Source organism: Zingiber officinale, chromosome 8A (genome assembly GCF_018446385.1).
Source record: "Zingiber officinale cultivar Zhangliang chromosome 8A, Zo_v1.1, whole genome shotgun sequence".
NCBI lineage: Eukaryota > Viridiplantae > Streptophyta > Magnoliopsida > Zingiberales > Zingiberaceae > Zingiber > Zingiber officinale.
Window position 1 is genome coordinate 42,374,461 of NC_056000.1, and position 102,563 is coordinate 42,477,023.

Here is a 102,563-nt window from a genome sequence, read left to right on the forward strand (position 1 = left end):
ATGGACTAATACTGGTCATACACAATGACTCATTTGACACCACTCCCACTAGGACAGACACTAGTGCAGTGACCAACATAATCCCCTTCAAACTGGACTCATTTGAGGCAATCTCAGATAGAACAACTTCAAAATTTTCAATTTGATCTATCATCGAAACTTCTTTAGAATCCTCTTTAGATTCTTCAGGATCATGCTCTGGATCCTTCTCAAATTCTTCAGGATCTTCCTCTAGGAACTCATGGTAAAGTAGCTCCACACACAACTATGCATATAAGGTTCTCCCTTCGGAGAGCCTCCATATCTGGTGTGCTACCATCTTAGGATTCTCCAGCAATGAACGAATCAACGCCCAGATCTTGTAATTATCCAGGATTGGAAACTCTTCTTATTCGAGTTTCCAAGACTAGTAATCATCCGTGTCATCTTTAAATTGAAATTAAATAATTTAGTACAAAACCAACTAACCAGTACAAAATTGACTTAATTTAATTTATATAGACATAGAACCAATATTATTAATCAAGAAAAATAAATCTTCTTGATTTTCAGGAGTCTAAATCGACTGATCCATTTGATCGGTTGATTGGGAATCCAGATTCTGAGCTCTGTCGAATGTCCTCATTAGAACTAATCTAACTAGACTGAGATTTCTTACCTATGTTCTGTTAATGTAAGCCTATTTAAGTCAATCTCAAACTTATTGATCAAACTCAGGTATATTTAATCAAACAAATGTCTATTTGATTAAGTCTGGTCCATTAGAACAAATCTAATTAGTTTAGTTAAACCAACTAATGGTTTGGACTAAATCAAGGTCAAATTGGGCCAAAATTGTCTGATTAAACTAACATGGTCGGTCTGATTTAGTGAACTAGATCCAGTTTAAGTCTGACCAAAAAGTTTAAACCCAAACCAATTAATTGAGGCAATTAATAATCTAAATTATAATTAATTCCACATGCATCAATGAATTGAAATGTAAGTTTGATAACACAAACTTAATCTAACATGTAATAATCAGACAATTTCTCAAATAGTAAGTTTGACGAACAAAATTACTATTCGACCTTTTTCTTTGCTACGCCACACGCCGCCTCCACACAACCACGACAAACGTGGTTGTCAGCCACAAAGGCCAATCACCGACCTACAACGGCGGTCGCCGATCCTTTCTAGTGCTAGATACTGGGCGCCCTTGGCCCGACGACGTCGCTGTTGGATGTTCAACGCGTCCTGGCCACCGGCGCATCGTCGGCTAGACGAGAATCCTTTGCCAGATCCGGAATGTCGTCGTCGGCATACCTTCCAGCCGGCGTCTTCTATCCAACGTCGAAGAACGCCCGCTTCTTCCACTGAAGCCACGCTCATGAGCATGTCGACGCCATTTATGTCGCCCCATGCAGTGGCGTGGTTGTCGACTACAACAATCAACTGCCAATTTTCTAGCGTCGTTTCTAGAGCTAGCAAGCCAAGAACACCTATGACTATCCTCCCGACTTGGTCGCTGATGTTTACGACCATTTCTACATGACAAACACGTGGTCAGTAGCAGTTGCCGGTTCTTTCTGACATGGTTGGGAACACGTAACACAGCCACTGGCGCACAATCCGATCGCTAGTTCTCACAGCGATCGTTCACAAGCCATTTGCTGGCTCGAGAGGAAATTTTCGACACAAAGTTGTGATTTCCAAGCGAAGTAATATAGATTATTTTCATGTTTTTACAACTTGTGCTCTGATACCATTGTTGATAGTTCTAAAGTATGAAAAATATAGAAATATAAAATCTGTAAAACTCACAGTGATCTCCCGTAGTAGATCTTGATCTTCCTTTATCGTAGGAAAAACTATCACAAACCACTTGTCGTCAGAAGAACGTGTTGGATCGAGAAGCGCTAGAGGAGGGTGAATAGCGCTCGTGGTTATTTCGTTCGATTTAAACCGTATCGAGTAGATAAACGCAGCGGAAATGAAAAGAACAAACGCTAACACAGGTTGGTTACTTGGTTCGGAGCCTGTGGAGGTTGGTTACTTTGTAATGAAAAGAACAAACACTACTCCAAGGCCCGCGATCGTTGATTGCTTCCGGTGAGCAACAACTATAAGCTCAAAAAATGTTATTACAAACTAAGTACAATGTAAAAGTAGTAAAGAAACTTTATATCGACAATAGTATACTGAAAACTAAAGCTCCAGGTTGTCGGGATGTTGTTGCAGTACTTTGGGATCATCTCGTTAGCAGCTTGTAGCAGAGGAATAGCTTAGAATGTCTTCTCTCTAGCTGTTGGTCGAGACCCTCTTATATAGGGTGTTCAAGGCGCCTCCATCAAGCTCCAAGGTGCCTCCAACCCGAAATTTGATCCCGAAATCAACTCTGCAATAAGCCTTTGCTTGCTGCCCATTATCCATCTGAAGGTGCCTTAAACGTCATTCCAAGGCGCCTCCAATCAGCGATCCAAGGCACCTCCAATCCATATGAAGGCACCTCCAGCTCCACTTCGTAGCCAGCTTCAGCCTTGCACCCGAGGCGCCTCCAAGCTCCATGGAGGCGCCACGAACACTGTTCATCCGAGGTGTGACTTGCTCCTTTGTTCCTACAAAATGTGTTAGTCTCAAACACATACTCTGCAAAACAAAGTTAGCACATAATAGTCATAAATAAAATATTGACAGTCTCCGGACTGTCCGGGTCTGACTTCGGATTTCCTACCAGAAATCCTAGGTCGACCTGACGCCTACTGTTCCCTCCGCAAGGAACGTGTCCTCACCTACTCCTCTCAGGAGAGTTACCTGTTGCCAGTGTGATCCTCCAGATCAACTGGACTTTTGCTCAGCGCTCGATGCTTCCGGACTTTCTGTTGGACGCCCGTTTCCCAACCCGTCCAGTCTTCCATTTGGTTCGCGACACCAGGACTTTCCACCTAGGGTTACCACCCCCTACGACTTTTACCTGAAGCCCTCGACCCGCCAAGACTTTCCACATAGGGTTACCACCCCCTATGACCTAGGGTTACCACCCCCTAGGGTTTTCCACCTACCTAACCGCAGCTAGGACTTTTGCCTAAGTACATTTAGGACTTTCCTGCAGGCTCATTCAAACTGTTAGATCACAAAACAACTTAACTTTGAACCATTTTTCATTATCAAAACACGGGTTCGATCGTCGGATGCTTCCTGCACCAACAATCTCCCCCTTTTTGATTATGACAATCGAAATTCAAAGTTAAGTAAAAGCAAGCATAAGTAAACAGATGCATAAATAACAATTTTTAAAGTTTTAGCATAAGTAAACAATTTCGGATGCAACCAAGACGCAACCAAAGCTAAAACTTTAAAGTGTGAGGCTCCCCCTTAATTAGAGCTTTCTTTTGAATTTTTTATGTTACTCTCCCCTTTTGCCATATATCAAAAATTTACAGAGGGAAAGAGTAAGATGATTTTGTTTTCCGATACTGGGTTATAGGAAAATAACTTTAGATAAATGAAAAACCATTAAGTGTGTGGAAAACTTAAGTTATGTAATAAAGCAACGTAAGATAGAAAAGTTAATCTTTTAAAGTTTCAAAAACTTGTCGTTCGTAAATTAGCATAGGCTTACAAAAAGGCAAAACTTAAGTTTAGCTAGCTTTAAAAGAATGCTTTCATTTTTAAAATCCAAGTTAAAAGAACTTAGATCATTTAAAAGATGAGTAAACAGCTTAACTTAGCTAAAATGAAAATAGTAGTTTGATAAAGGACTTTAGCTAATATTTTGATAACAGTAGTAAAAAAATTTAGCTAAAGTATTTGAACAGAATAAGTTTTAGATAAAAAGAATGTGTTTTGAAAATATTTAGCCAATTTTTTTGAAAAGAATGATTTTAGTTAATCTTTAACAATTTTTTTTTTATATTTTTTGGAAAGATTTAACTAGTTCAAGTTTTAAAAGGACATAGATAAATTTGGAAATTCAGTTTTATAAAGAATTGTAGCTAATTTTTGAGAGTAGACATATTGAAAATAGACTTAGACAAATTTTTAAGAATAGTAGTTTTAAGAACACTTAGCTAATTTAACAGTTAAAACAAAATTGGCTAAAAAGTTTTGTGAAATTTGAGATTCCAAAAAAAATTTTAAACAGACTTTTATGATAACTGGCCTATTGAAAAACATGAATTCCTTTAGCGAAGTATCAGAGCCCTAAAGTCCAAGCATGAGTACACTTAATCGTTGGATAACCAAATTTTAATATCCTTAACCAACTGTCTAACCTTTAGCTACTAGCTGTTTGTCAAAAGGCAGTAGCTTTCACTTGGTCAGTCAAGTTAAGTCAATTGATCCAGTTAGATTTGACTAAGACAGGATCGCTTAACTTGATTATTGTATTTTTAGTATTTAACGTCCAGACTTGCTACGATGCACAAAAATAAGCATACTGAAGTCTAGGTTGTACCCTATGCATCTCACATCGTTCTAAGTTTTCAAATACAAACAAATTATGCCTAGTGTGCTTATGAGATGCTCTGGCTGAAACTAGGGGAACATGATTTCTAGGGTTAGTACCTAGGTTAAATCCAAAATTTTGAAAGTCTAGTAAATTTGGGATTTTGAAAACATTATTTTTCCTAAGATTTTGAAAAATACAAAACCAAGCTGAATAAGTTCTATTCTACTAAGCACATTCCTATTTGTCTTCTAAGTGTACTGAATTCAAGTTCAGGTAAGGGTTTTGTGAATATATCGGCTAGGTTTGATTTGGACTCAACATAGTTAAATACAATATCTCCCCTAGCTACGTGATCCCTTACAAAGTGGTGTTTTACCTTTATGTGTTTAGTTCTTGAGTGGTGGATTGGGTTTTTGGTTAAGTTGATTGAACTTATATTATCAATTAAAATTTTTGTATTTTTATATTCTATTTGATAGTCCTTTATGTTGGAGCAATCTAGGTGCCCTAGGTTTTGATGTTTGGACAAAGGTTTAAGTTAGGTTTATTGTTGTATTTGATATGCATTGTGAGTGTGCAGGATACAGGTATAACAAGGAAAGTCCAAGTGTGATCTTGGCAAAGGAGGAAAGTCCAAGGATGAGTCTTGGCGGTGTAAGTCCAAGTATTTAGTCTTGGCGGTGTAAGTCTAAGTATGTAGTCTTGGCAACGTAAGTCCAAGTGTGACTTGACAATGGATGAAGTCCCAGAGGCGTGACCTCTTGGCAAAAGAAGACCCGACAATAATGATAAGGCCGATGGAAGTTCCAGAAGGCAAGACGTGAAGGATGGGGAGACATCCGAGGGACGCAAGGCTGATGAAGGAGGCTAGAAGGCTAGGTCTAGGTTGGTCGGGCGAGAACGAGTGCTGAGTGAATGTACTCGAGGCAAAATCCTAAAATTAGGGTTTACTGTAGCAGTACTGTAGCGGCACTATAGCAGTAATGTAGCGTTACTGTAGCAATACTGTTGCAGTCGACTGATGACTGTAGCAGTCGATTGGTGCACTGTAGAGAGCCGTTGAGAGAGTCGTTGGGCTGGCACCAGTAGACTGGTGCAAGGACCAGTCGACTGGTAATGGGCAAATCAGCTTACTGATTTGCTCCAAGCTCTATAAGAAGAAGCTTGGGATGGTCGGTCAAGGTGACGAAATTAGACTTGGTTAAAGCCTAATTAGTAGTCACCAAACGTGCTCAAGGTTCTCTTGTGTCCAAGTGTTCTTGGTTGGTGTTGTGGTGATGTTTCTCCACCCACAAGGAGTTGCTTGAGTAGCCGGAGTTTGCCGGGGGTTAATCCACCGAAGGATTGGGATCGTCCACCTTACGGACAGCCGTGGAGTAGGAGCAAGTTATCTCCGAACCACGTTACATTGACGTGCATTGGTTTGCATTTCCTTTCTTTGTCTTTAGCTTTCATATTCGTATTTAGTTTCGTATTATTCCGCTGTGCAACTAATGAATACGTAGGAAGCCATCGATTTGGGTGAGACGCTATTCACCCCCCCTCTAGCGGGCACATCGATTCCAACACTTTAGTGTATGCATCATCCATAAAATTTGAGAAGCACACTCTCCTAGGGCTATGTATTCAGCTTCAGGAGTGGATAAAGTAACACAGCGTTGCTTTCTGCTTGACCAACTTACTGGGCACTGACCTAGAATTTGGCAGCTACCACTTGTGCTTTTTCTGCCTAGTTTGCACCCGGCATAGTCTAAATCAGAATAGCCATATAGGTCAAAGGTGCATGTTCTAGGGAACCAAAGTTCTACATTTAGGGTGCCCTTAATGTACCTAAGTATTCTTTTAACATATGTTAGGTGTGACTCTTTTGCACAAGATTGATATCTTGCGCACATACCTACTGCAAATAATATATCGGGTCGGCTTGCAATTAAGTAGAGTAAGCTACCCATTACACTTCTATAGTACTTTGGGTCTACTGGTTGTCCTTATGGGTCAGGATTAGGGATGTAAATGAATCAAACGGTTCGCGAGCTATTCGGACCTCGATTCGGTAAAAAGCTCGTTCGAGTTCGTTCATTTTTCTTATCGAGCCAAGCTCGAGCTTGATTTCAAGCTCAATAGTTTTATCGAGCCGAGCTCGAGCTTAAGGATATTCGACTCGTGAGCTCGCAAACATGTTCGTTTATAGGCTCGCGAGCCAAAAAAATGAGCCTTAAAACGAGCCTTAAACCGAGCCAAAAAAATGAGCTCTAAAACGAGCCAAAAAAATAAGCTCTAAAATAAACCTTAAAATGAGCTTTAAAATGAGCCAAAAAATGAGCTCTAAAACGAGCTCTAAACGAGCCCAAAAATGAGCCCGAGCTCTCTTAACGAGTTAGGCTCGTTAACTTTGATAATCGAGCTAATAACGAGCCGAGCTCGAACTGTTCGCGAGCTTGATAATTCTAAAATGAGCCAAGCTTGAGCCTTGTGATAAAAGCTCGATTCGAGCTCGAGCCTGAATATAACTTAAATGAGTCGAGCTCGAGCCTAATACTATTCGGCTCGGTTCGGCTCGTTTATATCCCTAGTCAGAATCAATGTTAATATTAGTTGCCATTGGAGTATTTATAATTTTTGAATTTTCCATGCCAAATTTTTTAATCAGTTTCTTAGCATATTTAGTTTAATAAATATAGATTCTATCTCTGGTTTGTTTAATTTGTAAGCCTAAGAAAAAATTAAGTTCCCCCACTAAACTCATTTCAAATTCATTTTCCATTAATTTAACAAATTCTTTTAAAAGTTTAGTGTTGGTTGAGCCAAAAAGTATATCATCAACATATATTTGGGCTATAAAAATGTCTTTTTCTAAGATTTTGACAAATAGGGTTTGATCTATTTGACCTTGGTTAAAGCCCTTAGATATTAAGAAATTAGATAGTCGTTCATCTTATACTCTAGGTGCTTGTTTTAGTCCATATAAGACTTTTTTCAGTTTAAATACATGGTTTGAGTTGTCTTGGTCCTCAAATCCTGGCGGTTGGCTCACATATACCTCTTCTTTAATCAACCCATTTAAGAAGGCTGACTTGGCATCCATTTGGTATAACCTAAATCCTTTATTTGCTGCTTAGGCCAACAACATCCTAATGGATTCGAGTCTAGCTACTGGTGCATAGGTTTCGTCATAATCTAACCCTTCAACCTGGCTGAACCCTTTGGCTACTAGTCTGGCTTTATTTCTTACTATATCACCCTGATCATCCAATTTGTTCCTAAATACCCATTTGGTGTCAATTATGGACTTATCTATGGGTTTAGGTACAAGTTCCCAGACTTGGTTTCGTCAAGAAGAGTTTCTTCTATAGTTTTCGGCTCAATCTTAGAAATAAGGGCAATCTGACTCAGGTTTCTATAAGAAGATCTAGTTCTAACTCCTAGGTGTGGGTCACCCAAAATTTGGTCAGGTGGGTGAGAAGTACTTATTCTTGTTGGTCTTATACTTGGGTCAGTAATTAGTTCCTCTGGTTTACTAGTGTTAGGTTGATTTTCATCATCTTCTATAATTCTTGGGATAATGTCAACATTTTCATTTATATTAGGTAGGTTATTTTCTTCATCAAAGATTACATTAGTTGTTTCTTCAACTTTTAGGATATTTTGGTTATAGACTCTATAGGCCCTACTGGTTGAGGAGTACCCTAAAAATATTCCTTGGACTGATTTGAGTGTAAATTTTCCTAAGTAATCTTTAGTGTTTAAAATGTGAACTTTACATCCAAATACTTTTAAATAGTTCAAGTTGGGAATTTTATTATAATATATTTCATAAGGGGTTTTATTGTGTAATTTGTTAATCAGAATTTTATTTTGAATATAGTTTGCTATATTTATTGCTTCGACCCAGAATTGATGATTTAAGTTATACTCATTTAACATGGTTCTAGCGGCCTCTTGTAGAGTTATATTTTTCCGTTCCACTAGACCGTTCTGTTGGGGGGGGTTTAGGGCATGAAAATTCGTGTTTGTATCCATTGATTTTACAAAATTGGGTAAACCTATGATTTTCAAATTCACCCCCATGATCACTTCTTATTCTTTTAATTTTGGTATATTTTTCATTTTCTGTTAACTTGCAAAAAGTATTAAAAGCTTCAAAGGTTTCATCTTTTGTTTTCAGAAGCTTTACCCAAGTGAACCTAGAGTAATCATCAATTATGACTAAGCAGTACTGGTTCTTGCTTAGTGACTTGGCTCCATGTGAATCAAATAGATCTAAATGTAGGAGCTCAAGTAAGGAGTTAGTTCTATCTAGATTGGTTGACTTGTGGGTTGATTTTGTTTGTTTACCTTGTTGGCAAGCTTGGCAAATTGTATTTTCTAACTTCCTTAATTTGGGTAGCCCTCTAACTAAGTCATTTCGACTCATTTTTGAAATGAGTTTGACATGAGTGTGACCCAGTCTTCTGTGCCACAGGTTGGTTTTCTCTTGTTGTGTCAAGAGACACTTTGTTGAGGATATGGGCATGTCAATTGTGTAGATGTTATTTTTCCTAAGCCCATTAAGTATGATTTCGGAGTTACGAATATTTTTAACTAAATATCCAGAATTATCAAAAGTAACTAAGTAGCCACTATCACACAATTGACTTATACTCAGTAAATTAAAGTTAAAAATTTCAACTAATAAAACGTTTCGAATAATGAAATCGGAACTAAGTTCGATATTACCCTTTCCGATTACCTTAAGTTTACCGTTGTTGCCGAATGCAACTGATCCTAGTGTTGGTTGCTACTTGGAAAACCTAGAGGTTCCACTGTACAAAAATTTTGTACAAAGGTCTGAACCTTTTCCTAGCTACCATGTGTTCTTTTAAATTAAATTTTGGATCGCCTGCGGAACTTAACACGTTTGATCCAAAACTTAATCTATTCGTTCTTTTAGGTTTTGACTTGGGTCTCCTGCGGAACTTAACACGTTCGACCCAAATCGCCTTAAGTTATTAATTCCATTAAATATTAATTTCCATAATTGGTTCCCAGTACTGACGTGGCGAGGCACATGGCCTTCTTGGATATGGGAGCAACCACCACCGACTAGACAAAACCTTTTATAGAAAGCTAATATTTAATTTCCTAAAATAACTTTAGGTTAACCGAAAAGAACAATCAAATCACAAGGATAAATAAAAAAAAAGAACACAACATCGAAAAACATATTCGAAATACTAGAACGTAAGCCTCTTGTATTTGGTATTATTTCCATAAATAACTAGTATGATGCGGAAAAGGAAAAACTACTAGTTATACCTTCTAGAAAGACCTCTTGATCTTCTATCGTATTCCTCTTCTAACCTCGGACGTTGTGTGGGCAACGATCTTCCGAGATGAGAAACTACCAACCACCTTCTTCTCCTCCTAGCTAGGTTCGTCCAAAAAGAAGCTTCACCAAGGAAGAAAATCAAAACACTAACCAAGCTCCAAGAGATGCTCGCTTCCTCTCCTTCTTCTTCTTCTTCTCCAAGTAGTATCCGGCCACCACAAGAGCTCCAAGGAAAGAGAGGGGTTCGGCCACCACAAGAGGAAGAGAGGGAAAGGATGGCCGGCCACACCAAGGAACAAAAGAGGGAGAGAAATAATAGAGGTTGTATCTCTTGAAGGCACCCTCACCCCTTCTTTTATATTCCTTGGCCTAGGCAAATTAGGAAATTTAATTACAATAAAATTCCCTTAAATTCCTTGACATGATTTAATTGAGAAAAATAAAATAAAATTCCCCCAATTAAATTCAAGTGGCCGGCCACATCATGAAGAACAAATTGGACAAGTTTCAATCAACAATTAAAACTTCCTAATTTGTTTCCGGAAATTCTAAAAATAAAATTTCTCTTCAAAAATCTCTTCATGGTTGATAAAAAGAAATTTCTATAATTTTAATTTTACAACATGTGAATAATTTTTAAAGAGAAAATAAAATATCTCACCAATCTACAAATAAGGAAAGAGATTTAATCTCTTTCTTAATCTATTGTAAATATTTTACAAGAGAGATATTTTAATTTTAATTATCTTTAATAAATTATATCTTCCACATAATAAAAATTAAAATTAAATTTCTTTTTTAATTTAATTTGGCCGGCCCCCACTAGCTTGGGTTCAAGCTAGGGCCGGCCACTCTATACCCTAGCTTGGTTCCCAAGCTAGCTTGGCCGGCCCCCTATTGGTGGGTATAGAAGGTGGGTATAGGTGGGTATAGTACTCTATAAATAAGAGGCTACGATAGAGACCGAGAGGAGGAATTGGTTTTGGTCTCCCGATAAAATTAAGCATCCCGTGTTTGCCCCGAACACACAACTTAATTTTATCAATAATAATTCATTCCACTAGAGAACTATTATTGAACTACCGCACCAATCCCAAATTACATTTTTGGGCTCCTTCTTATTATGAGTGTGTTAGTCTCCCTGTGTTTAAGATATCGAATGTACACTAATTAAGTGAGTTACTCATTTTAATTAATATCTAGTCCAAGAGTAGTACCACTCAACTTTATCGTCATGTCGGACTAAGTCCACCTGCAGGGTTTAACATGACAATCCTTATGAGCTCCTCTTGAGGACATTATCAACCTAGTATCTCTAGGACACAGTTTCCTTCTATAATCAACAACACACACTATAAGTGATACTATTTCCCAATTTATCGGGCTTATTGATTCATCGAACTAAATCTCACCCATTGATAAATTAAAGAAATAAATATCAAATATATGTGCTTGTTATTATATTAGGATTAAGAGCACACACTTCCATAATAACCGAGGTCTTTGTTTCTTTATAAAGTCAGTATAAAAGAAACGACCTCAAATGGTCCTACTCAATACACTCTGAGTGTACTAGTGTAATTATACAGTCAAGATAAACTGATACCTAATTACACTACGACCTTCTAATGGTTTGTTCCTTTCCATTTTGGTCGCGAGCTACTGTTTATAATTTATAAGGTACTGATAACATTATCTTCTGCATGTGACACCACATATTATGTTATCTACAATATAAATTAATTGAACAACTACAACTAAATGTAGACAATTTGACCAAATATGATTCTTTATTCATAATGAATATTTACAAAGCTTAGACTTTCAGTATACACTCCAACACCTAGGTTCTTGCATTTGAGCTTAGTGAACTTCAACCTATCTCTAGTTATATGTCTGAAGCATCCACTATCCAACATCCATTGATCCAATTCCTACATATAAAGTATTTGAATTGGATTCTTTTTGATGGATCAAAAAATAGTTTAATTGAAATAAGATCCCTAGTTTTCCATCTCACCCAATCTAGGTTAACACTCAGTTATTCCTATGGATGATTGTGAGATGGTTGAGTTTGTTCTAAGTTAAGTACCTTTTGAAAAATAATTAAGGTAATTAATTTTGACAAATTTTAAGTTAATTAATTTAATTTTAATTTCATTTAATTTAATTTTAGTTTTACTTTAATTTAATTAAATTGAATTGAATTTAATTTAATTTTAGTTTTACTTTAATTTAATTGAATTGAATTTAATTTTGATTTAATTTTAATTTTAATTTTTACTTTAATTTAATTGAATTGAATTTAATTTAATTTTAATTTAATTTTAGTTTAATTTAATTTAATTTTAGTTTTACTTTAATTTAATTGAATTGAATTTAATTTAATTTAATTTAATATAATTTTAATTTAATTTTTCTTAATCATCTCACCCGATCTAAATTTTTCAAATCAGGGAATTCTATGATTTTGTGAGATGAATTAGGTTCAATTATAGGGTTTGGTTTAACTTTGTGTTAGATTCAGGTTTAGTTTTGGGCTCAGCAAATAGACATTCTTTGGATAAACTTTTGGGCTATGACGAGTCACTTGGATATCATTAAAGTAACCATGCCTTCGAGGTTTTCCAAATAGTCCTATCCATTGAACTTAGTGTTGGTTGTTACTCGAAAAACCTAACGGTTCCACTATACAAAAATTTTGTACAAAGGTTTGAACCTTTTCCTAGCTACCATGTGTTCTTTTAAATTAAACTTGGATCGTCTGCGTAACTTAACACGTTTGATCCTAAGTTTAATTTATTTGTTCTTTTAGGTTTAGACTTGGATCTCCTGCGGAACTTAACACGTTCGATCCAAATTACCTAGGTCACGAAGACAATTAAATATTTATTTCCAAAATCGGCTTCCAGTACTGTATGACGAGGCACTTGGCCTTCTTGGATATGGGAGCAACCACCACCGACTTGACAAAGCCTTTTAAGGAAATTAAATATTTAACCTTCCATAGTAACCCTAGGTTAACCGCTAAGAACAATCAAATCACAAGGAAAAGAAAAAAAAACAAAATAACACAACTTCGAAAACTAATTCGAAAAACTAAAATCGCATGCCTCTTGTATTTGGTATTTTTACAAAGAAATAAAACTAGTAATCTAGTATGATGCGGAAAATAATTACTAGTTATACCTTTCTTTGTGAACTTTCAATGACCTCTTGATCTTCTACCGTATTCCTCTTCTAACCTCGGACATTGTGTGGGCAATGATCTTCTGAGATGAGAACCACCAAGGCACCTTCTTCTTCCTTCCTTCAAGTTTCGGCCAAGCAAAAACTTTCAAAGGATGAAGAACTTTTTCCACCAACCAAGCTCCAAGGGATGCAAGAAATAAGCCTCCTTTCTCTCCTTTTCTCCAAGCTAGATCCGGCCACTTCTATGTCTCCAAGAGGTGATGAAGTCTTGGCCACAAGAAGGAGAAGAGAGAAGTGGAAGGGGAACCTCTAGGGGCCGGCCACACCTAGGAAGAAAAGAGAGGAAGAAAAAGAATAGAGTCGTTCACCATTAAGGCACCTCTACCCTCTCTTTTATAATCCTTGATCTTGGAAAATAAGGAAATTTTAATAAAAACTTCTTTAATTCTTTTGCCATGAAAAATAAAAATTAATTAATTAAAAATCAATTTTCTTTTTCCAATTTTTCTTGGCCAGCCACTTTCTCCCCAAAACAAGGAAAGTTTTAACAAGAATTAAAACTTCCTAATTTGTTTCCGAAAATTTATAAAAATTTCTCCAATAATTTTTATCCCTTCATGATTGGTTAATAAAAAAGAAATTTTATAAATTAAAATCTTTCTTTTAAACATGTGGATAATTTCCAAAAAGGAAAGTTATCTCTAAAAATTAAAAACTCCTTTCAATCTACAAATAAGAAAAGATATTAAATCTTTTCTTAATCTTTTGTAGAAACTAATAAAAGAGAATTTTTAATTTTTAAACTTTCTTTTAAATCATGAACATGATTAAAAGGAAAGTTTTTACTAAAATTAAAATCAACCTTTTAATTTACAAATAAGGAAAGAGATTTAGCTCTTCTCTTAATCTTTGTAGAATCTTATAAAAGAAAAGATTTAAATTTTTAAACTCTATTTTAAATCATGTTATCCACATAAGAAAAAAATTTTAAATTAAAATTCCTTTTTATTTTAATAGGGTCGGCCACCTAAGCTTGAATTCAAGCTAGGGTCGGCCACATGAATTCACCCATGAACCAAGCCATGACCGGCCCTAGCTTGGTCTCCAAGCTAGCTTGGCCGGCCCCTATAGGATGGGTAAGAAGGTGGGTATAGGTGTGTATAGTACTCTATAATTAAGAGGCTACGATAGGGACCGAAAGGAGGAATTGGTTTTGGTCTCCCGATAAAATTAAGCATCCCGTGTTCGCCCCGAACACACAACTTAATTTTATCAATAATAATTTATTCCACTAGAGAACTATTATTGAACTACCGCACCAATCCCAAATTACATTTTTGGGCTCCTTCTTATTATGAGTGTATTAGTCTCCCTGTGTTTAAGATAATGAATGCCCACTAATTAAATGAATTACTGACAACTCACTTAATTAATATCTTAGTCCAAGAGTAGTATCACTCAACCTTATTATCATGTCGGACTAAGTCCACCTGCAGGGTTTAACATGACAATCCTTATGAGCTCCTCTTGGGGACATTCTCAACCTAGATCACTAGGACACAGTTTCCTTCTATAATCAACAACACACATTATAAGTGATATCATTTCCCAACTTATCGGGCTTATTGATTTATCGAACTAAATCTCACCCATTGATAAATTAAAGAAATAAATATCAAATATATGTGCTTGTTATTATATTAGGATTAAGAGCACACACTTCCATAATAACTGAGGTATTTGTTCCTTTATAAAGTCAGTATAAAAGAAACGACCTCTAATGGTCCTACTCAATACACTCTAAGTGTACTAGTGTAATTATATAGTTAAGATAAACTAATACCTAATTACACTACGACATTCCAATGGTTTGTTCCTTTCCATCTTGGTCGTGAGCTACTGTTTATAATTTATAAAGTACTGATAACATGATCCTCTGTGTGTGACACCACACACCATGTTATCTACAATATAAATTAATTGAACAACTACATTTATCATAAATGTAGACATTTGACCAATGTGATTCTTATTTCTAGATAAATGTTTATACTAAAAGCTAGACTTTTAGTATACATCCTAATAATCTCCCACTTATACTAAAAGACTAAGCTGCTATATCTGCTGCCATACATCTGATTCCCAACTCTTCAACATGCCCATCAAAAGCTCTTGCCTTAAGGGCCTTAGTGAAAAGATCTATAGGTCATCATCTGTTGCAATCTAGGTGGCAACAACTTCCCCTCGTTTATACGATTTCTTGTATTGGGTGGTACTTGCGCTCTATTGTGTTTACTTACCTTATAGACTCATGGTTTCTTCGAGTTTGCTACTGCACCACTATTATTACAATAAATTGTAATAATCTTTCGACAAACCAGAAATCATATCTAAGTCTATCTTGAGGTTATTGAGTCATTCAGCTTTTATGACTAACTCAGAGGTTTGCCATATACTCAGCTTCTATGGTGGAGTCCAGAAAAACACCTATGCTTATCACTCTTCCATAGTTATGACTTTACCTCCTAAAGTAAACACAAAACCCCGAGGTTGACTTACTATTGTCCCTATCCTATTGGAAGTCAAAATCCGTGCAACCCACATGGACCAAATTAACTGTCTTGTAAGCAAGCATATAATCTCTAGTGTCTCTAAGGTACTTCAATATTTGCTTTACTGCAGTCCAATGTCCTTGTCCAGGGTTACTTTGATATCTGCTAACTATGCCCTTGGCAAAACAGATTTCTGATCTCGTGCATAGCATACATTAGGCTTCCGACAGCCGAAGCATAAAGAACTGCCTTCATTTCCTCTATCTCCTTTGATGTCTACAGAGACATCTCTTTAGATAAAGTTACTCCATGCTAAAAAGGTAAGAAACCTTCCTTGGAGTTTTGCATGCTTAAAATGAGCAAGGATTTTTTCGATATATGAAGCTTGGGAAAAGTAAAATATTCTTTTCTTGCGATCCCTTATTACTTTGATCCCAAGAATATATACATTCTCCCAAGTCCTTTATATCGAATTGTTTGGACAACCATACCCTTACTTCTGACAATACTTTGATATTGTTTCCAACTATGAAAAATGTTATCTACGTATAGTACAAGAAATACCACCACGTTTCCATCACACTTTTTGTATACACAAGACTTATCCGGTTACTAAATAAATCCATAGGTCTGGATTACTTTGATAAACCGAATGTTCCAAGACCTTGAAGCTTTGCCTCAGTCCATAGACTGATTTGTTGGTGCAACCTTAGGTCAAGGTTGACCTGGTTGACCCGACTCGAGTTGACGTGACTCGAGTTGTATTTTGATGTTTGACTTGGGAAGATTGTCGGAGCAACCTTAGGTCAAGGTTGACCTAGTTGTGTTGCATGTTGATGTTTGACACTCGTGAGAGAGTTCTATTCTTGATGTGGGACAAGAATAGATGTTTGGGAGATTATTGGTGTCATGAGTAGGGATGAGGTGAACTGATTCGGAAAAGTCCAAGTATGAAGACTTGGCACGGAAAAGTCAAGCAGGGAGCTTGGAAAATGTCCAAGTATGGAGACTTGGCCTGGAAAAGTCCAAGCAGGGAGCTTGGCACGTGAAAAGTCAAGTATGGAGACTTGGCACGAAAGGTCAAACAGGGAGTTTGGCACGGGGAAAAGTCACGGTGAGTGAAGCCGCGGTGGAAATCCTGGTGAGTGAATCCGGTGAAAATCCTAGTGAGTGAAGCTAGGTGAAGGTGAAAGTCCCGGTGAGTGAAGCCAGGCCTGGTAAGTGAAGCCGGTGAAAATCCTAGTGAGTGAAGCTAGGTGAATGGGAAAGTCCTAACTGGGATGTTAGGCGGTGTGGAAAGTCCCAGTGAGTGAAGCCAGGCGGTGGGAAAGTCTGGTGAGTGAAGCGAGGCGGTGAGAAAGTCCTGGAGGATGTTAGGCGGTGGAAATCTGGTGAGTGAAGCCGGTGAAAGTCCGGTGAGTGAAGCCGGCAAGGAAAATCCAGATGGATCGGGGATGATCGGACTTACGGTGTTGGAAAGTCCAAGTAGGTCAAAGGATTGACCGGACACTTGGCGAGGAGTTCTAGCAGGTCAAGGGTGACCGGATGCTAGGGATGAAGTACCAATAGGTCAAGGTTGACGGATATTGGTTTGAAGTCTTGGGACTTGGTTTGGGCAAAAACCAAGCTCGGATCGGTCACCGGACCGATCGGTGATATGTTTTCTCGATCGGTGCAGTGACCGATCGGATACAACAAGCTCTGTTGATTCTTGTCGATCGGTGACCGATCGACCCAGCGAAAAGGCGGTGATCGGTCCACGGGCCGATCGAGGCCATATCTGATCGATGCGGGGACCGATCGAGAACGATGTCGCGGAAGCACGGCCGAGTTGGGATCGATGCGTGGACCGATCCGGTGTCTTGATCGATCCTGAGACCGATCGAATCTGCCTGAAGGTTACGTACCGATCGGTCTGGGGACCGATCAGCACAGGGCCTGATCGGTCCGTAGACCGATCAGGGTTCTAGCCGTTGCGACGCAACGGCTAGTTTCTTCGCTGTCTTCTTCGCAGGTATAAAAGAGGGCTACAGGATTTCGGTGAAAACTCTCTCTCTGCTATTTCTTCTTCTTCTTCCTTGGATTGAAGTTTCTGCTTCTGTGCTCTGAGGTTCTGAGCTTTGTTGAGCTCGCTTCCGAAGCTTCGCGTGAGCTTCCAGTCGTCGATCAGCTGCTGCGTTTGGGTTGTGAAGTTGCTGCTTCATCGCCTCCGATCGACAGAGAAGGCAAGCTAGTGTTTGTTTTTACATTCATATTGCTCTTGCTTCTTGCTGTATTTCTTGTACACTTATCTTGCTGTTGCAAGAGACTCTGTGGTGAGGTTTCTCCACCCACAAGGAGTATATTATTAGCCGGTTCTCCGGGGACTCATCCACCGACGGATTGAGAGGCTTCGTCCACCTTACGGACACGCCGAGGAGTAGGAGTATCATCTCCGAACCTCGTTACATCGACGCGTTGAGGTTTGATCTTCTTGTTTTCGTTTCCTTGTTTGTTTTTCCGCTGCGCTAACGAATTGTAGGAAGAAACGCGATCGATTTGGGGTCGGCTATTCACACCCCCCTCTCTAGCCGTACGAAGGATCCTAACAAGTGGTATCAGAGCGAGGTCGCTCTTCATCGGATCAACACCCGTGGGAGCAAAGCTAGAGATGGATCTCTATGGAGAAGACATCACCATTCAACCCTTCTACGAGTCTCACGACAACTTCACATATTGGAAGGTAAGGATGATGTATTTTCTTAGAACTAATATGCTAAATTGGTTTTGTGTACAAGAAGGGTTTTCCCCTCCGATGGATGAGGAAGGAAAACCTATCAAGAAGAAGGAGTGGACGAAAGAGCAAATCCGACAATCCGAAATCAATGACGAGGTAACAAAAATTATTGAATTTGCTTTACCTAATAATGTTTTGTGCAAGATAGATAGGTACAACAATGCCAAGGAGTTGTGGAACAACTTGGCCAAACTCCATGAGGAGAGCTCCACTTCAAGCCATGAAGAGGAGCCTAGTGAGCCAAGTAGCTCACATCATGGAAGAAGCGAATTGGGAGTTGAGGGCTACTCAACATCCAAGGAAGAAGAGGAGGAGAGTTCTTCTTCAAGTTCGGAACAAGAAGAAGAAGCTTCTACCTCCGGGAGGGATGAAGAAGAGAGCTCGCATCCACCCTCAACCCTAGGTAACTCAAGCAATTTAAGTTCAATTAAATTACATATTATGTGCTTTGAGTGTAGGGAACGTGGACATTACAAGAGTAAATGTCCAAAGAGGGTAAGAAAGACTCCACCGGCGCCAAAGGTCAAGGAAGCCGGAGTCCCGAAACGCAAGGGCAAGGAGCACATCGTGTGCTTCCAATGCAAGCAAAGGGGACACTATAGGAGTCATTGTTCGAAGGGGAGGAAACCTCACAAGGACAAGGGATGCACATCGATAGGGGGAGCTAAGGCAAACCCTAAGGTATCTTTTAAGGCTCATTCGTGCAATTCTAGTAGGATACATGCTAGTAATTTTATTGCATTAGTCAATAATGATAAGCATGTTAACACTAGAAATCAATACATGTGCTTAGGTGCTAAACATGTCAACCTAGATAGGGATACTACTAGGAATGCTAACCCTAGGATTAACACTTCTAAGGTTAAGGAAAACCTAGGTAGAAACCCTAAATCAACTAGACACATGCCTAGGAACACCTCAAGAAAGAATGACAAATCAAAACTTGAGGTATTAGAGAAAGAAAATCAAGCCTTAAGGTCAAGACTTGACTCTCTAGAAAAGGCTCTTAAGGATTTGACTCTAGGGTCTAGGGGTCAAAAACCCAAGTCCAAGGACAAGAAAGGTTTGGGTCACAAACCTAAGTCCCAATTGGTCAAGCCCACCTATCATAATGTTCCATTCGATTATGGAACAAAACCTAGGGCTAGGAAGACCACTACCAAGGTGACAAGGGAAGTCACCCCTATAGTTGACCTTGATGAGACCCAAATGACCAAGGCTTTAAAGCCTAAGAGGGTCATTAGGAGGGTTGCTAGGGAAGTTATCCCTAGTGAATATTTAGTGAACCCAATGAGCTCTAATAGGTATTGGGTTCCTAGGAGCATCTTCTCTACCCCATAGATGGGTTAGAGAGTGTCAACTCCAATAAGAAGGGTAGTTAACCCAACTTTGAGGAAATTGACACTCAAGGAGCATTTTCAAGGTGTTTGGGAACCTTTGAAAATGAAATGGAATAATCTTTGTCATTCACTCCTTGGAAGAGTAAGTTGTGCCAAAGTGAGAATATATTAATCTTACTTTAAATTGACACAATTTTGAAAAACCTAGAGAAATATCAAATTGGGATTTTGATATTCTCTTAGGTAATCAAGGCAATCCGGGCCTTAACTTAGAAGAGCTACTCTTGTAGAATTTTAAATGGTATAAATCAAACAAGAGATCAAGAAATGCCAACTTGGGTTTTGACATTTTCTTGGAGCACTTTGGGCAATCTAGGATTAGAATTTAAGTTAGCTAAGTGATTAAGGATACTTAGATAGGTAATCTAGGTATTTTATTTGTGTTAACTTACCATGGTTGTTTGCCATATGTCATGTCATGACACTATATTTAATTTATGATCATTTGAAATGTCATGATAATGCTTAGGTTATTATATGTCATGCTTTATTTAAGTTTTCAAGCTTTATGCCATGACATCATGACATTGGCACATGTTTTTACTTATGATATAATTTATGCCATGTCATCATCTCTTGCATTAATAATCAATGAAATTGATTTAAGGATAAAAACACATTTTGATATTGAGATCAAAGTGTAGTTTAGAAAATGCATGAGAACTTAGCCTAAGTTGACCTTAACCCATATCTCACATCAAATTGACTTGAATGTGGTTTGATACACCTTAGATGTGTGTGAGATATTAGGATCATGAGTTAGGATCAAGGTGCATTGTCCTTGTACCTAGATGACCCTAATTCAAGAAATTAAGGATCATAGGGAAAGCTTGTGTACAAGTCATGTACATCTAGCCCTAAGATTATGGTCCTAAATTCAAATGGTTTTAAAAGCATTTTAAAATTGATTTGAAAAACTTTGATGAAGCTTTCCTAGTGATAGCATTCATCATTGAACATTGTGATACAAAGTTGAGTTAAACTTGAACTTTTTCAAAGTTTTTGAACTTTGTATCAAGATTGAAAAATGGAAACTATTTTCATAGAAAATTATTTTTCCGTGATAGTATATGTTATGAGAAATGTATCCTCAAAATTTCACATTTTTTTCAAATTTTCTGGAATTTTCTAGGAGTTTCTGAATTTCGGGAAGGAAATTTCAGAAATCTGCCTATCAGAGTCTGGATCGGTCTGGGGACCGATCCAGGTAATTCCTGATCGGTCTGTGGACCGATCCAGTGAAGCGTGGATCGGTCTGCAGACCGATCCAGTAAGAACCAGAGAGCTTGGTGCGATCGGTCTGGGGACCGATCCATGGGGTTTCTGATCCGTGCCAGTTTCTGATTTTCAGTTGTTGGTCCGAAATTTCAGCTGGAAGTTGGGTTTTGTGGATTTCTAAAGGTTTGGAACTCTCAAAGACATTGTTGGTGCAATGGTCAAGGGGGAGTTGACCTTTAGGGGGAGTTTTACCTAATTGACAAGAGGAGTTGACTTTTAGAGGGAGTTTATACTCCTTAAGACTTTTGAGGATTAGTGATATGGGATTATCACTAAATTGATTGTTGAGTTTAGTATCAAGGGGGAAATTAAGAGTTTCAATGAAAGGTATGGGACTTTCATTAGGAAGAAATTCTTGACCTTGATACTCTCCTTTTTCTTTTTGATGTGTGTCAAAAAGGGGGAGAATTATTGGAGAACCCAAGTTAGGTTATCGGGTTAACCTAAGGGGAGAATGTCCAGAGAATGTTCAAGGAAAGAACATTGGACATTGGAAGATGATTGAAAACCTAAGTTAGGTTATCGGGTTAACCTAACTTGATTATGGTTTTGTCAAACATCAAAAAGGGGGAGATTGTTGGTGCAACCTTAGGTCAAGGTTGACCTGGTTGACCCGACTCGAGTTGACGTGACTCGAGTTGTATTTTGATGTTTGACTTGGGAAGATTGTCGGGGCAACCTTAGGTCAAGGTTGACCTAGTTGTGTTGCATGTTGATGTTTGACACTCGTGAGAGAGTTCTATTCTTGATGTGGGACAAGAATAGATGGTGCAACCGTAGGTCAAGGTTGACCTGGTTGACCTGATTCGGGAAAAGTCCAAGTATGAAGACTTGGCACGGAAAAGTCAAGCAGGGAGCTTGGCCTTGGAAATGTCAAGTATGGAGACTTGCTGGAAAAGTCAGCGGGGAGCTTGGCGTGAAAAGTCAAGTATGGAGACTTGGCGGGGAAAAGTCCAAGCAGGGTTTGGCAGGGAAAAGTCCGGTGAGTGAAGCCGGGCAATGGAAATCCTGGTGAGTGAATCGGTGAAAATCCTAGTGAGTGAAGCTAGGTGAAGGTGAAAGTCACGGTGAGTGAAGCCGGGCATTGGAAAAATCCGTGAAGCAAGCGGTGAAAATCCTAGTGAGTGAAGCTAGGTGAATGGGAAAGTCCTAAGTGGGATGTTAGGCGGTGTGGAAAGTCCGGTGAGTGAAGCCAGCGGTGGGAAAGTCCGGTGAGTGAAGCGAGGCGGTGAGAAAGTCCTAGCGGGATGTTGGCGGTGTAAATCTGGTGAGTGAAGCCGGTGAAAGTCCCGTGAGTGAAGCGAGGCAAGGAAAATCCAGATGGATCGGGGATGATCGGACTTGGTGTTGGAAAGTCCAAGTAGGTCGAAAGGACTGGACACTTGGCAGGAGTTCTAGAAGGGAGTGACCGGATGCTAGGGATGAAGTACCAATAGGTCAAGGTTGACCGGATATTGGTTTGGAAGTCTTGGGACTTGGTTTGGGCAAAACCAAGCTCGGATCGGTCACGGACCGATCGATGTCTGTTTTCTCGATCGGTGCGGTGACCGATCGAGATCTCAACAAGCTCTGTTTGGTTCTTGATCGATCAGTGGCCGTCAAAAAGCGGTGATCGGTCCACGGACCGATCAGGATCTGATCGGTCCGGGGACCGATCAGGAGACGATGTCGCGGAAGCACGGCGGAGTTGGGATCGATGCGTGGACCGATCCGGTGTCTGATCGATCCACGAGGCCGTCGAAATCGCGAAGGTTACGTACGCGACTGATCGATGCGGGGACCGATCGGCCGGCATGATCGGTCCGTAGACCGATCGGGGTTCTACTTCTCGGCTAGTTTGCCATTTCTTCGCAGGTATAAAAGAGGGCTACAGGATTTCAGTGAAAACTCTCTCTGCTATTTCTTCTTCTTCTTCCTTGGATTGAAGTTTCTGCTTCTGTGCTCTGAGGTTCTGAGCTTTGTTGAGCTCGCTTCTGAAGCTTCGCGTGAGCTTCCAGTCGTCGATCAGCTGCTGCGTTTGGGTTGTGAAGTTGCTGCTTCATCGCCTCCGATCGACAGAGAAGGCAAGCTAGTGTTTGTTTTTACATTCATATTGCTCTTGCTTCTTGCTGTATTTCTTGTACACTTATCTTGCTGTTGCAAGAGACTCTGTGGTGAGGTTTCTCCACCCACAAGGAGTATATTATTAGCCGGTTCTCCGGGGACTCATCCACCGACGGATTGAGAGGCTTCGTCCACCTTACGGACACGCCGAGGAGTAGGAGTATCATCTCCGAACCTCGTTACATCGACGCGTTGAGGTTTGATCTTCTTGTTTTCGTTTCCTTGTTTGTTTTTCCGCTGCGCTAACGAATTGTAGGAAGAAACGCGATCGATTTGGGGTCGGCTATTCACACCCCCCTCTCTAGCCGTACGAAGGATCCTAACATGATTGAGCTTGCACACAAGATGCTCTTTGCCCTTTGCAATGAACCCTTCTGGTTGCTTTATATAGATGCTTTCTTCAAGACTTCCGTTAAGAAAAACTGTCTTGACATCCACTTGCCAAATCTCATAATCCATATGAGCAACAATAGATAAAGGATTCCGGATAGACTTTAAGCTTGGCTACCGGTAAAAGGTTTCTCCTTTTCAACAAGCCTTGCTTTGAAAGTATACACCTTTCCTGTCTGTCCTTCCTTTTCTATTGTAGACCTAATGGTTTTTACACCATTTGGTAAATTTTCAAGCTCCCAAACTTTATTAGAATACATATATTCGAATTCTTCATTCATTGTTCTTTTCAAAGATACTTCATCTTTATCTTGGAGTGCTTCATCATATGTCCGGGATCAGGCTCATGTTCATTTGGGATCAAGTCCAAAGATTTTTCCAAAACATGAATCTTTTAGGTTGTTTGACAACCCTCCCACTACGATAATTCACTGTCTATAATTGTGTATCAATTGTGATACGTGTTGCAGTTTCTTGTGATATTTCATCTTGTACAGTTGGTACTAGATTAGACGTGTCTTTTATTAAAAACAAATTTACTTATGGGCTTGTGGTTCATTATATAGTCCTCTTCTAAAAATTAGTCATTGATGCTAACAATGACCTTCTGATTTTTAAGACTATAAACCTACTTTCGTTTTTCTAGGATAACCCACAAACAAGTGAATTCCTATCCAACTTATCATTGTCTCTCTTCAGCATATGTACTGGACTACTCAAATCCGAATATGCTTCAAAATAGACTTACGCCTATTCAGCAATTCTATATGAGTAGAGAGTTCTGACTTTGGAAGGTACTATGTTCACTTTCTTTTTCAGAGTATATCCTTAAAACGAACTTGGTAATTTTCTGAATAACTCATCATCAATCTAATCATTTTAGGTTTTGACTTGGTAATTTTAGGTTTTGACTTGGATCTCCTACGGAACTTAACACGTTCGACCCAAATCACCTTAAGTTATTAATTCCATTAAATATTAATTTCCATAATTGGTTCTCAGTACTGACGTGGCGAGGCACACGGCCTTCTTGGATATGGGAGCAACCACCACTGACTAGACAAAACCTTTTATAGAAAGCTAATATTTAATTTCCTAAAATAACTTTAGGTTAACCGAAAAGAACAATCAAATCACAAGGAAAAGAAAAAATAAAAGAACACAACATCGAAAAACATATTCGAAATTCTAGAATCGTAAGCCTCTTGTATTTGGTATTATTTCCATAAATAACTAGTATGATGCGGAAAGAAAAATTACTAGTTATACCTTCTAGAAAAACCTCTTGATCTTCTACCGTATTCCTCTTCTAACCTCGGACGTTGTGTGGGCAACGATCTTCCGATATGAGAAACCACCAAGCACCTTCTTCTTCTCCTAGCTAGGTTCGGCCAACACAAAGAAGCTTCACCAAGGACGAAGAACAAAACACCAACCAAGCTCCAAGGGATACAAGCTTTCTCTCCTTCTTCTTCTTCTTCTCCAAGTAGTATCCGGCCATCATAAGAACTCCAAGCAAGAGATAAGTTTCGGCCACCACAAAAGAGGAAGAAAGGAAGAGGATGGTTGGCCACAATAATTTTCTTCAAGGATGAATAATTTCGGCCACCACCAATGCTCCAAGGGATGCAAGAGATGAGACTTGCTTTCTCTCCTTCTTCTCCTTCCTTGATCCAGCCATAAACAAAAGCTCCACCAAGAAGATAGGTTTCGACCAACAAGAGGAGAAGAGAGAAAGGGAAGGGCCGGCCACCACACCAAGGAAAAGAGGGAGAAAAATAATAGAGGTTGTTCACCATGAAGGCACCCCTACCCCTTCTTTTATATTCCTTGGCTTTGGTAAATAAGGAAATTTATTTATAATAAAATTTCCTTAACTTTCCTTGACAACAATTAATTAAGAAAAAATTAAATAAAATTTCCTAATTAATTGTATATGGCCGGCCACCTCATGTAGAGCAAATAGGATAATTTTAATCAACAATTAAAACTTCCTTTTTTGTCTTTGGAAATTTTAAAAAATAAAATTTCCTTTTAAAATCCCTTCATGGTTGATAAAAAGAAATTTCTATAATTTTAATTTTCAACATGTGAATAATTTTCAAAGAGAAAAAATAAAATATCTTTCCAATCTACAAATAAGGAAAGAGATCTAATCTCTTTCTTTTAATCTTTTGTAGATCTTTTAAAGAGAGATATTTTAATTTTAATTCTCTGTAATAAATTATATCTTCCACATAATAAAAATTAAAATTAAAATTCTTTTTAATTTAATGGGGGCCGGCCACCTAAGCTTGGGTTCAAGCTAGGGCCGGCCACCCATGAACCAAGGCTTGGCCGGCCCTAGCTTGAACCACAAGCTAGCTTGGCCGGCCCCTTTCACATGGGTATGAAGGTGGGTATAGGTGGGTATAGTACTCTATAAATAAGAGGCTACGATAGGGACCGAGAGGAGGAATTGGTTTTGGTCTCCCGATAAAATTAAGCATCCCGTGTTCGCCCCGAACACACAACTTAATTTTATCAATAATAATTCATTCCACTAGAGAACTATTATTGAACTACCGCACCAATCCCAAATTACATTTTTGGGCTCCTTCTTATTATGAGTGTGTTAGTCTCCCTGTGTTTAAGATATCGAATGTCCACTAATTAAGTGAGTTACTGACAACTCATTTAATTAATATCTTAGTCCAAGAGTAGTACCACTCAACCTTATTATCATGTCGGACTAAGTCCACCTGCAGGATTTAACATGACAATCCTTATGAGCTCCTCTTGAGGACATTATCAACCTAGTATCTCTAGGACACAGTTTCCTTTTATAATCAACAACACACACTATAAGTGATACCATTTCCCAACTTATCGGGCTTATTGATTTATCGAACTAAATCTCACCCATTGATAAATTAAAGAAATAAATATCAAATATATGTGCTTGTTATTATATTAGGATTAAGAGCACACACTTCCATAATAACCGAGGTCTTTGTTTCTTTATAAAGTCAGTATAAAAGAAACGACCTCAAATGGTCCTACTCAATACACTCTGAGTGTACTAGTGTAATTATACAGTCAAGATAAACTGATACCTAATTACACTATAACCTTCCAATGGTTTGTTCCTTTCCATTATGGTCATGAGCTACTGTTTATAATTTATAAGATACTGATAACATGATCCTCTGTGTGTGACACCACACACCATGTTATCTACAATATAAATTAATTGAACAACTACATTTATCATAAATGTAGACATTTGACCAATGTGATTCTTATTTCTAGATAAATGTTTATACCAAAAGCTAGGCTTTTAGTATACACTCTAACAATCTCCCACTTATACTAAAAGACTAAGCTGCTATATCTGCTGCCATACATCTGATTCCTAACCCTTCAACATGTCCATCAAAAGCTCTTGCCTTAAGGACCTCGGTGGAAGGATCTATAGGTCATCACCTGATGCAATCTAGGCAACAACAACTTCTCCTCGTTTATACGATTTCTCGTATTGGGTGGTACTTGCGCTCTATTGTGTTTACTTGCCTTTATAGACTTATGGTTTCTTCGAGTTTGCTACTGCACCAATATTATTACAATAAATTGTAATAATCTTTGGACAAGCCAGAAATCATATCTAAGTCTATCTTGAGATTATTGAGTCATTCAGCTTTTATAGCTACCTTAGAGGCTTGCCATATACTAAGCTTCTATGGTGGAGTCCAGAAAAATACCTATGCTTATCACTCTTCCATAGTTATGACTTTACCTCCTAAAGTAAACACAAAACCCCGAGGTTGACTTATTATTGTCCCTATCCGATTGGAAGTCAAAATCCATGCAACCCACAAGGACCAAATTAACTGTCTTGTAAGCTAGCATATAATCTCTAGTGCCTCTAAGGTACTTCAATATATGTTTTACTGCAGTCCACTGTCCTTGTCCAGCGTTATTTTGATATCTGCCAACTATGCCCTTGGCAAAACAGATTTCTTATCTCGTGCATAGCATTCATTAGGCTTCCGACAGCCGAAGCATAAAGAACTGCCTTTATTTCCTTTATTTCCTTTGATGTCTACAGAGACATATCTTTAGATAAAGTTACTCCATCCTGAAAAGGTAAGAAACCTTTCTTGGAGTTTTGCATGCTTTAAAACGAGCAAGGATTTTTCCGATGTATGAAGCTTGGGATAAGTAAAATATTCTTTTCTTGCGATCCCTTATTAATTTGATCTCAAGAATATATTCATTCTCCCAAGTCCTTTATATCGAATTGTTTGGACAACCATACCCTTACTTCTGACAACATTTTGATATTGTTTCCAACTACCAAAAATGTTATCTACGTATAGTACAAGAAATACCACCACGCTTCCATCACACCTTTTGTATACACAAGACTTACCCGGTTACTAAATAAATCCATAGGTCTGAATTACTTTGATAAACCGGATGTTCCAAGACCTTGAAGCTTTGCCTCAGTCCATAGACTGATTGAGCTTTACACAAGATGCTCTTAGCCCTTTGCAATGAACTCTTCTGGTTGCTTTATATGGATGCTTTCTTCAAGACTTCCATTAAGGAATGTTGTCTTGACATCCACTTGCCAAATAGATAAAAGAATCCGAATAGACTTAAGCATAGCTACCAGTGAAAAAAGTTTCCTTTTTCATCAAGTCTTGCTTTGAAGGTTTCTACCTCCCTGTCTATCCCTCTTTTTTCCTATTATAGACTTTTTACACCCAAAGGCTTTTACACCACTTGGTGGTTCTACAAGCTTCCAGATTTTATTAGAATACATATATTCTAATTCTATTATTCATTACTCTTTGCCAAGATGCTGCATATTTATCTTGGAGTGCTTTGTCATATGTCCAGAGATCAGGTTCATGTCCTTCAGGGATCGAGTTCAAAAACTCTCCCAAAACATGAATCTTTTAAGGTTGCTTAACAACCCTCCCACTATGACAAGGCATTTTCTGCAATTGTGTATCATTTGTGATACGTGTTGCAGTTTTCTTGTGGTATCTCATCTTGTACAGTTGGTACTAGATTAGACATGTCTTTTATTATTTCCTTAAGAACAAATTTTCTTATGGACACATGATTTATTACATAGTCATTTTCTAAAAATCGATCATTGATGCTAATAATGACCTTCTGATTTTTAATACTATAAATCTACTTTTGTTTATCTAGGATAACTTACAAACAAGTGAACTCCTATCCAACTTATTATTATCTCTCTTTAACATATGTGCTGGATTATCCGAATCCGAATATGCTTCAAAATAGGCTTACGCCTATTCAGCAATTCTATATGAGTAGAGAGTTCTAACTTGGAAGGTACTATGTTCACTTTCGTTTTCAGAGTTTTATCCTTAAAACAAATTTGGTAATTTTCTGAATAACTCATCATCTATCTAATTATTCCATAAGAGTCCTTTACCTTCTTTCTACTACACCATTCTGTTGGGGTGTACCAGATGCAGTTAGTTGGGATTGAAATCCAACTACTGATAAGTGACTCCTAAAATCTCTCAAGAGGTACTTGCCACTACGATCTTCTATAGTGACTTTTTACTTTAACATTTCTCCGCATCAACCTTGTACTCTTTGAACTAATTAAAGTACTTAGTCTTGCGGTACATTAAGTAAATTTATTTGTATCTTGAATAGTTGTCTATAAAATAGACAAAATATTCAATACTACCTCTTGTCTGGATAGTCATAGGATCACACAAATCAGAATGAACCGATTTCAACATATCTTTGACTCCATACCCCTTGGACTTAAAAGCTTCTTGGTTATTTTCCTTCCAAGTAAGACTCGCAGGTTGGAAATATTTCCACTACCAATGAACCCAAAAGTTCATTAGCTACCAATGAATCCTACTCAAGTATAACCTAGCTTTTATATGCCAAAGATATAATTGGTTCATTTCCGAAGGTTGCTTTCTCTTAAAATTAGAAGATGCGTTACTAATTTCCATTTGTTGCATCGTGGGAGTTATTGGATTATAAATTGTCAACCATCATACCAGAATAGATAACTTCCCTATTTTTCTTGATAACAACTTTGTTATCAAAATAGACACAATATCTATAATAGTTTAGAAACTGAAATCAGGTTCTTTCTAAACTGTTAGAGTGTATACTAAAAGCCTAGCTTTTGGTATAAACATTTATCTAGAAATAAGAATCACATTGGTCAAATGTCTACATTTATGATAAATGAAGTTGTTCAATTAATTTATATTGTAGATAACATGGTGTGTGGTGTCACATACAGAGGATCATGTTATCAGTACCTTATAAATTATAAACAGTAGCTCACGACCATAATGGAAAGAACAAACCATTGGAAGGTCGTAGTGTAATTAGGTATTAGTTTATCTTAACTATATAATTACACTAGTACACTTAGAGTGTATTGAGTAGGACCATTAGAGGTCATTTCTTTTATACTGACTTTATAAAGAAACAAAGACCTCAGTTATTATGGAAGTGTGTGCTCTTAATCCTAATATAATCACAAGCACATATATTTGATATTTATTTCTTTAATTTATCAATGGGTGAGATTTAGTTCGATGAATCAATAAGCCCGATAAGTTGGGAAATGATATCACTTATAGTGTGTGTTGTTGATTATAGAAGGAAACTGTGTCCTAGTGATCTAGGTTGAGAATGTCCCCAAGAGGAGCTCATAAGGATTGTCATGTTAAACCCTGCAGGTGGACTTAGTCCGACATGATGATGAAGTTGAGTGGTACTACTCTTGGAGCTAGATATTAATTAAGTGAGTTGTCAGTAACTTACTTAATTAGTGGACATTTGTTATCTTAAACACAGGGAGACTAACACACTCATAATAAGAAGGAGCCCAAAATGTAATTTGGGATTGGTGCGGTAGTTCAATAATAGTTCTCTAGTGGAATGAATTATTATTGATAAAATTAAGTTGTGTGTTCGGGGCGAACACGGGATGCTTAATTTTATCGGGAGACCAAAACCAATTCCTCCTCTCGGTCCCTATCGTAGCCTCTAGTATATAGAGATTTATACCCACCGCATACCCACCTTCTTACCCATCCAATGGGGCCGGCCAAGCTAGCTTGGAACCCAAGCTAGGGCCGGCCAAGACCAAGTGGATGAGCCAAGTTGGTGGCCGGCCAAAGCTTGGGTCCCAAGCTTAAGTGGCCGGCCACTAGAAAATTAAAAGGAATTTTAATTAAAATTATTTCTTATGTGGATTCCATGGTTTTAAAAGAGAGTTTAAAAATTAAAAATTTTCTTTTATAGCTTTCTACAAAAAATTAAGAGAAGAGATTAATCTCTTTCCTTATTTGTAGTTTAAAAGGATGGTTTTAATTTTTGGTAAAAACTTTCCTTATTTGTAAATCATCTACATGTTTAAAAGAGAGTTTAAAATTTGAAATCTTTCCTTATTTGTTGATTAAAGGAGGATTTTAAATTTTAAGAAAACTTTCCTTTTTAACCATGTTCATGATTTAAAAGAAAGTTTAAAAATTAATAATTCTCTTTTATTAGTTTCTACAAAAGATTGAGAAAAGATTTGATATCTTTCCTTATTTGTAGATTAAAAGAGATTTTAATTTTTAGAGATAACTTTCTTTTTATCCACATGTTTAAAAGAAAGATTTTAATTAAATTTTCTTTTTATAAACCAATCATGAAGGATTAAATTATTGAAGAAATTTTATAAATTTCTGGAGACAAATTAGGAAGTTTTAATTAATTAAAACTCTCCTTGTTTGTAGCTTTGGGGTGGCCGGCCATGTAAATTGAGAAAAGGAAAATTGTTTTAATTAAATAAATTTTTCCTTTTCATGGCAAAAGAATTAAGGAAGTTTTTAATTAAATTTCCTTATTTGCCAAGACCAAGGATTATAAAAGAGGGGGTAGAGAAGGCTTCATGAAAAACAATCTCTATTATTCTCCCTCTCCTATTTTTTGGTGTGGCCGGCCAACATCTTCTCCCTTTCTTCCTCTTTGTGGTGGCCGAAATTCTCTATTGCTTGGAGCTCTTGTGGAGGCCGGATACTACTTGGAGAAGAAGAAGAAGAAGGAGAGAAAGCTTGCATCTCTTGGAGCTTGGTTGGTGTTTTTTCTTCTTCCTTGGTGAAGCTTTATTTTTTGTGGCCGAACCTAGCTAGGAGGAGAAGAAGGTGGTTGGTGGTTTCTCATCTTGGAAGATCGTTGCCCACACAACGTCCGAGATTAGAAGAGGAATACGGTAGAAGATCAAGAGATTTTTCTACAAGGTATAACTAGTAATTTTTCTTTCCGCATCATACTAGTTATTTATGGAAATAATACCAAATACAAGAGGCTTACGATTCTAGAATTTCGAATATATTTTTTCGATGTTGTGTTCTTTTGTTTTTCTTTTCCTTGTGATTTGATTGTTCTTTTCGGTTAACCTAAAGTTATTTTAGGAAATTAAATATTAGCTTTCTATAAAAGGTTTTGTCTAGTTGGTGGTGGTTGCTCCCATATCCAAGAAGGTCATGTGCCTCGCCACGTCAGTACTGGGAACTGATTATGGAAATTAATATTTAATGAAATTAATAACTTAAGGTGATTTGGGTCGAACGTGTTAAGTTCCGCAGGAGACCCAAGTCAAAACCTAAAAGAACAAATAGATTAAGTTTTGGATCAAACGTGTTAAGTTCCGCAGGCGATCCAAAATTTAATTTAAAAGAACACATGGTAGCTAGAAAAAGGTTCAGACCTTTGTACAAAATTTTTGTACAGTGGAACCTCTAGGCTTTCCGAGTAGCAACCAACAATTGGTATCAGAGCTAGGGTTTTGCCTCTGTGTATTTGGTATTAGTTTAATCATGCACATGTCATACATAATTTAGGCAGGATAATAGTAGGATGTGCTAACTTTGTGGATGCAGGATCCAACTATTATGGCTTATAGTTATTATGTGTGTGATTGGACCCTTGGACATGTCAAGGGCATTTTATTGTATGTGCATGATTGTATTATAAAATACAGGAACTGTATTTAGTTTTATTAGGATTTTATTTTTGATCTAAATACATGTACATTCCTTTTATGGAATATAGGATCAAAATGTAAAATTCTATTTATGTCGCGGATCGAATCTTGCAAAGCGTGGAACCTTCTAAGGACCAGAGGCGCAGCGGAACTAGGAGCAAGATGGATGCGACAGCTAGACCCGATGGCAGTGGCCAAATATGGTAGCAACTTGGGATGACAACACACGGAGGACAACTAGAGATAAAATCCATAATAGTTGAAAATTAGATTTTCTATTTATTGCTTTTATATTGTGCTGTGTGTGCATGTTAGTTTACATATTTAGTAGGCTAGCATAGTTAAAATTCCTCATTTATAAATAACTAAGTGGGAGAGGGATTTTTAAGTAAATCCCATGGTCTCCATTACTGGTTTGTAAGTGATGCAAATAAGCTTGCGCGTTGGCTCTGAGTGCCTTCCTCCATAACGGATGAGCTTGTTTGTGGATCACTAGAACAGACTTCCATTTTTGGATGACTATAGGAAGTTAATTAAGAGCGTGTGATCTTCCCCAACGGAAGGGGCATAATCTTATTAATGGACTTAGTGTCAAGTAATGGTATACACTTAGACACATTTAATAGTATCCTCCCCATCGAAGTCACTGCTATTATTTGTGTGACCAAATGATACCAACTATTAATTTTATTTGTCAAAAAGTTAGGTTGACAAGATAATAAAATTAATGGGTTAAAACCCTCCTTTTACAAATGTTGAATTTGTATACGTCCACACTAACGTGGCATGCAAAAGAACACAACATCGAAAAACATATTCGAAATTCTAGAATCGTAAGCCTCTTGTATTTGGTATTATTTCTATAAATAACTAGTATGATGCGGAAAGAAAAATTACTAGTTATACCTTCTAGAAAAACCTCTTGATCTTCTACCGTATTCCTCTTCTAACCTCGGACGTTGTGTGGGCAACGATCTTCCGAGATGAGAAACCACCAAGCACCTTCTTCTTCTCCTAACTAGGTTCGGCCAACACAAAGAAGCTTCACCAAGGACGAAGAACAAAACACCAACCAAGCTCCAAGGGATACAAGCTTTCTCTCCTTCTTCTTCTTCTTCTCCAAGTAGTATCCGGTCATCACAAGAACTCCAAGCAAGAGATAAGTTTCGGCCACCACAAAAGGAAGAGGATGGTCGGCCACAATAATTTTCTTCAAGGATGAATAATTTCGGCCACCACCAATGATCCAAGGGATGCAAGAGATGAGACTTGCTTTCTCTCCTTCTTCTCCTTCCTTGATCCGGCCACAAACAAAAGCTCCACCAAGAAGATAGGTTTCGGCCAACAAGAGGAGAAGAGAGAAAGGGAAGGGCCGGCCACCGCACCAAGGAAAAGAGGGAGAAAAATAATAGAGGTTGTTCACCATGAAGGCACCCCTACCCCTTCTTTTATATTCCTTAGCTTTGGTAAATAAGGAAATTTATTTATAATAAAATTTCCTTAACTTTCCTTGACAACAATTAATTAAGAAAAAATTAAATAAAATTTCCTAATTAATTGTATATGGCCGGCCACCTCATGTAGAGCAAATAGGATAATTTTAATCAACAATTAAAACTTCCTTTTTTGTCTTTGGAAATTTTAAAAAATAAAATTTCCTTTTAAAATCCCTTCATGGTTGATAAAAAGAAATTTCTATAATTTTAATTTTCAACATGTGAATAATTTTTCAGAGAGAAAAAATAAAATATCTTTCCAATCTACAAATAAGGAAAGTGATCTAATCTCTTTCTTTTAATCTTTTTGTAGATCTTTTAAAGAGAGATATTTTAATTTTAATTCTCTGTAATAAATTATATCTTCCACATAATAAAAATTAAAATTAAAATTCTTTTTAATTTAATGGGGGCCGGCCACCTAAGCTTGGGTTCAAGCTAGGGCCGACCACCCATGAACCAAGGCTTGGCCGGCCCTAGCTTGAACCACAAGCTAACTTGGCCGGCCCCTTTCACATGGGTATGAAGGTGGGTATAGGTGGGTATAGTACTCTATAAATAAGAGGCTACGATAGGGACCGAGAGGAGGAATTGGTTTTGGTCTCCCGATAAAATTAAGCATCCCGTGTTCGCCCCGAACACACAACTTAATTTTATCAATAATAATTCATTCCACTAGAGAACTATTATTGAACTACCGCACCAATCCCAAATTACATTTTTGGGCTCCTTCTTATTATGAGTGTGTTAGTCTCCCTGTGTTTAAGATATCGAATGTCCACTAATTAAGTGAGTTACTGACAACTCATTTAATTAATATCTTAGTCCAAGAGTAGTACCACTCAACCTTATTATCATGTCGGACTAAGTCCACCTGTAGGATTTAACATGACAATCCTTATGAGCTCCTCTTGAGGACATTATCAACCTAGTATCTCTAGGATACAGTTTCCTTTTATAATCAACAACACACACTATAAGTGATATCATTTCCCAACTTATCGGGCTTATTGATTTATCGAACTAAATCTCACCCATTGATAAATTAAAGAAATAAATATCAAATATATGTGCTTGTTATTATATTAGGATTAAGAGCACACACTTCCATAATAACCGAGGTCTTTGTTTCTTTATAAAATCAGTATAAAAGAAACGACCTCAAATGGTCCTACTCAATACACTCTGAGTGTACTAGTGTAATTATACAGTCAAGATAAACTGATACCTAATTACACTACGACCTTCCAATAGTTTGTTCCTTTCCATTATGGTCATGAGCTACTGTTTATAATTTATAAGATACTGATAACATGATCCTCTGTGTGTGACACCACACACCATGTTATCTACAATATAAATTAATTGAACAACTACATTTATCATAAATGTAGACATTTGACCAATGTGATTCTTATTTCTATATAAATGTTTATACTAAAAGCTAGGCTTTTAGTATACACTCTAACAATGTGTTCTTTTAAATTAAACTTGGATCGCCTGCGGAACTTAACACGTTTGATCCTAAGTTTAATTTATTTGTTCTTTTAGGTTTAGACTTGGATCTCCTGCGGAACTTAACACGTTCGATCCAAATCACCTAGGTCACGAAGATAATTAAATATCTATTTTCAAAATCGGCTTCCAGTACTGCATGGCGAGGCACTTGGCCTTCTTGGATATGGGAGCGACCACCACCGACTAGACAAAGCCTTTTAAGAAAATTAAATATTTAACCTTCTATAGTAACCCTAGGTTAACCGCTAAGAACAATCAAATCACAAGGAAAAGAAAAAAAAACAAAAGAACACATCTTTGAAAACTAATTCGAAAAATTAGAATTGCATGCCTCTTGTATTTGGTATTTTTACAAAGAAATAAAACTAGTAATCTAGTATGATGCGGAAAATAATTACTAGTTATACCTTTCTTTGTGAACTTTCAATGACCTCTTGATATTCTACCGTATTCCTCTTCTAACCTCGGACATTGTGTGGGCAATGATCTTCCGAGATGAGAACCACCAAGGCACCTTCTTCTTCCTTCCTTCAAGTTTCGGCCAAGCAAAAACTTCTAAAGGATGAAGAACTTTTTCCACCAACCAAGCTCCAAAGGATGCAAGAAACAAGCCTCCTTTCTCTCCTTTTCTCCAAGCTAGATCCGACCACTTCTATGTCTCCAAGAGGTGATGAAGTCTCGGCCACAAAAAGGAGAAGAGAGAAGTGGAAGGGGAACCTCTAGGGGCCGGCCACACCTAGGAAGAAAAAGAATAGAGTCGTTCACCATTAAGGCACCTCTACCCTCTCTTTTATAATCCTTGATCTTGGCAAATAAGCAAATTTTAATAAAAACTTCCTTAATTCTTTTGCCATGAAAAATAAAAATTAATTAATTAAAAATCAATTTTCTTTTTCCAATTTTTCTTGGCCGGCCACTTTCTCCCCAAAACAAGGAAAGTTTTAACAAGAATTAAAACTTCCTAATTTATTTCCGGAAATTTATAAAAATTTCTCCAATAATTTTTATCCCTTCATGATTGGTTAATAAAAAGGAAATTTTATAAATTAAAATCTTTCTTTTAAACATGTGGATAATTTCCAAAAAGGAAAGTTATCTCTAAAAATTAAAAACTCCTTTCAATCTACAAATAAGGAAAGATATAGATATTAAATCTTTTCTTAATATTTTGTAGAAATTAATAAAAGAGAATTTTTAATTTTTAAACTTTCTTTTAAATCATGAACATGATTAAAAGGAAAGTTTTTACCAAAATTAAAATCAACCTTTTAATCTACAAATAAGGAAAGAGATTTAGCTCTTCTCTTAATCTTTTGTAGAATCTTATAAAAGGAAAGATTTAAAATTTTAAACTCTCTTTTAAATCATGTTATCCACATAAGAAAAAATTTTAAATTAAAATTCCTTTTTATTTTAATAGGGTCGGCCACCTAAGCTTGAATTCAAGCTAGGGCCGGCCACATGAATTCACCCATGAACCAAGCCATGACCAGCCCTAGCTTGGTCTCCAAGCTAGCTTGGCCGGCCCCTATAGGATGGGTAAGAAGGTGAGTATAGTACTCTATAATTAAGAGGCTACGATAGGGACCGAAAGGAGGAATTGGTTTTGGTCTCCCGATAAAATTAAGCATCCCGTGTTCGCCCCGAACACACAACTTAATTTTATCAATAATAATTCATTCCACTAGAGAACTATTATTGAACTACCGCACCAATCCCAAATTATATTTTTGGGCTCCTTCTTATTATGAGTGTATTAGTCTCCCTGTGTTTAAGATAATGAATGTTCACTAATTAAATGTATTTCTGACAACTCACTTAATTAATATCTTAGTTCAAGAGTAGTACCACTCAACCTTATTATCATGTCGGACTAAGTCCACCTGCAGGGTTTAATATGACAATCCTTATGAGCTCCTCTTGGGGATATTCTCAACCTAGATCACTAGGACACAGTTTCCTTCTATAATCAACAACACACACTATAAGTGATATCATTTCCCAACTTATCGGGCTTATTGATTTATCGAACTAAATCTCACTCATAAATAAATTAAAGAAATAAATATCAAATATATGTGCTTGTTATTATATTAGGATTAAGAGCACACACTTCCATAATAACTGAGGTATTTGTTCCTTTATAAAGCCAATATAAAAGAAACGACCTCTAATGATCCTACTCAATACACTCTAAGTGTACTAGTGTAATTATATAGTTAAGATAAACTAATACCTAATTACACTACGACCTTCCAATGGTTTGTTCATTTCCATCTTGGTCGTGAGCTACTGTTTATAATTTATAAGGTACTGATAACATGATCCTCTGTGTGTGACACCACACACCATGTTATCTATAATATAAATTAATTGAACAACTACATTTATCATAAATGTAGACATTTGACCAATGTGATTCTTATTTCTAGATAAATGTTTATACCAAAAGCTAGACTTTTAGTATACATCCTAACACTTAGTACAAAACCTTGGTCTAACTAGTTAGGATCCGTAAGGGGTAGCTTCGGTCAGTTCCACTTAGCCAAATGCACCAGGTCGAAGCCATATCTTCCTAGACATGCATAGACTAAACTTCCCTAACGTACTATCATCCAAAACTTTACCAGTACCATTGGTCAATTTAAACTGTTGTCTTTCTTTCTATTCTAACCCTAATTACCCTGCCGGGTAGGTTGTGTTTTTGGAGGTGCCAGCTATTCTGAAGCCTCCTCCTACATTATTGTTTTCCCTTTTAACTTGTTTTTATTTAATTTAAAATTTTGAATTATATTCCTTTAAATTTATTTATTTATTTATTAAGATAATTTTTATTTATTTATTTATTTATTAGGATATTTTTCCCTTTTTGCTCCCCCCGGATCATAGTCTCGATAAGGTCTATCAAGGTAATGTACTTGATCCTTGGGGACCCAAATTGATCAAGTCCAACTTGATTGACCAAGTTGGACTTGGGTACCCATGCTTGGACCACCTTTCTATTTGTTCTGTGTACAAGTGATAAATACGATCTATACTTCTTTTTAGGCTTGAATCCAATTCCGGATCTGTTGTATACGGCTTTTTGTTTTTCAAGAATCAGGTCAAGATTCTTGGAACCCAAAGTGAACCGTTCCAACGCGGTCTTCAAATCCTTGACTTAAATTTTTATGTTGGAATTCTCTTCCTCAAGCTTTTGGACTTGAGCCGAGATTCCAGTCTGAACGGATTCAGACAAGGATTTGGGGTTGGTCACTTCTTTAAGGGTTGTTACCTCTTTCAGAAGTGACTTGATCCGAATATTGGATTTTGCTAATTTACGTAATAAATAATTAACCAAATTGTTTAAACGCGGAAAACTTACAGTGGGGTCAGACCCTTCGGAAACGGATATGGATCCGTGGCATATTTCCGATTCAGCTTCCGATTCGCTCTCGCTCTCAGACATATTGATCTGGTCCCGGGCCATCAGTGCAAGGAGACTCGTCTGATCGAGTTCGTCGTCGTCGTCTTTTGAGGAAGATTCATCGAATGTTGCCTTCAGGACCTTTTTCTTACTTTATTTCTTTACCTCCTTTTGGTTGGGACAGTTGGCCTTGATGTGTCCCTTCTGGTTGCAGTCATAACACGCCACTTCAAATTTTACCTTCGAGCTTGATTGGGCTTCCTTGGACTGAACTGCCTTCTTGAGGTCCTTCTTGTTGAACCCCTTCTTCTTCTTGTAGAGCTTCTTTACAAGGTTAACGAGTTCAGCCGTTAGCTCGTCGTTTTCATCGTCTGAGTCAGGTTCTTCATCCGATTCTGGTTCGGTTCTACGCCTTGATCTTGGTTCGCGTGTTCTGCTTGTACCTGCAACCAAAGCAATGCCCTTCTCAGTTGGCTATGCATTAGTCTGCTCATGTAATTCAAACTCAAAGAATAACTCATCTAATTTTATAGAAGATAAATCCTTGGAGACTTTGTAGGCATCTACCATTGATGCCCATAATGTACTCCTCAGAAACGCATTGAGAGCGTACCTTATTGTATCTCTGTTCTCGACCTTTTGCCCGATCGTGTGGAGGGAGTTGAGAATATCTTGAATACGTGCGTGGAGTTGACTTGTTGTCTCTCCTTCCTGCATTTTGAGATTATATAATTTATTAAACAATAAATCTCTCTTGCTTACCTTGGTGTCGGAGGTGCCCTCGTACAGTTCGATCAGCTTCTCCCATAGCTCTTTTGTGGTTGAAAACGGACCAACTCTGTTGAGCTCCTCCTTGGTCAGTCCACACTAGAGGGCGCAGGTCGCTCTGGCATTAGCTTCCACCTTCTTGATTAGGGCTGGTTCCCAGTTCTCGCAAGGTGTAGGCTTGCCGTCTTCGTCGGTTGGTAGTTGGAATCCAGTCTTGACAATCATCCACATCACGAACTGGATCTTTAGGAAGTTTTTCATTCGTCCCTTCTAGTACCCAAAATCTTCTCCAGTGAAGAGCAGAGGATGAACGGTGCTATATCCTTCTTGCTGGGCCATTTAGTTAATATGCAATTACAAAATAGAATGAGATGTCCCAAGACTAGGTCTTGGATTAGTAGTGCGGAAATAAAGTTAAAACAACGAGCTCGAGTGGTGTTGCACCAATTTCGAGCATAAAAACTTATTCGTAAAGAGAATTAGAATGTAGCTATTAAGCTAATTCTAATTGACTCCGTAAAACTAAAAATAACCACAAAAAAAAATATACTTGATTGGTGGTTGCACCAAATCAAAGCGACCCCGCTCTGATACCAATTGTTGGATCGAGAAACGCTAGAGAGGGGGGAGGGGAATAGCGCTCGTGGCTATTTTCATTCGATTTAAAACGTATCGAGTAGATAAACGCAGCGGAAAGGAAAAGATCAAACGATAACATAGGTTGGTTACTTGGTTCGGAGCCTGTGGCGACTCCTACTCCAAGACCCGCGATCATTGATCGCTTCCGGTGGGCAACTACTATAAGCTCGAAAAATGTTATTACAAACTAAGTACAATGTAAAAGCAGTAAAGAAACTTTATACCGACAACAGTATACTAAAAACTAAAGCTCCAGGTTGTCGGGATGTTGTTGCAGTATTTCGGGATCCGTCTCGTTAGCAGCTTGTAGCAGAGGAATAGCTTAGAATGTCTTCTCTCTAGTTGTTGGTCGAGACCCTCTTATATAGGGTGTTCAAGGCACCTCCATCAAGCTCCAAGGCACCTCCAACCCGAAATTTGATCCCAAAATCAACTTTGCGATAAGCCTCTGCTCGCTGCCCATTATCCATCTGAAGGTGCCTTAAACGCCATTCCAAGGCGCCTCCAAGCAGTGGTCCAAAGCGCCTCCAATCCACATAAAGGCGGCTCTAGCTCCACTTTGTAGTCAGCTTCAGCCTTGCACCCGAGGCGTCTCCAAGCTCCATGGAGGCACCTCGGACACTGTTCATCCGAAGTGTGACTTGCTCTTTTGTTCCTGCAAAATATGTTAGTACTAAATACATACCCTGCAAAACAAAGTTAGCACATAATAGTTATAAATAAAATATTGGCAGTCTCCGGACTGTCTGGGTCTGACTTCGGATTTCCTAACAGAAACCCTAGGTTGACCCGACGCCTACTGTTCCCTTCGCAGGGAACGCGTCCTCACCTACTCCTCTCAGGAGAGTTACCTATTGCCAGTGCGATCCTCCAGATCGACTGGACTTTTGCTCAGCGCTCGATGCTTCCGGACTTTCTGCTGGACGCCCGCTTCCCGACCCGTCCAGTCTTCCACCTGGTTCGCAACACCAGAACTTTCCACCTAGGGTTACCACCCCCTAGGACTTTTGCCTGAAGCCCTCGACCCACCAAGACTTTCTGCATAGGGTTACCACCTCCTATGACCTAGGGTTACCACCCCCTAGGATTTTCCATCTGCCTAACCGCAACTAGGACTTTTGCCTAAGTACACTTAGGACTTTCCTGCAGGCTCATTCAAACTGTTAGATCACAAAACAACTTAACTTTGAACCCTTTGTCATTATCAAAACACGGGTTCGATCGTCGGATGCTTCCCGCACCAACAGAACGATCACGAACAAATCGGAAAGTTCTTCATGGTTCAAAAACCAAATCTCATGCCTCGGATGTTCTTCTTCTCTGCAAGACACATAGTCTCAACAGAATTCTGACAGCACTTCAGATGTGCTTCGATCTTATCTACGTACACAATGTAGCAACCTTTCTTAATGCATGCACCCCTCTTGCTCTCTGTTCCTCATTGCACCAATTGCCTTGGGCGTTTTTTTATAGAGGGAAGATGTATCTTCATCTTCCTCTACCTCCATTAATGGAGGAATGAGAAAGGGTTGGAAGGTGAAGAAGAAGAAGTACTCTTTCACCTTCTTAACACCAGCAAGAGCTTTAAGTGAGCTTTTGTATGGTCTAATTTATAATATGCAGTTGCATGACTCTATACATACTATATCAATTTTAAAATAAAAGAATAGATTTAAATTTTCACTACTTTTAAATTATAAATATCAAACTTCACGTCTAGGATAATTTAAACTTTTTTATTCAACTCTTGTTTTTTGAATTTTATAAACTCTCACAAACCAGATGCCCTTACTATTGGGGAACATGGTTAGCAAATCTTGGTAATGAAAATTGATAAATTAAATTAAAATATAACAAATATTTTTTCTTCTTTGCTGGTTTCTATCAAAATATATTTTCACATATATAAGGCACTTTTATGAAGCAATTATTGCTTTAAGCTTTCTATCTATTATATAGGCATAAAAAATGTCATCAAAGATGTTTAAGTAAGAAGGATTTCGAGATTCTTGGGATTGAATATGAGAATATATGAAGCTTTTATTCTATTGGATAAAGTGTGAAACTTCTTTCAAACCATGCAATATATTTAATCACTCACTCACCTCCACCACGTTATATGTTAAAATGTGAAATAGACTTTGGATATTATCCGAAGTAATAGATAGATAATTATCAAAGTAGCCGCACGTGAAGTAAAAGAGTCAATTTTTTACTTCATCACATGTTTACCGAAGTCTATCACTGGTCCAAAATCGGTTCAAAATCAGACCGTTTTCGAAGTAAAAAAGCTCTATTACTTCATCGAGACTTGTAAAAAGACCAAAGTAGTTCATGATCTATGACTTCATAGGTTTCATTGTTCGACGAAGTAAAATAGATCTACAACTTCACAATTTTTGAATTTTGGTGCAGTAAATGTTTAATTTTACTTCTGCATAATTTGACTTGATCGAAGTATTTATTATTATATTACTTCATAGTAGTAATGAAGTAATAGAGTATATTTTACTACAACAAAAAATTCAATGTAACAAAGTAATTTATACGAACTATTTCATAAATTTAATCAGTAGTGAAGTAAATAGTTTCTTTAACTACACCACTATTTAAATTTAGCGAAGTCTTTTTTGTTGTATTACTTCATCATTTATTTATAGTAACAAAGAAATTGACCATATTTTACTACAATACAATTTTAATTGACAACAATTTATATTATAATATTTTACTACAACACAATATTTTTTATCACCAAAATTAAACAAATATATCACAAATATGTATCAAATACAATCCAAAAGTGTATTCATAAAGACATGTTTAACCATAACCCAAAAACTTTTGTATCCATAAATCTCTAAATACATGTCTAAATTTTATATCATAGCCTACACTTAGGCACCCATATAGAAGTAGACAAATTCGCTCCATTCACTTCTGACTTCATCATATTGAGATTGATTGTAATACTGTTTATTTTTTGATGCTGCAAACTGAAACATTAACAGAAGTTTAAGGATCAATAAAAAATAACTCAATATTTTATAAAGAAAATATTTCATAAAGAAGAATTCACCTTTCTCTCCAATTGTGAATCTTCATCCAAGACTATTTTTTTCATGTATTGCATCACACAATATCCACATTCAACACCACCATTTTGTTTAAGAATACCCTAATGAAGTTGAAAATGTCATGCCAGAAGTCACAATCCAAATAATAAAAATTATTAATTGTTGTCTAAATACATAGTCATAATACATACTGTCAATTATTTAAAACTTGGTCCTTTTGAAATACCCCTTGATGCATTGTATATCTTGACCTCACTACATTGTAAACAATAGAAAATTATTTTTACAACCTATAATGAATTGAATGCATTCAAAATTAGTATAATCTACTACTTACTTGGTCACAATAGTTTGCCAAGCATAGTCTCGGTTCCTATTACTCAAAGAGTCCAATAAATATATCATATTCTTATCTTCATTAATTATAGTCAAGATCCAATGATACTTATACAAATAAAAATATAACATTGACTAGCATGTAGTTGGAATTGATAAATAATTAAAATCTTACCTAGTGTTATATAGGATGAAGTAGATGTTATCTCTGTTTGACGCTCTCAACTGAGCATCAATATGTTGTGACAATTTACTATCTTATTCACCCACACCGCATGTAGGAATGTGACCAGGATCCACAAATGACACATACTCTGCTCTTTTTTCTTTCTTCAAGTATTTGTAAAGGTAACTGCAAGGTAATGACAAAGTAATGAAAAATATAAATATACCCTATGTAAACCAAAGCAAAAGCATGTGAACTAATATTGCGAACAAAGCAAACCATATGAACAAATATTGTATTTAACACATAACATACCCCATGTAAATTAAAATTTGTCTGACACCTATCTCTTTCATCTTCATAAAGCGTAAGATGTCTTCTCTTAGCAAACATACTGAAACATCCTGAAACTTCCCTCATAATTTTATTTTTTATCAACTCATGATCATCGAAGGATATCCCTCTAGACATTTGCTGTAATTGCATTAAAGTTGTAACCCAACATAATGAACCACTATACCCAATATAACTAGTAGCATCCCAATAAGAGGGTCACAAAGGAACCGGAAAGTACCAACACAACTCCTCATACAATGAAAAAGACACATAGGAAAAATAAGCCTTCGCTGCACTCCTAAGACGTCTGGACAATGTGTCGTGCATGCATCTCGCCTCCTCGTCTACTCCGTTTGCATGCCCCTATCACATCTTGGGAAACTTCTCCCTCACCTGTAGTGTAGACATCATGAGTCTATGAACCCAACAAGTATAATCTCATATGAAAGACATGTCATCCGTAAAGTAGCATAAACAGTAACTAGTAGGCATAGAACATAAATCCAAATACGGTATAAAGCAAGAAAAATATGATATGTAAAAGAGCCTACGTAGCCAATAAGATGAATATGTCACAAAGTGATAACCACCATTTGAGCCAGTCAATCAGTCTCATGACCCTAGAGATACCTTCTAGGAGACATGCAGTTATATAACTGAAGCTAACAGTTTCAGTCAATATCCGTCATGTTTGGAAGGGCCCTCCCCGGAGCTCATCCCGGGGCACCCATTCCGTACTGCTACCACATATGCTCATACTCATCCAATTAGCTTCATAAGTAACCATAATCTACCTACATTTTACTGTAAACAATTTATCATGCATAATCGTTCCATTTTATTTAGTAAACATACCAAATCACAAGGACCTTCCCATATCCAAAACTTACATAACCTAACAATGCACAATATAGATCATGCCTATAAAAAATGGAGAACATATTACACTATACATCATACATATCAAAACAGAGAATATTTTACCAAACATATACATGGGCAGATGTTACTGGAAATTAAGGAAATTGCACAAGTTAATCATAAAGCTTAGAACCCAAACAACTTTCATTTTCAATAGCAAAGAAATCTTCAGCAAGCACGTGCATTTTTCTTATAAATAATAATGAAAATTTGGAAAACTGAGATCAGCAAAGGGACCTTTGTTACTAGCTATTTAATTATTTGAACTATTAATAAACTTCTAATGTTGGATTCTGGAAACTATCATTCCCTTCCCCACCAATGTTTTAGATCAACCATAGTTAAAGGCTGAAGACAGGTAGGATAAAGCATGAAACTTGGTTAATAATTATTTGAAATTAAGATAGAACTTATCTCTTCCAAATTTTAGGCCACACATGGAAATACTAAAGGTGAACATAACATATTTAGTCATAAATATGAACTTAATAAGAGAGACAGAGAACCGATTACAATATAAATCATACATATCATAACAGAGAACATGTCACATTATAAATCATGCATATCAAAATAGAGAACAGAACACAATATTGAAACTAGCATGGAAAACATAAATCCCATTGCACGAATCCATATAGCAAACCACAGCAGAACCACAACAAAATCACAACGAAAACTTCAACAATCAAACGCATATCAACTGTCAACCTGTTCAAAAACTCTTCAGCAAGAACTAAGGGGGCATTGCATCATTAATCAACTCGAAAACACACAAAAACCACAAGAACATAACCTCGAACGGAATTCACCCAACCTCAGCCATCTACCGAAATGGTTCAACTACAAATTGATTTCACATAAACCCGCAGCTATCTGAAGAAGCCGAACAATCCTCAAGTGATATCACACAAATCCAATCCAAACAGAACAATTTCATCCAAAATACGAAAGCATCGTTAAGAAATCAGAACAACCTTGTAACTGATCCAAAATATGTTCACAGAATACCAGCAGAACAGGAATGTGACACATCTTTGGTGAGAACCCCAATATGTCCCAAAACTTAAAGGTATCTTAAAGAACCAACAAAACAATTCGATCAAGACTTAGAACACTTGCATATTGTCCGAAATCCTCGGGAACAATGGAACGAGAAGGCACCATACTATCTGAAACCACCAGGAACTAGATTCCGAACACAAATCCATCAAGAGGAACCCAAAAATACCATCAAAACATCTACCAATACCAGAACCCATCGGAAATCCAGAAAAACATCACCATAGGAAACATATCGGCACGAAGAACTCGGAGCAAAACTCATCCAGTCAATCACACTTCCGAGACAAGCATATTAACTTCCCTAGATACCTATTCCTTTACCCACGGAACTCATACCAACATATGAAGATGAACTTACCTTTCCCTTGTCATTCCCGTCCTCGTTCTATCGATGAAAGTCCTCGCCTCGCCGTTCCGTGCCGCCGATGAGATGGTTGAAGCCCTCCCCGTTCGACTGTGATGCCCTCGGAGGAATCTCCCACGTGATGGCACTCAATCGTCCCTGAGGCTGATGGCGATCCCGTTCGGCGGAGACAGAGGGAAGAGGGAAGAGAGAAGGGGAAGTCGGCGAGGGTTTCGATTGGGCGGCGGAGAAGAGAGGGGAAAAGGGGTTGGCGATGGGGGATTAGGGATTGGGTCGCGCGTCGGGGAGAAAACGCGAAGGAGAAAAATGAGATGGGATCGAAGTGCTTTGATCGGCAGAATTAGGTTTTAGCAGGGGTTGGGAAAAAAAAGTAAACCGGTTCAAGTTTTACCATAAATTTTAATCCATTCACTTATTACTTCAACACTTAGACATTTAAATTTTATTTTATAATTTATTACTTCATCGAATATATATTATGAAGTAAAATATCAGATAAAATTAAAGCGAGACTTATATTTTTAAACCTACGAAGTCTAAAATCAAATTTACTACATTAAATTTATTATCGAAGTTGATTATCATATATTACTTCGTAATTACTAATTGTCGAATTTATTTCATATTTTTCACATAGTATAATTAACTGTGTTATTTGTCCTCGGGATGTTGGTGTAGTGGTAAGGCAGTTAATCAAATATCTAAGCTTTGAATTTTCACTATATATGGTATATTATAAACTATTTTCTTCTACTAAGATGATACATTTAAGGACACTGGCAACTTTGGACGGGACAATCATAAGAATTTTCCAATTTATTTGATGAGTCTATCTGAAATTGTAAAATATGAATATATAATATAAATAATAATTTACGAGGAGGGTGTTTAAGTCGAAAGATAAGAAGAGCATTCAGAGTTTGAAGCCCTAAGAGGGAACTCTAATCCAAGTCGTCTGTGTAGGTCACCATATTTTACTTCTTGAGAGCTTCATTAACGTCTTGCTTGAGGGGTTTTGTTATATCAGTGATGATGGAGAGGAGAAGTTGTGGTGGCGTTGATGAAGTGGAGGAGATGAACGGATCGTCGGACGAGGTGATACTACTGGGGTTTAGGTTTCACCCGACCGACGAGGAGCTTGTGAGCTTCTACTTAAAGAGGAAGGTGCAGTAGAAGCCTCTCTCCATTGAGCTCGTCTGGCAGCTCGACATCTACAAGTATAATCATTGGGATCTTCCAAGTAGTCCCATCGAGATAGATAATTGACTAGCACATAGTAGTGTTATCATCATAAGATCTCAGGATTAAATCTTAGCCAGTAATTGAGCGTCTGCCCTCTACATGTGCTATTCAACCGTTCAAGGCTAATAGCTACCTATGATTTACCTCTTTCATATTGACCTGGGGATGAACTGACAGAGGTACTAGGATGAACGAATCACCTTTTACCATATGAGATGTTCCAAGTAATTAAGCTCTCTACACTCTATTCATTATATACACTCAAGAGACATGTTTTGTATTCATTATATACTGTCAAGAGACATGTTTTAGCTTCATAATTAATTGGTAAATTCGTTCAGAGCTTGCAACAATGGGAGAGAAGGAATGATACTTTTACTGCCCAAGATTACAATGGAAGGGCTGTAAATGAGCTAAGAGTTAATTTCATGGTATTTATACTAGTTTGATAAGATAATTATATCAAATTAAACTGTACATAAACTGAATTAAATCATTAAAATGATTGTTCAAATTTGGTTTGATTTCTTTTTTATGAGCTTGAGCTTAGTTAAGTTTGGCTTGAGTTTGATTCATTTAGATATTATCGAGCTCTCAATTCAAGCCTGTTTGATTATTTAAAATTTTTACATTTTAAACTTTTTTGATTGATTATTGATTTATTATTCATGAATATTGTTTATGAATATTAATGAGTTGAATATATATATGTTTAAACTTGTTCATTTAGTTTTGTTAGGACTGGTGCGAGCTAAAGGGGGTGAATAGCTTCAATTGTTTCATCTCGATTGTGAGCTCGTCGTTTGAATGTGTAATAGAATACTTAAATCAAATTTGACACCACATACACAACACATTTGTTTTACTTGGTATTCGCCTTTTAAGACGATTAATTCAAAACCTAGTCTAGGTGATCTACCACCACTAAATCTTCTCCTTCTCGGATATCTTCCAGAGGTAGAGAAGTCTCTTACAATATGTTCTCGCAACAAATACAACAAATATACAAATAAAAATGAAAGCACAAACAACTTTACAAATGAAATCTTGCTTTGGACGTTGTTTTATTGTTCGGAATTGTTTCTTGTTGGTATAAAAATACAACAATACTTCATCGTCAAACCTTCAAGAACCGACCGTTAAAATTTTCTTGAACCCCCCTCTTTTAAAGCCTTTAAATCGATATTGATTTTCGCTTATCAATTGACTAATCCTACCTATAGAATTGATATGGTCTCCAACATTGTTCCTTTCATTGAATGATTTTTGAACTTTTTGAAATATGTTTGATTTTGTCAATCATTTGAACATTAGTCGACTGATTCATTTGAGGAATCAACTCATAGTAATAAGTTGAATCTCGTAATTGAATCAACATGCTTCTGTTCATCCCCTGATCAACATTAGTCGACTGATATCAACCATCAGTTGATTGATATCATCAGTCGAGTTGAACAAACAATCAAATCGACTTACTTCTATTTAGTTATGACCGACATCAGTCAACTAATATTCATAATCAGTATATCAAGTTTATAAATCCCAAAATTCGAACATAACCCTTTTCTCTGTTTGCTACAGTATCACCATCATCAGCCGACTGTTATGGTAGAATACAATAACAAACCAAAGTAGAAACACTATAGTAGTACTATAGTAGGTGTATTTTTATGATATGGGAGGAAGCTGATTTGGGAGGAAGGAGGGTTGCGTTCATTAGTCAATCAATACAACTTAGTAATTAACTAATACTCAGGTTTAGTCTTATCAAAGCGAAATTCTAGTTTTGCCTGGTATCCATTGGCCTCAACTTATTAGAACTTTATTTGTCCAACATTGATCAATCTTTGACTTGTTGGGGCTTTTCTCGTCTAGCATCCAGTTAATCTTGACTTGCCGAAACTTCACGCCTCATGTCAGCTCCTTGTTAAACTTTTTCCTTGTATCAACTTGACATATTGAGTGATCAAATATCTGACCTAGCATCCAATTAACTTTGACCTGAGACTTCATTGTTATCGAACATTTGATTAAGCTTGATTTACCAAGACTTTACGTCTCATGTGAACTCTATGTTGGATTTTTTTTTTTTAATGCCAACTCGATCGACATATTGATCAACTGTCAAATATTTGATCATTATTAATTCACTTAACATCTCAACTAACTAATATATTGATTAAATATTGAAATTCTAACTCGTTACTCGAACTTGATCAATTTGATTCGAAATCGATTACACCAATATATTTAACGAATTATTTCGAATTATTTATTTAATTAATCTGATATTAAAGGAATATAAATAAAATCATACCAAACTTATTTACAAATGTTGGTTCTATTTATTTACAGCCATCTACAACGGGCTCAAGAAACCACCATGCTTGCCTTGCAGCAGTAAGGATAATAATTGAGTTCATCCAATCAGATTTGTAGTGCTCGTATATTTCACTAAATTATATAGGATTTTTTTTTTAGCCTATAATCGCTACTGCCCATGACACGTGACGGGACGCGTGGGACGCGGTTCCTTCTTGCGTGGACACCGATATCACGGATCGGGCTCAGCCCTCGTTTCCTCCGCCGTCCACGATAGCGATCCTTGACCGGGTACGTAGTCCTTGCCCAGGAGAACTACGTGCGTTTCAGGACACGTGGCTGTCCAAGCTAACGGTTGAACGATGCCATCCACGTGTCGACGGTGGCGTGCCGTAGACGGAGCAGCGATCGCGCGCTACGCCTTCTTCCTGTCCTTTTTAACTCCCCGGCCGTTTATTGGTCCTCGCTCAAAACCCTAGGAAGAGAGCAGGAGCGCGGGTCGATGACGGCAGCGATCTCCATGGCAAGGGTAGGCAGTTTTGAGGTGGAGGAGGACGAGGAGGAACCGAGGAGCCCTTCGACGCCGTTGGTCCACAGCCAGGTGAGGCGGATCCGCGAAGAGGACCTGCGGATAGGCGCCGTCGCTGGGGAGGGGTTGAGTGAGAGGGTTATCCGGTTCCACCTCGCCCTCCATCATGCCTCCGTCTCCGCCGATGCGGCTCTCTGTTCTCGAGTCGCATCGCTTCCGGCCTCTCCGCTTCGCAATAGCAGGACCGCCCTCGGATCGGCTTGATTAGGTTCGATTTCTTCAGTTTCCTTTGTTGTTTTTCGTATTTCTGATTCGATTTTGATTTGTCGTCTCTCTCTTACCTCAAATCTGTCATCTGCTCCTGTTTTCCCCTTGGTAAATGGTTTGTGTGCTATGCTTTTACGAACTATTGTATTATCATTGACAAGGGCTGGAGTTGTTTCGAATCCTTGAAAATCGTAGTTGATCCGCTGCTATTCTACTTTAAATTCGTCATCGACTCCTATTTTCTCCTCTGTGAATTGTTCATGGAAAAATCTTTAGGAACAACAGTTTGGCTATTTTCTTGCAGCCCGATTTTTTAAAAATCGTTTTCCAATCTTGGAAACTTAGAACAAGAATTAACCAGTCTCTCTAAAAGAGCATACATTTCACACTCTGATTCAATCTTTATATTTTTAAAGAGTTTTCAAAATTTCTATGCTCTAAATCAGCATGCTCTTTGAATTTGCAGGTCCCTGTTATCCGGCGTAGGGAAATTGGACGAGTTTTAGAAATACTTCTGTTTTTTTTCTTCCTTTTATCAATCATGATCTGTACAGTGCAGTCATAGGTTTTTGACATCATATTAATCGTAATACCGCGGATTTGGTATCATGTCCTCTAATTTTCAGGTCATTTGATGTGCGAGTTCCAATTCTTTTACTTTTCTATTTGTTTGCTGTATGTTTCCTGCTGCGCACTTGCTCTACGAAGTTACAAGTTAAACCGTCAGTTCAACCGTTTCTGTACCTACCGAAAAAAAGCGTCCTATAGGCTGTACAGCCGGGCCGCTCCATGGGGCCCACGTCCTCATCCTATACGCATGCGACGTTGACGTTTCGTCCTCACGAACAAATCCGTATCGTTGATCGTCTCCCTCATGAATCGTCCTTTTATCTTTGGCAAGGAAGAAGCCTCTTTCATCGAAGCTGCTGCTGATTCGAAGAAACTGGCAACCCGAACACATGCACGGTCATTAATGTTTTCTGCTTCGCTACAATCATAAACACGTTTCATATATGATAACGTTTAAATTTAACAGGAGTTGGCATTCCAAATTCGCTTAACTTACTTGTCAAAGGACGAGACGAGTCAGAATGCATAGCACCAAGAGATGAATTGTGGACTGTGGCATTTAACAACGCTATCAACAGAGTTACAGAAAACACGGTCTTCGTTAGATTCCAGATTAGATGGGCAATACCATAGATTCATGTAGAACCTTGACTGATTACATGCATTACTATTTTTTTAATGCAGATGTCGGTCGGTTGTCTGCAGAGATAACAACTCGAGCCAGGCATTCACAAAGTGAAAGAAAAAGAACAAGAAAAAGGAAATACTGATGCTTGCTACTTCCTAACTCGCACTCTCCGAACAGAGTTTACGTACGTACACTATCTATATACATCTACGTGGTCATGTAGATGTGGACTTCCATATCTATATAGATGTGATTATATTAACTGAGCTATCGTCAATCAGGAACGGAGCAGGCTCCGGATGATCTCGGCCTCGGCGCTGTTGGTGTCCATGGTCGCCATGATCGCAGAGAGCCGGTCACTGAGGTCGTCCACCTCCCTGTTCAGGCTCCTGATATAGTTGCACGTTTCCTTCAGTAACTTCGCCGCGGACACCTGCTTGAGGAAACAACACAAGGTTAGTCAAGTCATCAATGTAGCCTTTTTTTTGTCTTAAGTCTATAAATTATGCTGTTTAGGTATTTGTTGTTTTGCTTGCCTGGCTGGCGCCGCGCCGACGGGTCTCCGGGAGGAGGGATCGAAGCTTGGAGATAAGCTCATCGATCTCCTCTTCCGAGATCCTGTTCCTTCCGCTCGACATTCTTAATCTACTCAGTAGTACAATGAGTGAGTGACACTGAGAGATGCAAGAAGGGAAAGTGGTGGGGTGGGTGGGAAGATGAAGAGAGGCCAAAAGGGTGGAACGAAGGGAGGACTTTATAGGGGAGGGGGATGGAACGGTAAGAGCAGAGCAGAGCAGAGCAAAGGGAAGTGGAGATGTGCAGAGGAAGATGGAAAGTGTGGACCTCGATGTCCCTTCCCTTTCCCTCACGCGGCCCTACCTCCCCACCCAGCTTCCCCGCCAATGAAACACTGCACCAGCACTCCCCTCCCGCCACGTGTCACACAACAATAACCTATCCTGGTCTCTGTCTTCTTCTCTTTAATCCGTGTTTAACCGCCCTGGGACTCGTTTTAAAAATCGCCTAACTCTCGTCCCCAAAGATGCCATGTGTCCTTGTCCCCTTTGTCTTAGGAATCGGGGACCTGTTAATCTTCATCTAACATTGATTATTAAAGGTACTTAACATAGAATAACACGGGCGGGATTTGGCATCGTTTACCAAATGTGCGCAAATCTCGCAATCTCCGTGCTATTGTGATGCCAACCTGGCTGACGGCTCGTGGGCCATTGGCCCATTAAGAAGATCATGTGATCTGGTTCCCTAACAAATATGGTCGTTCACGCTTGTCTTATCTAATCCGTCATAAATTTCAGGCACTTACAACTTTCATTTCTCTTTCCTTTAAAATTCTCAAATGAACGTTTGCCCCATTGAAAATAGTGTCAGCTCAAACTTGATACTCTACTTATGGGTGTAATGATAATAATCAAAAGATGGATGTCAAAAACAAATATTATATAACTTAATATAAGAAACAATGCTGTCACTACCAACTCTCTCTGTATGTCTAACCCAACAAGTCCACATGACTAGCTTTAAGTAGCATATGACATATGAAAATGAGGGAGGGTGAATCTGTGGGCTCATGGAGTTTATGTGAGGAAAGACAATAGGAGGGGATTAATTTTGTGGGTGGTGTGTCATGTAACTGTCATGATCGGTGGACGGTGGTTCGGTTGGGTAAGTGCCTTATTGGGTAAGACTTTTGGTAATATTAGTTGGGTAGTTTTAAAGAGAGAACTGTGATTTCAAATAGTTATTTTATATTTTAAATTATGAACTCTTAATTCTGTTATATAGGATAATAAAAAAATTAGGAGGATAAGGTCGCAATTTAGCATCACAAGAGTGATCTTCAAGTATTAATATTTGCAGAGAACCTAGGTGCTTATCCTTCATTAAGATTTCTATAGAGTGCTTACGTGCATCCATTGTTTTATCATATGTGCATCTATTTTTCCTAATTTTATGTCCATTTATTTTTTATAGTGTACATTTGTTCTTTATAGCAAGTATTCAATTTTTAAATCATGTGCGTTTGTCTTAGCGCAAGATTTTTGATGAGAGGCTCCACAAAACTTGTCCTTGATAGGCTGTTTGATGATAGGGTCCACAAAAATTGTCCTTGATAGGCTGTTTGATGACAGCAATGAACTGTTGACTGGGGACAAACTTCCCAAATTGACGAAATGTAGGACCAATATGGTTTTTATATATCCACATCAAACTGTAGTTAGTCTTCTTAAATTAACAAAATTAAATCAAGAAGACATCATTCAGTTTCTTGATAAAATTTTATTAATTACCTTCGTACTGAATTTTGCAGTGATCTATTTTTTTTAAAAAAAAGTTAAATTTCTTTTTTAAATTCAATGACAATGTTATCAATGCAGTGGATTCAACAAGTGCAATGACAGTGTTTCTGTTTCCTTTTCAGATCACTGAAACACATGTGTTAACCAGTCGATGCTTGCTTCCTCTGCCAATTAAAGTTCATGTCAGGAAACCAAACTGAAGAGGAAATTCAAGCATCATCTTGAAGGCCTCTACCAATGACCATCATCTCGAATATCTGAAAAGCTCTCGAGAAAAAACTAACAAAAAGCTAGAAAACTTTTTAGGAGGGAGAAAAAGACTCAAACCTAGCTAATAATTTAGTAGTGGACTGGTACATAACAAAGAAGGAGAACGTGTCAGATAGCTTTTGACCTCCCCATTAGACTTTGACGATCGAGTTTGTGGCCTGCACAAACAATTTAAAATCACTGTACTGCAAAATCTTTCTAGATGGACCACTACAAGATATGATGGTCCACTTGTTGTCGAGATTTCGTAGGCAATATTGCTTCATCGAATTTGAGATGGATTATTGTTGTCTTGCACAAATTACTGAGACCCTTCAGATCTTCTTGTATCATATTCAACTGAGTTCTTGCGCATGGATCTTTGTTTTTTTTTTTTTTTTAATGTTTTTAATATATACATTTTCCCCCCATCTTCTTTCCAAAGTACTCGAGTTAAGAAAGTTTGAGAAACAAATCAAGAATGCCTTTGAAATGGAAGCATCGTACGGGATTCTGGGTGTCGTTTTCATATGATATTATTGTTTGTTTTTTATAGCAAAGTTTGAAGTCAAAATATCTATAGTTTCTATAGATTCAATCAGCATCTGAATTTCATTGTTTCTTACATCATCAAAATAGTTAGAATTTTAGTTGATACACTGTGATTATGGTTGCATGATAAAATGAAAACATATCAATGCAAAAATTAGACTGGACATTTTGTTATTACGTCATTAACATATTTCTTCAAGCACATTTAGAATTGTCAGGTTCATTCTTTATTTGCTAAGTCAAAATAAAGGAGCCAAAATTGTTTCATATGGTACCATCATTTACTCTTTCTAGAACACTTTTTTAGTGTAATTATGAAAATTACCTTGTGAAGGATCATTTTACAAGGTTGGCTTGATTTTGAGTTACATAGTTGGTGGATATTTTTATTGTGATGGATATTTATACTTCTTTAAAAAACCAATTTCGCATTCAACTGTAAATCTCACACGTGAACTGTATTGACTTTTGGTAATTTCCATATTACCATTGGATTATATTTGATGTGGTGTTTCTATTTGTTTAATAGTTAAATGACAACGTATTTGGTCGGTTGATATTTGGCATGTGTTGGAGCTATATGATTTGTATGGATTGTATATTTTGGTTGATTATTGTCTGTTTGTTGTTGGAATTTATTCTTGGTGTATTGCATTCATATTGAGATGTATTTTAACTTTTTTAAATGTGAGTTTTTCGATAGTCAAAAGCATCCACCAATGGTCTATGGATTAGCATCTCAGCTTAAAATCTACAATGACCATCACAAATGCTACAATTTTATTACCATCTTAGAAGATCTTCTCAAGCGTTAATTTAGCAGGCCTGAGACTTGTATAGTATGGACTTGATATGGATCAGTAAGTAAAAGACCCATAAAATGCCTACTTCGGGCCTCTACTGTACAGGTAGAGTTGTTTTCATCTCGTTGTTTGTGTTTATACTCACTTCTCTACATTGAATAATTAGTTTTTGGATCATAGGATTTCGAACACTCAAGAATTATCCGGAGAGAAGTATTATCATGTATCTGCAACCTACGTTTGCCAATTAATTTTTTTTATCTAGATGTTACAATCCGACTAATTTTAAATAGATGATTTAATTTTATATTCTATCTATCAAATAAACTTAGGAAGTGTGACAGATCCTAACATGACTCATAAAAAATTTATTCGCCACAAATATTGACCTGACAACACGATGCAACATCACTTGATCTAAAATTATGACTAAAAGGGAAAATATATTAGATTAGATGTCACATATCTTATAGAAATATTTTTTTATATGAGTTTTATATTATCATGAATAATATGGGTTATTTCCGAGATAATTAACAAGCTATAAGTTTAGTTGTAAAAAGCAAAGATGGTTCACAAATTTGTCCACCTACTCAGTTTGGGTCAAACTCAAAATAGCATATCTTATTTGCCATGAAAAATCTATGTTAAAATCATCACTCTTTTTAGAGCAAGGATTTCCAACTATCTAAACAGTTGGATTCTTTATATTTGAGTAGAGATGAATTAACAAAGCCTCTGATCACATTGAGAACGATGAATGTTCACGTTTAGTGGTATGATTATCCAAGATAATAAATTAAATTATTCATAAAACTCGTACAATTCTTTGTTAAATAAATGTTTAAGAGGTTTAATTAATTTTAATTTGTAACATATGATAAATCGTATATTGTTATATATATATATATATACACACACATTAATTCATTGTCGTATTTTCAAAATTCGATCGAGCTTAATTATATAACACCCGGTTCAATTTCGAGCTTAAGCGCACAATTTTTAGCGTTGAAGATAGAATTCTGCGGGATCTATATTGATTATCAATCGAAAAAAACCGGTCCTGTTCAATTTTTTTATTTATAATTTTACATTTATGCTCAATCTAATATTTCTAAGAATACGATCGACCAATAAAAAAGTGGACAAATAAGCCTTAATTAATGTCCAACCCAAACCAAGATTTGGTTCCGTCGGGCCGTCGCACCGGCCAGTTGGAACTAGAACGTTCCGGAATCGGGATCAGGATATCCCAATCGAACGGCTCTGATTCCATCGCCTCCACCACGTGCACACCCTACGTTTATACTCTCTCTCTCTCTGCCCAATTTGCTTTATAATATCGCCTTATGCAGCTAGGGGGCCGCTAGGGTGGCGGTTTTATACCTTTTATGCAGCTTTATAATATCGCCTTCAAATTTGGGATTGAGACCGCGTTCGCCGACGCTCTCAGATGTCTCCGTCTCACTTCCAAATCCTCCTCAAACCCTATTCCACACCGCCCCTGCCCCTGATCTCCATCCTCAATCTTTGGTATCGGTCATGGCGAAGCGCAGGGCGGTGGCGGCGGCATTGAAGAAGAGGAAGAAAACTTCTGATGATGCAGCGAAGGAGGAAGAGGAAGGCACCACGAGCAAGTCGCAGGAGGAGGATCTCCAGAAGGAGCCGAAGAAGACACGGGTCAAGGCGCCGAAGCCGAAGGTTGAGACTGAGTACTTCTCCGAAAAGAGAAACATGGTATGGCTCGCCGCCCGTTTGTGTTGGATTGAGGGAAACTGCTGGTTCTGTCAATGCGCAGCTATGCCAACTTATTATTAAACTACCAGTACTTACTCGTTCCGATAATGTTTTTTATTTGTACAGGAGGATCTATGGCAATCGGCTTTTCCAGTTGGAACTGAGGTTCTTTCGTAGTTTTATGTGCATCAGTTTCAATTGATTTAGATAAGCCTGAGGATAATTTCATTGTTCAGCTTAGTGGATAAATATTTACAAAAGATTGCCAAAACCTTCCCTATAGGGAATGTCACTTCTGCTTTATGAGAGTTTCTGAGACGTTGATTTGATTCTGACAGTGGGATAACATGGATAAACTTAGCGAGATAAATTGGTGTTTTTCAAATTTAGAGGTGCGTTGTTCTCTTTTCTCGATGCCAGAATGAAGAAAGTGTATTGTTGGTGATGAGCCTAATAGATATTTTGCTGCATAGAGTGCCTTTGAGGAGGGAGGGGAGCTGCATGGGAAGACAGTCTACATGTTTGCCAGCACAGAAGGTAAATGACTTGGATTTTTTCCTTTCGGCTCATTTGTTCCAATTTCCAATGTGTTTGATTATATTTTAGTTTCTAGTTGAAGATTTAGATTCACCATTTTATATTATATTTTATTGAGGATTCAACTTAACTCTCCTACCACCAATCTTTCGTTTAGTATCTTTGTGTGTGTGTGCGCGTCGAGCTTAAAATGAATCAAGCTTTTGAAATGAGTGTTCAAGTTTGGCTTGGTTTATTTTTTATGAGCTTGAGCTTGTTTGAAGCTTAGCTTGAGCTTGGTTCGTTTAGATGTTATCAAGCTCTCAATTGAAGCTTGACTTGAACTTGGTTTGAGCTTGGCTTGAGCTTGGTTCGAGCTTAGTTCGTTTAGATGTTATCAAGTTTTCAATTCAAGCTTGTTTGATTGTTTGAAACTTTTAATTATTTGATTGGTTATTGAACTTGATAATTTAAATTTATATATTTATTTTATTTTATTATTTATTTAGCATATTGAAAAGAGTTTTATTAATAAATATGGTTCGTGAACATTGTTCATGAATGTTGTTCACGAACGTTAACGAGTTGAACACATATGTGTTCAAGCTTGTCTATTTAGCTTAACGAGCTGTTCAAGCTTGTTTGTTTAATTAATCTTATGTATATTAAATGAACATAAACAAGCTCTTACCAAGCCGAACACCAAACTTGTTCACGAACGCTTGGTTCATTTACAGCCCTAAGCGCAAATGTTAATTGTGAATGGTGAAGAAAAAGTTGTGCTTATTCCCATTGTGGCGGATGTAAGTTGCTTCAGATAGCATTATTTTTAACCTGATGCCATGTTGTTAGGAGACCAAGTACTTCAAATGTTTTATACATGTAGGCTGTGAAATGTAATTACTATATTATATTTGAAAATAGAGTTCAAATTCTTACAGATCTAGTCATTTCAACACATTCTGTTTCAGAAAAAAGACATGTATAATGTGATAGCTAATCAACATCGGTTATTATTTATTCTCCTTGTATTGCTTAGCACAGTTGTGGTAGCAAACAACTTATTTTGTAGAGTTATTTGGTAATGGTTCTCGACCATTAGTGGAAAAGAGATAGATGAACTCATGATCATATGCAAAGAGAGGCAGAGCTTTGTGTATTTTTTTTATAGAGAAATTCTAAATTAGTTTTTTGAACTATTGTTTGTTCTTTTTCTGTATTATGTGCTTTCTCTCGGTGGATTCTCCAATTCCACCATCTGATAAGATTGGTGTAAAATCTGTTCAAAGGGAGAAAGAGGAAGTAATACCCATGAAGACAATGAAAATGGCATGGATTCCATATATTCCACTTGAAGATCGGTATGTGCTAATCTATTAAATTTATATTTGTTAATTTCCAAACTGATCTTGCTTACCATCTGAAGTCAAAATAGTTAAGGCGCTTTAACATTTTCTTTCCAGTCTAAGTCAAGTTGATAGATTGAAGACTCAAATATTTACTATGGCTTGCACTCAAAGAAGGTACTGCAATGAATTCACTTTCTTGTTTGATTTTTTTTGTTAACTGTGGTGTTTGTCCAGCTGGACTACTTATTGGAATGTTTGTGCCACTACTTTTTATTCGTTTTGGATACTGCTGTCTAAGAATGTATTGTCTTAGCTCTTTCTATCCTATTGGTTTTGTCTTTTTTTTCTTCTTATCTTAGCTTCACTCATCTGTCTCCTGCACTCAAAACCCTCCTGCAACTACACTATATATTTTCCAATTGTCTCCCTCTTTTTTATTCTCTCGTATTTTGGTGTGTCTATATACTAGCAAACTGTCACTACGTTATATAAAACCTTGGTTTCAAGCAACGTATAATACCAGTATGGAAGATGTTAAGTGGATACTTCTGGTTATACAAAAATGATTTATATAAACAAATAAGTCAATTGTTCCTAATTTTATGTTGCATGCATTTTCTGTTTATATCAGGATACTAGGGCTATATGTTATATGGAGCTGAATGTTGGGCTATGACTCGAGCACATGAGCATAAGATAAGAGTTGCAGAGATGAGGATGTTAAGGTGGATGTGTGGACATACGAAGATGGACAAAATAAGGAATGAGAGCATTAGAAATAAAGTCGGAGTTGCATCTATTGAGGACAAACTCCGAGAGACACGTTTAAGATGGTACAGACATGTACTTAGACGACCAATAAATGCGATGTGAAACCATGATAAACATGCATATCAAACGAGGAAGAGGATAACCAAAAAAGACTTGGTTAGCAACAATAAAACAAGATAAAATTTATTTAAATATAGATAATAATATAATAGGAGATAGGGCTCAATGGCGTAAAATGATTCATACAGTCGACCCCACCTAGTGGGAAAAGACTTGGTTGTTGTTGTTGTTGTTGTTGTTGTTGTTGTTGTATCAGGATACTAGGGCTACTTTGCTTGTGAATGACTGATTATTAAGCCTTGTGTCTATTTGTTATATGTTTGCCTCCTCGCTCTCATCTTTAAAGTATCATATTAGTTGTACTTTCCTTGTGATTGGTGGTGAATATGAGCAAAATTTTATCACACTTTATAGGCTAAACTTTGAATTATTTTTCTTTGTTATCACTTCATACGCAATGAAGCAAAATGAATAATGCCCTTTGCGAATAGGAAAAACATCTTTCTGTTAATCTATCCATGGCATAGTCATCATATCTGAAGTTCATTTTCTATATCCTTTTTTTCTCTCTTTTTCTTTTTCTTTGCAGATCTGCATTAAAACATCTGAGGATTGAGTGTGTCAAGCAATATGACTATTGTCTCCCTTGTAAGTGTTGGTGCAACATCCCTCAGGTCAAGGTTGACCTGGTTGACCAAGCTTGAGTCTTGGTTTGGGTTTCGATGTTTGACAATGCAAGGTTGATTGAAGAAGAGTCAAGTAGGTCAAGGATGACCGGATACTTGACTGGGAAGTCCTAACTGGGATGTTTAGGCAGAAGGAAATACCTAGTGAGTGAAGCTAGGCAGGAGGAAAATCCTGGTGAGTGAAGCCAGGTGAAAGACCTAGTGAGTGAAGCTAGGCAATTGGGAAGTCCTAGTGAGTGAAGCTAGGCAGGAGGAAAATCCTGGTGAGTGAAGCCAGGTGAAAGACCTAGTGAGTGAAGCTAGGCAATTGGGAAAGTCCTGGTGAGTGAAGCCAGGTGAAAGACCTAGTGAGTGAAGCTAGGCAATTGGGAAAGTCCTGGTGAGTGAAGCCAGACAAGAGAAATCCAGATGGGTCAAGGTTGACCAGACATCTGGTGAGAGTCCAAGTAGGTCAAAGGGATTGATCGGATACTTGGCACGAGGAAGAAAAGTCCAAGTAGGTCAGAGGGATTGACCGGATACTTGGCAAGAAGAGAAAAGTCCAAGTGGGTCAAAGGGATTGACCAGACACTTGGTGAGAGAGTCCTAGCTGGTCAAGGGTGACCGGATGCTAGGTCTTATGTACCAACAAGTCATGGTTGACTAGATGTTGATTTAGGAGGCTTTGGACTTGGTTTTGGGCAAAAACCAAGATCTGGATTGATCAGCCGATTGATCCAGCAGATCTAAATTGATCAGCCGATTGATCCAGCAGATCTGAATTGATCAGCCGATTGATCCAGCAGATTTGGATTGATCAGCCGATTGATCCAGCAGATCTGGATTGATCAGCCGATTGATCCAGCAGATCTGGATCGATCAGCCGATCGATCCAGCAGATCTGGATCGATCAGCCGATCGATCCAGCAGATCTGGATCGATCAGTGGATCGATCCAGAAGATCTGGATTGATCGGCCGATCGATCCGGTGAGTCCCTGCGAACAGAACCCCAATCGATCAGTGGATCGATTGGGACGCTGTTGCTTCGCGCGATAAGCACTGGATCGATCCAGGCGTTTTTCCAGAGCACAAAGGCGCTCTGAATCGATCCGTGGATCGATTCAAAGCCTCCCCGATCGATTGGGAGCATTCCAATCGATCGGGATTCGATCGTTAGCGTCGATTTAAGCCGCAGGCGTTCATTTCCTTCGGCATCGCTTCCACGACAAAGCTCAGATCTTCACAAGCGACTCCACAGAGCTCTCCACGCCAGTTCTTGGAGGTTCTTCCAAGTCAAGAGGCGGATCTATTGCAAGAGGAAGAAAGCTAGGGTTAGGGTTTTCTTGTACTCATTGTAAGCTTTGTGCTTGTATTTTGTATCCTTTCCTCTTCTTCTTGTAGTGTGAACTTGTAGGGCTTCTCCGCCTTCGGTAGTTACCGAAAAGGAGGGTTTTATTAGTGGAGGGTGCGTGAGTAGGTGTGGATCCTTGGACTAGTCACCTCTTGTGAGGTGGATACCAAGTAAACCAACCTTGTTAGCGTTGTATGCTTTTGTTTCTTATATTTCTGCTGCATCTTTGAAGAAACAAGCAACGACGAGCACCTAGCACGCGACGAGCTATTCACCCCCCTCTAGCTACTTTTCGGTCCCAACAAGTGGTATCAGAGCGAGGCCGCTCTTCACCGGAATCATCGCCGGAAGGGTCAAGCATAACAAGAAGAGCTAGAGGGTGAAGAAGTTGAAGCAAAATTGTCAAAGTCAAAAAAATTCAAAAGCTTAACTTCTACAATGGAATTCCGAGATGGGCTCGGATTCGACACGAGGGTGGCTCCACCATACACTTCCACGAGCTTCGATTCTTGGAAATCAAGAATCGAAAATTTTCTTATGATGGAGATAGAGCAATGGTTTGCTCTTATGGAAGGCTTCAAGACTCCAACAAACTCAAAGGGCAAAGTTCTCAAGAGGAGCAAGTGGAGCCAAGAGCAAGTCCAAAGGTGCGAGGCAAATGACAAAGTGACCAAGCTTTTGTTCAATTTATTGCCAAGCACCATCCTTTGCAAAATTGGAGAATTTGAAGATGCAAAGGAATTATGGAGTAAATTGGCCAAACTTCATGAAGAGATCCCCTCTACTGTACAAGAGCAAGAAGAATCCAAAGAGGGCGACTCATTGGAGCAAGACCAAGAGGAGGACTCCGAAGTTGAGAGATGCTCAACTTCCGAAGAAGAGGAAGTCCAAGAAGAAGCTTCATCTTCAAGGGAGTGCAATGAAGAGAACAAGGAGGGAGCATACTCCTTGTTCCATGTACAAGATGATGAAGCCTCCACCTCTAGGATTGAGGGGGAGATGATGAACCAGAGCAAGAAGGAGGCCTCCACATCCGGGTCAAGTGAAGAAGAAGAAGATGGTGCCACCTCCAAAATTCAAGAAATATCAAATGGAGGAGCAAGTGTCATCCCTACACAAGAAGGTATAAATGTTTCAATTAAAAATAAAAATCATATAATATGTTTTGAGTGTAGGGAATGTGGGCACTACAAGAGCAAGTGTCCCAACTTGGCCAAGAAGAAGGGTCAAGTGACACAGAAGGGCAAGGAGAAGCCCGAGGAGACCACCCCCGGGACAAAGAAGAGCAAGGAGCACATTGTGTGTTTCATGTGTCAACAAAAAGGGCATTACCGAAGTCAATGCCCCAAGGGGAAGAAGATGATCAAGGCTCAAGGAGGTACTAGTCAAGGGGGAGCCTCCAAGGTAAAGAAGAAGGTAACATTTATTGAGCCTAGCCCATTGCGTTATGGTAAAAAGCATGATAGTTTTAATTTTTATCATTTTAATGCTATTTACCATGAAAATAGGAGGCATGATAAAGTTAAAGAAAATCATGTAGCTTTTCATGCTAAAACCACTACACCTAGGGCTAGGAATGTAGATAAAAATCTAGGCAAGAACACTAAGGTCAATAACTGTAAGTCTAGAAATAAAAATGTTCAAGGATTAAATAGAAAACCTAAATCTAGGGATTTGTGGGAAGAAAATCAAGTCTTGAGGTCAAGACTTGATAAAATGGAAAAGACCCTAAAAAGGATGGAAAATATCCTAAAAGGGCAAAATGAGCAAAACCTAGGTTTAGGAGTACTACAAGGGTCATCCAATGACCATAGAGGGTTGGGATACAAACCCAAAGTTAAAAAGGATGTGCCTAGTTATCATAGGGTTCCATATAGGTATGGAACAAACCCTAAGTCTAGAGGTCAAGTCAAGGATACAAGGGAAGATATCCCTAGAAGTATCTTTGCAACCAAAGTGACTAAGACTTCTAAGAAGTCTAAGAAAGTCACTAACAAGGTCACAAGGGAGGCTATCCCTAGAGTTGACCTAGAAAATGTGACCAAGACTTCTAAGAAGCCCAACAAGGTCACTAGGAAGGTATCTAGGGAAGTTATCTCTAGTGAGTACCTAGAGCATCCAAGGAGCACCAATAGGTATTGGGTTCCTAGGAGCATCTTCTCTACCCCATAAATGGGTTAGAGAGTGTCAACTCCGATTAAAAGGGTAGTTAACCCAACTTTGAGGAAATTGACACTCAAGGAGCATTTTCAAGGTTTTTGTTAACCTTTGAAAATGAAATGGAATTATCATTTACTCCTTGAAAGAGTAAAATGTGCCTAATGGTGGAAAATTGATTTTATCTTAAAATGGCATAAATTGGGAAAACCTAGAGAAATACCAAGTTGGGATTTTGGTATTCTCTTAGAAATTTAAGGCAATCCGGGCCTTGATTTATGTGATTATTCTTGAGGAAAAATGGAATATGCCAACATTTGAGGATATGCTTAATTTTTAAGTGGCATAAACAAATCAAGAGAAATATAAATGTCAATTTAGGTTTTGGCATTTCTTTGAAACATTTAGGGCAATCTAGGTTTAACGTTTTAAGTTAAAACAAGTTGTATATTTTGAGTTAGCTAAGTGGTTAAGGATACTTAGATAGGTAATCTAGGTATATTTTATTTATGCTAAACCTTGCCATGATTAGTTGCCCATCATATGCCATGACATCATGTTTATTTTTGCATTCATGTTTTATTATGAAAAATCCAAAAATACCATGTCATGACATTCATACATCATGTAGTTATAGGATATTTTCTTTTGAAAATTATTTCCTTTTGATGTATACCATAACATAATTATGCATTAAGTTTAAATTCCTTGTAATTAAGGACAAATGACATTTAACAACACTTATTAACCAGTGACATCCTAGGTGGATGTCTAATATCTCTAAAATGCCTAGATAGATATGCATGATCCCTAGAATAGGGCAAAACCACAATCTCACATCTCATAAGGACCATAAGGTGACTTGTATGTGTTTTAGTGCACATTAGATACAAGTGAGATGTTAGGAAGATGAACAAAACTCAAAATGTTGATTTAGTGCATTCTTTTGAGTTTTAGGTTCATCAAAACACATAGTTATGTGTTTTCCCATCATTGGGAAAGCTAATGTACAAGTCATGTGCATTAAGCCCAAGGAATGTGATGGGATATTGGTTTTGAAAATTATTTTAAAAGGCTTTTGGAAAACCTTGGTGAATGCTATCTTTTGATAGTAATCACCATAGAATAGTTAGACACAAACTTGAAGAAAACGCTAAAGTTTTAACAAGTTTTCAAGCTTGTGTCAATCTTTGAAAATATGATGTATTTTCATAGAAAACTATTTTTCCATGATAAAGTATGCCCTAAATAATGTCTACACGAAATTTCATGATTTTTGGATTTTTGTAGAATTTTCTAGGGATTTCTGAAATTGGCTGAAGTTGAAATTCAGCAACTATCAAAGCTCCGATCGATCCATGGATCGATTGGAGTGCCTCAATCAATCAGCCGATCGATTGAGAAGGCATTTCTCACATGCAGAAGCTCGCTGGATCGATCAGCCGATCGATCCAAGAAGACTGAATCGATCAGTGGATCGATTCAGCAGGGGTCAATCGATTGGAACCCAACTCCAATCGATCGAAGATGCTGATTTTGGCTGGGAAGGTCTGATTTCAGTATCTTTGAACCTATTTTAGTCTAGGTAACCATTCCAAACCCCTGAAAATATATTTGTATACATAAAACGGGTGTTTTCGTGTGGAAAACAAGGATGGATTGGTTAAGGAAGGCTAAGTTGAAGTTTAGGTTGAGGTTTATTTCAAATTTTGAATATTTGAACTTCAAAACTTCTAAAATTGGGTTTCCTAAAGTTTTAGAGATTTCAAGTCATTGTTGGTGCAATGACAGAAGTTACCACCATGTCTTTAGGGGGAGGGACTCTTTAAAGACATGAAAATTATTTTTCATGAACCTTGGAAGGTGGTTAACCTTCCGTTAAGAACATGCTCAAGGTTGAGCGTTTGAACTTTAATGGGGAGTGGATATCCTCATTGTTCAAGTGGTTTCAAGTGGATAATACTCAAGGATGGGCATTTGCCTACATTGGGGGAGAATGTAGGGTTAAGGATAATGAAGGGTATGGGATCTTCATTATCGTGTTGATCACAACGAGTGAAGTTGTGAACAACGATGAGCAACTCTTCAGAAGGAGAGTTTTCAACAAGTGAATTTGTTGATGAGTGCCCAAAAATGGGGCATGGTTTGATGTGTGCCAATAGGGGGAGAATGAAAGGGAGTAAGTTAGGCTTTTATCACCTAGAGGGAGTTTGCCCTCTTAGGGGGAGAATGAAGGGTTTAACTTATGTATTCATTACCTAGTGGCATGAAGAAGGTTTAGGCTATGGGATTAGCCTAACTTACATATGGTATTGTAAGTGATAGTGTTGGTATTGTCAAACATCAAAAAGGGGGAGATTGTTGGTGCAACATCCCTCAGGTCAAGGTTGACCTGGTTGACCAAGCTTGAGTCTTGGTTTGGGTTTCGATGTTTGACAATGCAAGGTTGATTGAAGAAGAGTCAAGTAGGTCAAGGATGACCGGATACTTGACTGGGAAGTCCTAACTGGGATGTTTAGGCAGAAGGAAATACCTAGTGAGTGAAGCTAGGCAGGAGGAAAATCCTGGTGAGTGAAGCCAGGTGAAAGACCTAGTGAGTGAAGCTAGGCAGGAGGAAAATCCTGGTGAGTGAAGCCAGGTGAAAGACCTAGTGAGTGAAACTAGGCAATTGAGAAAGTCCTGGTGAGTGAAGCCAGACAAAAGAAATCCAGATGGGTCAAGGTTAACCAGACATCTGGTGAGAGTCCAAGTAGGTCAAAGGGATTGACCGGATACTTGGCACGAGGAAGAAAAGTCCAAGTAGGTCAAAGGGATTGACCGGATACTTGGCAAGAAGAGAAACAGACACTTGGTGAGAGAGTCCTAGCTGGTCAAGGGTGACCGGATGCTAGGTCTTATGTACCAACAAATCATGGTTGACTAGATGTTGGTTTAGGAGGCTTTGGACTTGGTTTTGGGCAAAAAGCAAGATCTGGATTGATCAGCCGATTGATCCAGCAGATCTGAATTGATCAGCCGATTGATCCAGCAGATTTGGATTGATCCAGCAGATCTGGATCGATCAGTGGATCGATCCAGAAGATCTGGATCGATCGGCCGATCGATCCGGTGAGTCCCAGCGAACAGAACCCCTCTGGATCGATCGGTGGATCGATCCAGAGGTCCCAATCGATCAGTGGATCGATTGGGACGCTGCTGCTTCGCGCGATAAGCACTGGATCGATCCGTGGATCGATCTAGGCGTTTTTCCAGAGCACAGAGGCGCTCTGGATCGATCCGTGGATCGATCCAAAGCCTCCCCGATCGATTGGGAGCATTCCAATCGATCGGGATTCGACCGTTAGCGTCGATTTAAGCCGCAGGCGTTCATTTCCTTCGGCATCGCTTCCACGACAAAGCTCAGATCTTCACAAGCGACTCCACAGAGCTCTCCACGCCAGTTCTTGGAGGTTCTTCCAAGTCAAGAGGCGGATCTATTGCAAGAGGAAGAAAGCTAGGGTTAGGGTTTTCTTGTACTCATTGTAAGCTTTGTGCTTGTATTTTGTATCCTTTCCTCTTCTTCTTGTAGTGTGAACTTGTAGGGCTTCTCCGCCTTCGGTAGTTACCGAAAAGAAGGGTTTTATTAGTGGAGGGTACGTGAGTAAGTGTGGATCCTTGGACTAGTCACCTCTTGTGAGGTGGATACCAAGTAAACCAACCTTGTTAGCGTTGTATGCTTTTGTTTCTTATATTTCCGCTGCATCTTTGAAGAAACAAGCAACGATGAGCACCTAGCACGCGACGAGCTATTCACCCCCCTCTAGCTACTTTTCGGTCCCAACAGTAAGTCTTATGCGCCTTTTGCAGTCTTTTTCTCAAAACTTGTTTGTTTCTATTCAATTAAATAGGTTCTGCTTTGAAAGCCTTGCTTATGCTTCAATGTTGCTTTTGGCATCCTTCCTGTGGTGACCCTCTAGGTTTTTTGGTCTGTTACATCAGTGGCATCAGTCAGTGTTTGTGAGTTGTGTAGACAAACTCCATGAGAGATCTTGATGACCTTTGAAGTTCTTAGGTAAAATAAACTACAAAGTTAATCCTTTAATTTTTTTCTGCTGTCTTATAAGTGCATAATATCCTACCTGCAAGTTTGTTGGTTAGGAGTATTCTTTTGGATCATCATTTTATTGGAGAATAGGACTGCATAATGCTTGTTATGAATTCCAGGCATTACAATCTTGCTTCTTTTTAACTTGATATTTTATCACATTAATTTCTGGTTATTTGATTAATCTTGCGGACATTAGTTAAGCCGGAAATACATTTATGGATTTACAATATGGGGCAGTTAAGGGAATAATACTTGCACAGTCAATTGGTTATGTGATCTGTTAACAAATTCACTTTTGTACGTTGGACAGCAAGAGGCTCTATAAACTAGGGAGTCTAGGACATACAGCTCTTAATTCTTCTCAACAAGTAAAACTTGTCTTTTTTATGACATGTTGCAATTTCATAGCTTACATATTTGATCTCGTTCATTAGCTTTTCACTTTTACTTCATCAATGTTGTAATATAAAATTTAGCTACACCATCCTTTGCCCCCTCCACATTTCTTTGCATTCCTTGTGTTGATTAGCCGAAAGAATTGAACAATTCATATACTTCTTCCCAACATGTAAATTTTTTTAATTTTTATTCAGATCTTCAATCATTGAAAGCAGATGAAGATGAGGATGATACTGTTGTTAATATAATGTTTCCTCTAGAACCTCCAGTACGTAAAATCTTCTCAAAGACTTCTTTCTTGTATCTATTATCTGTCACTAGAAACATTGTCTTTAGTTTGTGTAATTCATTTCTTCCTAAGTAGCTATAACGGCAGTCAGTGGAGGGCATCCTTAATCAAATGTTAAAGCAACCTCGCAATCTTATGGATCCATGTTGCAAAACTTGACTGTCAGGGAAACCAGTGGGCTCACTAGTTATAATTTTCCTTGTTGAATGGGGCGATAGTCAGATTTTTTGAATTGCAAGACATGAATTTTTTTGATAATATTTATATAAACAAATGTTTCTAAAATGAATTCTCTACATTTTATTGGTTACCTTTGTGATTAGTTTTCTCTGTATATATGTCTCAATTTGTTGGTGATGATGGATAATTTCTTTTAACAGATTGTCTGTGATTATGATTGGGAAATGTATGAAATTGAGGTATTAATTCTGGTTGTGTTTTTGGCCTAAGTTATTTAGCTGGTATTATGTCTAACTGGTACTAAGTATACTTTCTACACTGGCACAATCAAATATTCCAGGAATTTACTGATAATCTTATTATGGAGGAGACACTGTCAGAAGATAAGAAAGATGAGTTTAAGGTAATTTAGCAAATGCTGAGTATTTCTTTTTTAAGACTTCGAAAAGCTGACAGTCCTTTTATAAAATGAAGCTTTGTTCATGAAATTGACAAAGATAAAAAGAGTGTATGCATTCTTTAGCCTGGTTCATGGAATGGAATAAATATCTTTATTTTCATTTTTTACATTTTATTTGTAAGTATATTAGAAGTAATGGACAAAGAATTGCCACCACATTATTAAAATATCCTTGGTAGTATTATTTCATTTGGCCTGGTCGATTTACCTAGTTTGCTTGACCAGCCACCATTAGATTACTTTCTTATATGTCAGTTACCAACTAAATTTTTTACCTTTTATATTACAAGGAATATGTGAAGGAACAGGTCAGAGAAAGGAGAAAAGCACAGCGGCAGGTATTACAAAACACTAATTACTAGTTTTCTGATAAAAAGGTTCTCTTCTGTTTTTTATGTCTTTGGTACCTTTCTGCCTCTACACAAAGGAAGCAAGAAAATAGGCCATCGAAGACATGGACCCAAAGACGAGAAGCCATGGAAAACATGAAACTTTACAAATTTTATCCTGTTCCGACACTGGATACACCTGATATCAGCCATGTAAAGGTATACATTTATTTCTCCAATGGACTATCATTTTCCTAATGGATTGCCATGCTTAATTGATGGTCCTTGCTCACCTATATATGCTATGCCAATTCCAATTGGTAACCTAAAACAAATTGACAAATGGTTTTTCAGGGTTTGAGGTTAGATTTTGGGGATCTGAAATTGTGTTCAGGTTCTGATTGTATTTTTGGATTCTTATAAAGAATACATTTCCCACGCACGTACATGCTCACGTTTACATTACCCACACGTGCGCATGCACGTACACATATTTGCGCACACTAATCAATACATGCATATATAATATATCTACGAGATCAGATATGCACTGTATAGTTATTATTGGTAAAGCACAAATAAGTTCGAAATAATAATGATTTGTGTATTTAATTGTATATTTTCCACACATACATAGACCTGAGAAGGGGAGTCTTGGTGCAACGGTAAAGTTGTTGTCATATGACCAAAAGATCATGGGTTCAAATCCTGGAAACAGTCTTTTGCAAAAAGCAGGGTAAGACTGCGTACAATGGATCTTTTCCCGAGACCCCGCACGGTAGAAGTTTCATGCACCGGGCTGTCCTTTTTTTTTTACACTATGGAGACCTGAAAGACGATTAAACTCCCAATCTCACTACTATGACTCATTCTTGGTTTTCGTCTCTATTTATTGATATGTTCATCACTAAGATGACTTATCCTGCTGTGTGATTATCAAATGCCAGAACTTGATAGATTTCACTTGTTAGGCGTCAATGTGAACAAATTAGCTCCTCCGTTGATTTGCAGGTACTATACATAAATAGGTACTATGAGAGAGCTTAGTTCTTGAGATAGCCTTTCTTCAATATCGGTAAACAATAAACTCCGCAAAAAAAAAAAAAAAAACTTCTCATTCTCATGAAGCCGTGTGGCAATAATGCTAACTGAAGACTTTTCTCTTGTTAATTTTTCATCTCTCATCGTAGACTCATACCAGCAAGGCGTTATACTCAACTCCTCCCACTGAGTGATGCCATGTTGTAAGCTTAGGATCGTAGTTGAGTTTTTGTTGTGTTATATTTTGAGCCCCAAGAAATTGTTGCACAGTTGGGTAATTGTATCGTTGTTAGATTTTTTTTTTGAAGGCGGAAAGGCAGATTTCTCGTCGGTAAAAATAACAGGGAATCTTTCTATTCGGTTTCTTTCTTACTTCTGATTGATTAATAGTTTCTGCGTAATATAATTTTTTGTTCTCTTGAAGCAGGTTGAAAGAGAACTCGTGAGGGCAACCGTGCTTGAAGAGATGAAAGGGAAGGATAAGAGCCTGTTTATGCTAATTTTTGTTAGAAGTAGGTCCTTCAGCTTCAGGTCCTGTCGATCCACTGGTAAATGTTTCAAGAGCAATGAGATGCTCAAGGAAAAAAATTTGAGTAAAAGTTCGAGAATAGACACATAAAGTCATAGTCCACCATTTTATTTTGTGTGGGTCCTATCATTTTATATGTTTATCTTTGATTTTTTTTTTAAATTTTTTTTCTTGAATATATCATTTTTCATGTTTCATGTTTCATATTTCATGTTTCAGGTGAGTCTGGCCTAGACGCTGGCTTGGGACTGGGAGTTTGAAGCTTCTTGTGGTTTTGAGTACGATCTTAGAACTTGTTGGGCCGTTGTCTGTTTGGGAACGGCCCAGTAAGTACTGCCTCTGCCCAACGGGTTACGGGTTCCGGACATGACTGGTTTTGGTTGTGCCGTGCTTGGGTATTTGCTTGTGTAGCTTTAAACTTAATGCTAAAATTAATTCACATAAATTTATAAGAAGAGAAATTTATACTGATAGTTTATTAAAGCCGGAAACGTTTCGGCCAATTTGTAGTTGTAATCTGAACGCGTATTGTTGGTGGGCCACTGTTTAGCATGTTGGACGCGTCAGTTGCAGCCTGTTGTACGCAGCCTGTTATATACGTAGTGTGGCCCACTTACACAGTAAGAGTCATATGTAATACTTTTATTTTTGTATCGATCGCATGTTTATGCAGCCCATTTATAATACTGTTGTATATTAGCCCATTTATATACGTATTGGGTTTCATATTCGACTCATTTATATACGTATTCCGCCGGTGTCTGCCCATCTATACTTTTATTGGGCCTAATGCAAACATCTACACTTATTGGGCCTCTTATCCGGCACTTTACACTTAGTTGACTGTATATGCACATATCTAAATCTCTTATTGGACTGTAATTGCCAGCGGACCTGTGGGCCTTGCCGGACGTTCATTCAAGGGTTGTCCAGAGGTTCTTGGAAGTCGACAAGTGTTCAAGTTGCTGGGTGCTAAGTATAGGACGATCTCTGATTGTCTGTTCCGACTCAAACTAACTATAATTTGATGGAAACGATGAATTCATAAAAGGATCATAATCAATTATGATCGGATCACAATTATGATTCAACCGTAATTAGAAATGGACCATCTCTTGATCCATCTTTTTTGTGGACAAGGAGATCTAGTCTTATTTTTTAAGTAATTTATTTGGCACTTTTTTCTTAAGTAATTTATTTGGCAAAATTTGAGAACGTTCTCTTTTTCAAAAGTTTTGAAAGGGGCGAGTATAATTCCATGTTTTTTAATAAATCTGATTTAGAACTGGCAAAAAAAAAAACACACAGTTCAAAAAAAAATACGCTTCAAAATTCTATCTCAAGTTTTACATTGAAGGAGACAGAATTTTCTTTTCAAATTCATTTTATTTGAAAAATATTTATATTATGAAACGAGAAGACGTAATATGTAGGTATACAATTGAATAAAGGAGCCTGTATTAATTTTTATTTAAACAAAAAAAAAAAAACAAGAACCCTTTGAATACTATTAATAACTAAGATGCCCTTTAGTTCTTTGCCTAACTCCATCACTTTATAAAAATAAAAGTCCTTTTCTTCGGAATGGGAGGTATCAAGTGTCGTATTAGAAGACAATATTACCTTGTCCTGTACCATCGTTGTCTTCTTCAATTTGATTCCGCGACTTTGTCATTGCGTTGCTTCTACGCCCAATATTTCTCACCCAAAGACAGTATCTTAAACTTGATGCTTTGAACAACGTAACGACGACTATATAATAACTTTGAATAGACTTATTAAAATCCAAATTTGACAAGTTCAGCCATTTTTTCCAGTCAAAGAGCTTCTTCTCTTGCACTTTGCTTGATCCAAAAGGCCATCCATATTAGTTCCTCTAGAAAAGTGACACGTCTCTCTCCATGACTTAGCATGCATCAATATCTAAAAATAAGGCAAAAAAAAATTGCCACTATCCATGCCTATCTGGCCACAGCTCTGTCAATATGGACGGAATACTCGAATGTATTTTGTGAAAACTCATTTTACTGGCATTAAATCTGAATGGAATAGATCTTTTGTGTTTAGGATTTAAAATTTATTTCCTTTAATTCAAATCCAATCCAACAGCTATTAATGAGATCTAAAGCACCATAAACCTCCTTCCTATTCGCTCATCTAACATCACTGATCAGGGATGGTAAATTGAAGTTAAAATGGAGAATATAAATATGAATTGTCATTATTTGCCCCTTCCTTTTCATCTATCCAAATGAAACATAATATGAACACTCACCGTTGGGTTCAGCCGGCAATCCCCACAAGAAACTTCCCCAAGTCAATAACATATTTAGTCATACTTCTGTATTTTATATATATATATATATATCAAAAAGCAACTGCCCTTTTTTCAATCACAAGAAATATCTACTGAATATTAATGGGGTGGGTCAGAGCTTCTGCCATACTATTAAAGATTTCATCCCAAGTTGCTTGTGACTTCAACTATCTTGATTACTCTTTCCACTTTAACAAGAGATATCCCTCTCAAAACAATGAAATAATGCCTTTTTATAATAATAGATTTAATATATATACACATCAAATTGCCCATATATATATACCCACCATTTTCGATTTAAAAATTTAATTATATTTGTATATTCAAATATAATTGTATAATACACAAATCAAATATACTTCGTATATGATTAAAAGTTAGAGGATTAGGGTTGACCTAAGAACGGGCTGATGGGTTGCCATAATTTTAAATGGTAGTTCCAACTAATGCACCTAATATTTCACTATTTCTTTTACCCTTTTTTTAATTTTTTTTATATATGCTCGAGATGTTAAAATAATTTAAAAGTGAATTATTCTTTATATGATAATTTTAAATATATATTCTTTAGATATATATAACTTCATATGGTAGTTCCCACTAATCCAACTAAATATATATATTCCTTATATATTCAATTTTAAATGATAATGCTTGGTCCAATCAAATTCAAGTAAAATGTTACTCCAACTAATCCAACCTAATGGTTCTCTATCTCTTAAACCTTTTTAAATTCTCTTAGCTTATTATATATTCGTTCCATCAAGTCATCCCTATCAAGTCATCTCTTCAAGGACTTGTCCATAGTCCACACCTTATCTTTATCTTTACTGTAATTTCATTTCACCTCTTGAATTCTAAAGTTTATCTATTTGTCAAAATGCCTTTCAGATTGATTATTGTGTTAGTTATTTTAAAGACAATGAATTCTTCCTTCCATTGTTTTTATTATTTAAAGTGATATAATTAATATTAATAATTTCATTAGGACTTGGTCATCATATTTTTTTTTTGTCCTCATTTTAGTTAATAATAGAATTGATTTAAATAAATAATTCGTTTGATTCATCTCACCAGTGGTCCAGAACGTAGTCCCGATGCAATTCCCTGAAAATAAAAATAAAAAAACAAAGGATAAATCGAGTAGATACACACGCATTATATACATAACATAGATTTAGGATGAGAAATATAAAAAATACAATAATTTACCTGGAACGTAACGGCAATCGACGACGAGGAGTCCACGGCGACGAAATCCGAACGGGATGGACGAAGGGAACGTAACGGAGTGGACGGATCATTGCTCCCATTACTGCATTCAACGAACCACAAAGACCAACATCACATTCAATCCATCATCAGTTAATGAATGAGTTAGTCAAGATAATGGAAATGTTAATTCAAATTAGTTATGAACAAATTGAATGATTTTTAATTTTATTTTTGCTCTGGGAAGTGTTCTTCTCAGTTCATTTCCGGTGTTTGTTCCATCGGCGTTGCATCAACGCCGGCCAAATAACTGTATGTACAAATCGGACAGCCGAGATCAGATCGGCGCCGAACTCCAGCTCTGGTACAAAAATAGCAACAACAAAAAAGCTCCGAACGAAATCCGATTGTCCCGGCGAATCTGGCCGTGTGATGAGGAAAGAGAGGTGAGATTTTGTTTTATTGGCGTGTTTCCACGAACCTGATTTTAGAACGGTGGATCGGACGGCCGAGATTTAGGGATCTGCTGCGTTGGACATCCGGGAGAGGCGGCTAGGGCGGAGTTGGAAGGCGGCCCGCCGCCGCTGCTGGTGAGAGGAGGGACGGATGAGCGCAGCAAGCGCGCGCTTCACCCAGTCGCCCTCCACCGTCCCGATCCGGACCAGCGAGTTCGCCATCGCAGACCGCCGCGCGTTGAGCCTGTTCGACTGCGAGGCTGTGGCGGCGGATCCGCCCCCTCCGTTGAGGCCCTTGTGGAGGTGGCAGCGGAAGGATCCGGGGTGGGTGGAGGGCGAACAGAGGCAAGTGCGGCGTGCCGGGGCCGGGGCGGGAGCAGGAGCGGATCGGTTTTCAGAGGAGGCGAGGGAGCGCCCTGGGGAGGCGGATCGGTTGAGGGCGAAGCGGATGGAAGGGGAAACCGAAGATCCGGCGCCGGCGAGGCGGACGTGCGTGGGGGAGGCAGATCGGTGATGTACGAAGGGAGAAGTAGTCCGAGCGGAGAGGCTAGTCGACGAGGAGGCAAAGCCGCCCACTGGCGAGATCGATCGCCGCAGAGGGAGCACCGGCCCGCTTGATCTCTTGTACGATGACGCCATCTGCTTGGTTTCGAATTCAAAAGAGGGGGAAGAGAGAGAGAGAGATCGCTTTTCTAGAGAGAGAAAAGGAGGCTTCAAGTAGCTAATTTGTCAAACACAACCCAACTCCGGCGTGCAATTTATAGCCAGAGGGAAGGGGGCACGATCGTAAAAAAAGAGAACGTTAAGGCCTTTATTCTCCGCAGGAAGCTTAACCCATCCCGGTGGGCGGACAAAGTTGCTGAAAACAAAACCCATGTGCCTGCGTCAAGAAAGGACTTCTGGTTCCAACAAGCAACACAAATGCCACAGACTTAACGACTCCGTCAAAAGACACGAAGCTTCTACCACGCAAACAACGCGAAACGACGACGGCGATAACTGCAAAACGAGTATTTGGGGAAGTGGGCCCGTGCCAACGTAGCACGAGCTGTCATATAAAATTTAATCAGCTTCATTTTGTCGTAATCATTGCTTAAGCCTTAAGCTTCGCAATTATGTGTTCTTATTTTGAAACATATCGTGTGATTAAACAAAGTCCAAATACGTGAGCTGTTGCAGTTAGATAAGACGTGTTCATATTAGTTGGAGTGGGAATCACGTTATGTCGAGGTTTACAGGAGAGCTCCCACTGTCACGTGACTTTCATTTCCTTCACTATGACGGTACTCCAGCGAAGAAGCTTTCTCTCACATTAGAGGAAGCTCCTTCACTAATAATGAGAAAGTCATCTTATATTAATCTGAAAATAAAAAATTTAAAAGTTACAGATGTGACGATTTCGTTCATCCATTGTATATTTTATTTTGCTTTACAAAATAAGTAATATTAGTGTCGAGTTAAGGAAATGGTTCGTGATATTAATCATCTTATGCTTAAGTCAGTTATCGGAATAATGAAAAAAAACAGGGCAACAGTAAAATTAATATAGATGATGAATAATGCGTATCTTCGCCGATGATGAACATTCTTTATATAGAGTTCTGGTGGACGATGTGCACGTTTTTTGAGATGGAGGCGCGTTCTCTAATATGTCCTATGAAAGGACCTATCAGGAAAGTACTTCTGACATCATACCTTAACAGAACATGCATATCCTTAACAAAATAGTATAAGCTTCTGTCGTACGATCCACCTATCGACCATGCTTCGTGTCAACGACACTATCTCCTAAAAAAATGTCGAGAGATCTTATAGTAGTCTCGTTGCTTGGCCGAGTGGGATAGCCGCTTGGCCGAGTCTCCTTCACTCCGTCCATGGTCAGGTCCCGCTGCTTGGTTGAGCGGGGTAGTCATTCGGCCGAGACTCCTCCGCTCTGTTAACCTCAGTTGCTCTTTCCTATGGTGACTGTAGTAACATACCCTCCCCGTTCAGACAAGTTAGCCGGTCTCTTTTAAGCGTCCTGCTGCTCCATACTAAGCGTCGACTATCTTACGTATTATCTCGAGCTGGACGGTTGGTCCGCTCGAATATATCTCCCGTCGGTCGAGCTCTGATTGTCTCAATCGATCGTTGCAATTGTCCTCCGTTCGATTCTTTGACACCCGAATGTTGATCACCTGACTTAACCTCCACATTTGCAGTTGACTTTATTAAATATTTTTTTAATTTAAAAAATAAAATATTTTTAAAAATGAAATGTTAATTTTTAAATTAAAATAATGAATTTAAGTTTTATTAAAATTTAATTATATACAAGTGATGGTGCACGCGTTACATAAGTTATACTCTATCGTCCGATGTAATAATGTAACGTTAGGGTAATGCTTAAGAATCTCAGCAGCAAGTTACTATAACAGACCCCTTTATAAAAAATTAATTTAATATAATATTTGATCTTAGCAAAAAAAAATTAATAAAAATATGTTTTCTAAAATCATCGACCCAAGATATTTATAGAAGTTTCTCTGCTCACAGTATTGTCAATTCTAATATGTGGAACTAAAGAAAATTCTAAATTTTTAATTGATTAATGAGTAAATTATCAATAATAAACTACAACTGAGTCTTAAACTCTAGATCCCTGATTGATTAATGAGAAAAATTCTTAATAATACGTAACAACTCTCGAACTTTAGATTATGAATTGATATGCTGGTAGAAATTATTAATAAATTGTAGAATGTGAATAGAAAAAAAATATTAATATAAATTCATTTTAAGATCCATCAAAATTAGTTAAAATATATATTTGATAAAAAGTGTAAAATCAATGAAGAGTTGTTGAGAAATTTTATGTAGAAGAAGGATATAAAGTTTTATTTTAACGTGCCATAAATATGACGATAAAAGAAATTTATGGAAAAATTCCACGACTATAAATACCCTAATATTAATGCTTCGTCTTAGCTGTTAATTACAATTAGTTTGCCGACGATTACACGTTTTATTATGATCAGCCTGCCTTGTTTTATTTATTTATTTATTTATTTTATTAATTCTGATATCCAGCTTTTCCAATTAATTAATTTTAAAAATAATAAATTTACCTTCCACCACCAAAATAAATCCGAGAATGACCAACCCCATGGAAGTTTACCTTCAGACTAAATCCGAAAAACCAAGACAACCCATCATAGTTGGAACATTACCTACATATAATATATCCTGAAAACAAATTCAAAACATTATTGTATTGAAATCTGTTCTACCTCTTACCATCGCACCGTGACCCGAGCGACTCAGCCTGCATTGTCTTTGAGAGAACATTAGACACTCCAACACTGGGAGCAGCTTGCTTCAATGCTAATTGATGCTTTATGTACACTATTTACTGACAGACAATAGTTTAAGTGAGGAAACACCGTTTTGTTTCTCTTGTGCTTCCAGCTGATGCTTCAACATCATTAGATTAAACTAAAATTAGGCCAGGAGTTTAAACACACCGATATATACAATTTTGATCGTAGTCGAGTCTCCTTTGCCGGGCTGAATCTCCTACGACAGTGTGCATGTGCAGATGAAAACTTTACAGGAGGGGGTGGTGACTTCGAACTGAGCTTACTCAGGCCGAACACTGAGGAGGTTTGGAAGGGCAGACAACTGTAACTTCTTCATTTCATTGGCAGTCACTTTGCACGACTCCAGGGTGAGCAATCGCAGGTTCTTCAATGGCTTCAGGTGCCGCAGTCCAGTGTTCGTTATGCGAGAGTTTGATACGTTAAGTGAAGTTAGTCCGGTCAATCCTGTAATCAAAGGAAAGTTGTCGAGACAAACAAATGTGAAAGTAGATTGATTTATTTTTTGAGATAGTTAAGAACCTGAAATCAGTTCGAGTGTTTTATCTGTGAGGTGGCTGTTTTGTGACAGGTTCAATTGCGTAAGAGATTTGAGGTCCTTGATGTTCTTCACTCCTGCGTCAGTTATGAAGCCCCCGCATAGCTCAAGGGACTGCAGGTTCTTGAAATCTGACCAAATTGCAAGAGACAACATCATCGCCGCGCAAATTTTTAGGATGTTCTTTCATCTATTAGAAAGATCGAGATAAATGGAATGACCAAGCCAAGATAAATCATAATCCTCTAACAAGATCAGCATATTGTCGATTTTACTCAGTTGAATGTGTCTGAGAGTTTAGAATCCCAACAATTGATCTTTCAACCAGGGTTATAAGACAACAGATTAATCTAAAGTAACAGATCAAAGTCTGACAAATGCAAGGAAGACCCCAACCACTATTAGTCTATCGTCGTTCCCGTTTTCACGTCAAGAAATTATAAGCCATGATGAATTAGACGAGCTAAAAGTAAACATAAAGCAAAATACCAAAATCAGCGAGCAAGAAAAGAGACGACGTTTAAGTAGGTTAATTCACATACGTTTCAAATAGTTTGTGCCGAAGTCTGTGATACGAGCACCAAAAAGATCCAAGTGGGTCAATCCAGTAAGACCTGCATCATGCCACATAACTAATTAAGTAAACGACATATTTATCAATATTTATATTACCGGGAAGGTATTATTAGAATGTACTGTAATGAAAGAGCATCTAAGGAAAACTCCCTAGTAATGTGAGAAAAACATATTTGAAGATAAGGATAATAAAATAAAGGAGAACATAGTGAATAAACACTACAGAAGTTGCTTGTCAAGTTTGGGGCAGGCTTTAATTTATACAAGCTACAAAACATAATCGTGCAAATTACTACTTATATTTTACATTAAAGAAGATAGCAATAGAACATAAATTGAGAACCTCAATTACAAACACTATTATCAGATCTTACTGGTTATCATATAATAAACAAGAAAACAACATATTAGGGAATAATACAAGACTCGAACAGATCTTACTAGTGATTGCCGCTAACCCTGCATCTGTTATCAGTCGAGAATCCAAATTGAGCGATTTAATAGAGGTTAATCCAGACAATTTCCTCAAACCACCATCAGTTACTGATGTGAACGATAGATTTATACTTTCCAAATTGGACAACCCTGAAAAAGAATAGATAAACACTCAGCTATCAATGGTGTGATCATTATAGATGAAACTGTTCTATGTAACTGAACTTAATAGCTTTACTACAATTACATAACATCAGAGAACACCATTCAGCCATTCCAAGCGAGATTGTTTATCTACATTTAATAAAACTCACTAGTTAAACCAGTCAAAGATGATTCCATCTGGTACATGGTGAATGAGAAAAGTGTCCCAACTTCATTAGTAACAAGAATACTTTTATAATCATGATAATACCGAGAATGCTGTCCCAAGTGACCAAGAGTAGATCAGATGAAAAAGATGGCGTGTTGGACTTGAGAATATAGAATTATGTCAATGGCCACAGAGACATGGATCATTTTGAATAGAGAGAACACTCCTGCTCAGATACTGCTAAAGTTCATTTCCTTTTCTCAACTGCTCAATGAATTTGTTAATTTCCAATTGCCAATCAGGCACATCAAGTACAATTACTAACGATTGAATGGCAAAAAGGGCAATTACTAAGTAATGCATAGAATAAAGGGCTGCTCTCAATCTCATCAGAGAACATAGAACGGCAAATCTCATCCAAGAGGCAAACAATTTGGAAAACCTTAGAGAAGCTATCAATAGATGAATGCATTATAAACCGAAAGTACAATGATCTCTTAGTTATAAATGTAAAGATACTAGCTACGTATGTATTTATTTAAAACCAGATTCATTGACATCTTGAGCAGGAAAGCTAATGAGGAACAACCCAAGAATATTGCCGGGAAAGATTTCTATGGTTATCAGCATATTTACATTCATCTCCAACTAGCAATCTCGGCTCCAAACAGATGGTTCTGATTTCCCAAAAGAAAAGGGAACAAAAGCACTATAAATACTAAATCTAGTTGAAACTCAAAATTTTTAGGTTCATAGGGAAAGACCAAGAGAACAGGGTTCATACCCAAAGGACTAATTAGCATGCCTTTCTAATGTTACCTCAAAGATTTAACAAGCAAACATTTACTGAGATCTCACATTTTTGCATGCAAAGAAGTAATGAAACTAATTTATCACAAGACAAAGTCACTATGCAATTGCCACTACGACGTTAGCTCATAACCCAACAAAAAAATAGTGCACCGTGCCTAAGTTTACCAATCATACCTGATAGATGGCTCAGACCGTTGCTACCAACTCCTGTGTCTGATAGCTCCAAACTCTTTAATTTCAGCAGACCTAAAATTTCAGAAAGAAAAAAATGAATTGGTAGAAATTTCAGGTACAAGAAAATTTCCTACCTTCCTTGAGCTTAGATGAGAATTTGTCTGTGAACATAAATGATACCAAAGGATGTCAAAAATGAAATCTAATGCATGCCTTTTTCTTTTCTAACAAAAAAAATGGAATGCCAGCAGATGATGCTTCCACACCTAGAAGTATACTGCTGGTTCACTCTCTTCCTAGTATAAGTTTCACAGTTGAGATATGCATCTACTTATGTTGCTCAACCAAGATTTTACATGCTACACTCATATCGAAGTGACTGATCAAAGTTAAAATAAAATCACACTAAAATATAGAGAAGAAACATAATGAAAACATATTAAGAAAATCATAGAAGTTTGTCCGCTGACCTCATTTTGGAGGAAAAAAACTACACAAAGCTTCATGTTGGTGAAATGCATGTAACTAACAACTTGAATTAATTAGAAAAAGTAACACAAACCTTTCAAATTTAATAATCCTTCATTGCCGATGCTACAAGAATCAAAGTTCAAGCTCTCCAAATTGATCAAATCTACAATTTACCAACAATTAAGCAAACTCAATAGAATGATATATCAGTTAGATCAAAAACTCACAGTAGTGAGGTTCAGAAATTCCAAATGTTGATAAAGTTTTGCTACCATATTAAAGACAGAAAAAGGCAACAACAAATCAAGGAACTCGAGATATATGAAGCCATAAGAATAAGAGATGTAAGAGATGATACTATATTGAGCAAAACACTGATTACTTTGAACTGCAATCCAACTTAGAAAAAGACAACAGAGCAAGGGAGTTGGAAGCTGAAAATTGGAGCATGGAAAATGTAGCATGACAGACAATCCTTAATTCCATAAACCACGAGAATCATGTTGAGAATGATATCTTGCTAAATGGTGTCAGTCAATGCAATACAGCCGGAAGTTAAAAAATAAGTGAAGAGTCAGGTGATAATGCCAAATGAGATTTTACCTTTAAGATGCACCAGACATGCATCACTAATGTTGTTGAATCCCAAGTTCAAAACTTTCAGCTTCTGAAGTACTTTCAACTTCTGAAGTGCTGCATTACAATAATTGTGATAAAGTTAGCATATGGAAAATGAAAATAACTAGACCAAAACAATTATGACACCTCACTTTAGTACCTCATTGTCAGTAGTTGATTCATAAAGGAGTTCTATAGGCTTAGATGAACAAGCTACTACTAATTCGAGCTTACAGATTTGAGGCTACTAGTTGGATCCAACAACTTAATAGGCTAGTTCTCTCATCCAAGTGGAGTGAGACAACAATGATAAATTTTCTCCAAAACTAAAACAGCATGGTTGCTTTACAAAGTAGCAATTAGCATAGTCAAGTGGCACACCAAATGACACCTCACTTTAGTACCTCATTGTCAGTAGTTGATTCATAAAGGAGTTATATAGGCTTAGATGAACAAGCTACTACTAATTCGGGCTTACGGATTTGGGCTACTAGTTGGATCTAACAACTTAATAGGCTAGTTCTCTCATCTAAGTGGAGTGTGACAACAATGATAAATTTTCAGCATGGTTGCTTTACAAAGTAGCAATTAGCATAGTCAAGTGGCACACCAAGTGACAAATTGGCAAGCACGCTCCAATTCTTAATATTTACCAGTTGAATGACCCATGTGTTGCACATGTAACTGATCAAACATGATTAAACTCTGAACCATTACGTCATGGAATAAAAAAATATTAGTACATCAACTCGTGCAACCCAATGTGTACAATATCTTCATCAAGTCATCAAACAAAGTAAATAAAGTCATTCAGAAGAAGAGAATTGCTGCAAATATTGATATTGAATACATTAACATACTCTTTCTAGTGGTTTAATTTTCCAACAAATTTACAATTGCTTGAAAGTAACTATCAACAACTCGAAAATGAAAAAGAAAAAAAAAACATTTAGGATATAGTTATAACACAATTTGATAACGATTCACATTGTTGCTAAATTGGGTAGAATAGATACTAAAGGGATCATGGTACATTAATAATGCTGAAAAGATTCAAAAAGAATGACCTTCATTTTTACATGCTCAAAAGCCATCTACATTTTTGACATTGATAGAAAAACTCACCAGAAAAGTTCTCACTTCCATCATCAGATATACTACAACGGCTCAGATTCAGAAACATCATTGATGGAAAGCCTGTGAAAGAACAAGAAAACTACAATTCTTACAATTAATGAAGACAATATAAAAATCAAAAGAACAATAGAGGACCACATGAAAAGATAGAATATTGCAATGATATAGTTTTAAATATGGGTTGCATGTATCAATATTCTCTTGAATCACTGTTAAAATAACACGATTTGTGTAGTTATAAGTGAAAGTGTGAAACGGATCATATAGTTCACAAGCAAGTGTGTAACCGAAATTATTCAAAACAGCATATAAAACGAAAGTAGATGATGCTTAGTGTGACTTGAACATGAAAATGAGTAGCAAGGTCCCCATAGAAGATACTACTGTCCAAGTAATTATTCATTAACAATTATTCCCATGGTTATCAGGTTAAAAGAAAAGAGAAACCTGATATAACTTTCAAGCAAGCAGCAGTAAGTGGACAACCCTCCAAGTTCAGGTGAGCAAGTTTGGATAAACCTACACAAAATGAAAATGAGACATATACGTGCACCAATCAGCGCAAAACAGGATAATGTTGAAAAGCAGAGTCAAAAGTGGATGATAAAAAATCAATTGAAACATTAAAAAAAAATCAAGGTGTAAGTACTAAGAGACGTTCACCCTGTGGTACCTTTCAATTGAGTGGTGCCTGCATCAGTAATTTTACAACACGACATTTGCAGCTCCTTTAAGCTTGTTAGACCTAGAACAATGAACAGGAAAAAATAAAAGTTTTATTGATGAGACCTACTGGACAAACTAACAATACTAAACCAAGATAAAGAGCAACACGAAAAAGGACGGTGGGGAGATGACAGTGGACCTCCTCTTTATGAAATAACACATAGTGAGCTGATTAGGGTATATTATCCAACAGCAGAAGGAAAAGCATGCTAAAGCATAGAAACTAAGCTCAGCTGTACACATTTTTGTCCTTGGTTGTTTTACGTATGTAGCTGAATAGCAGTTCTAAAGGCCCAGGACTAACTATAGGAGAAGGAACGAGTATGCCAAGCTGAAATGAAAATGTGACAAATAATAAGCTGCATAAAACTTGAACGGGGGATTTTGCACACATGAAATAACAAAGAATCCATCTCTATCAGAAGAAAATACATTTCTATCTAGTTCAGATACAAACGGCAGCATGTACCAATTTGTACACCACTGGAATGCCTGATCAAATATATAGTGCTGAAATTGCAATATTTGAACAGTAAGAAACCCAAATAAAGGCCAACCTGAGATAGATCCAATGTCTGCATCTGTTATACAATTGCAGTATTTGATGTTAAGAGATTCAAGCTTTTTTAAATCTGCAGGAAAGATCATATAGGAACATCATATCACTATAATCCAATCGAATAGGTCCAATTTGTAAAAGAAATAACAGCAATGAGGTCTTTAGTAGCAAATGCAAAATCATAAAGAGAATTTTCAAAATCCTAAATCAATTAATATGGTAACATCTTCATTGGAGAAAAGTAGGAGAGTGAAACATTCGAATGGTGTCAGTGACTTGTGTCTATATATTTTTAACACATAGAGATTCTTTAACCTTCACAGTATACAAGAACTTCATAGACAATTAGTTTAGTAGGAATTGTTAAGTTTATAGTTTGACATGACTAAACATTTAAGAGAAGAGAAACTTAAAATTTCCTCTTTTTTTATCAAAATGCAACAGCTATAAATTTACAAGAAAAGAAACTGCTTGCTAAGAAACCACCACTGAATTGTAGTGTCAATTTGTTAACATCAGTCATTCAGATTCTCTTTTAAATTAATGCCAGGCTTTTATTTGGGAAAAAAAATCTTGTTGATTGTGATAACAACACCATATTTGATCAACATGAGAAACCGAGATCCACTGTATGGATTCAAACCTTTTAAATGTACAAGACCTCCATGAATCTTTAAGCATCTCTCAAGGTCCAAATTTACCAAGTTAACTAAGTTGGTAAAAGCTCTCATTCCATCAGCAGTGATAGCATTGCTCCTCTTGAAACTCAAGGAGGTCAAGTTTGAAAGTCCTGGGAAAAAACATGCATTACAATGGAAACATACAATAAAAACAGAATAAAATATTAAGGCAATTAATTTTTAACGTGGGACAAATATTTTCATTTCAAGGAATAAGATAAGCAAGAGTAATATGCTTTGCATCTTTAGCGATTTGACTGATGGTATACAGTGTACATTCTATGACATACTACAAAATTGACATCAGATAAAAGAGAAACCCTCTGGTTGTAGAGATTTGTAATCGAACACAGAGCGATTTAGAACCTATGTAGCAGAAGATCCAAAAAGTGCCTTCCGCTACTCAAACTCATGACCACATGGTGCAGCAACTTAACCGTTGTGCCAAGGCTCCCCTTCTAAAGAGAGTATTCTATCATAGACATTAAATACAAAGTACAAGATATGACCCTACATTAGGAAGCCTGAGTCAAGGTAGGAAATTGTCACTAATACAAACTACAATGGTTTGAATGCATAACTTCACTAATACAAACTACAATGGTTTGAATGCGTAACTTAATGTGCTAAAAAAATCCTTAATCACGAACACAGAAATATGTCTTCTTTGTGAGCAGTATAAACAAATTTTGTAAGATTCTCAAAATCAGGAAAATATAGGAGGATGTGGAGAAGAAGTCTGAAGATACCAGATAAGTGCCCTAGGCCATAGTCTGAGATTTGGTCACAATAGTTACATTTCAAGCTCTGGACATTGGGACACTTCTTAAGGAGAGACAAGCCAGTATCAGTAACATCAGAGCAAGAAATATCAAGTGACAGAAGTGACTCCCCTTGAGAAGAAACTATTCCGATCCAACCATCTTTGACTCCTGGATATTCTCCAATCAAAATATCCTGATGAAACAGTGAACAATTGAGACTATCAACAAAAAGAAACACAATCTGCAATTTGTAAGAGTGATATCACCCACAAGATTAATGCATTGCACAATTTAGGAGGCTTGCCAAATTGAACAAGGTGGATCTAGAGTAACATAAGTTCTCTAAATCTTCCATTGAACAGCAAAATCACTCAAAATAATCTTTCTAAGTTTGAAGAAAGAAAGCACACAACACGGAACAAATCTCAAAAATGTGATAACAAGTACAAGGAGTTTCCACTCGGTCGAATTCAAGGAAAAACTCAAAAAGGCCTCCTCCAAATAGCAGCACCACACCACGATCTTACAACTGTATAATGATATAAATATTTTTTTTTTTGGATATTGTATTACTCAAGCCTGCAAAACAATGGAAATTAAATTGAATGGACAATTTGGACTAAAGAAAACAGAATATCAACCTGAAGAGCACAGTCCCGAAAGGCTTCAAGAGACACATCATTGAGGCAATGAGATGTCACTAACTCGTTGAAAATCAGCTGGCTTATGTCCCTTGGAAGTACGGAAAAGCTGCCATATTTTTTGATGTCCTGGTTTCATAAAATACTTGTTTTTAAGTTAATTGAAGTTGTCGAACAAAAACAAAACTAAAAACATCAAAATAATATCTCAATAACCATGACGACTACCTCACGAACTTTAGCCAGGCACAAGTCCATGAGGGAAGGACACTTCCCTTGCTCTCGAACTGATACATTAGAATTGCATCGGGGCAGGGTAAGTAGCAACCACTTTGCACTGCTACTCTTGGAGTATCTTCCAGACCTGTGCAAAGCATCTTCGTCGAGAAGGTCTCTCTTCCTGGAACAAGCTCCCCCCATCAGGAAAGTAGCAAGTCCTTAATGATGAATTCTTCCTCTCCCTTTTATACTAGTTCTTCTGATGTATTTTAAGCAGTATAGGATAACCCTTTTTTGGTCGCACTATTCCATTCTAGAATTAGATTCTCCGTCAGCACAGCACGAGTCATAGCTCTTCAAAATAAGCTCTATAAAAGGGATCGGAACTTTAATTGCAGAAATCTTTTTTTTAAAAAAAATACTTGTAAAGAAAAAATATAGCATCAAAAATCGTTTTTTTGGCATAAGCTCAATATTTTACTGCGTAAGATCACACCTTCACGAGAGTCCAAAATGTTCGACATTACAGGAACGCAGAAGGGGAATGATGATAGAATTAAAAATTCATCCAATAAGTGTAATCACCGATCCATAAACTCCAAATTCAGAAGCAAGAACGGAAACAAGCGAACTCTTAAGAACAGTATGGAAGCGACGGCCATGATCAAAAACAACGAGATAAAGCATGAAAAGCCCATCGATCGAATCACCGAAAGCCGTATTCTTACCTTCGTGAGAGGGGAAGGCGGGGCGAGTGGCGATCGAAGCTTAGGGTTTATGGGATAACGGAGGTCGAGAGGGGAGCGAAAACGATGGCTGAAGCGGCACGAAAGGGAGGGAGAAGAAAAAGATAGAGCTCAGTGTACGGGCCCTTCTGGCTAATCCAATGGCTGCACAACGCGTGTTCGTCTATGCATTCCGACCTCGGCGCTTCACAGGAGAACAAGGATAATGCGGGACGGGACGATCCGCCCTGTAAGCACGACACCAAACCGGGATGTGGAGACACGTGCCGGTGATCTTCGTAATGACGACCGGTTCTCGGGTCATATGAAAGTGTTTCAACGATACAATTTTATTATCGTAATTAATAATAAATATTTGTTTTAAATTTTTTAAAATATACAATGTCAAATAAATAGCTAGAAAGTATATCTTTATTATAATATTTATTTAAATGGTGGTTTGTGTCCGGATAAGCACAGCGGAGCCAACTTAAGGGGGTCCACGTGTAGCGGTCGCTTGCTCGACACGCTCCCTCGCCATCGCTTCTTCTTTGAATAACCCAAATAAAAAAATATTGGTAATTACTCATTAATTCTTCATTTAACTCGAATGTTAATTTAAAATTATCGTTATTTAGATTTATAAAGTATTGGCAAACTAACACATCTAATAAAAACAATTATTAAAAATTTCCTAATTAATATATTACAATAAGCGCATATAAACATACGTCTATGGCAAATTAATACAATCGTCATTGATAAAAATAGTGATGGCGTAATCATGAGGTGATCGATTATAGAAACTTTTTAGCCAACCGGTTATTATAAAAACTTTATAAACTAAAAATTTATTAAGAGAAATTAAAACGAAACAATAAAATTTTATCATTAAAAATTAAAATCGAATAAACTAATATAAAATATTTAATGGATTTTAAAATTAAATCACATAAGTTAGAAAATAAAATAAATATTTAAATTAAACTGAATTTTTAAATTAATTAAATTAAATTTTCCTTTGGTTATGTATTATTATTTATTTATATTTATCTATTTATTAGTTCCTTTATCTCTACTAACAAGTAGAACATGAGTATGGAAGGAGAAGATGATATGTATAATACATTTCTCACCTATTAATCTTGAGCATAAATTCTCTGGTCTATATTTAGTGGATCGAGGTTCAGATCCATTATAGAGAGTGTTTGGTTAAATTTTTTAAAAATAATTTATAAGTTTGTACATTTTATAAGTTATTTTAGGAATTTATAAGTTGTTATGTGTTATTTTAAAAATAAACTATTAAATTGTTTGGGTGAATTTATTATAATCAACTTAAAAGTATTGATGTGTTTGATATTATAAGATCTTTTTATTAATAAAATTATCAAAAATGATATAATACTATTAATAGAGGGTTTTGAGATTTTTATTAATAGAGGATTTTGGGTAAATTTCTGCATCGGGGGAGAGAAAATTGGAAAGAGGTATTGGCGAAAAAGATGACACGGCGCTGGAAGAGAAGTCGGCGGAGATAAAAAGATATTAGACTTATAAAAATTTATGGAGGATAAGATAAGGATTTATGAAATTATATAAGGATATTTTTAAAAAAATTATTAAAATAAGATTTTGTTTTAAAAAGTAGTAGGGTCTTCCATACTTTTTTAAAAACAGCTTATAAGCTCCAAAACAACTTATTTTGACAACTTATAAATTATTTGAAAAAAATTTTACCAAATAAATTTGAAGAACTTATAAGCTCTAAAACAACTTATATACTGTTTTAAAGAACTTATAAACTTAGCCAAACACCCTCATAGTGATAGATGGATTCAATGATCTCTATCTACTAAACAAATGAAGATCATTAAATTCCATCTATCATTGTCCTTGATCCTTAGGATAGACGGATCAGAATATCTTGCTTAATTAATCCGTATCCTTAGCGTTACTAGTGATCCCATGGACAAATCCATTTTTCTTATATTTTTCCTCACCTTTTATATTAGTCAAAATTTAAAAGGGTATTCATTTAAAATCATCCAAGCCACCCCATTTCAAACTAAAATCAAATGGGTCTCTCGTTTAATATGAATGGTCCAAAATATCTTTATATTATCACATTATTTGGCGATATAAAAATTAGTTGTGGTAAATTAATGGTTAATTTCTATAACAATGAGTTTTTATATTTTAATTTTATTTCTCTAAATAATAATATAGTTAAAATAACATTTCAATAAATAAAATAAACGATGAATATTTATTATATTTTAAATGAATATTATTTAATCATAATTAATCGTTCAGAATTTAGCATATAATTTTTATATATTATAGAAGCTAATTACTAACTTTTACCGTGATGATTTTATATTATTTTAATTTTAGTTATTGATAAATTAATTAAAATAATATTTTAATAAGTAAAACAACAACATCGCATTTATTATATTTCAAATAGCCTATAAAAATTAACATCTAACTTTTACAAAATTATGACAACTACTAACTTGTACACATTATAAAAATTAACTGACAACTTCTGCAATTATATAGAAGATACCAAAAATCAAACTCGGGTTGAATTTAAATTATTTTAAATAAGTAGTTATTCGAGATATCCTTATATTTTATTTATTTTACATCGATTTATCATTTGGAATGAATATTTAAATGGATATAAATAATAAATATTTTTAAACGGATATAGATTTAGCAAAATATAGATATAAAAAAAACCACTGTGGAATCTATGTACCTTTAACAAAATAATTCTAAAAAGTGTGTAATTATGAACAGATTTAGCCATTAGTTCCGAATCTATACATCTCAAATACAATATAGTTGGCAATTCATTCTAAAAATTGATTAAAAATACTAATTATTTCCAACTTCCACAGGCGAATCATAATTTAAGACAAAAAATAAAGCTATTTAAACTTACATAGAATCCTTCATGGAATCTATATACATTGAAGAAAATAGAGTTCTACAGTACTGGAAATTGAGAACAGCAGTAACAAACCTCTTGATAAACTTGTGTTTAGTTCTTCCCCAATTGTCCAACTTAAATCCAAAATGAGAGCGTTTACAATTGTTTTCAGAAGCAAAACCAAATGCGAGAGGTAATCGTGGGTCACTTCCAATTTCTTGACTTCTCGATATGAATACAAAGAATTCCTCGGTAAAGAATCACCTTATCGCGACCATTTTTCCTTTTTTTTTTTTTTTGTAAAAATGCTAGAAACCTATGAATCTGGATAGTCGTTCGGACAGATTGGCTATCACAAACCCAGCAAAAACCTGTGAATATGAGAAGAAAAAAGTGGACTTCAGTCGAGAGTTGAATTGAATTTAATGTAATTGAATTTGGTAGACCATAAAGACAACCGATATAAGTCGAATCAACTACACTGAAAGATCTGAGGCAAGAGCAAAGCAAAGAAAGATTAGAAGGGATCTCAAATGAGATGAGTCTTCTAACAATATGATATCCTGCTAAAACTCAATCGTCACAGGACAAGATGCATTTTGTTGTCAATATGTTGTACAAATAGAAACATCTTGGATTTCAAGATTGATTTTCCAGTCGAGCAGAATCATAAGTAGAAACAGATGCATGCTTATTGATAAAAAATAGGATTGATTACCTGAGTTGAGCCGAGGATGTAGACTGCCGAATAGTGTCGACCGTGAATCATCATATCGGCTACCATAGCGAGTGGTATTGTAAGTGACATGCCTAATGTAGCTACCAAAGGCGTGGTCCATATGACACACAGTGCCCTGATGAACAACAAACTATGTCAGAAACACAGCCTACATAATGACTCACTATTTCTGGTAAACGTACCAGAAGTAATCTGAAAGAACACTTCCGATAAAGCCATTAGCAAGCACGACTTCGTCCATTTTAGCAGAATGTGGTATTCTGAATTTGGGCTCGATCCCTAGTGCAGTCAATGGCCACACTGAAAAGAAGAAAACAGCAATATATTTTGTGATGAATATGTAACATGTACGCAAGTAGAGGAATTGTTGAAAGCTTTTGGTTAAAACTTAAAAATATAATATTGTAGAAACAAGAAAAGACTAATCACTTAATATACTACAGTGGGCACTTGGCTGACTTTATCTTTATCGAGAAAATCTAGCATGATTGTAACATAAACGGAAACACGAATCTCTAATCTAATAAAAAACAAAATATCCAAAGAACACTGCACAAGAGCAGGAAAAAGAGTATAACATGGATGTGTACGTTAATAGCTTGATATGCCTTCTTGGAAATGTATATATCATTAATCTTTGTAAGAGAGCAAAATTTACCAAGCCACCACAAAGCTACGAGTGTAAATAGTCCAACATATCCAAACAGCTTCTGGACATCGACTCCTTCTCCTTCCTCACCAGCAAACTTTTTTAGAAGCACTGCACACATTGAAATTGGATATTTAAGTTTAGACTAGTACTAAATTGTAAGTTAATCCTATCAAAAGAAGAAGAAAGTTGAAATTCCACAAACCAGTAAATAGACCATAACTCATAGCTGAAAGAAGACCAAAAAGATCCCCTACAAGAGACCGCTTTCCATTGCTGTAGAAAGTAAAACCCTAACTCATATCAGACCTAATGGCTAGCAGTAACCAAACGCTCTGGACAAGATAAAGGAAATGAAGGCAAAATTGATAAACATTCTTGCTAAAAATATGATTTGTAAAGATATTCTTCTTTTAGAAATGGAAAAAAAAATATGTATACACCCACAACCAACCCCCCAAAGGACACACAAATAGATGATACCTAGCGGCACTAAGATCTGATTCATCTGTAGCCCAAGTCTTGCCAAATGTAGTCATCACTACGCCAGCCATGCAAATGAATACAGCAACCACTTTGGACATATTCAAGGAGTCTTGTCGTAGAAATACGCCAACAAAAAGAGTAAAGAGACCTGATGTCGATGATAACACAGTCGTACTTGCCACACTGGTTCTTGCAAGTGCGGCATTTGATAAGTACTGCATCCATAAAATTCAAATATTAAGAATGCTTGTATGATTAAATAGCAATGATGACCATTTAAAGGATAATGCTTCATCTTCTTATTTAGCAGAAGAAGCATACAAGAAAAACCAATCAAACTAATTTAGAAAATCAGAATGATGCACGGAACTATTGATGCTCAGGATAGGTTTGAGCAGTCTTCCTTTTACCTGGCTAAAAGGATATTTATATTGGTTACTCAACAATGTACATTTTTCTTTTACCAGTTAACAACGACCAAGAATATATTTTTCAAATTAAAGCATCCAAGTATAAGCATAGCCGCATATCAACAAGCACAGTACCCCTCAAAATTTCCGAAGACATCCATAACTAACAGGTGACTGCACAACACATTTCAAAGGAAGATACTTACTGGATTATAGTCGTGGCACACTAAAATATATATTTTCCAATTAAGGGCATCACAAATGATGAAAACAAAATTAATGTGATTAAAACAGAATGCAATTTTTAACTGGGGATCATGGACTTGAAAACCCTTTAAAAGGATAAACATGTGAGAGGAACTTTAAACAACTAATACATTTTAAACTATAAGTTAGAACGAATATTAACTTTTCTTTTATTCTGTGATCAGTAATTGCACGAATGGAGCATAGTCAAATACACTAAAAGTCCACCACAAAATAACATATCTCACCTCTGTCACAAACCAAATAGGGGCAAGATAGATTGCGTATGTTATGATCTCCTTAGTGGTGACTGCCTTTCTTTCCTTCAGGACTTCAATATTCACATCATCTTTAATATGAGATATTAGTGATTGTTCCTCTTCTCGTGCTGAAAGGTCAATTTCACTGTCTTTTTTTGCTAAAAGAGATTGTGCTTCCATTTCTACAATCCTTGGACTATTCTTTGGAGAAGAGTTAATTCCAGATGATGACTTATTGCTTCTGGAAGAGTGTTTTCTCAGTAAACTACACACCCAATCTCTGAGAAAAGATAATGGCAGATAAACAACCATAAGGGAAGCTCCCAAGTAAGTGACAGCAAATGGTTGTTGATAATCAGTAAATATACCCTGTTTCACAGTGATTAAAGCTGAATTAATATAAAATAAGTTGCATTATTATATAATTAATAAAACACAATCAATACAAAAGAAAATTGATTTTAGTTCTATCAAAATTTCAATAAAAACAGAATACCCGAACAAAGTATTAATTAAATTGAAAGAAAATATTTGGCTTCCTAAAACAAAAGTTCTCATCAGCCTTGACAAAGTCATGTCCAAAAATTGACAAGATGTTACTGCAGACATATCAACATTGAATATGGCACCATTGTTTAGTCCCAAATGTAGTGTTATGGGCTAATAAAAAGGGTCATATGCTTAGATGAAATTCCAAAATCATTTTGTTAGAAACTAGTCGGGCCGACAGCTCCTACACAGAGATTGTCATTTTTTTACTGCTAGATCACAAATTAAAATATTCCTTCCGGATCATATTGGCTGATCCTATTTCCCTAAGAAAGCATCCTGATGTCAATCTAAAGCATCCAATCTGCAAATTAGCTTTATGTATCACAATGAATGATGTATTTCTATCACCAATTTATGTGGGCTATTTAGAATTGTGATAATTAGAATGAATCAATCAGCGAAGTCAATATTTTATTGATAGTAGTATCCTTTCCATCTTTTCTCTCTTACTATGTGATCACAGATTATCACATGAACTTATGTGACATCACCAGTCTAATATTAACAAGCTCAAAAGTTATGTCTCCAGCATTTCTCCATAGGCACAAATTCTGTCTAGTGTAGGGAGACTTGTGATATACATACTTGGTACCTCTTCCGTTAGATGCTACAACAAAAGATCAAGCTTTTACTGAAAGTTTTGTCCACATCTTCAAATTTCAGTTGATTAGAAGTAGTGACACAATTTTCCTTTCATAAAATTCATTGAAAATTTAATTGCACTTCGTCAGCACCTCAACTTTGTGATCATAGATATTTACTGTGCGCTTATCTATTCCTAGCTCCTAGCAAATAGACATTTCTACTTTGTTAATTAGTGCAGCATCTATCTCAGTCACTTCAGCCAACAAAATAACATAACAACGGCTAAAGTATGAAAACACAAATGCAATCAGACTAAACTGTTCATTACATCGTATTCTCTTGATTTTTGGAATACGGTCACTAGGTAGTTCATGCCCAAGTCAAGTTTTCAATAAACTCGGGATAAAGCCTGCTTGCTAAGGAGAAAGAGCCTTAAGATTTGTGATTCAACAGCCAACGCATTATTAGTCCAACAAAGGATCAGCGATAGAAGTCCTTAGATCTAATTCACAAGTTTCAAAAGACCATCTTATTGGCCATAAATTGAGCACAAACACGCGCTATAATGTAAATCAACACATGCTTCCTCATGAGTAGAAAAAAAAATTCCAAAATTTTCAGGGTTCATGATACCTAAAGTATAGTTACTGGCATCACAAGACATGAACGATTAAAAAGAGAAAGTTTTTTCACATTGAAAACCAAAGAACTTAAGCAAGGGATTCAGCATAAACCTGCGTGACTTCGGCTGAGGCGACCCAGATAACGACCACCGTGAGGATGAGAAACAACCCGGCCTTGTACCTCCAGCTCGCCATCGCCGCCTGCCTCTTCCACCGACTAATCACCCCGTAAAACGCAAAGGGAGAGGAAAGGAAGAAAGTGAGAAGAACAATTGTCCGCGAAAGATAGTTTTCTGGATCGAGATCTAGCCTGCTGCCGCAGCCGCTCCTACTGCCACTCGGAACCCGGACGGCGATGCCGAGATCACGAACAACTCGAACCTATACGCGATGGAAGAAGACGACCTCTTCTGCCCCCTCCTCTTCCTCCTCTTTCCTCTTCTTTTTCTTCTGCTTTCCCTCTCGTTTCTCGTATCGGCGAAACGACGAAGACGCGGAGCGGAAAAGCGATTATAGAACTGTCGCAGTTTCCTGCGACCACATGTATTAATTTGGACAAAACTATATACAGATATTTTAAATATTTATAATCCTAAAATTTTATTTATCACGTCAATTTCCTTATTATTATATCTAAATTCCTTATTACTATATCTAAATTTAAGATAAATGACTCATTTTATTAAATTTAGATAATCATTTTTCACTACACACTATATCAACCTAGTTCGGATCCTCTGTCCCGAAACCTCTCTGTCCCCATATCCCACTGCCGATCGGACGGTCCAGATCACATCTCAAGGCATCATGGCACATCACAAAGATATTGCACACATCTTAAAGATGTCATGATGCCTTGAGATGTGATCTAGACCGTCCGATCGGCAGTGGAACATGGGGACAGAGAGATTTCGGAACAGAGGATCCGAACTGATATCAACCATCCTAAAATTTCTATCATCCTTAATTTTTTATTATTTTCTTCTCTTTCTTCTATTTTTTATTATTATATTTATGAAATAAGTTGAAGGAAAGAGATTAAAAAAATATTATTTTATTTTTAGGATAGTGGTTTCATTCCTTAAATTTAGAGAATCATTATTTATCAAATTTAAATTTAGAGAATCGATAGGGTAACTGATACAAAAATTTTTTAGCTACCCAATCTAAACTTGAAAGTAAAATCTTTGGATATGATAGTTGATGTGGATGTTCTTACTTAAAAAAGTCCTAATTATCGTCGACATATTTATAAATTTATAAAAATTCATATATAATTTTTTATTAATCCATAAAGATATGATGAGAGTGTGAAAAATAAATCCGTTTCAAGATATAAGATCCAAATCTATCCGAAAAAAAAATAAGTTTAGGTTGTGAGTTTTTGGATTTGTGTTAAGAATTTTTGGATTCGGATCAGATTTAGATTAGAAAGTTTTCAAGTTGGATTCGAGTTGACGCGATGAGTTAATCCAAATTTAAAGTTTAGTGATATTTTTTTGTTAAATAAAATTTTATTTTAAAATTTAAAATATCTTTATATTTATTAATATCAATAATAATACGATAATAATTAAACATTGAGATAAAAGTAAAACAATTATAAGAACAAATAGTTTTAAAAAACATTTTGAATTGGAATATTCTAGTTGAATTCGGATTCGAATTTAGGACGTTCAGGTTCAAATTAAATATTTTTTCTAAAAAAATAATTTGATGGGAATCTAATCTGATCTATTAAAATTGACCCTCTTAATCTCAGATCCAATTAATTCCAAACTACACAAGCAACAGCACGACTATCCTAGTTGTTTGAGCATTCCTATTATTAATCGAACTCTCAAAATACATACGTAAATTATGGTGCCTCTTATAGTCGTGCTGTGCCCGAGGCACCCTCGTGACTTAATAACTTGAAGAAGAGTAAACGAAAAGACACTGACTTTCAAAACTAGTGATTCTATAATTAATATTAGTGATCCTGCACACACATTGCGTATGTAATATAATAACATATAAATCATTTGAGTTTTTAAAAATCTGAATTGTTTAAATTTTCTAGTATCATCCTTATGTTCAGAACCAAAAATTAATTATTTGGGTAAAATTCGTCAGACTCATACAATAATAAATAATGCAAGGGTGACGTTAGAAAATTCCAGCAACAAAATATTGTAACGGGCTTTCCTATGTAAAAAAATATTTTAATTTAATATTATACTTATCTTAGTAAAAAAATAAGAAAAATATATTTTTTTAACATCATCAACCTAAAATATTTATAGAAATTTCTTTGATCATAATGTTGTCAATTCTAAGATGCGAAACTAAAGAGAATTTATATAAAACAATCAGAGAAAATTAATGATGAGAAAAATTCATAATATTACGTCGTATCTGAGTCTTGAACTTTAGATCACTGATTGTTTCACTTATAAAATTACTAATAAACTTTGGAATTTTTTTTAGTGTGAATAGAAAAAAGGACATGAACATAAATTCATTTTAGGCTTCATCAAAATTAATTAATAAAGAGGAAGATTTTTAATAAAATAATAAGATATATATTTATATTATTATATATATTATTTAAGCCGTAAAAATAAAGTTACGCCATCTTTACTTCAACTTGAATACACTACTATTATAATAACAATAATAATAATCAACTCATCGTCGATCAGATGAAAAAATATAAATCAAATATTGAACTGCCCTGAATGGGAGAGTATTGATCATGTCATTTACGTCCATAATTTTCCATTATTATTTATTCTTTCGTTAAATATTGAATTAGATTGATAAAGTTGCATACGAGTTGGAGTAGTTTATCATTCATGTTGATTTGACCTGCTTTAACTTGATTGTTTAGTATACACGTTCATCGAGTTCCGATGATTTAAAAAAATGAAAAATAATATAATAATAGAGTTTTTTAAAAAATAGTTGATAAATTTATTTATGTGGTTTCGAGTCAAATAAAATATAATACAATACCATGACAAATGATGCATATGAGAATAGAATAATTTAAAAATTATTCGCAATTTATAATTCCTAAAAAATCTAACAATCGGAAAGAGGCTATTAGTGAGGAAGAGATTCAATTTATTAAATTTTACAGTTAAAAAAAAATTAACTATTTAATTTTAAAATTTATGAACACAATATATTATCAACAGATATATATATATCCATCGCAGGAGCTTGCGATGGGCCACACAATTTGAGCTTTGACCTAACGGATTGTCGCGTGATGACGATGCTCATTTTTAAATATATTTTTGGAATTTTTTTAAGAAAAATATTAATTGCGACAGCAAGTTGGCAACCACTCGACGAATGAAAAATGCTTTTTCACTGGGCAACGATGGCGTAACGTCTTTTTAATTTTTTTTTTATATTTAAGAATAATCTTAATTTCAATAAATTAATAAATATTTTTTTAACGAGTTTTTAATCTAAAAATATTGGATTGATATGCCCTTCGATGTAAACACTTCCTAATTTAGGTTAGTAGCTAATGAACAATTTTCATTTATATAATACATGATGCCAACTTGAAAGAAAAAAAAAATCACAATTATTTAGCGAATAAAAAACTCTTGGACAGCTAGTTAATCCATTTGGTGGTGTTAAGAAGAAAAGACAATTTAAATACTTCTTATTTGTTAACATAATCAATAAACACAATAAATATATATAGTCTGACCTTCTATCCAATTAGTTTGGGAGATAGACGGTTCAACTCTAAAGACTCATCAGTAGGACTATCAATGAATCAAGCATTTGTGAACAAGTTTGGTGTTCGACTTGGTAAGAGCTTATTTATGTTCGTTCTATATACATAAAATTAATTAAACAAACAAGCTTGAACAGCTCGTTAAGCTATACAAACAAGCTTGAACACATATGTGTTCAGTTCGTTAACGTTCGTGAACAATATTCACGAACCATATTTATTAATAAAATTCTTTTCAATATGCTAAATAAATAATAAAATAAATAAATAGATTTAAATTATCAATCTTAATAACCAATTGATCCGGCGGTAAGAATGGGGGACCCACAGATGGGGTCCCGTCCGAGCGGAACCAAAGATTACCCAGCCAAAGGTTTGGGTTTCCGACGCCAAAGCAGAAGAACCGGAACCGAGTGGCCGAGCAGAGGTGTCTGCTCGGCCGAGGACAGAATGGCCGAGCGGAGGTGTCCGCTCGGCCGGAATCGTGGCAAGGGAACAGTGGTTAGCCGAGCGGCCTATTTGCTCGACTCGGGATATGATATGTCAGCAAAGGCATGATGATTAGACTGTAAGCAAGATGACACTATTAAAGGCTCCACCATCACGTCACGGAAAGGTTGATACAGTAGCAGTATGGTCTTATGGATGCCCTTCTGACAGGCCCACACCTAGGCATGGTCGAAAGCAGGTGATCGCTTCGATTGGTGTGCCCAGGCTCCTTCGAGAGGTCTATATAAGGCTTCTATTTCTTCAACCGGAGGTACACAAGTCTCCATTTTCTAAGCCACTTTCTTATTCCTTCGCCTAACTTGAGCGTCGGAGGGCCGTCGCCGGGACCCCCCCCCCCCCCCCCGGCTCGGTTTTGTTGCAGGTTCGCCGGAGCACTCGAGGGTCCAGCAGGGAGCGCCACATCCCCAGCGTCCATTGAGCCTGGTTCGGACAGGATCAAATTGGCGTCGTCTGTGGGAACGCGCCTGTATTCGAGCGGAATAGATGGACGAAGCTGGACGACCTCACCGTGACGCTCTCCCAGGAGAAACTCGACGCTCTAATTGAGGCAAGAGCAGCTAAGCTCGTGGAGCAATAGAAACAGAAGGCTCAAGCTGAGCGGATATCTGAGCGGCCCAGGAGGAACGACCGGAGAAGCATTAGAAATGGGGGCAAAATAAGAGTCCGACCAGCACTCAAGTGGGAGTAACTCCTGCCCCGATATCGGTCCGACGAGGAAGCCATGATGAGTTTCGACAAGTATATATATTCTTCATCACTCCACGGGTATTTGGGAGTCGAGAAATTGGGTCAGAACCCTCGCTGGTCGGCAGGTCAGTTCTTCAGTTATCCTCTTTCCGTTGTAAGATTTATTATAGTTTCTCGAGCTAAAAGACCCCGTGCCGCTCGGCCGGGAGTGCATAAACCGAGCCAAGAGCTCGATGGGAAGCCCGTGCCGCTCGGCCGGGAGTATATTAGCCAAGCCAAGAGCTCGATGGGAAGACCCCGTGCCGCTCGGCCGGGAGTGCATAAACCGAGCCCCGAGCTCGATGGGAAGACCCCGTGCCGCTCGGCCGGGAGTATATTTGCCGAGTCCCGAGCTCGATGGGAAGACCCCGTGCCGCTCGGCCGGGAGTGCATAAACCGAGCCCCGAGCTCGATGGGAAGACCCCGTGCCGCTCGGGCGGGAGTGTATAAACCGAGCCAAGAGCTCGATGGGAAGACCCCGTGCCGCTCGGCCGGGAGTGCATAAACCGAGCCAAGAGCTCGATGGGAAGCCCGTGCCGCTCGGCCGGGAGTATATTAGCCGAGCCAAGAGCTCGATGGGAAGACCTCGTGCCGCTCGGCCGGGAGTGCATAAACCGAGCCAAGAGCTCGATGGGAAGCCCGTGCCGCTCGGCCGGGAGTATATTAGCCGAGCCCCGAGCTCGATGGGAAGACCCCGTGCCGCTCGGCCGGGAGTGCATAAACCGAGCCAAGAGCTCGATGGGAAGACCCCGTGCCGCTCGGCCGGGAGTGCATAAACCGAGCCCCGAGCTCGATGGGAAGACCCCGTGCCGCTCAGCCGGGAGTATATTAGCCGAGCCTCGAGCTCGATGGGAAGACCCCGTGCCGCTCGGCCGGGAGTGCATAAACCGAGCCCCGAGCTCGATGGGAAGACCCCGTGCCGCTCGGCCGGGAGTATATTAGCCGAGCCAAGAGCTCGATGGGAAGACCCCGTGCCGCTCGGCCGGGAGTGCATAAACCGAGCCAAGAGCTCGATGGGAAGCCCGTGCCGCTCGGCCGGGAGTATATTAGCCGAGCCCCGAGCTCGATGGGAAGACCCCGTGCCGCTCGGCCGGGAGTGCATAAACCAAGCCAAGAGCTCGATGGGAAGACCCCGTGCCGCTCGACCGGGAGTATATTAGCCGAGCCCTGAGCTCGATGGGAAGACCCCGTGCCGCTCGGCCGGGAGTGCATAAACCGAGCCAAGAGCTCGATGGGAAGCCTGTGCCGCTCGGCCGGGAGTATATTAGCCGAGCCCCGAGCTCGATGGGAAGACCCCGTGCCGCTCGGCCGGGAGTGCATAAACCGAGCCAAGAGCTCGATGGGAAGCCCGTGCCGCTCGGCCGGGAGTATATTAGCCGAGCCCCGAGCTCGATGGGA

The 102,563-nt window shown here is 37.3% G+C and overlaps 4 protein-coding genes, 1 long non-coding RNA gene and 1 pseudogene across 10 annotated transcripts; 2 read left to right on the forward strand and 4 right to left on the reverse strand.

Moving 5' to 3' along the window:
- Nucleotides 1-50,676: 50,676 nt before the first annotated feature.
- On the reverse strand, nt 50,677-52,865 carry LOC122008635 (transcription factor ILI5-like). The gene is made up of 2 exons (XM_042564433.1): nt 52,655-52,865; nt 50,677-52,551 (listed from the first exon to the last, which is right to left on the reverse strand). The coding sequence occupies exons 1-2, from the start codon at nt 52,754-52,756 to the stop codon at nt 52,396-52,398; spliced, it is 258 nt and encodes an 85-aa protein (XP_042420367.1). The 5' UTR covers nt 52,757-52,865; the 3' UTR covers nt 50,677-52,395.
- Nucleotides 50,781-54,976, forward strand: LOC122008636. 4 transcript variants are annotated; one of them, XR_006119336.1, is made up of 6 exons: nt 50,781-50,921; nt 51,387-51,886; nt 51,957-52,084; nt 52,175-52,302; nt 52,400-52,573; nt 54,559-54,976. It is a non-coding gene; the product is annotated as an uncharacterized LOC122008636 (long non-coding RNA). The 4 variants fall into 4 exon arrangements; XR_006119335.1 differs by having other exon boundaries at nt 51,387-52,084; XR_006119334.1 differs by having other exon boundaries at nt 51,957-52,302.
- A 2,186-nt stretch (nt 54,977-57,162) lies between these two features.
- LOC122008639 lies at nt 57,163-72,692 on the forward strand (annotated as a pseudogene).
- Nucleotides 72,693-75,712: 3,020 nt separating this feature from the next.
- LOC122008638 lies at nt 75,713-76,698 on the reverse strand. Its single transcript, XM_042564434.1, has one exon. The coding sequence runs from the start codon at nt 76,588-76,590 to the stop codon at nt 76,012-76,014; it is 579 nt and encodes a 192-aa protein (XP_042420368.1). The 5' UTR covers nt 76,591-76,698; the 3' UTR covers nt 75,713-76,011.
- A 2,567-nt stretch (nt 76,699-79,265) lies between these two features.
- LOC122008640 (F-box/LRR-repeat protein 14-like) lies at nt 79,266-88,875 on the reverse strand. 2 transcript variants are annotated; one of them, XM_042564435.1, is made up of 16 exons: nt 88,700-88,875; nt 87,981-88,339; nt 87,753-87,881; nt 87,097-87,304; nt 86,311-86,457; nt 85,666-85,740; nt 85,056-85,127; nt 84,830-84,901; nt 84,371-84,442; nt 83,231-83,320; nt 82,719-82,790; nt 82,157-82,228; nt 80,863-81,006; nt 80,388-80,459; nt 79,830-79,976; nt 79,266-79,754 (listed from the first exon to the last, which is right to left on the reverse strand). In XM_042564435.1, the coding sequence occupies exons 2-16, from the start codon at nt 88,170-88,172 to the stop codon at nt 79,570-79,572; spliced, it is 1,749 nt and encodes a 582-aa protein (XP_042420369.1). In that variant the 5' UTR covers nt 88,173-88,339; nt 88,700-88,875; the 3' UTR covers nt 79,266-79,569. The 2 variants fall into 2 exon arrangements, with proteins under 2 accessions (XP_042420369.1, XP_042420370.1); XM_042564436.1 differs by having other exon boundaries at nt 87,981-88,284; nt 88,700-88,874.
- A 2,719-nt stretch (nt 88,876-91,594) lies between these two features.
- Nucleotides 91,595-96,707, reverse strand: LOC122008641 (uncharacterized vacuolar membrane protein YML018C-like). Of its 2 annotated transcripts, XM_042564438.1 has the most exons (9): nt 96,498-96,707; nt 96,299-96,404; nt 94,416-94,796; nt 93,509-93,726; nt 93,231-93,301; nt 93,035-93,136; nt 92,559-92,676; nt 92,356-92,491; nt 91,595-92,008 (listed from the first exon to the last, which is right to left on the reverse strand). In XM_042564438.1, exons 2-9 carry the CDS (start codon nt 96,380-96,382, stop codon nt 91,946-91,948), a joined length of 1,173 nt encoding a protein of 390 aa, XP_042420372.1. In that variant the 5' UTR covers nt 96,383-96,404; nt 96,498-96,707; the 3' UTR covers nt 91,595-91,945. The 2 variants fall into 2 exon arrangements, with proteins under 2 accessions (XP_042420372.1, XP_042420371.1); XM_042564437.1 differs by having other exon boundaries at nt 96,299-96,707.
- Between the last annotated feature and the right edge of the window lie 5,856 nt (nt 96,708-102,563).

What these genes read in the sequence shown, in the direction of transcription:
- LOC122008635 (XM_042564433.1), bottom strand. Translation starts at nt 52,756, where the DNA reads ATGTCGAGCGGAAGGAACAGGATCTCGGAAGAGGAGATCGATGAGCTT. An exon ending in GTCGGCGCGGCGCCAGCCAG is followed by an intron (nt 52,552 to 52,654) that starts GCAAGCAAAACA and finishes TTCCTCAAGCAG; the next exon opens with GTGTCCGCGGCGAAGTTACT.
- LOC122008638 (XM_042564434.1), bottom strand. Translation starts at nt 76,590, where the DNA reads ATGGCGTCATCGTACAAGAGATCAAGCGGGCCGGTGCTCCCTCTGCGG.
- LOC122008640 (XM_042564435.1), bottom strand. Translation starts at nt 88,172, where the DNA reads ATGGGGGGAGCTTGTTCCAGGAAGAGAGACCTTCTCGACGAAGATGCT. An exon ending in AGGTCTTGTACATTTAAAAG is followed by an intron (nt 85,741 to 86,310) that starts GTTTGAATCCAT and finishes TCTTTCCTGCAG; the next exon opens with ATTTAAAAAAGCTTGAATCT. An exon ending in CGGCACAAACTATTTGAAAC is followed by an intron (nt 79,977 to 80,387) that starts GTATGTGAATTA and finishes CAATTTGGTCAG; the next exon opens with ATTTCAAGAACCTGCAGTCC.
- LOC122008641 (XM_042564438.1), bottom strand. Translation starts at nt 96,382, where the DNA reads ATGGCGAGCTGGAGGTACAAGGCCGGGTTGTTTCTCATCCTCACGGTG. An exon ending in GAGTTATGGTCTATTTACTG is followed by an intron (nt 93,137 to 93,230) that starts GTTTGTGGAATT and finishes CAATGTGTGCAG; the next exon opens with TGCTTCTAAAAAAGTTTGCT. An exon ending in CGTAGCTTTGTGGTGGCTTG is followed by an intron (nt 92,677 to 93,034) that starts GTAAATTTTGCT and finishes TCTTCTTTTCAG; the next exon opens with TGTGGCCATTGACTGCACTA.